This window comes from Macaca fascicularis, chromosome 19 (assembly GCF_037993035.2).
Source record: "Macaca fascicularis isolate 582-1 chromosome 19, T2T-MFA8v1.1".
NCBI lineage: Eukaryota > Metazoa > Chordata > Mammalia > Primates > Cercopithecidae > Macaca > Macaca fascicularis.
In genome coordinates, this window is record NC_088393.1 from 58,971,241 (window position 1) to 59,079,022 (window position 107,782).

The 107,782-nt window shown below is 49.3% G+C and overlaps 5 protein-coding genes, 1 long non-coding RNA gene and 1 pseudogene across 21 annotated transcripts in view; 3 read left to right on the forward strand and 4 right to left on the reverse strand.

Annotated features, from left to right (window-relative positions):
• Nucleotides 1–1,817: 1,817 nt before the first annotated feature.
• KLK14 (kallikrein related peptidase 14) lies at nucleotides 1,818–8,381 on the reverse strand. Of its 2 annotated transcripts, XM_045379834.3 has the most exons (7): nucleotides 8,216–8,381; nucleotides 8,069–8,130; nucleotides 7,047–7,218; nucleotides 4,576–4,829; nucleotides 4,125–4,261; nucleotides 3,303–3,466; nucleotides 1,818–1,992 (listed from the first exon to the last, which is right to left on the reverse strand). In XM_045379834.3, exons 1-6 carry the CDS (start codon nucleotides 8,239–8,241, stop codon nucleotides 3,314–3,316), a joined length of 804 nt encoding a protein of 267 aa, XP_045235769.2. In that variant the 5' UTR covers nucleotides 8,242–8,381; the 3' UTR covers nucleotides 1,818–1,992; nucleotides 3,303–3,313. The 2 variants fall into 2 exon arrangements, with proteins under 2 accessions (XP_045235769.2, XP_005590132.3); XM_005590075.5 differs by lacking the exons at nucleotides 8,069–8,130; nucleotides 8,216–8,381 and having other exon boundaries at nucleotides 7,047–7,693.
• Nucleotides 8,382–23,495: 15,114 nt separating this feature from the next.
• On the reverse strand, nucleotides 23,496–34,282 carry CTU1 (cytosolic thiouridylase subunit 1). The gene is made up of 3 exons (XM_005590079.5): nucleotides 34,215–34,282; nucleotides 29,920–30,448; nucleotides 23,496–25,018 (listed from the first exon to the last, which is right to left on the reverse strand). Exons 2-3 carry the CDS (start codon nucleotides 30,425–30,427, stop codon nucleotides 24,480–24,482), a joined length of 1,047 nt encoding a protein of 348 aa, XP_005590136.1. The 5' UTR covers nucleotides 30,428–30,448; nucleotides 34,215–34,282; the 3' UTR covers nucleotides 23,496–24,479.
• A 4,728-nt stretch (nucleotides 34,283–39,010) lies between these two features.
• SIGLEC9 (sialic acid binding Ig like lectin 9) lies at nucleotides 39,011–58,197 on the forward strand. 11 transcript variants are annotated; one of them, XM_074024406.1, is made up of 8 exons: nucleotides 39,011–39,235; nucleotides 39,387–39,513; nucleotides 39,716–39,994; nucleotides 40,198–40,245; nucleotides 41,099–41,356; nucleotides 42,018–42,105; nucleotides 42,477–42,573; nucleotides 44,254–46,269. In XM_074024406.1, exons 3-8 carry the CDS (start codon nucleotides 39,823–39,825, stop codon nucleotides 44,440–44,442), a joined length of 852 nt encoding a protein of 283 aa, XP_073880507.1. In that variant the 5' UTR covers nucleotides 39,011–39,235; nucleotides 39,387–39,513; nucleotides 39,716–39,822; the 3' UTR covers nucleotides 44,443–46,269. The 11 variants fall into 11 exon arrangements, 8 of the variants coding, with proteins under 8 accessions (XP_073880507.1, XP_065390859.1, XP_005590140.3 ...); XR_012427908.1 differs by having other exon boundaries at nucleotides 39,011–39,513; nucleotides 39,716–40,031; nucleotides 44,254–45,951; XM_065534787.2 differs by lacking the exon at nucleotides 44,254–46,269 and adding an exon at nucleotides 57,748–58,197 and having other exon boundaries at nucleotides 39,011–39,513.
• Nucleotides 57,600–58,972, reverse strand: LOC141406902 (uncharacterized). Its single transcript, XR_012427912.1, has 2 exons — nucleotides 58,911–58,972; nucleotides 57,600–57,873 (listed from the first exon to the last, which is right to left on the reverse strand). It is a non-coding gene; the product is annotated as an uncharacterized lncRNA (long non-coding RNA).
• Nucleotides 58,973–62,099: 3,127 nt separating this feature from the next.
• LOC123570259 (palmitoyltransferase ZDHHC7-like) lies at nucleotides 62,100–63,943 on the reverse strand (annotated as a pseudogene).
• A 3,423-nt stretch (nucleotides 63,944–67,366) lies between these two features.
• CD33 (CD33 molecule) lies at nucleotides 67,367–80,363 on the forward strand. 4 transcript variants are annotated; one of them, XR_012427911.1, is made up of 11 exons: nucleotides 67,367–67,574; nucleotides 67,736–67,898; nucleotides 68,768–68,997; nucleotides 70,128–70,188; nucleotides 70,251–70,631; nucleotides 70,843–71,121; nucleotides 71,348–71,395; nucleotides 73,254–73,508; nucleotides 75,202–75,286; nucleotides 75,628–75,709; nucleotides 79,865–80,363. XR_012427911.1 is itself a non-coding variant. In XM_065534790.1 (10 exons), exons 3-10 carry the CDS (start codon nucleotides 68,965–68,967, stop codon nucleotides 80,033–80,035), a joined length of 1,140 nt encoding a protein of 379 aa, XP_065390862.1. In that variant the 5' UTR covers nucleotides 67,367–67,574; nucleotides 67,736–67,898; nucleotides 68,768–68,964; the 3' UTR covers nucleotides 80,036–80,363. The 4 variants fall into 4 exon arrangements, 3 of the variants coding, with proteins under 3 accessions (XP_065390862.1, XP_065390864.1, XP_065390865.1); XM_065534790.1 differs by lacking the exon at nucleotides 73,254–73,508; XM_065534792.1 differs by lacking the exons at nucleotides 70,251–70,631; nucleotides 73,254–73,508.
• Nucleotides 80,364–93,244: 12,881 nt separating this feature from the next.
• The window catches only part of SIGLECL1 (SIGLEC family like 1), a 15,592-nt gene continuing 1,054 nt past the window's right edge, over nucleotides 93,245–107,782 (forward strand). The window contains exons 1-5 of one of the 2 annotated variants that reach the window (XM_074024408.1): nucleotides 93,245–93,691; nucleotides 98,814–98,913; nucleotides 103,186–103,308; nucleotides 104,986–105,091; nucleotides 106,888–107,044. In XM_074024408.1, coding sequence (XP_073880509.1) covers nucleotides 103,287–103,308; nucleotides 104,986–105,091; nucleotides 106,888–107,044 — 285 coding nt within the window. In that variant the 5' untranslated portion in view covers nucleotides 93,245–93,691; nucleotides 98,814–98,913; nucleotides 103,186–103,286. The remainder of the gene's footprint in view (nucleotides 93,692–98,813; nucleotides 98,914–103,185; nucleotides 103,309–104,985; nucleotides 105,092–106,887; nucleotides 107,045–107,782) is intronic. The other variant, XM_015441845.4, reaches the window with a different exon arrangement.

Here is a 107,782-nt window from a genome sequence, read left to right on the forward strand (position 1 = left end):
TCAATTATATGTGAAATCTAAAAAACTCAAACTCTTAGAAGAAGAGAGTAGAATGGTGGTTACCAGAAGCTGGGGGAAGGGGTGGGAGGATGAGGAAAAAGGAGGCAGCCTCTACTTCCCAGCAATCTTTCGTGCCATGTCCCAAACCTGCCACCTTCGGGTTCCCCAATACTGTGCTGTCTCCATAGAACATAAGGTGAGTACAACATTCTATTTTATCTGTACTCTGTAGTATCCAAGCACAGAACTTTGAGAAGACAGACACTAAGATCATTAGGTCATTCCCAGGCAGACCCATCCAAGGGTGCCTGGTAAAGGTTTAGCAATGACTGTCCAGCAAAGCCCTATCTCTAGTGTTTTTCAATTTCAGTGCAGTAAATACTCCTACTTTGGCTATTGTCAAGCTACTGGTGCATACAGAGTTGGGGAGCTGGAAAGAGATGTACAGAAGCTCATCATTACAGACGTATACAAGAGACATACCTCACTCCCAAGCATAGGTATTCATTGAAATAATTAGCAACAGTTGAGTTTTGAGTATTTACTGACAATTTTTTCAATCAATTATGTAATTATAAGCTTATGTAATTTAATTTTTAATAATGGCTGCATTTAGCAACCAGCTCTCGAAATTCCTGAAAATTTGCCGGTAGACTCCTGCGAGCATGTATGAGCTGGTCCTGGCACACATTGGGCCTGCCGCCCAGCCCACGTTTATTGACCTCGTTACTCACAGGGACTCTGCTTTATTTTAAAATTATGTTTACGGCTTCTTGTCTGTCATCTCCTGCTAGAATATAAGCTCTGTGAGGGCAGGGATTCTGACTGGCTTGCTCACAGCGCTTCCTCCAGCACCCAGAACAATACCAGGTGCATAGCAGATGCCCAATAAATAGACCAATGCCTGGCGCGTAGTAGGTACTCAATAGCTGTTGATGAGTGAAAGTAAGAAAGAGAATGAGATTCCTAACACAATGGTTTCATGTAAATTAGAAACAACACCGTGACACTGCGTTGTTTTCCAAGGATGCAGGGCATTCAAAGTCATCTGTGTCGGTGCCTGTGGGAAGGGAGGGGAGCACAGCCAGAGATGAAGAGTGGAAATAAATTAATAAAACGAGAGAAAGGCTTTGCCTGGACAGGAACTGAAGCCTGTGATTAACTCAACTCTCCTCACCTGAGATCTGATTAGGAAAAAGAGGACATCTTCATTTGCATAGAATTTTCCAGGAAACAAGGCAGTTAGTTCTCTGCCCTGGACCACAGGGGCTCCAGGGAGGAGGCTGGTAGAAGGCAGTCGTGCTCAAGGTCACTCTGCAGGGCTGAGGTGTTACCGTCTAGAAACCTGATACAGTGGGGTGGACGGGGGATTCCCGAGGAAAACCACGCAAAGAGGGAGGCAGCCACTTGTCAGTACACAGCTCCCGGCTGGGCATGGTGAGGCCACTGTGTACCTGTTTCTTGAAGTAATTAAATGAATGGATGAGGCTGGGCGCGACAGCTCACACCTGCAATCCCGGCACTTTGGGAAACTGAGGGAGGTGGATCGCTTGAGGCCAGGTGTTCGAGACCAACCTGAGCAACACAGGGAAACCTCGTCTCTACAAAAAATTTGAAAAGTATCCAGGCATGGTGACAGGCACCTGTGGTCCCAGCTACCCGGCAGGCTGAGGTAAGAGGATCACTGGAGCCCAGGAGGTTGAGGTTGCAGTGAGCCATGATTGTGTCACGGCACTCCAGCCGGAGACTGAGCAAGACCTTGTCTCAAAATATAAAAAATAAATAAATGGATGAATGAATACAACTTAGGATGATTCCATTTTTATTGTCATTATTTATTCGGTTTTTAGAGACACTAAGCGTGTTAAAAATTGTCTTCTTTGGAATGCAATGCCGGTTTAAGGTGTCTGTGCTCCTGCCCTCTGTTCCTCTGTGATGGCGACACAGCAAGGGTGGGGGCGTGGTGGGGAGAAAACGCTTGAAGCAACTGATCTGGGAAAGGAGAGATCAGAGCCGGAGTAAAGATCAGGTTGCTGGGGACTGGGGCTCCTGGGTCTGAGGGAGGAGGGGCTGGGCCTGGACTCCTGGGTCTGAGGGAGGAGGGGCTGGGTCTGGACTCCTGGGTCTGAGGGAGGAGGGGCTGGGGTCTGGACTCCTGGGTCTAAGGGAGGAGGGGCTGGGCCTGGACTCCTGGGTCTGAGGGAGGAGGGGCTGGGACCTGTCCTCCTGGGTCTGAGGGAGGAGGGGCTGGGCCTGGACTCCTGGGTCTGAGGGAGGAGGGGCTGGGACCTGTCCTCCTGGGTCTGAGGGAGGAGGGGCTGGGCCTGGACTCCTGGGTCTGAGGGAGGAGGAGCTGGGTCTGGACTCCTGGGTCTGAGGGAGGAGGGGCTGGGGTCTGGACTCCTGGGTCTAAGGGAGGAGGGGCTGGGCCTGGACTCCTGGGTCTGAGGGAGGAGGGGCTGGGGCCTGGGCTCCGGGGTCTGAGGGAGGAGGGGCTGGGGGCCTGGGCTCCGGGGTCTGAGGGAGGAGGGGCTGGGCCTGGACTCCTGGGTCTGAGGGAGGAGGGGCTGCAGCCTGGACTCCTGGGTCTGAGAGAGGAGGGACTGGGGCCTGGACTCCTGGGTCTGAGGGAGGAGGGGCTGGGCCTGGACTCCTGGGTCTGAGGGAGGAGGAGCGGGGGACTGGGGCTCCTGGGACTGAGGGAGGAGGGGCTGGGGCCTGGACTCCTGGGTCTGAGGGAGGAGGAGCGGGGGACTGGGGCTCCTGGGACTGAGGGAGGAGGGGCTGGGGCCTGGACTCCTGGGTCTGAGGGAGGAGGGACTGGGGCCTGGACTCCTGGGTCTGAGGGAGGAGGGGCTGGGCCTGGACTCCTGGGTCTGAGGGAGGAGGGGCTGGGCCTGGACTCCTGGGTCTGAGGGAGGAGGGGCTGGGCCTGGACTCCTGGGTCTGAGGGAGGAGGGGCTGGGACCTGTCCTCCTGGGTCTGAGGGAGGAGGAGCGGGGGACTGGGGCTCCTGGGACTGAGGGAGGAGGGGCTGGGGCCTGGACTCCTGGGTCTGAGGGAGGAGGGGCTGGGCCTGGGCTCCTGGGTCTGAGGGAGGAGCGGCTGGGGTCAGGACTCCTGGGTCTGAGGGAGGAGGGGCTGGGGCCTGGACTCCTGGGTCTGAGGGAGGAGGGGCTGGGCCTGGGCTCCTGGGTCTGAGGGAGGAGCGGCTGGGGTCAGGACTCCTGGGTCTGAGGGAGGAGGGGCTGGGGCCTGAGTGCAGAGAGGAGGGCCTGGGCAGCTGACGAAGTCCATCCCACCGTGAAGACCATCATTTGTGCCGCATCGTTTCCTCAATCCAGCTTCGGTACTTGCACAGGTTGGTATAGACACCAGGGTAGCCAGGCAGGGCGCAGCGCTCCATTCCCCAAGACACAAGGCCCTGGAGCTGTCCTCTGCACACCAGGGGTCCCCCAGAGTCACCCTGAGGGGGAGGAACAGAGATAGAGACACCGATGGACAGGTGGCTAGAGCCATGGCACAGAGAACCCAAGAAGCAGAGATAGTCAGGGAGACAGGAAGAGGCTCTGGGGTGGACAGTTAGGGACACAGTCCTGCCCCAGCTCTGAGGTCTCAGTCCCAGAGGTCAGGGCACTTCCGTCCCCCTCCACTGGGTCTGGCTCTGTCTCTGTGTGCACCTGCCTGTCCCTTGAGTCTCACCGGGCCCCTCTCCGTTCGCTCCATCTGTAGAACACTTGTGTGTCTCTCTTTTTCTATTTCCCCGTCTCTGCCTCTCTCAAGGATGCATTCAGATTTCTAGAAGCCTCAGCACAGCCTTTCCCAGACCCATATGAGCAGATGCCACTCTGCGATCTTTCCCCAACCTGCCTCATCCTACTCCACCAACTACCCTAAGAGGGTTATCCCCACCTGACAGATGAGGAAACTGAGGCATGAATGCTTTGAGTCCATTACCCAGGGGGTACAGGGCTAGGAAGCAGGGTAGCCTGGCTATCGGAATCTCTCCATCCCTGCAGCTCACTCTCTTTTGAAGACCTCTGCAGAATTCCATGCTCCTGACATCGTCTGCCTAAATCCCAGTCCCACATAATCCCTCCCCCAGCTCCCATCCTGAGCCTTACCTGACAAGAGTCCTTCCCGCCCTGGGGAACTCCTGCACAGACCATGCCAGGCGTGATGGCTTTAGAATAGGCCTTCTGGCACACCTCATCCGGTGAGATGTTGATGTTCACACATTGCAGAGAGGCGGGGTACCTGGCTGGGGGAGCACTGCAGGATTATGACTGGGTCTATCCTCCCATAAGACCCCAGTGTCCGGGCCCCCAGCCCCTCCTCCCTCAGACCCAGGAGTCCAGGCCCAGCCCCTCCTTCCTCAGACCCAGGAGTCCAGATCCCAGCCCCTCCTCCCTCAGACCCAGGAGTCCAGGTCCAGCCCCTCCTCCCTCAGACCCAGGAGCCCAGGCCCCCAGCCCCTCCTCCCTCAGACCCAGGAGTCCAGATCCCAGCCCCTCCTCCCTCAGACCCAGGAGTCCAGGCCCAGCCCCCTGCTTTCCAAGACGCAGGAGTCCTCACCGATGGGGCTGGATATAGTTCCCCAGCCTGACACTCGGCAGGAGGTCCCGGGGCTGGCACAGGCCTGGGCGACCTCAATGGGCCTGACTGCCCTCCCGATCCGCGCGGGCTGCTGGAGCCGCAGCAGCATGAGGTCGTTTTCGTGGGTCCGGGAGTTGTAGTTGGGGTGCGTCACCTGGCGAACCACGCGCAGCACCTGCTGGGTGGCCTCCCACCTCCTCAGGTTGTGTTTACCCAGGGCGACCTGAAGGATCCTGGCCACGACCCCCAAGAGAAGTGCTGCTCAGTGTCTGAGCCGGAGACCCCTCCCCACCCTCCGGCCCGATTCCCTGGCCAGGTGATGAGTCTTCCCTGAGGTCTAGCCTGCTTCTCACTAACGGCAGGCCGAGCATTCTTGGCCTCCTGTGCCCTTCCCCATGACCAGGGCATTCTCTCGGCCCAGCCCCAGCTGCCTCTCCTTCTGCTCTTGGGCTGAGCTCCAGCTCCTGGCTTGGGAAGAAGGTGATGATTGGGAGAGCTTGGCTCCGTTCCAGGGTCTGTGCTGGGCTCTGTGCTTTGAGTTGTAAGTGAAACTGCATTATGACTCTAGGCTGTAAATCAGAACTGATATTCTGGAGTAGGCTCCATTCCGTTTCTAGTCTGGGCTCTGGGTTCTAGACATCTTAGACTTTTGACTCTATGCTAAGATCAGGATTCTAGATCTAACCTGGATTATGACTTGATTTTTTTTTTTTTTTTTTTTTTTTGATGGAGTCTCGCTCTGTCATCTAGCCTGGAGTACAGTGGCACGATCTCAGCTTACTGCGACCTCCAGCTCCTGGTTCAAGTGATTCTCCCGCCTCAGCCACCTCAGCCTCCCGAGTAGCTGGAACTACAGGTGCCCACCACCACACCCAGCTAATTTTTGTATTTTTTAGTAGAGACGGGGTTTCACCCATATTGGCCAGACTGGTCTTGAATTCCCAACCTCAACTGATCCGCCCCCCTCGGCCTCCCAAGTAAAGGAATTACAGGCATGAGCCACCGTGCCCGGCTGTGACTTAATTCCTAGAGTCTGATGTTGGGTTTCTGTTTTGGGATAGGCTGAGGGTTTTATTTTGAGCAATGGATTAAGACCTGGGCTATGGGTTCTGGACACATTGATAGCTCCGATTTCTGGATAGTGCTCTGGGTTCCTTATTAAACTCTGGTTTATGAGCCGTTCTTAGACAACAGTATGAGCTCTGTGCGCCAGCTGGGGTCAGGGCTCTCAACACTGGTCTGAGCTCTTGATTCTACAGGTCTGTTTCATATTGGATTATAGGGCTCTTGGTTCTGGACTCTGATCTGAGCCCTTGACCTCAGGTTGGGCTCTGGGTTCTAGTTGGAGCTCCAGGTTATGGCCTGGATCCAAGATTCTAGAGTCTGATTTGCATTCTGGCCTTTATATTCTAGACTCTGGCCTGAGCTTTGATCTCTAGGTTCTAGACTGACCTTCTGTTTATGGCATAGACATGGCTTATAGGTATTTTGACTTCTTGGCTGGGGTCTGGGTTGTAAGTTCAGATCTAGAATTTAGGAGGGGTCTAGGTTTTATATGGGGCTTCCGATTAGGATCTCCATTCTGGGATTTGTTTATTTATGTATTTATTTATTTATTGAGATGGAGTTTCACTCTTGTTGCTAAGGATGGAGTGCAATGGCGCGATCTCGGCTCACTGCAACCTCCGCCTCCTGGGTTCAAGTGATTATCCTGCCTCAGCCTCCCGAGTAGCTGAGATCACAGGCATGCACCATCACACCTGGCTAATTTTGCATTTTTAGTAGAGACAGGGCTTCTCCACGTTGGTCAGGCTGGTCTCGAACTCCCGACCTCAGGTGATCTGCCTGCCTCGGCCTCCCAAAGTGCTAGGATTACAGGCATGCACTGCGCCACGCACATTCTGGGCTTTAAACACTGGATTGAAGTCTGTATTCTAGGCTGCTCATAGCGGAGCTATAGACTGGACTCTGAACGAAACCTTGGATGTGGAACAGCCTCCAGATTTTGCCTCTATTCTTAGAGTTGTATGTTCCAGCTGTGAGCAGGGTTTCAGTTCTGGATTTATGGCTAGACTGTAGGTCCTGAACTGGGCTCTGAGTTCTACGTAGTCTCCTTAGTTTCTGAATGTAGACGGGGTCCTGAATTCAGCCACCAATCTGGTTTGGGCTAAGCTTGGTCTTGATGTAATGCGTGGCCTCTGGATGAATCACTGGATTAGATGTTTGGTTCTCAGCAGGCCCACGGGTTCCAAGCTGCCCATCTGCTTTCAGAACCTACGCTGAGTCCACATCCCGAGCTGTGGTTTTGGTTCCAGGCTCTTCTCTAGACCTCAAACCAGGAGCCAGCCACTACATTGGGTTCTACACAGAGATCCAGGTTCTCAGCTCAGTTCTAGGGCTTCAGACTCTAGAATTCGCTGGACACAGGGACAGGGGAGGGGGTCACTTACGGGCGGCCGCAGTGAGCAGCGGTGATGACCCACTGGTCTGAAAGCAGGGCACCTCCGCAGAGGAAGCGCCGCCCGGGACCCGCCAGCAGGGCCGCCTGCCACGGCTGGGAGCTCCGGGTGCATGTATAGCCACCAATTATCTTGTTCTCATCCTCTTGGCTCCGTGTCATGTCTAGGAGTGGACAGGATTGGGTGGGGAAAGTAGATGAGCAAACACTCTCCACTTCGCAAGTTTGTAGGATTCCAGAACTGACAAATCCCCTTCCTTTTGGTCTAACCCCTAAACCGCCCACTTCTATCCATCCCACCCAGGGTGAGACATGTCCCATATTGACCCCGTTATTGCCCCAACACAGAGAGTTTTCTGACTCACCTCCCAAGTCACCTCCGTAGCATCTCTTATTTTGTGCCATGGCCACCTTATCCAGGACCTTGCTACATCTACGACCCTCAGCTCTACGCTCCCATAATTTCTGTGATCACTTCTCGAAATATGCCACATTTCCCCCCAGTGAGTCCTTCCCCAACACATTCCAGGACCTCCCTGTCTCTTCCCCAAAGTTCCCACTCAGTGGGACCCCAAGGATCCACCATCTCTTGCCCTACACTTGCCCCCAGCCACCTCGCACACCCCACAGCACGATCCCGCCACCCCATCGTCCTTCTCCACCTTCCCTCTGACAACAAAACATCTTTCCCACGTTTTCTTTCCTAGCACAGTCAGGTAGAACCCTGTGATCTTTCTGTTATGACCCACTCAGGACCTAATAGTTCTCTACGATTCCTTATTTATTTTGCACCAGATCTTATAAACACCTCTCTCCCCAGTCCCGCCATTTCCCAGCACCTCCACAACTAGGAATTTAGGCCTCCAGCACGCTACCCCGCCATGATCCCCAGACCACTCCCGGTTCTTTCTTACGAGGTCACCATGAGCATCCAGGGGCCCCAAGGACCCATTCCCCATCTCTTCTCAGGGTCTCCAGGGGAGCCCCTTGTGTCATACCCAACCCTTCTCTTACCTATAGCCAGGACTTGAAGTGCTGTCAGCAGGAGGAACATTTTAGGGGCTGAGGGCCAGGTTCTGTCAAATGCAGAGAGAAAGTGAGAGAGAAGGAACCTTCGACAGAACCAGGGGCTGAGAGGCAGAGACAGCGAGGGCCACTTACCCAGAGCCCAAGACCCTCAGCGACATGAAGACAGAGCAGAGAGGTAGGGACCAGAGACCAGGAGGGCGGGGCCTGCAGGCTCTGCGGGCGACAGGCCGGAGGATGAGGAGCAGGGCGCAGGTCCCTCCTTGATGTCTTGGTGAAGGAAGGAGGGGAGGTGTCTCTCTTCCTAGTCACGCTGGCAAAGCCTTTTATCCCTGGTCAGGACAGCTGGCCCTGCCCCCACCTCCTGCTGCCCTGCTTCTGATATTTTTTTTTTTTTATTGCCTGGTTCCCATTCCAGAACTCCCTGATCCCATCCCCTCCCTCCCCTCTCTGGCCAAAAAAGCAGCCACAATTGTTCATGAGAACCCGCCCCCGGAAGATGCTATAATCTAGAAGGAATCCTGGGAGGGGACCCCAGGGCAGGGTGGGCACGGGAGGGTTCTCAGTTGCTGGAGGTGGTGCATCTGGTGGTGGAGTCAGGAAACCAGGGTGGGGAGCCTCAGAGGAAAGGGCAAGAAGGGGCTGAGAGAGGGAGGAAGAGAGGCACTGAGAGAGGGAGTCACAGTAGGGGGGAGAGAGAGAGAGAGAGATAGAGAGACAGAAAGAGATGGAGAGACAGAGAGACAGAGAGAGACACAGAGAGTGAGACAGAGAGACAGAGAGCCAGACAGAGACACACACAGAGAGAGACGGAGAGAGACAGGGAGAGATGGAGAGAGAGACAGAGACAGAGAGACAGACAGAGAGAGACAAAGACAGAGAGACAGAGACAGAGAGACAGAGATGGAGAGACAGAGAGAGATGGAAAGACAGAGACAGACAGAGAGATACATAGACACGCACACACACACAGAGACAGAGAGTGAGAGAGAGGGAGAGGGAGGGGGAGAGAGAGAGAGGCTGGGAAAATGAATGAGAAGATACGACAGTGGAGAGAGAGGGGTCCAGGAATGCGAGCACAGAGGGAGATGTGCTCATGAGAGAAGGAACTGAGGAGGGAGATGGAGAAAGAGGTGGAAGCTGGCTGTGACAGGGAACAGGAAAGGCAGATGGTGGGAAAAAAAGACAGAGGAAGAGGGAGACACAGAGGTGCAGAGAGAGACGGGTGTGGAGAAGTGGAGAGAGAAAAGCCAAAGACGGAGGCAAGAAGGTGGAGACAGAATGCAAACAGACACACAGAAAGAGAAAACAGTGGACAGAGGGGAGAGAGGCTGAGACGCCCCCACCATGAGGCGCTCACCACAAACACACAGAACAACAGTGATGATGATGATGAAGGCAGTGTGGGCATGAGACGTGGAAGAGACGGGACATGGTGGGAGAAAGAGGACAGGACAGGCAGGCTGATGGCAGAGGGGAGACAGGAAGGATGGGCACCTACAGGGGATGGGGACAATAACAGAGGAGACAGAGGCAGAGATGAGAGATGGCAGCGCCAGGGAGAGAGGGAGAGGCGGGGTGGGATGGAAGACAGGCAGGAGGTGGGTGGGAGATACCTGGACCTGGAGCAGAGCTGCCCACCTTGCTTTCTCACTTTCGACTCCTAAGAGATGGGGGAGCAGAGGCCCCAGCAGGGAGCAGGAAGGTTGGCGCCAGAACTGCCGTTCCCCAACTTGGGATCTGCAGAGGGGTGGGGAAGAGCTAGGTACAGAGACAAAGTGAGAGCTGGAGATGCGAAGAGAGAGTGACAGAGACCCAGAGAGGGGGACAGAGACCCAGAGAGGGGGACAGAGACCCAGAAAGAGAAGGGGACAGAGATTCAGACACAGAAGGACAGAGTCTTAAGAGATGGGGTCGGAAATTCAAAATGGTAGAGGTTAGAGAACAGGAGAGAGAGAGTGAATGAGGTGGGGAAGGAATCTGGCCAGCCTGCAGAGGGGTTCTGGAGTTGGGGGGGTTCCATCCTCATTTGGGGGAGGGCCTACCCTCCTCAGCCCCTCCCCCAGCCCCTTACATTCCCCAATGCTTGTGTCTGTCTGTGGGCCTGGGCAGCCCCATACCTGGACCACGTGGTGACTCAGGAGGCTGCCTGCCTCCCTCGGCTACCCCAACTGTTACCCCGGCCTCAGCCTGACTCAGCCTCCCTCTACCTGGACACCCACCTAGGTGGGCGCTTTGAGCTGGTACTTGGCCTGGATCTGTCTCTGCACCTGGGGACGCACTGTCTGTGCACCTGCATCTGGATGCACACGCCCATCTCTCCCCAGGTGCCTTTCTGTGATTCCCGAACTGTTTCTGTTTAACTACGGGCCGTCTTGCTTTGTGTGAGCTGAAGGCCTCGGGGAGCCTTCCCGGCCTCCTCTGCCATGGTTCAGGCTCTGCGTCAACACAAAAACCCCCTCTTCATGTTTTATTTATTTATTTATTTACTTTTAAAAATTATTTATTTATTTATATATATATTTTTTTGAGACAGAGTCTCGCTCTTTAGCTCAGGCTGGCGTGAAGTGGCTCAATCTCGGCTCACTGCAACCTCTGCCTCCCGGGTTCAAGCGACTCTCCTGCCTCAGCCTCCTGAGTAGCTGGGGCTATAGGCGCCCACCACCACGCCTTGCTCATTTTTTTGTATTTTTAGTTTCGCCAGAGACGGGGTTTCGCCATGTTGGCCAGTCTGGTCCCAAACTCCTGACCTCAAATGACCCACCCTCCCTGGGCTCCCAAAGTGCAAGGATTACAGGCGTGAGCCACCGCGCCCGGCAAGAACCCCCTCTTTTAAGAAAGGATTCTCTTGGGACCCAGGGATGGGGCAGCAGGAGGGAGCCGCTCTGTGGTGACGAATCATCTCTGCGCTGGATGTGGCGGTGATGACACGATTCGACACATGAGATAAAGAGACACAGAAGCCCACGTGTGCACACACACACACGTGTGCAAAGAAACGCGTGTGAAAAATGAACCCGCAGTGTGATCTGCAGTCTCGTTAATAGTTTGGTTTCTGTGCTGATTTCCTGGTTTCCATTCTGGACCTACAGTTACACAAGGTGTCGCCACGGGGGGGAAGGAGGTGAGGGAGATTCCCGACACTGTGTGTGTAGCCTCCTGTGGGTCTGTAATTATCTCAAAGGAAAAAGTTAAAAATAAAACAGAATTTCCTAGTAAACACAAGGTCTCCTTGTTCCTAAAAAGAAACTCTATTTAAGCAGAAGGCCTTGGTCAACCCCCAGGAGCCCGAGAGCGGCTCCTTTATGCCACTCTTTCCCTGGGATCCAAGAGAATCCTTTCTTTAAAGGGTGGGCGGAGGGTGGGCAGGCGCGGTGACTCACGCCTGTAATCGCAGCACTTTGGGAGGCCAAGGCAGGTGGATCACCTGAGGTCAGGAGTTCAAGACCAGCCTGGCCAACATGGTGAAACCCCATCTCTACTAAAAATACAAAAAAAAAAAAAAAAAAATGAGCCAGGCATGGTGGTGGGTGCCTATAGCCCCAGCTACTCAGGAGGCTGAGGCAGGAGAATCGCTTGAACCCGGGAAGCAGAGGCTGCAGTGAGCCAAGACTGAGCCACTTCACTCCAGCCTGGGTGACAGAGTGAGACCCTGTCTCAAAATAAATAAATAAACAAACAAACACACAAACAAATAAATAAAGAGGGGGTTCTTGTGTTTATGCAGAGCCTGAGCCAGGGCACAGAATGCCTGGAAGGCTTCCCAAGGCCTTCAGCTCAAAGGTAGGGACACAGCTGGAGATGTAGCCGATGAGACCCTGTTCACTGCCCGTGGCTCCCAAGGACCCGCCGCCCCCAGCCCGGCCCTCAATGCCCGTCGTGCCGTGGCCGGGTTGCTGGGTCCTCTTCCCACCACATTCTAGGTTCCCGGGGTATCTCGCTCCACCACTCCACCACCTGCTTGGCATGGTCTTGTTTGCTGTGCCATGGGCATCGACAAAGATCTGACGAATGAATGAACACCGGGCCTCAGTCGCTGCTCCTGTGTGAACTCACGGTCTGGTGAGACAGGCCAGCGGGGCCACAGGAAACTCCATCTGGTGTCACATGTGCTCCCCCGGAGGAGGCTGAGGGGCTGGATGGAGCCCCAGGTGTGGGAAAGGGTTCCGGGAGGAGCGGCTGTCTTAGCCGGGTTCTGCAGATGAATAGGAGTTTGCCAGGGAGGATGGACAGTGTGAGGAGAGGGTAGCAGGGAGGTGAGTGGTTTCCAGTAGGGATGGTGGGGCAGGAGGATGGTGAGAGAGCTCAGAGCATAGGAGAGAGGAGTGGCCAAGACCAGTAGGGCCCTGGTGCTGCAGGGGTGAGAATTTTACTCCAAGGGTAATGGGGGGTGGTGGCATGACCCTGAGTAGGGGAGAGCAGAATCCTTTGGGATACTCGGGTCTGGAGCTCAGAGTGATGGGGCGTCATGGCACAGATGGCACTGGACACCAGCGGTGTGGAGCCCACCTAGGGAGAGGGTATACGGTGAGAGGACCCCACTGAAGACTCACAGCTACCCCAGGGGTAGGAGCGATTGAAGAGCTAAGAGGGACACCAGGAGGGAGCAGTGTCGGGAAAGTTGAGAGCTTTTATTTCTTTTTAAACAGGGTCTCACTCTGTTGCCCAGGCTGGAGTGCAGTGGTGCAATCACAGCTCACTGCAGCCTTGAACTCCTGGCCTCAAGCAGTCCTCCCACCTCAGCCTCCTGAGTGGCTGGGACTACAGGCATGTGCTACCACAACCAGTTAATTTTTGTATTTTTTTGGTAGAGACGGGGTCTCACGATGTAGCCCAGGTTGGTCTCCAGGGCTCAAGCAATTTGCCTGCCTTGGCCTCCCCAAGTGCTGGGATTACAGGCGTGAGCCAGCGTGCTGTGCCCAGCCAGAGAGCATTTTTTAAATGAGGGAGTGGCGGGGGCGGGGTCAGATGCCTCTGGAAGGAAGACAGGTGATGGGTGATTCTGGAGAGAAAGGTTTTCTGTGGTGTGCTAGGGGTGGAAGCTGGGAGGAGCAGAGGAGACCGCAGGTGCAGACAGCTCTTGGCTGTTAGGGGAGGAGAAGGGAGCTTGACAGTGATGGCTGTTTATGAGAAAGGAAAATCCGGATAGCACTTGGAACAAAAACAATCGGTCACATGTATTCTGTGCTCAGCAAAGCCAGGGACTGTGATGAAACCTTGTTTTTTTTTTTTTTTTTTTTTTTTGAGACGGAGTCTCACTCTGTCACCCAGGCTGGAGTGTAGTGGCGGGATCTCGGCTCACTGCAACCTCTGCCTCCTGGGTTCAAGCAATTCTGCTGCCTCAGCCTCTCAAGTAGCTGGGACTACAGGCGCCCGCCACCGCACCTGGCTAAATTTTGTATTTTTAGTAGAGGCGGGGTTTCACCATGTTGGCCAGGCTGGTCTCAAACTCCTGACCTCAGGTGATCCACCCACCTTGGCCTCCCAGTGTTGGGATTACAGGTGTGAGCCACTGTGCCTGACAGATGAGACCTTTTTAAAAATGTTTAAACTTTAAGAAAATTTCACCATTTTTTAATTGTTGTAAAATAAACATAGCATAGGCCGGGCACAGTGGCTCACGCCTATAATCCTAGCACTTTGGGAAGCCAAAGAGGGCGGACCGCCTGAATTCAGGAGTTTTGAGACCAGCCTGGGCAACATGGTGAATCCCTGTCTCTACTAAAATACAAAAGAAATTAGCTGGGCATGGTGGCGCGCGCCTGTAGTCCCAGCTACTTGGGAGGCTGAGGCAGGCAGTGAGGCGGGATCACACCACTGCACTCCAGCCTGGGCAAGAGAGTGAGGTTCCATATCTACCAAAAAAAAAAAAAAGCGTAAAATCTAGCATTTTAACCATTTTTAGGTACAGTTCAATGGGATTCAGCAGATTCGCATTGCTGTATAGCCATCACTACTCTCTAACTCCCCCAGACATTTTCATTGTCCCCAAATTGTGCACCTACTAAATGATAGCACCCTGCTTCTCCGTCCCCCAGCCCCTGGCAACAATCATTCTACATTCTGTCTTTATGAATTTGACTACTCTAGATCTAGGTACCTGACATAATAGGAATCAGTAGGAATCAGCCTTTTTTTTTTTTTTTTTTTTAAGAGATAAGTGTTACTCTATCACCCAGGCTGGAGTGCAGTGGTGCAGTGGTGCAGTCATAGCTCACTGCAGCCACAACCTCCTGGGCTCAAGTGATCCTCCCACCTCAGCCTCCTGAGTAGCTGGGACTACAGGTGCACACCACCATGCCCAGCTAATTAAAATTTTCTTTTTTGTAGAGATGGGGTCTCCCTATGCTGCCCAGGCTGGTCTTGAACTCCTGGGCTCAAGTGATCCTCCTCCCACCTCAGCCTCTCAAAGTGCTGGGATTACAGGTGTGAGCCACTGCTCCTGGCCAAAAGGAATCATATTATATTTGTCCTCTTGTGACTGGCTTATTTCACTCAACCTAATGTTCTCAACATTCATCCACGTTGTAGCATGTGCCAGGATTTCTTTCCTTTTCTAAGGCTGAATGCTATTCCATTGTGTATAGAGACCAGATTCTGTTTAACCAGCCAAGTTCTTTATCTGGGTTAGTGTTTTCCCTTTGTTTTCCTCCCTCTTTCCCTTCATCCCTCCCTCTTCTCCCATCTGCCTTCCTTTTCTCCCCCACCTCTTTTCAGCAAATATTTATCAAGCACCTACTGTGTACACCCTCATAGTTGTAGAGGATACAGCAATGAGCACAAAAGATACCCCTTCCAAAAAAAATCTTTGCCCTACTGATCTCTATATTCTGGAAGAAAAAGAAAGTAAATAAATACAATATATGACATTACAAGTTATGCGGGTCTATGAAAAGGTGGCACCAAGGGCCTCCCTGCAGTGAAAGGGGTCTGTAGGTTTGGGAACTGCAAGACGGCCAGTAGGGGGCTGAGTGGGTGAGGGGAGAATAAACAATGAAGGCTGTGAGGTCATGGAAAGTCTGGACTCCTCAGGAGAGACACTGTCTTGTCCCCATTTTACAGACAGGGAAACTGAGGCTGAGAGAGGAGGTGGCTTGTCCAGGGTCCCACAGCTGGTAGGTGCAGGAGGCAGCAGAGACTCCAGGACTGTCTGAACCTCCACTCCACGGTCTTAACTCTTCCTCTGTTGTCTCCCAAGGCCACTATCAAGTTCATTTGCACACCGATGTGTGTGTCCAACACGATTTGAACAATTTCATGAGAATTAACTCGCTGACACCTTCCCCTAGCCATGGGAGAGCTCGCGAGTACCTCCGGTATTGTTACTCCCCTCATTGTACAGATGGAGGAAGCCTGGACGGAAATGCTCGGCCACTCGCCAAGGTTACACAACGCTGAATGGGGGCGCCATGATTTGAACCCAGGTGGGGAGCTCTTAATCACCTCACGAAATGTTCAAGAACAAAGGAGTGGATGGTGCAACCAGCGATGTGGTGGGATCAGCCCCAGACATGGGGAAAGAAGCCTCTTCCATTGTTTCAGGAAGGAAGAAGGAAAGGGCAGGTCAGGTGCGGGTAGGGTGTGGGCCCGATGGCAGGAAGTCGAGGCTGGTCTGTCCTGTGGCTTGTTTCTTCCCAGGAGACGTCAGTCGGCTCATCTCAAGGGGCCTTGGTGGGTGGGGCTTGGAAGGCTGAGGGTGGCGGCAAAGGGGCCCAGGTGATGTTGAGGATCATGTTTCAAGGGGCACCTTCTCAGCAGTTGGTGGATTTTTTTTTCCTCCAACTTCCTGGATGTAGACAAAGAGAAGGCGCCTGCAGGACTGGGTGATGGCGGGAGGGATGCTGGGACTGGGGAGCTGAGGGTCGCCAGGGCAGAGGGGACTCTGGGGCTGTTCTTGAACTCCTGGGCTCAAGTGATCCTCCTCCCGCCTCGGCCTCTCAAAGTGCTGGGATTAAAGGTGTGAGCCAGTGCACCCGGCCCAAAGGAATCATATTACAGTTGTCCTCTTATGACCTGCTTATTGCACTCAGCCTAAAGTTCTCAGGGGGTGGAGACAAGGGGGCTTGGTGGGGAGGCTGCCTGAGGAGGGTCAGACGTCTTTAAGGTGGAAGAACAGGTATGGCGCCCACAACCACAGCACAGAGGCACGGGAGGCTGTGGGCTGTGGGATTTTGTGGTTTCAGAGGTGGAGCCCTTCCGGATGGAGATAGAGGTTGGGTGTGACTGTGGGAACAATGGCGGGGGAGGTGGTCTCTGGCCACGTGGAGGTAGTGGGATGCAGAAGCTGGGGGGGTCCTATCTTTGAAAGTTGGGGGGGTCCTCTCTCCTGAAGCTCCCCACTGCGTGTGTCAGCCAGTGCCTGTCCCTCTGTCCACTTATCATAGCAATGGGGCCGGTCACCAAGGGCTTCACATACATCTCACATTTAATCCTCGTGAAAGCCCCGTGGGGCGAGGGACTCTCATTAGTACCATGTTATAGATGAGGAAACTGGGCCTTAGACAAGTAACCTGGGCAAGTGGCACAGCCAGGCCTCAAACCCAGATCATTCGTCTGTTAGACACCATGCCACTCTGTCTGCAGATCCGTTTCCATGTCTGCGAGGGCTGAGAGTTTTGTTTGCCTCGTTCCCTGATGGGTCCCCAGCTCCTAGAACGGCCTGGAGTGAGTGTGCACGCCGTGAATGGTCGTGGGATGAGTGGACAGACCCCTGTCTCTGTGTTCCCTCGGGTCCTGATGGGCTTTTGGTTGGCAACTTTCCTAGTCCCTGCTGTGTGCCATGTCTCCCTTAATTCTCCCACCAGCCCTATGAGACACGATGACACCCATTTTACAGATGACGAAGTGGAGAGAAATGAGGTCAGTTGTCTAAGGTGGCATGGAAGGGCTAGGATTTGAACCCCAGCCAGCCTGACTTGATGCCTTTCTGCTTCTGATCTCATGTGTGTTGTTGATGATCCAAACTTTCTCCGGGTGAATCTCTCAGACGTTTCTGAGCTGGCACTGAAAACTGCTTTGTGCCAGGCAGCCTCTGTGTGCAAAGCTGGAGGCCCCTGAGGCTCGGCCGATGGGCAGTGAACATTCCTGCCCCCCATCCCACCTCTATTACCCCCCATTTATTTCTGTTTAAGCTCCATGGTGTGCCCCAACCTTCCCCCTGTGTCTCCTCTAAGTTAGCATCCTCTCCCCAGGTGCTTGGGTCAAAGACGCCTGGGAGCGTCCTTGATTCCTCCCTCGCTCTCATCTCCCATTTTGGCAGCTCCTGTCACTTAGCTCCAAAGTACACAGTAAAGAATCCGCCCACTTGTCTCCTCTCAGTCACCCTCTTCCAAGTCACCCTTATCTCTCACCTACACAGGTGCAAGAGCATCCAAACTGGTCTCGTTGCTTCCAGCCTCGACCCCCAACCCCTCCCTCCCTCGCCCTGCTAAGTCCATTCTCTACTTGGCAGCAACGTCATCTTAAAACAGTATCATGTTAAAACCTGCTTAAAACCCATCCGTGAGTCCCCACTGCAATTATAATAAAACCCAAATGCCTCCAAGGCACTCTGGCTTCTGTCCATCCTTCCAACCTCATCACCCCATTGTGTACTGTGCCTCTGCTCCCCTTGAACATCTTCCATCTTCTTAACACAGGAGGTGCTTTCCCAACTTAGAGGCTTGGCCTTTGCTGTTCCCTCTGCCTGGGACACGCTTCCCACCACTCTGCCTGTGATATTCCTTCGGATTTCAGCTTAAAGGTCATCTCCTGACCACCTTCTCTAGAGCTGGCATATTCCCTTCCAGTTTCTATCTCAGCTTCTTGTGGGTTTCCTTCCTACACCTTATTTCGATCTGTAATTGCTCTATCCGTTTGCTTCCTTGTTTATTATTATTGCTGGTTTTCTTCCTCTCTATGGTGTTTATCACTGTCGGATGTCTCTCATGTTTTATTTATTTACTTTCTTACTCTTACGTCGTCTCTCTCCCACAGCTTGAGTGCCAACCCTGACAGCACAGGGATTTTCACCGGCTTTACCTGCCCCTATGCCCTGGCACATAGGAGGTGCTCAGTAAACCTTTGTGGAAGGAAGAGACGGCTCTCATTAGAACTGAGGCTTCGCGAGGGCAGGGACCTTGTTTATCTTGTTATTGAATCCCTGGTGCCACGTCTGCTGCCTGGTATGTGGCAGGGGCTCTATGAAAACAGGCTGAAGGAGGAAGATGATCTCAGAGCCTGTTTGGAATCTCTGCTTTTCTCCAGAATCTCTGCACTCAATGTTCCCATCTCCTCAGACCTGACAGTGATCTCCAGTGACTCAGCCCCCGGAGAGCACACAGGTGGAAGATGGGGAAGCCGGTCTTTCCGAGACTGGGCTCCACATCCCTGCAGCAGGGAGAACGCTTCGGACCCGATGGGATGAGACGCTGGTGCTTCGCTCCACTGCCACCTTCAGCTGTGTTTATGTAGGGGCTGTGTTTGCCGAGAACACAGGCCACAGCAAAAGTCCCTTTGTCCCCATGAAGACTGGGGCCTCCTGTTTAGCTAAAGGACCGTCTGTGTTCACTTGGGCCTCCAGCCTCAGCAGCTCCCTGCCCCTGCCCTCCATATTTACTAAACCTTCCTCCTTCAGCAAAAGAATCTCCCGGGTTTACCATGGCCACTGGCATACGTGGCGAACATCTTTTTGTTGTTGTTGTTTTTGTTCAGCCTGCTTGGGAGAAACGTCTCTTGGATTTACACTGCCTTTGAGTACACGTAACTCTCCGCATTCAGTAGGGTTCCCAGCTCTTGGTGAGGACTTCTTAAATAGCCCTCACATCCGTTCTCACCATCCTGACACCCTTGCCACTGTCCCAGTTTTGGCTACCAAATCCATTCCCAGACCTTTGTCCCAGCCCTCTCCCTGACCTCCTGGCTCAGAATCTTCCCTACTCCAGTCCTTCCTGGACATGGCCCCAGAGGGATCTTTCTGACACCCAGAGCCGGCCCTGTCTGCTCTAACCCTCCCCAGGGCCCCATCCCGGCCAGAAGAATTCCAGTGCTTTATGGAGGGCTGGCCACCCCCTCCACCACCCTGCACGAGGAGGAGCGGCAAAGCCTCGCAGGGACTCGGGGCTCCCATGCCTGCAGGCCTCTGTGCCTGCCGTTCTCTCTGCCTTGCACGTTTGTCCCCATCTCGCCTTTCCTGTGCTCATTCTTACTCATCTCCAGCTCCCGGTTTAAACATTACCTCTTTCAGGAAGCATTCCATGACGCACCACGCTGAGTTAGAAGCCCCACCTTGGGCCTCCCCTGTGTTCCTCCTAAGCCCCACCGTGGCACGTATCCCTCTGGGTCTTGACTTGCCAGTGTCCCTGCCCGCCTCTGCTGCCAGACAGGGAGCCCATTGAGGGCAGGGACCAGGGCTGACTCAGCTGCATTGCCCCACCGCCCTGCGCAGGGCCCGCCAGCTCCAAGGAGGTGTCAGGAAATGTTTGCTGTGTGAATAAAGGGGTGATCAGTATCCCTCCTTTGCCCAAATATCCTCCATGGCTTCTGCATTGCTCAGAACCAAAGGCCAGGCCAAAGTCGCCTCTCCCTCTCACCTCTCTCCTCCACCTGCCCCCTCTGCTTTTTCCCTCAATCTCAGAGTTTGCACTTGCTGTTTCCTGCCAGGAGCACTTTCCCCCGAGACCCCCCACCCCCGTGCTCTCTGCCTCACCCTACACCTTTCCCTGAATATCTCCTCCTTGGAGCCTCCCCTGTCCCTCCTACTTAAATAGAAGTCATTATCACCATCTAACATACTACATATTTGACTTATTTTTCTGAGTGTTTTTTGGTCTCTCCCTTCAGGGCATGATTTTGGTCTGTTCACTGCTGTCACAAATCACATGCTCAAAAAGTATTTGTTGAGTGGATGACACAGGGGTCTTGAGGTCAAGGAGTGTCCGGTGTTTATACGGGGCCTTAAATCTCTGCCAACCTGTCTCTCACCCTTGAGGACTGGCTCAGAGACCAACGGACAGGTGGCCGGAGACACCTGAGCTCCCAGTCTGGGCAGGGGAAGGGGAGACCTGGCTTTGCTGTCAATGACCACCGGCTGCACAGGTGAGGTCACAGCGACCTCTTGTGGCCAGAGACGAAAAGAACACCTTCCCCCAGCATTTTTATTTTCATTTATCTATTTATTTATCTATTTATTTATTTATTTAGAGACGGAGTCTTGCTGTCGCCCAGGCTGGAGTGCAGTGGCGCCATCTCGGCTCACTGCAAGCTCCACCTCCCGGGTTCACGCCATTCTCCTCCCTCAGCCTCCGGAGTAGCTGAGACTACAGGCGCCCACCACCACACCGGCTAATTTTTTGTATTTTTAGTAAAGACGGGGTTTCAGCATGTTAGCCAGGATGGTCTCAATCTCCTGACCTTATGATTCTCCCGCCTGGGGCTCCCAAAGTGCTGGGATTACAGGAGTGAGCCACTGAGCCTGACTATTTTTATTTTGTTTTGTTTTGTTTTATTTTTTGAGACGGAGCCTGGCTCTGTCGCCCAGGCTGGAGTGCAGTGGCCAGATCTCCAGATCATGGTTCACTGCAACCTCCGCCTCCAGGGCTCAAGCCTCAGCCTCCTGGGTGACTGGGATTACAGGCATCCGCCAGCCCGCCTGGCTAATTTTTTGTATTTTTTTGTATTTTTAGTAAAGGCAGGGTTCCACCTCGAACTCCTGACCTCAAGTGATCTGCCTGCTTCAGCTCCCAAAGTGCTGGGATTTCAGGTGTTAGCCACCGCATCCAGTACCCCAGCTCTTCAGAGTAACCCATAAGCAAGGCTGCAAGCCCAGGCTAAGAGGGATGGCAAGCACTCACTAAATGCCAGGCGCTCTTCTAAGCACTGGTATGTATTCATTAACAATAACCACAGGGCAGAAGTACCATTCCTCCCCACACTGTAGAGCCGAGGAACCTGCTCAAGGTCACACAGTTCGCCCGGCAGAGCTTGACTCTGAACTCAGGCAGTCTGGGTCCAAGAAGCACATTGCAAACCTGCGCAGTCCAGTGGGGCGCCCACGAGTCCCATGTGGCGGCTGAACTGTGGGGAGTCTGGATTGAGATGGGTTGGAAGTGTAATATACAAACTGAATTTCGAACACTCTATATGAAAAAACATGTATAAAACATCTCGCGGCTGGGCATGGTGGCTCAAGCCTGTAATCCCAGCACTTTGGGAGGCCGAGGCGGGTGGATCACAAGGTCAGGAGATGGAGACCATCCTGGCTAACACGGTGAAACCCCGTCTCTACTAAAAATACAAAAAATTAACCGGGTGTGGTGGCGGACGCCTATAGTCCCAGCTGCTCAGGAGGCTGAGGGAGGAGAACGGCGTGAACTCGGGAGGCGGAGCTTGCCGAGATTACACGAAGATTAGGCCACTGCACTCCAGCCTGGGCGACAGAGCCAGACTCCATCTCAAACAAAACAAAACAAAACAAAACAAAACTCACTTAAGTTTTAACATACTGATTATATATTAAAATTATAATTTTTGTATAAGTGGGTCAAATAAATTTATTTAAATGTCACTTGTGTCCCTTCTCTAAAAATACGGCTATGAGAAGATTTTAAATTATACATACGGTTTGCATTTTCAATTGGAGAGTGCCTTAAACCACAAAAGAAATCTAACCCACTGCCCAACCCCCCATGCAGGGGGAGAAGCTCCGACGAACAGAAGGGAAGCGGTCCCTTGGCCAAAGCCACATGGTAAATCCCTGGCACATCAGCAATAGGAACCTAGGTCCCCTGGCTTCCAGCAGGCAGCCCAGCCAAAGTGTCCAGAGCCCCAGCTCCTTTGCTGATTTGCTGCAGTGTGGCCCCGGGCAACTTACTTCACCTCTCTGGGTTGTAAGTTCATCCTTCATAAAATTGGTGCTGAAGGAACCAACCCAAATGCCCATCAATCAATGAGTGGATAAAGAAACTGTGGTATATATATATATATATACGATGGAATACTACTCGGCCATACAAAGGAATGAATTAACAGCATTTGCAATGACCAGGATGAGATTGGAGACTATTATTCTAAGTGAAGTAACTCAGGAATGGAAAACCAAACATCCTATGTTCTCACTGATATGTGGGAACTAAGCTATGAGGATGCAAAGGCTTAAGAATGATACAGTGGACTTCGGGGATTTGGGGGGAAGAGTGGGAGGGGGACGAGGGATAAAAGACAAAAAATACGGTGCAGTGTGTACTGCTCAGGTGATTGGTGCACCAGGATCTCACAAATCACCACTAAAGAAATTATTCATGCAACCAAATACCACCTGTACCCCAATAACTTATGGAAAAATAAAATAATATTAAAAAATAAAAAAACTTTTTCCTTCTACATACCAGTTAAAAAAACATTGTTGCTGAAAACCCATTCCTCATGTCACTGAGCTAATGAGGAAGGTAGGCACACTTGGCACCAGGACTGGCACACAAGCGTCATCCTATGCAATTGATCTTGATCATCTTGCACCCCCTACAGCTCATTCTCCTCACAGCAGTTGGAGTAACTTTTAGGAAATGGAAATTAGACACACTGCTGGAACCAAAGCCCTCCAAAGACCTGCCATCACTCCTAAAACACTAGTCTTTCTTGCCAACAGAAGACCATGCATGGCCCATCCCTGCTTACCAGCTCATTTCATCTCTTGCTATTCTCCTCCTCACCCACTCTGTTCCCGCCACAGTGGACGTGCTGTTCCCTGCACTTGCAAGCTGATTCCCACCTCTGGGCTTTTGCACTGGCAGTTCCCTCCACCAGGAAAGCTCTTCCCCCAAATGGCTCAAAGCTTCGTTCTTTTGCTTCTGCAGGTCTGTGCATAACGTCACGTCCTCTAAGGCCCTTCCTTCCCTGACCCCTATGGCTACGAGCTCTTTCTGTCTCTCATCATTTTTTTTTATTTGTAGCATTCATCACTATCTGACATTACATATTGATGTGCTTACTGTCCATTTCCCCCAGAATGAACTTCATGAGGGCAGGGACTTGTCTCCTGCTCACTGCCGTGTTCCTAGAACCCAGAGGAGTGCCTGATGCAAAGGAGGTGCTCATACACATGTGTTGAGTGAATCCCTGCCCTCCAGCCCAAGTCTGGGTGGCCACACAGTGAGGACAGGACTGAGAAGCAGGGGTTTGGGAGAATACCAAGCCCAGGGTTGGGAGGTGGGAGAAGAGAATTGAGAAGCCTTCCAGGAGGACCCTGGAGGATCTGAGCAGAGCGATGGGAAGAAGGGGCATTTCTGACAAGAAGCCAGCCCAACAAGTCCTGGAGGTGGGACTGAGAGCACCATCTCCCTAGGAAGCTTGAGATTCTCACAATCTCCCCATACCTACAGGACAGCAACCCTGAAGCCCAGCGCCCCCTGGTGGGCAGACAGTAACACGAACGACCAAGTCCAAGTGGTCACCATTTATTGAGCACCTCAACTTCTCTGATCTTCCGCTTCCTCCCAATGGTGCCTTGATGCGGGGAGATGGGGGGGGGGCGCGGGGCAAGGGGGCTGACTCCATTTTCAGAGGAGAAATGGGAGATGAAAGAGGCTAAGTCACCGACAGGCTCACAACCCTGCTTCCAGAGTCCAAGGTTTGGGGAACCCATCCAGCCCCTCCTCACCCGTGACAGAGATACTAGGAAAGATTCGGGAGGGGTGGGGTGGGGGAGGGCCAATTCCACGATCTTCAATCCTCGAGAGCTTTGGAGGGAGCCCTCGGTGTGACCCCTTCCGACTGGGTGTCTTAGGGCCATTTACCACTTCAGGCTATAGCCAGTGAGGCCGTGGTGGAGACGAAATGAAGGTGCAGCGTGCACTGCACACGAAGCGCTGGAAGGGAGGCATCGTGATGGGGGCTGTGAATGGCGTGTGTCCATCAAGTCATGTCACTCTGCTTACCCCACTGTGGGCAAACAGGAAACATCAGGTCAAGACCCTCCTGAGCGCACCCAGAACCAGCAGAGGCACTGGGCAGGAGGCCCCAACCAACCTCCACTCGCTCAGGAATCGCAAGGTGTTCAGTCCCCTCCTCCCTGAGACCCAGGAGTCCACGATCCCAGGTCCTCCTTCCTCAACCACAGATGATGCCTGGGGTCCCTAGCACCACTTCTTCTAGGCCTAGTCCTGGCCCTCTCCTCTCTCAGACGCAGGATGGTCCCCCAGCCCCCTCCTCCCTCAGAGCCAGAAGCCCAACTCGAGAGCCGTCCGCCCTAAGACCCCAAAGTCTGGCGTCCTAGCTTCTTCAGGGTTTCAGGTCAACAGGCCGCCATCTCCTTCCCAACCCCACGTGGAAGGCCCGGTAAGGTAACAGGTTTATTCACAGTGTCATTTACAGGCAGCCCCCACCCGGGGGGGGGGGTCAGATCCCGGCGGGAGGCCTGAAGTCGCTAGAAGGTGGGGACGGCCTTGGAGGTGGGGGCCCGGGCCGGATCCCCAGGTGTCCCCGGCATCGCCTCCTCGTCCAGCCCCCGGCGGCCCTTGCCGATGGCCAGGCGGGGCCGGCCGCGGTTCAGGCCGTCCAGTAGTGCGCAGGCCTGGCAGAGCGCGCGACTGGCCAGGGCCCCACAGCGGGAGCAGGCGCCGGGGCGCGGGGTCCGCGCGGCCGGGGCCAGCGCCAGGCGCTCGGCCGAGTGCACGAGGTCCAGCACCGCCGACGGCCGCGCCGCCTCCAGGCGCTTGAGCAGGTCCCGGGCGTGACCACGGAAGGCCTCGGGCGCGTAGACGCACTCCTCGGAGAAGTAGTCGAGGCGGCGGAAGTGCGCGTACAGCACCACCTCCTTCTGCGAGGCGAACTGCAGCGGGCGGCAGCGCGGCAGGGCGCCCCCCTCGCCCGGAGAGCCCAGGCCCCCGCCCCGGGCCAGCCGCCCCGCGTCGCCCCGCAGGAAGTTCATGAGCACGGTCTCCGCCATGTCGTCGGCGTTGTGACCTGGTGGGGAGAGACGGGAGCGGGTGAGGTGGGGCGTGGAGGGCGCTGCTGGTCAGGGACCCCCCCCCCGGGGAACCAAGGGTCCACCAGGACCCAGAGAGAGACTGGGAGGAGAGACCCACGGAGACCCAGGGCACAGTGTGGCCGCCAGGACCCAGAGAGAGACGGCGAGAGGGAGAGCAAGCCATGGAGACAGACCCCCGAACAACGTGCGACAGCCAGGATCCAGAGACAGGGAGTGGGAGAGAGAGCCATGGAGACCCCTGGGGCACTGTGGGCAACCAGGACCCAGAGAGAGACGAGGAGGGGGAGAGCGAGGCATGGAGACCCCCCCGGGAACCGTGAAGCAGCCAGGTGCAGGCTGGAGGTGGGCACAACAAAAAATCAAAGAGAAACATAAGCTCCCCTGGCGCAACATGGGGGTGCCCTCATGTACCACCCGCCTACTGCATAGTGGACCTTATGCTAGTTGCCCTTTCATATAGGAAGTAAAAGTGCATTATGCTGCTAATAACCTTATCAGCCTCAGTTAAAACCGCAATTCAAACTGTACACAAAAATCAGAATGGCGTTTAAGGCACTTAACCAAGATTCTCAAGAGCGCTGCTGGGGTAGGCAGGCTGCGCTCTCCCCCACCGCCTAGGGAGTCCATGGCCTAATTCTGGGAACCTGTTAGTATGTTTGGTTGCAGGGCAAAGGGGAATTACGGTTGCAAGTTGAACTGGGGCTGCTAATCAGCTGACTTTACAACAGGGACAGTCTGGTGCGTTATCCAGGCGCGCTCAAGGGAATCACAAAGACCCTTAGAGTGGAGGAGGGAGGCTGAAAAGGGAGAGATAGGACCATGGAGACCTTTGAACACAGTGGGCAGCCAGGACCCAGAGAGAGATAGGGAGGGGGAGCCTGAGCTATGGCGCCCCTCTGGGCACCATAGGACAGCCAGGACCCAGAGACTGGGAGAGGGAGACTGGGCCATGGAGACCCCTGGGCACTGTGGTGTAGCCAGGTGGTGGCCGGAGGTGCACACAGCAGGAATCGAGAGGGGAACATACACAAGCTCCCTGGGGAACTTGGGGATACCTCATTTGCCACCCGCCTACTGCATATGGGGGTATGAGGGCAGAAGCAAGGTTAGAGTGACGGAAACGGTGTAAGACTCAACCTATCATCCTTGGCTTTGAAAATGGAGGAAGAGCCGGGCACAGTGGCTCATGCCTGTAATCCCAGCACTTTGAGAGGCTGAGGGAGAATCACCTGAGGCCAGGAGTTCAAGACCAGCCTGGCCAACATGGCAAAACCCCCATCTCTACTAAAAATACAAAAATTAGCAGGGTATAGTGGCAGGCACCTGTAACCCCAGCTACTCAGGAGGCTGAGGCATGAGAATCTCTTGAACCTGGGAGGTGGAGGTTGCAGCGAGCCGAGATCGTGCCACTGCACTCCAGCCTGGGCTCCAGAGCAAGACTCTTTCTCAAAAGAAAAAAAGAAAAGAAAAGAAAATAGAGGAAGGGGCCAGCCAGGAATGTGGGCAGCCTCTGGAAGCTGGAAAAGGCAAGAAAATGGACCCCCTTGCCCCAGAGCCTCCAGGAGAAATGCAGCACTGTTGAGATTTTGATTTTAGCCTGGTGAGACTTCCCAGACTTCTGATTTCCGGAACTGCAAGATAATAAATCTGTGTTGTTTAAAGCTGTGAAATTTGAAGTAATTTGTTACAGCAGCCAGAGAAAACAAATGATTCTTGACACAGAGCCTCTGACAACACAGACTGTAGTTTTTTATGTTTTTTTTCACTTTGTTTTATTGTGTGTGTGTCTGTGTTTGAGACAGGGTGTCACTTTAGTGCCCAGGCTGGAGTACAGTGGCACGATCTCAGCTCACTGCAACCTGCATCTCTAGGGCTTAAGTGATCCCCACTCCTCAGCCTCCAGAGTAGCTGGGACCACAGATGTGTGCCACTATGCCCAGCTAATTTTTGTATTTCTGTATAGATGCAGTTTCTCCATATGTTGGCCAGGCTGGTCTGAACTCCTGAGCTCAAGTGATCCACCTGCCTCGGCCTCCCAAAGTGGCTGGGATTACTGGCATGAGCCACCACCCCTGTAATAACTGCAGTGTTTTTGTGTTATCTTTGTTTAGAAATAACAGTGAGAAAAAAAAATAAAAATAAAAATAAATTAAAAAAAAAGAAATAACAGTGAGAAATATGGTCACCATGAAATTGAAGCTATACTTGTTCTGTGTCTTGTCAAGTTGTACTTGAGTCTGTATCAGTGGTTCTCAATCTAGGATGATTCTGCCCTCCTTCCCTCCTCCAGAGACATTTGACAATGGCTGGAGACATTTCTGGTTGTCAGGTTGGGGGTGGGGCACTACTATTAAATAGCATCTAGTCGGTAGAGGTCAGGGATGCTACTAAAATCCTATAACGCAGAGGACAGCTCCCTAACGACAAATTATCTGGCCCCAAATATCAATAGGGCCGAAGTTGAGAGGCCCTGGTCTATATGGTAAAAATCCCCCAAGAACCTGGCTCTAATTGTGTTTGTAGTAATGGTTACCTTCCAAAGACCTGCCAAGCCCTGTGACCTTGAGATCAGGCATGTTTGCAAACGACATCTGGTTAAATGTTTATTGATTTAAAGTTGTAAACCACATTAACTAGGGGAGACTGGATTTGCTCCACACCTTGTCATTACAAACCTACCTAAGAGCTCCCGATTTTGTAATAATTATTACAACAATTATTATACTATGCCTTTGAAAATGGAGTACATAAACAAAGGGTAAAAATCACCTTTCAAGTTAGGGATTTTTCTGGAAGCCTTCATTACTTTTAGAAGTACAATTATTCTATCAAATTAACTTTAAAACCCGAGACAGTCTCTCATTCTCTTTTTCTTGCTCTGTCACTCAGGCTAGTGCGATCTCAGTGGTGCGATCTCAGCTCACTGCAACCTCCGCCTCCCGGGTTCAAGCAATTCTCCTGCCTCAGCCTCCCAAGTAGCTGGGATTACAGGCACCTGCCACCACGCTTGGCTAAATTTCGTAGTGTTAGTAGAGATGGGGTTTCACCATGTTGGCCAGGCTGGTCTCGAACTCTTGACCTTGTGATCCACCTGCCTCAGCCTCCCAAAGTGCTGGGATTATAGGTGTGAGCCACTGTGCCCGGCTCAAGCGTTTCATTCTTTCCATACACTGCCTGTTCTTGTATGGAAAGGATTATTCTTCCCATTTTCAATCACAGAGATCTAGGGATTTCTCCAAAGTTACTCAGTAAGGAAAGGGCCACACCAGTGAATGAAGCTCAGTAAGCCTTCCCCAGAGCCAGTGACCCTAGCACGGTGGCAGACAACAGACTCGGAACTACTTTTGCCTTCCTATCCTTTGAGTGTGCTGATTCTCTCCAGCTATCATCTCTCACCCCCATGACCGCAGCTGGCTTCCCACTGACTGGTCTCCTTGCCTTTGTCCCTGCCTCTCCAACCCAGGTTCCTCACCATGGTATGGGTGAGCTTTTCAAAGTGAAGCTCTCTTCATGTCACTTTTACTGGTTCCACCACAGCCTACAGGGTAAGGCCTGACCTCTTCCACCTCTCCAGCCTCCCCTGCCCTTGCTTTCTGGGCTCCAGCCACACTGGACTTCTTAGGGCAGCCCAGATTGGCTTTTCACAGACCAATAACCTCTCCCCAATTCTTACCCCCTTAACCTCTTCACTGTGAGCCTTCAGATTTCAAAATAGTTCCTTGACCCCACTCCTTCCATGCCATAGGATTCTCTGTGTGTACACATAGTCCATAACATGTCCAAGCATGGTCAATAACATGTATAGTGTTTATAATCTTGTACCCGATAACCATGCAAAGGTAGAAACTTGTGCATAACTGTATTCTCAGCCCTAGCCCAACAACGATGATGATAATAGCATGTATAAAATGTGTAATCTATATGATATCATACAGGTTATGTAACATAACTATAATATAGATAACATTATACTTCTACTGACTCATCTAATTGTCATAACAAGTTTATGAGCTGGGTACCATTCATAGTCCTGTTTTAGGGATGGGGTGAACAGAAGTACAGGGTGGTTAAGAACTTTGGTATGGCCACAGTTGGGATCCGGCATGTCGCAGAAACTTAGCATCTGTTTGTTGAAGGAATGGATGAAAGAGACAGAATAAAAAGTTTGGGAGGCCGAGGCAGGTAGATCATAAGGTCAGGAGATCGAGATCATCCTGGCTAACACGGTGAAACCCCATCTCTACTAAAAATACAAAAAATTAGCTGGGCATGGTGGCGGACGCCTGTAGCTCCAGCTAACGGGGAGGCTAAGCCAGGAGAATGGCGTGAATCCGGGAGGCGGAGCTTGTAGTGAGATCGCTCCACTACACTCCAGCTGGGGAGTCGGAGCGAGACTGTCTCAAAAAAAAAAAAAAAAGTATCAAAGAGGAAAGGCCAACCAAGAAAAGGAAGTGAGAGATGGAGATACTTTTTAGAGACACAGCTGGATTCTGAAAGGTGGGCCGTTAGAGATCAAGCATGTTAGAAACACTTAAAAATAAATAAAGAACCAGAGATCTAATCTCCAGAGACTTTCACCTCCCACCCCTTTGGCAATCTGTGGAGACCAAGACGGTGGCCAAGACCCAAAAGCCTTTGTGATCACTGCCTGGCGCCTCTGTCTCCCCAGCATCTTGAACCTTCAAAGGTCCCCAGCCCCAAACTGGAGCATGTGCACTTCCGCATCTCCTTACAGGGATCCTCGGGTTAAGCCACCAGGGTCTCCTCGCCCGCTTCTGGAGCATGCGCCTGAGTCCCCTTTCAGGCCCCGCCTCCTCGCCCGTGCATGCTCCCCACTGCCTCCGAGAGTGCCGCTCTGCGCCACGCCTGTACTCACCTGTCACGATGTGCGTGGCTCCCACGCGGCGCGCCCCTTCCTCCAGGGCTCGGCGCCGCAGCACTCCACAGAAGGTGCAGCAGGAGCGGCTGCGGCCGGAGCCGGCTGTGCTGCGGGCCACGGCGTCCATCGTCCAGCCCCCGAAGAGGTCTTCGTAGGCCACCACCGTGAGCGGCAGCTCCCAACGCGCCGCCTGGCGCCGCACGGCCGCCAGCGCCGCGTCCCGGTAGCCACCGATGCCCTCGTCGACGGCCACGAGCTGCAGTGAGATGCCCAGGCGCGGCGTCAGCGCACGCAGCACGTGCGCCAGCACGGTGGAGTCCTTGCCGCCCGAGGCGCCCACCGCCACCACCGCGCCCGGCGGCAGCAGGCGGCCGGCGAGCACCGTGTGCAGCACCTCGGCCTCGAAGGCGGCGCAGAAGCAGGCACCGCACAGCGCTTGGCCCGAGCGCGGACGGCGGAGGGCGGCGCGTGAGGCATGGCAGGAGGCGCACGGCGGGGCGGGCATTGCGGGAGGGGTCGGCTTCTCCTAGACAGGGAGAGAGAGGAGGTGGGTTACACGTGGATTCCGGATTGCAGGGTCCTTGCCTTCGGGGAGATTGGCTGGATTGCACCTCTGCCCGGAATAGACCAGGGAGACGCGTGCGGGAGTGGGGTAGCTTCTTCTAGCGCTGGGGACAGAATGGTTATAATCAGGTCCTACTGTAAGGAAGCCACTGCCTTAGGGAAGGCTTCTTGGATTGCGCCCATTATGCACGAAGAGAAGTAGCTTAAGCTGGCTTCATGGGTAAAGAGAGGGAGCGACGAGCAGGTTATACCCAGGATTAGGTTGTATCCTGTCCAGAGGGATGAGGGTGTATATTAAGGACCATTTGTCACAACCTCCAGGGAGGCCACCCTTGTTACAGCCCTGATCAGAAGGACAAGGTAGATATCATTGGCCTGGGCCACCAGGGCTGTTAAGAGCGCTTGGGAGGTGAGGGGTTTATAACTGTAAGGGCAGAGAGAGGCCAGGGGACTGAAGCTGTATTCAGGGGGAGGTGGAAAACAGGAAAGGCCAATTGATTTCGCTTTGTAGGATGGGATACGCTCTCCAGGAATGGGTTCTGATTGCATCCTATGAAAGGCAGGGTGATCACCTCCTCCGGGGAACACACAGGCAGCCTGGATCACACCTCTCGGGAGACCAGCTGGGGCTGCACCCGTTTTGAGGGTGAGAGAATGTGTGGGCCTCCAAGATTGAACTCAACTCTGCTCTGGTATCAGAATCCCCCACAAGCTTCTGTGGCCTCATTAAGACATGGATCGGCCCATCTTTGACCTTCATCTGTTATCTTTCCTACCTCATCCTTCCCCACCCAGCCAAGACTCCAACCCTTCAGTCAAATCTTGGTCCTGCCTGCCTGGTGAACCCATAAAAACTCCCCAGGCTCAGTTCCCCTCCCCAAGCCACCCTCACCTCCAGCCTGGACTGCTGCAGTCACCTCCTTGCCATTCAGGGCAGGCCACGCTGCTTCTAGGATTTACCACAATGGGTGGAATTATTTTATGTGACTATATATTTACCATCTCTAACTTCTATGAGGACAGAGACCAGTGCGGCTCAGATGTCTAATAGGCATCTCAAAACCCAAATTCCTGATTCCTCTAACCTAACGGGCTTCTCCTGCAGTACAGGGCAGCTCCATCCTTCCAGCTGCTCAGGCCAGAAGCTTTGGGGTCCAGGACCTTGGACTGCTCTTCCTCTCACTACACTTGTCATGCTCCCAGTGGGTGGCACCAAATTGCAAGGCTAAGTCCACACCTTTTCAAACTCCAGGTACCTAAAGGAAATTTAGCAAATCCTGTTTGAATGTAGCTTCAAAACAGCCAAACACTTACGACCATCTCCACGGCAGCACCCTAGTCTGGTCTGTCTCTCTCCTGGACGGTTGCCTGGGGCTCCTCACAGGTCTCCTACTCCTGCCTCCCCTCCTCTACAAACACTCCTTCACAGAACAGCCAGTGGGATCGTGCCCTGAATCTTCTCAGCATCCTCCTTTGGATCCCATCTCAGTTTAGTATAATAACTGCTAATGGCCGATGAGGCCCTACACGTCTGACTCCTTGTTTCTCTGACCTCCTGTCCTTCAGCCTTTATGGCGTTTACTCTGACACCTGAGGAATGCTCCTCTCCAGATTTTTGCACTGGCTCTCCCCTCTGCCCTGAGTACTCTTCCCTGCCACTGGGCCCAAGAAGCAGCCCTCAGGACCCATCTGCAGTGACCATCAGGCACATCTGTCACAGCTGAGCAGCAACCCTTGGAATCTTTCCTCCCCCCACTTTGACTCATTCATTCTGTGCTCCTGGATTTCCTGCTCAATTCTCTTTTGGGGAGGCCTCTTCATGTCCTTAGGTCCTGCCTAGCACCCATCTCTTTCCATTCTTTTTGAGATTTAAATTTTTTATTTTTATTTTTTGAGATGGAGTCTTGTTCTGTCACCCAGGCTGGAGTGCAGTGACACAATCTCGGCTCACTGCAACCTCTGCCTCCCAGGGTCAAGCGTTTCTCCTGCTTCAGCCTCCCGAGTAGCTGGGACTACAGGCGTGCACCACCATGCCTGGCTAATTTTTTTTTTTTTTTTTTTGTATTTTTAGTAGAGATGGGGTTTCACCATGTTGGCTAGGCTGGTCTTGAAGTCCTGGCCTCAAGTGAGCCACCTGACTCAGCCTCCCAAAGTGCTGAGATTACAAGTGTGAGCCACTGTGCCCAATGTCTTTCCATTCTTGTGAGCGCCTATGAATCATGATATTCAGATGTCCCTCTGGCTGGTCCTCCACATGGCTGCATCACCTTTCAGATGTTCAGACCCTAAGTGCCCAGACAACCTTCCTCAAAAGGCAGAAACCTGTTCTTGCCCATCTGTTCCCTCTCTTCTGAGAGCAGCCACCACTTTTCATCCAGCACATCTGCAGGACAGGACATAATGTCACCCTGGACTAATCTCTCCTCATCCCCTAAATCTACAGTCACCCAGTCCTGGGGGTCCACGTCCTGAGGAAGGGAGACCCTTGCAGGGGACAAGGCTGCACAAGTGAGCAGAGCCTAATAGGCCATGATGTGGAATTTTAGGTTTATTCAGGAGGAGATGGGAGCCATGGGAGGTTTTTGAAGAGGGAAGAGGTACGATCTGACATGTTTTAAAAGGATTCCTAGACTGGGCAACATAGCGAGACCCCATCTCTAAAAACAATAAACAAATTAGCTGCTCCTGGTGGTGCAGGCCTGTAGTCCCAGCTACTCAGGAGGCCAAAGTAGGAGGATCACTTGAGCCCAGGAGGTCAAGGCTGCAGTGAGCCATGAGTGCACCACTGCACTCCAGCTTGGGTGATAGAGTGAGACCTTGTCTCAAATTTAAAAAAAAAAGGTGGGATTCGTTTGGCTGCTGTGTGGTGAGGACTGTTGTAAGGGAGAAGGACAGAAGGCTGGAGGTCAGCACACTAGACAGGAGTGGTGGCAGTAGAGGTGGGAAGAAATGAAATTTCAGATCTACTTTGAAGGTGGAGCCCATAGGACATGTATAAGACTGATTGGGGACTGGAGCAATGACGAGAGAAAGTGATGAAAGGTAACTTTGAGGTTCTGGTCTGAGCACTGGAGGGATGGTGGGGCCATTTTGTGAGGGGAGAAGACCAGTAATTCCATTTGGACACGTCAGGTTTGACATGCATGTTAAGCGTCTTCCCTCAAAGACTTTATGGACCCCAGTCACTGAGTCGAGCGCCTCCACCAGGGCCCCCAGAACTGCACGTATGCAGCTGCATACGGGCCCTGATCCTGACTAGCTCCACTAGTGACAGGTCTGCCTCTCTGCTTCTTCAAGGCAGGGACAGGGTTGGTCTGGTGCCCTCTCCCCCGCTGCCTTGCGCAGGGTCGGTGCTCAGTAAATATCTGTAGGATCAAGGAATAATAAATGCTCCCAGAAGAGCGGCCGCGGACCCTAGGGATGCCTCTGGATTGCAGCCTTATCAAAAGGACAGATAATGTGTGGCATGGGGGCGGGGACAGGCATATAGGGACATAGGGGCGGGGGCAAGCAGATGGTCTTATCCTGTCTTGGGGAAGGGGGTGGCCCGGTAAGAGACAGGCCGGACCGCAGCGTCCAAAGTGGGAATCCTGGCTACAAGGCCTCAGGGACACAGGCCCTGGGAAATCAGAGGCGTCTTACGCTCGGAGAGACCCCCAACCCTCCCACAGCACCGCAACAAAGAGCCGGGGTCCACATGCTGACCCACCGCAGGAGGAAGTACTCACCCGGGCAGAACTCAGTGCTGGGACGCCCACACTGCCCAACACGCGGAAGCCTGGCACGGAAGTGACTCAGAGACTACCACTCCCATGAGGTCTTGGGGCTTTCTTGCCTGGAACTCCCAGAAGCCCATGCGACAGGGCCGCTGGATGCGCCTGCGGCTCCGGGATCCCGCTTGGCCTACAACTCCCAGAAACACTTGCATTGCTCTTTCAGCTGCTCCCAAAGTACACTACCCTCTGTTTACTTTCTCCTCCTGCGCGCGGGCGCAGGGAGCTGCGGAGCCGCGTGTACTGTTGTCATGGCAGCGCGCTGTCACCAGCAGGTTGCTGGATGGGCGAAGTAGTTGTATTCTAATTAACTGGTTTTGTGGGATTATTATAGGATTTTAAGGGGATTATAGGGCCTGTGATTTCTGCCCTTTGAGGCGGGGTTGCGGGTGGGAATTGAAGGTGAAACTGCAGGGGTTGGTCGCTAGTGTGAAAGGCGCAGATGGCGCATCCGCAGAGCAGACTTCGAGGATTGGAGCGGAACTCCGCGCGCACGCGTGGGCGGTGGTGATGCGTGTGCTGGAGACCCAGACTCTAAACATCTAAACAGAAGGATCCAAAGATCTTTCTCACCTAACCCAGGAGCCCAGACGCTCAGAGACTCAGGCCCTTGAGACTAAGGGCGTTAAATACGCAGACCCCTGGCACCAAAGCACCTGAGAGAACCAGTAGACCTGGAGACTACGGTCTGCACCCTAGAGACACAGGGATCTGGAGGCCTCCACCCTCCCCACAAGGCCCAAGGGCCTTGAAGTCCCCGGAGACTCAAATGCCGGGGCACAAGGAGTCTAAGGACTCAGATATCTGATATCCTTGAGACCCGGGTCCCCAAACCTAAGTCCTCAAAAAAACTGAGGCTTTGAGCTCTGTCTCGATGCCTCCCCTACTTTCTGCCCCTTGATCCTCGTCTTATGCATGGCGTCTCTCTTCCCCCATTTACCCCATTTGGGATGCAGCACTTCCTGCAAATGTCACCCTTTTCACCCACCACACTCATAAGCCAGTGGGTGCTGTAACTTCACTTCCTGAACAATGTCTCCCATCATGCCCTCCTTGCTTAGTCCCCTCCCCTCCATCGGCATGACCAGGTCCTTTGCTGTCTTTTTTTTTTTTTTTTTTTTGAAGATGAAATTTCACTCTTGTCATCTAGGCTGGAGTGCAGTGGCAGGATCTTGGCTCACTGCAACCTCCGCCTCCTGGGTTCAAGTGATTCTCCTGCCTCAGCCTTCCAAGTAGCTGGGATTACAGGCACGTGCCACCATGCCTGGCTAATTTTTGTACCTTTAATAGAGACAGGGTTTCACCATGTTGGTCAGGCTGATCTCAAACTCCTAACCTCAGATGATCCACCCGCCTCGGCCTCCCAAAGTGCTGAGATTACAGATGTGAGCCACTGTACCCAGCCCCTTTGCTGTCTTGATCATTGCTCCATGCCCCTCCCCAGCTTCCTATCTTCCCTCCATGCTGTGCCCCTGACAGCACAAGCCAAGAAAGACCTTCTTGCACTCAGTACTAGCCCCACCCCTTCCTGGCCCACCCCTGAGACTCCTCGGCACCCTCAGTCCAAGCTCCTCAGCTGGTCATGCCCCAACACCTCCACGTCCCCTTGGAAGACCCCAGATATATGTGCAGGTCCCTTCATCTGCCAGGCTGTTTCAGAGCCTTTGCACATCCCTCGTCCTTCATTGTGATGCCCGTCCGTCATGCGTCAATATGACCCACTCCCCCTTCCAATCTCAGTTCAGCCTCCTTCCCTCCAGGGTCTGTCAGCTAGTGTGGACTCTAGGATTTGTGTACATAAGAGCATGAGCCGGGCCAGGCTTGGTGGCTCACGCCTGTAATCCCAGCACTTTGGGACGCTAAGGCGGGCAGATCACGAGGTCAGGAGTTCGAGACCAGCCTGACCAACGTGGTGAAATCCCATCTCTACTAAAAATACAAAAGTTAACCTGGCATGGTGGGACGCGCCTGTAATCCCTGCTACTCAGGAGTCTGAGGCAGGAGAATTGCTTGAACCTGGAAGGCAGAGATCGCAGTGAGCCGAGATCGCGCTACTGCACTCCAGCCTGGGTGACAGAGCAAGACTTGGTCTCAAAAAAAACCAAAAAGAGCGTGAGTCAAACCGTCGTGTGTCTTCTGTTTAATTCTGAATGGGAGGTAAGGGATAAACTGACCTCTCAGGGCCACCCTTCCTGCTTTCTCTGTTTTTTTCATCCAGCCCCAAAGACACTGAACAATGGCACATCACGGCCTGTCCTGGAGGGAGAGTCCCCGTGGTCTGTGTGGCTGACAGCAGCCCGTCTCCCCACCCTGCCCTGCTCAGCGGGTCCTGAGAGGGAAGAACACCGAATTCCTCCTAGCTCTCAGCACCCGGGGGCCTGGAGCTGCCTCACATAGAGGCTGGGGATAGAGGAGAATTGACCTGTTGGGCTCATCACCCACTGCGATCTCAGCACATTTCCCTGAGCCTCTGATAGAGTGAGTTGCAGGACGGGTGCTGGGGCAGGCAGCCTGGTTGGGTGTTTGGGCTGTCACAGGGGTGGAGGCCTGGGAACAGAATCTCATACTCTTCTACCCTTTCCCAGGAAGCCCCTCTGGTTGCAAATGTGTGAGTGAAAAGGCCTCCGGGCCCCTGGTTCTCACCTGATCAGGCGCCCTCATGGGCACTGGCTTCCCTCTCCCACCCCCATGGCCTCACCTGGGGCTACTACTCCAGGTGAGCAGGCCTGCTCTTCTCTAGGGAAGCTGAGGGATTGGCCCCCGAGTTCCAGGTGGGGCTGAGCTGTCCTGTCCTGCCTGAGTTAGAATTGAAGTGGCCGATGCTAATCTGAGGCCCGTGTTGGCTCTGCAGGTGCGCAGGCCTTCAGGGGAGCAGGGTTGAGAGGCCTGACTGAGCACCTCCTGCTCAAGATAGAACTCAGATGTGGACACCCAGCCCTGCGGGACAGATGCAGGACATCACTGTCAGTCATGGCTCAGCCCTTCTGACCACTGAGATGCTGCAACTTCCCCTCTTGGGAGGGAGTGATTGGGCAAACATGGGGGCCTGCAGTACTCCCGGCAACATGCACAGATGATAAAACTACATAGAAAAGCATGGAGACCAGGCCGGGCGCGGTGGCTCACGCCTGTAATCCCAGCACTTTGGGAGGCCGAGATGGGCGGATCACAAGGTCAGGAGATCGAGACCATCCTGGCTAACACAGTGAAACCCCGTCTCTACTGAAAATACAAAAAAACTAGCCGGGCGAGGTGGGGGGCGCCTGTAGTCCCAGCTACTCGGGAGGCCGAGGCAGGAGAATGGCGTGAACCCAGGAGGCGGAGTTTGCAGTGAACCGAGATCGCGCCACTGCACTCCAGCCTGGGCGACTGAGCCAGACTCTGTCTCAAAAAAAAAAAAAAAAGAAAGAAAGAAAAGCCTGGAGACCATTAGCGTTAAAGTGAGGCTGGGGCTCCTTCCGTAGAAAGTGGGGGTGTGGCTGACAGGAAGTGGGGTAACAAAGGGGAGGTGCTGCGGTGTCCCCAGTGTTCTGTTTCTCTAAGCGTGTTCATGTGTGTAAACCACTGAGATTTGTTTTCTTGGGGGGAAGATATTTTTATCTACATGGCTTATATTTCTCCCAAAACTATTTCTAGAAAACTGACATCGGTCTAAGGAGGCTCCACCACACAGGACACTCCCAGTTCCTCCCAGCCCAGCCACACAATTACAAAAAATCTTCTGTTGAATTGAGGGGCACGTTTCTTCTGTCATGAAATCCTGCCCGTCGCTGAGGGTGGACGCCCCAGGGCTGGTGTCCTCGCTCCACATCTCCTGTTCACCTGGACCCCCGGGAGCAGAGCCTGCAGGAGCAAAGCCCCGGGGCCGGCAGAGCCCTCGTGTTCTGGAGTAACCAGGGAAGTGTGGCTGAGCGAGACATGGCTGGTGAAGAAATCCTTCGTGGCGCTGAGACAGCAGTGAGGAAAGGAGAAGTATCTTCCCTTTTGAAATCTGCCCCTTCCCTTCTGGATTTCCTCCCTTCCAAACCCCACAGTACAACAATCACAGTCTCAGTTTCCCAGACCTCCTGCGAGCCAGGCTCTCCTCTGTGTCCTTGGCGTGTATCAACAGGCGAAATCCTCACCTCCACAGCCCCGTGTCCCTCTGCTCGGTCCCCCTGAGACTGAACCCCCGACCTAGGGGAGAGTGACCCCATCCTGCCTGTGCCCCCCACTGAAGCTCCTGCTATGGACAGCTCAGAAGTCAGGAGCCTCAGTGTCTCCTCTGCACAGTGACTCCTTGGGGACAGTGTCCGGCTCTGCTGTGTTGACCTCATTGTGCAGAAAGGGGGTGCCCACCTTGTACCTGCTGGCAGGGGGAATGAGAGGCTGCCTGCTCACCCCACCTGCACCCCTGTCTCTCATGGCCCCGAGTCCCACCTCTGAGCTACACAGACATCCACAGCCTGTGACTCAGGGGTCTGGCCAGATGGGACTCATTTTCACCCTGCAGAAAATGTCACCTAAGGGGAAGAGCATTGAGAGTCAGGCAGGAAGTGGGGTGGGCCCTGCATGGGGTGGGAATCTGGGCGAGTCTGTCTCCTGCTCTGGCCTCAGGGACCCAGGAGTGAACATGGGGTAGTGGACGGTGGATGTCCCAGGGCTGACCCAGGCCTGACAGTGTCTGTGTGTGAAGTTCCTCCTCTGGGGAGGTCACTGTCCTGACCTCACCCCCGTCTTCCTGTGGGGCCTCCTCTAAGTCTTGAGCTCTCACTTCCTGAGAGAAGAGCCCTGAGGAACAGACGTTCCCTGGCGGCCCTGGCACCTCCAACCCCAGACATGCTGCTGCTGCTGCTGCTGCTGCCCCTGCTCTGGGGGAGGGAGAGGGTGGAGGGACAGAGGAATAACCAGAAGAATTACCCACTGATGATGCAGGAGTCTGTGACGGTGCAGCAGGGCCTGTGTGTCCATGTGCTTTGCTCCTTCTCCTACCCCTGGTATGGCTGGATTTCCTCTGACCCAGTTCATGGCTACTGGTTCCGGGCAGGGGCCCGTACAGACCGGGATGCTCCAGTGGCCACAAACAACCCAGCTCGGGCAGTGCGGGAGGACACTCGGGACCGATTCCACCTCCTTGGGGACCCACAGACCAAGAATTGCACCCTGAGCATCAGAGATGCCAGAAGCAGTGATGCAGGGAAGTACTTCTTTCGTGTGGAGACAGGAAAGACAAAATGGAATTATAAGTATGCCCCGCTCTCTGTGCATGTGACAGGTAAGGCACGGGCTCCAGGAAAGGCCACAGGGAAAGGTCATGGGGGCGGCAGGGAAAGGCTGGGATGGGGCCCCTGCCCCGGGAGAGGGCTGAGGGTGAAGTGAGTTGGGCTCAAGGCAGGAGCTGGACCAGAGCCTGAGTTCCCCCCAGGGCTGCACCATGGATCCTCCGTCCTGATCCTGAGTCCCCCTCTCTTCACCAGCCCTGACACACAGGCCCAACATCCTCATCCCAGGAACCCTAGAGTCCGGCTGCCCCCGGAATCTGACCTGCTCTGTGCCCTGGGCCTGTGAGCAGGGGACAGCCCCTATGATCTCCTGGATGGGGACCTCCGTGTCTCCCCTGGACCCCTCCACCACCCGCTCCTCGGTGCTCACCCTCATCCCACAGCCCCAGGACCACGGCACCAGCCTCACCTGTCAGGTGACCTTCCCTGGGGCCAGTGTGACCACGAACAAGACCATCCACCTCAACGTGTCCTGTGAGTGCTGGGCCAGGACGCCTGGGTCCCTGATGGGGTGAGCGTCAAGCCTGGACACAGGGTGCTGGGTCCCGGAATCTGGGCTGGTTGTGGGGTCAGGAGGACAATGGCTCTGTCTTCCCTGTTTATGCGGCTCCTGGGGACAGACAGGGCCAGTGTTCCCAGCCCACAGTGATGCGGGTCTCCATATCTTTCTGTCCCAGACCCCCCTCAGAACTTGACCATGACTGTCTTCCAAGGAAATGACACAGGTAGGATGGAGCCCCCTCCCTGGGGCTGGAGGTGCAGGGCCTTCAGGTCAGGATGGGGCTGGGTTATTCCTCAACCTGAACTCACTTTGGGAAACAGAGATGCCCTTGTGGGTGAACTCAGGGCCCCTCTGTGTCCTTAGGCCCCAGGGCCGCCTGTTCCCATCCTCCCATCACCACTCTTGGACCCCCCACACACACACCTCCCTTCGGCCTCAAACAAGAACAGGGTGGCATTCACACAGCAGGGCCAGGCTCTGAGGTTCCTTCTCATGCATCTCCTGAATACACCTCCACCCTTACCTGTTTATTTCCGATAGTTCTGATATAAGTACTTCTGGACAGGTGATAAATGCCCATGGGCAAAAATTCAAATTGCAGAGCAGAGTCTGTCCTCCGATGCCTGCCCCCTACCCAGAACCAGCCACTGTCCATCCAGGCTGCCCTGAGCCTTGGTGTGTGCACCTGGAGGATCAGAGGCGGTTTGGTGTCCGTAGTGAGACGGTCCGCACCCTCCTCTAGGGCTGTGTGTGATTCCGCTGCACGGATGGACTCTGATTTTGTGGCATCTCCTAATGGAAGATCATGGCACTCATTTTATCCTATGGCAGGAACACGGCAATGAACAATCTTGTATCTACTTCCACAGGAATATCTAAGTCTGTGGGTTAAGTTCCTAAAAGCAAAATGTAGCTACGTTATGTGTTCACATTCCCGACAGTGAGTGGTGGAAGTGCATGTGTCTGGAACTTCAGTCTATGTCTGTGTGTCAGTTGCTGTCATCAGTCCCTTTCTGTATCCTTTCTTTTTCTCCAGATCTATGTACTTCTCTGACCCTCTGTCTCTTTTTCTACAGTATCCATAGTCCTGGGAAATGGCTCATCTGTTTCAGTCCCAGAGGGCCCGTCTCTGCGCCTGGTCTGTGCAGTTGACAGCAATCCGCCTGCCAGGCTGAGCCTGAGCTGGGGAGGCCTGACCCTGTGCCCTTCACAGCCCTCAAACCCGGGGGTGCTGGAGCTGCCTCGGGTGCACCTGAGGGATGAAGAGGAGTTCACCTGCAGAGCTCAGAACCTTCTGGGCTCTCAGCAGGTCTCCCTGAACGTCTCCCTGCAGAGTGAGTGCACCGGTGTGCTGGGGAGGGGCTGGAGGAGGAGAACACCCCTTCTCCACCCTCAGTGACCACTGAGCGGCCCCCTGACCTTCAGAGAGGAGCCCCGCTCTGGTCTGTGCTCAGCTGTGAGCACTTTCCTGGGACCCGCAGCACCACCGTCCTCTTCCTGTCAGGGAAGGGTTGTGGGGTGGGGAGAGGGCAGGTGTGGATCTCAGAGGGGAGAGGATGGGGCCTGGACAGGTGTGTTTAGGGAGACAAGCGTCTTTCTTTGCAGGGCTGAACTGGAGTCACACAACGGAGGTACTTGCCTTGAGCATCAGATTAAAAAAAAAAAGAAAAAGCCCAACAAGTTAGCAATCAAATGAAATCATACAGCAATGCAATCATCTTTTAAAAACAGTACAAATTGAATGCAAAACAAATTCATTGATGGATAAAATATTAACATCGTAAAGAAAAAAAAAAAAGGAATGGCTGGCACTTGCATGCCTCACTGGCCTCAGGGAGAGTCTCTCCATGTCCTCCTCTCTCTCATTTCTGTTCTTTGTGTCTGGGAAGGGGAAGTGGAAATAGACGTATAGGACCCTACAGGAAGTGGGAGGAGGAGGAGAAGAGACCCAATTCTCTGTGATATATCACAAAAATAACTCCAATCTGTCAACAGGTAAAGCCACATCGGGACTGACTCAGGGGGCGGTCGGAGCTGGAGCCACAGCCCTGGTCTTCCTGTCCTTCTGCGTCATCTTCGTCGTGTGAGCGTGGACCTTAGGAAGGGAGGGAGAGCCCTGGGGGAGGGCGGGCTGGGAGCTGGATCCCTGAAGCCAGAGCTGGAGGGACCCGGATGGGTCAAGAGCTCGGGGCAAGAAGGAGGTCACAGGTGCATGGTGAGAATTCCATGTGGGCCTGTGTTTGAGGAGCTTTGAGTCTGTGGCAAACCTTGGTACCCACTGTCCAGGAGAAGAGAGTCTCTATTCTCAACCTTGGGGTCTCTAAGACTGGACCACTGCTTTCCCACCTCAGTCACCCCTGCAGTCTCTTAATAGGAAACACATGGGGGGTACCTGGTCTGCCCACTGCACCCCGATCTGACCACACTGAAAGGCTGTCTGGTCTCTTCACTCAGAGTGAGGTCCTGCAGGAAGAAATCAGCAAGGCCAGTCGCGGGCGTGGGGGATGTGGGCATAGAGGATGCAAACGCCGTCAGGGGCTCAGCCTCTCAGGTGAGTGCTGTGGACTCTCCACAGCCAGCATCCAGCCTGGACACCTCCCACAGGATGACCCCCAGGACTAATCAGCTGGGCACAGCCAAAGTTACCTCCTCTCTGTTCTTCCTTTCTTCTCTGTAGCCCCAAATTCACAATGTTTGGTTGGTTTCCTCCCCTAAGAACAGCTTGCATTGTCCCTACCCCCATCCTGACCCTTCATTGCTGAGGCCTGAGGATCTCTGTCTTTTGCTCCCTCACTTCCTTGCTTGTCACCTCTCCTTTCCTGACTGGGGGGACTGTCCAGAAGGCATCATCGTCCAGTTCCTCTGCATTTGAACAGCTGTTCCCCGACCCCTCGATACCGTCTAGAGCAGAAGCCAGCAAATATTATCTGTAAGCGACAGATAGAAACTATTTTTGGCTTCATGGGCCACACAGTCTCATTGCAGCTCCTCATATCTGCTGTTGTAGCGAGAAAGAAGCCATATACCCTGTGTAAAGAAATGAATATGGCTGTGTGCCAATAAAACTTTATTCACAAACATAAAGAGTGGGCTGGATATAACTCAAATACTGTAGTTTGACAACCCCTGATCTAGAGTAAAAATCCCAAACTCTATAGCCTGCAGCAGTGCACATTTTGACCTTTTTTTTTTTTTTTTTTTTTTGAGTTGGAGTCTTGCTCTGTCGCCCAGGCTGGAGTGCGGTGGCGCGATCTCTGCTCACTGCAAGCTCTGCCTCCCAGGTTCAAGCCATTCTCCTGCCTTAGCCTCCGGAGTGGCTGGGACTACAGGCGCCCACCGCCACGTCTGGCTAATTTTTTGGTATTTATAGTAAAGACAGGGTTTCACCGTGTTAGCCAGGATGGTGTCGATCTCCTGACCTTGTAGTCCGCCCGCCTCAGCCTCCTCAAGTGCTGGGATTACAGGCGTGAGCCACCGTGCCTGGCCACATTCTGACCTTTTAAGCACCTACCTCTCCACTAGGGCAAGAACAAGGGTGAAGTGAGTGAGGCTCTTGCCTCAAGTGCATTTTTTTTTTTTTTTTTTTTTTTGAGACGGAGTCTCACTCTGTCGCCCAGGCTGGAGTGCAGTGGCCGGATCTCAGCTCACTGCAAGCTCCGCCTCCCGGGTTCACGCCATTCTCCTGCCTCAGCCTCCCGAGTAGCTGGGACTATAGGCGCCCGCCACCTCGCCCGGCTAGTTTTTTGTACTTTTTAGTAGAGACGGGGTTTCACCGTGTTAGCCAGGATGGTCTCGATCTCCCGACCTTGTGATCCGCCCGTCTCGGCCTCCCAAAGTGCTGGGATTACAGGCTTGAGCCACCGCGCCCGGCCAAGTGCATTTTTTTGTTTGTTTGTTTTTGTTTTTTTGAGATGGAGTCTCGCTCTGTCACCCAGGCTGTAGTGCAGTGGCACAATCTTGGCTCACTGCAACCTCCACCTCCTAGGTTCAAGCGATTCGCCTGCCTCAGTCTCCTGAGTAGCTGAGATTACAGGTGTCCACCACCACACTTGGCTAATTTTGTATTTTTAGTAGAGACAGGGTTTCACCAAGTTGGCCAGGCTGCTCTTGAACTCCTGACCTCAAGCGATCCGCCCGCCTCAGCCTCGTAAAGTGCTGGGATTACAGGCGTGAGTCACTGCGCCCAGCCTCTCTGTTCTGCTCTGACTCCCTTCTCTCTCCCATGTCTCAGGGGTCCCTGACTGAACCCTGGGCAGAAGACAGTCCCCCAGACCAGCCTCCCCCAGCTTCTGCCCGCTCCTCAGTGGGGGAAGAAGAGCTCCAGTATGCATCCCTCAGCTTCCAGACGGTGAAGCCTCGGGACTTGCAGGGACAGGAGGCCACTAACACCGAGTACTCGGAGATCAAGATCCACAAATGAGAAACTGCAGAGACTCAGCCTGATTGAGCGATCACAGCCCCTCCAGGCAAGGGAGAAGTCAGAAGCTGGTTCTTGTAGAATTAACAGCCCTCAAAGTGATGAGCTAGGCACGTAGTGAAAAGCACACAGGCTTTGGAGTCAAAGTATCGCCAACCTGAATCCACACTGTGCCGTCCTTTTTATTTTTTTGACTAAAAGACAGACAAATTCCTACCTCTCTGTACCTTGGTTTCCTGCTCTGGAAAACAGGAGTGAGAAGCCCTACTTGCAAGGTTGTGGTGATCATTCCAGGAGCCACATCCCATCAGAGCTCCTGGCACAGGTGTATGCTGAGCATTGATGAATCGCTGTGCTTTGAACACAAAGGTCCTGCTGAGAACCTCTCCTGATTCTGGTGGCAACTGGTACCTATATGTCTGTGTCACTTGCCTGCAAAATAGTGATTCTGCAATTTTCCAGGAAAGGACCTCAGCCTGCAAATCAGGTCTGGGTAGCATCTGGATCCTGCCCACCTCTTCGGCCTCATCTCCCCTCCTTGTGACTGCTAGGCCTCCTTGCTCTCTGTAGTCTACGTATTGTGCACAGTCCAGTGGGAGTCTTTAGGACACACTGAGCTCTCTCTGCGCTGCTCACAGCCCATCCATGGCTCCTGGATCCTGAACCTCCGATGACATCCTCTTCATGACATCACTCTCCAACCTCAGTCCACTCCTCCATCCTCACCACTGAACCCACTGGTCCCTCTGGCCTTTTCCAAATCATTTGCAACATGTCCTGTTGGTTCATACCTCAGTCCTTGAACACTGGGGACCCTCCTCCTAGAATGCCCTCCTCCTGGGCCTTCATCTGCCTCCGTCTTTGAAAATGGAGTTCAAGGATTGGACTTCGGGGTTGAGCTGAGGGAGACAGTGAAGCAGCAGCTCATGATCTCCCTCCTCTAAAGCCAGACCCAGGGAATGAGAAACGTTTCCAAAGAGTCAAAGGATCATCTGGCAAATTAAACATGATCCAAAAAAATTCACCTACGTGCAGCACCCGAACGAGGAAAGGAACGTCTCACAACAGTCACTTTATGCAGTAGCCCTGATGAGAAGGAATCAAAGGACTGGAGGAGGCACTAACACTTCCCTAAATCTGGACTCTTGCCCATTTACGGCAGCATCAAAAAACCGTAAAGTACAAAGGAACAATTTTTTTAAAATCACGGCCGGGCACGGTGGCTCACGCCTGTAATCCCAGCACTTTGGGAGGCCGAGGTGGGCGGATCACAAGGTCAGGAGATCGAGACCATCCTGGCTAACACGGTGAAACCCCGTCTTTACTAAATATACAAAAATTAGCCGGGTGTGGTGGCGGGTACCTGTAGTCCCAGCTACTCTGAAGGTTGAGGCAGGAGAATGGCGTGAACCCGGGAGTCAGAGCTTGCAGTGAGCCGAGATCGTGCCACCACACTCTAGCGTGGGTGACAGAGCAAGATTCCATCTCAAAAAATTAAAAAAAAAAAAAAAATCATATGCGAGCTGGGTGTGGTGGCTCACGCCTGTCATCCCAACACTTTGGGAGGCTGAGGCAGGTGAATCTCTTCAGGTCAGGAGTTCAAGACCAGCCTGGCCAACATGGTGAAACCCCATCTCTACTAAAAATACAAAAATTAACCAGGTGAGGTGGTGTATGCCTGTAGTCCCTGCTACTTGGGAGGCTGAGGCAGGAGAATTGCTTGAACCCGGGAGGCAGAGGTTGCAGTGAGCTGAGATCGTGTCATTGTACTCTAGCCTGGGCGACAGAGCAAGAGTCTGTCTCAAAAAAAAAAAAAAAAAAAAAAAAAAATCCTATGCTATGGTTTGGATATGGTTTGTTAGGCCCTGCCAAACCTCCTGTTGATATTTGATGCCCAGCGTTGGAGGTGGGGCCAAATGGGTGGTGTTCAGGTCCTGGGATTGGATCCCTCATGAATGGCTTGGTGCTGTCTTCAAGGTAATGAGGGAGTTCTCACTCTGTTACTTCCTGTGAGAGTTTCTCCAAGAGCTGGTTGTTAAAAAGACATTGGAACCTCCCCTCCCCAGCCCACGCTCCCTCTCTTGCCATATTGTCTGCACCTGCAGACTTCCTTTTGCCTTCCACCAGGAGTGGAAGCTTCCTGAGACCTCACCAGAAGCAAAGGCTGGTGCCAAGCACATGGTGCAGAACCGTGAGTCAAATAAACTGTTGGGGGGTGCACGGCAACCTATTCAAGCTTATGTACAAGGCATTTGAGGTCGAGGCATGGAAAAATACTGAGGCATTATGTGTATGTTGTTTGTGCATGAGACTGTAACTCCTTGACCCTGAAAACAGGGAAAGGAACGGAATGTGTGATAAGGAGCACTGAAAACAGCCTCCTGAGAATGTAGTCTGAATGTCTTCGCAAGGCCATATGTGTCTCCTGACCCAACCGCAAAAGGCCATCTGGTGGACGTTTTGGTTTAACAAGCCCTTTCAATAAATACTTGGCGGACGGATTCTGGGGCAGCACCCTTCCAGAGATGCTGCTCCGGCCTCCCGCTCAGCTGGAATTGTCTGAGTACTTCATTCTTGGCGTTCACTGCAGCCAGAAGCTGCATAAACCTCTTTTCTTTATAAACTACCCAGCCTCAGATATTACTCTATAGCAACACAAATGAACTAAAAGAACATGGAATGCTTCTGTACTGATAAATATAGAGCATTTTTGAGAGACTTAAGGAAGGCCCAAATGAAGGAAGAAATATATCACATTCATGAATTGGAAGACAAAAATGGTTAAACTGTCAGTTGTCTGCATATTGATTTAGGTAATCCCCGTCAAAATTCCTATGTGTGTGTATATATATTATATATGTATGTGTGTATATGTATGTATATATAAGTATATATGAGTGTATATGTATGTATATTATAAATATAAGTTTATATATATACACATATATAGTTATAGATTGATAAATTGTTTCTAAAATTTATATAAACACATAAAGGCCTAGAATAACCAAATCATTGTGATAAGAAACACATTTAGAGAAGTCAGACTTTAATAATACAGAGAGCGTGATGTGGACTAGAATACAGTCTACAAATAGACCCACACATATACAATCAATTGAATAGCATCAAGTCTATTCAATTGGGACAGGAAAGACTTTTAATAAATGTTGGTGGGTGGCCGGGTGCGGTGGCTCACACTTGTAATCCCAGCACTTTGGGAGGCTGAGGTGGGTGGATCACTTGAGGTCAGGAGTTCGAGACCAGCCTGGATAACATGGTGAAACACCATCTCTACAAAAAAATACAAAAAAAAAAAAAATTGTCTAGTACCTGTAATCCCAGGTACTAGGGAGGCTGAAGCAGGAGAATTGCTTGAACCCGAGAGGCGGAGGTTGCAGTGAGCCGAGATTGTGCCACTGCACTCCAGCCTGGCAACAGAGTGAGACCCCATCTTGAAAATAAATAAATAAAAGATAAATGTTAGTGGGACAAATGAAATTAGGGTTGGTAAAAATGAGCATTGAGCCCTTTCTCACATCACACACAAAAAATTAGCCTGAAGCCAATCATAAACTTAAAAGTGGAGACTATAATGTTTGTATGACTATGCTGTTCGATATGGTAACCACTAGCCACGTGTGGCTACTGAGCACTTGAAATGTCCTACATTTAGTGAGAAAATAATATAAAAATCTAATTAATTAATATTTAAAATTGATTACATATTGATAGGATGCTACTTTGGATGTATCAGGTTAAATAAAATATTATTGAGACTGGGTGTGGTGGCTCACGCCTGTAATCCCAGCACTTTGGGAGGCCAAGGCAGGCAGATCACGAGGTCAAGAGATTGAGACCATCCTGGCTAACACAGTGAAACCCCATCTCTACTAAAAATACAAAAAATTAGATGGGCAAGGTGGCAGGTGCCTGTAGTCCCAGCTACTTGGGAGGCTGAGGCACGAGAATGGCGTGAACCGGGGAGACGGAGCTTGCAGTGAGCCAAGATCGTGCCACTGCACTCCAACTTGGCGACAGAGTGAGACTCCATCTCAAAAAAGAAAAAAAAAAAAAAAAAAAAAAAAAAAATATATATATATATATATATATATATATATATAATTGAAAGTAATTTCACCTGTTTCTTGTTGCTTTTTTGTTGTGGCTGCTAAAAAAAATTAACATTACATATGTGGCTTACATTTTATTTCTCCTGAACAGTGCTGCTCTAGAAGAAAAATTAGACGGTATCTATGGGTATCCAATAATTGCTTAGAACACATTCAAAATGTCAAGTGTGAAAGAAAGTATATAAATGAGACCTCACCTAAATTGAAAACATCCCTGTTCCTCAAAACATATGATTAAGGAAATGAAAAGGCAAGCCACATCTGGGAGAGAATTTTATACATGTAATTTATAATATATGCCTAAACAAAGGCTTGAGGGACCCTCCCGCCTCAGTCTCCCGAGCAGCTGGGATTACAGACATGTGGCAGCACACCTGGCTAACTTTGGTTTTGCAGAGGCAGGGGCTCATTATGCTGCCCAGGTTGGTTTTGAACTCCTGGCATCAGGCAATCCTTCCACCTCGGCCTCCCAAAGTACTGGAATTAGAGGCATGAGCCACTGTGCCTGGACAGTCAATCATGTGCCAATTTCAATCATGGGCAAAAAGGCTTGATGATATATTCCACAAGAGAAAAGATGCAAATTCCAGCGAGTACGTGAAAAGGTTTTGAACACCACTGACATCAGGAGATAAAAATTGAAGTCACCATGAGATGCCCTACCACATCTCCTGGAATGGCTAAAATTACAAAGCTCGACTGCACCAAATGTTGGAGAGGATGTGGAGGAAATGGAAATCTCATATATTTCCTGTGGAGATGCAAGTAGTACGACCATTTTGAAAAAAAAAAAGTGGCAGTTTTGTAGACAGTTTCACACACTATATCAACCCGATGGCCCAACAATTCTGCTGCCAGGTACTCACTCAAGAAGGGTGAAAGCAAAACTCTACATAAAGACCTGGACATGAACACTTCTAGCAGCATTATTTATAATAGCCAAAAGGTGGTATCAACTCAAATACCCATCAACAGGTGAACAAATAACCACAGTGTGGTGTTTCCATGTAACGGCATAATACTCATCAATATATAATAACAAACAATATATAACACATGCAATAGCTTGAATAAATTAGGAGAGATGGGGTTTCACCATGTTGGCCAGGATGGTCTTGATCTCTTGACGCTGTGATCCACCTGCCTCTGCCTCCCAAAGTGCTGGGATTATAGGCGTGAACCACCACGCCCAGCCAGTCCTGGGAATATTCTGTATCTTCATTGGGATAGTGATTACGTGGTTATGTATTTATCAAAACACATTGAATTATGCAAATAAAATCTATGTATTTCACTGTATGTAAATTTACCTTTCATGAAAGAGAAATCAAAAACTCTTAAATGATGAAAGGTTTTTGTTCCCTCTTTTTTACTAGACTAGCTAGTGATCTATCAATCTTATCTGTTCTTTCAAAGAGCCAACTTTTGGGTATGTTGATTTTTGTATGAATTTTCATATCTCAATTTTATTCACTTCAGCTCTGATTTTGGTTATTTGTTTTCTTCTGCTAGCTTTGGGGTTGACTTGCTCTTGTTTTTCTAATTCTTCTAGGTGTAATGTTATGTTGCTAATTTGAGATCTTTCTAACTTTTTGATATGGGTATTCCGGAACATTGCATCTTTGCTTTCCTGGATGCTAGGACCAAACTGGACTAGAGTAAATTATGTGGTTCCTTCTGTCCCAAAGAAAGATGTATTTTTAACTCAGGAGCTACGTCAGCCCCATCTGGCTATATTAAGCATCCCTGTTTCCTCCGCGTCTCATGCTGGACTCTGTGCAAAAGGGACAGCCAGTGAAAGCATTATTGATATGTCAATATTGAGATGTGAGAATTTGATCCTGTCATTATGTTGTTAGCTGGTTGTTATGTAGACTTGATTGTATAGTTGCTTTATAATGTCAGTGGGTTATATATTTAACCACTTAACACCTTTCTGTGGTGGCATGTAACATTCTTTCACTTCTGTGTTTGGCACTCCCTTAAAGATCTCTCATAAGTCAGGTCCGGTGGTGATGAATTTTTTTAGTTTTTGTTTGTCTGAAAGGGATTTTATTTCTCCTTCGTTTATGAAGCTTAGTTTGGCAGGGTATGAAATTCTTGGCTGGAATTTGTTTTCTTTAAGAATGCTAAATATAGGCCCCGTATGTCTTTGACTTACATGATTTCTGCTAAAAGCTCTTCTGTTAGCCTGATGGGGTTCCCTTTGTACATGACCTGCCTCTTCCTTTCAGCTGTATTTAATATTTTTTCTTTCATGTGAACCTTAGAAAATCTAATGACTATGTGTTTTGGGGATGGTAATCTTGTATAGTATCTTGCTGGGGTTCTCTGAATTTCCTGAATTTATATGTCAACCTCTCTAGCAAGGTTGGGGACATTTTTGTGGATGATATCCTCAAATATGTTTTACAAGTTGCTGGGTCTCTCTTTTTCCAGGATTCCAGTGGGCCGCACGTTTGGTCTCTTTATATAATCCCATATTTCTTGGAGGTTTTCATCATTTTTTTTAAATTCTTTTTTTTATTATTATTTTTGTCTGATTGGGTTGATTCAAAGAACTGGTCTTTGAGCTCTGAGATTCTTTTCTCAGCTTAATCTCTTCTGATGTTAATACTTCTACTTGCATTATGAAATTTTTGCAGTTTTTCAACTCTAACAGATCAGTTTGGTTCTCTCTTAAAACGGTTATTTTATCTTTCAGATCTTGAATCATTTTATTGGATTTCCTACATTCCTTGGACTTGGTTTTCGAGTTTCTCCTGAATCTCGGTGATCTCTGTTGCCAGATTCTGAATTCTATGTCTGTCATTTCAGACTCATTAAGAACATTGCTGGGGAGATTGTGTGGTCACTTGAAGCTAAAATACTCTGGCTTTTGGATGTGTCAGATTTCTTTCACTGGTTCTTTCTCATCTGTGTGGGCTGATGTTCCTTTAATCGCTGCTGTCCTTTGGATAGGGCTCTTTGCTTTTATATTCTCTGATGCCCTTGAGGGTTTCACAGTGGTATAAATTGGGCTTAGACAACTGCATTTGTTTCTGGATGATTTCAAGGGGCCCAGGCTCAACTCAGCACTCCTAAGCTGCATGCTCTAACCACGGGGAGCTGGGACCTGGCCCATGGCTTTTTTTTTTTTTTTTTTTTTTTCCTGGCCCCTCAAGGTTAAGAACCTCCTATGCTGGAACAACCAAGGTGTTCAGGGTCCACTGGCAACAACAGTCCAATAGGGGTTGCTGACAAAGCATTTTGGCAGGGTGGCCGTGGGTGATGGGAGTTCTTGAACGTGGTGTGCATCAGCTGCAGGGTGGCTGTGGGTCTTGTGAACTTGCTTGCTAATGTTCTGCCTAAGATCACATTATAAAAGACTAACTTGTGCCTCATTCTCTCTCTCGCTGTCTCTTGCTTTCTCACTTTGATGAAGCTGGAGGTCATGTTGTGAGCTACCTATGGAGAAGACCGTGGTTTCATAACAAAGCTGATTGAATAGCAAATGTTATTTTCTAGGCAAAAAAAAAATTAAGTGGCAAGTTCTTCTGAATATGCAAGGCAGAAATAATTCCAGTGTTTCATAAACTCTTTCAAGTACGAAAGACACATCGGCCGGGGTGACTCTGGGGAGTTTTTTGCTTTCTCTGTTCCTCACTGAGATCTACATGGACGGGAAGGGAAAAACGCTCATCTCCAGAAACCTCCCACCTCTGGCACCCAGTCTGAAGTTGCATTTATGTGAGTGATTACCATTTTGCCCCTACCCACTGGCTTCCTGTTGGGATTACTCTTGTTTTTTCAAGCCAGCTCCTCCCACGCTGAGGGAACTAGTGATAAGACAGCCCCAGGAAAGTGCCTGACACGTATTCCCTGAGCTGCCCCTTCCCTTCCACGTGCTTCTTGAGTGAGCACATCCACCCTGTGGCTCAGCTGTGAGCCCTGCCCTGGTGTCTCTCCCACTTTCTGCCCCTTGAGCCTCTTCTTGGACATGGTGTCTCCATCCCCACCCCCCCTCCAGTTATCCCAGTCAGGACCAGGACTTATTCCAGTTGCCTCCTGTTTTCAACCACCCCACTCATGAGTCAGGGGTTCCTGTAAACTTCACTTCCCCAAAAATGTCTGCCATCATGCCCTTCCTCCTCCCTCCATTCCCTGTCTCCTTCCCTCCATCGGCATGGCCAGGCCCTTTTTGGTCTTGACCATTGCTCCACTTCCCACCCAACGTCCTGGTCTGAAGCCTCTCGCCTCCTTGCTGTGGCCCTCACAGCACAAGCCCTGAAAAATTTTCCTGCAGCCAGAGCTGACGCTGCCTCTTCCCTGCTCAGAGCCCTCTCTGGTTCCCTGGAACCCTTAGTCCAAGCTCCTCAGCTGATCATGTCCCAGCACCTCCAATCTCCCCCTGGAAGACCCCAGACATATTTGCAGGGCCCTTCATCTGCCAGGCTGTCTCACGGCCTGTGCTTTTTCCCCTCCACCTGAGGTGCCCTTAGCCACCTGTTAATATGACCAACTCCCCCACTAGTCTCAGCTCAGCCTCTTTCCCTGCGGGGTCTTTCAGCTTTCTGAACACCTGGATTTGCATTCGTGAGTATGTGTCACACAGTCAGGTGTCTCCTCTTTCTGTTTGCGTGGGGTTGTGGGAGAGACGGCCTCTCAGCTCCACCCTCCCTGCTCTCACTGTCTTCCTCACTCAGCCCTGAAGACCCTGAGCAATGGCACCTCGCTGCCTGTCCTGGAGGGTCAGTCCCTGGGCCTGGTCTGTGTGACTGACAACAACTCCCCTGCCTCACTGAGCTGGTGTCAGGAGGGAAAATCGCTGAATCTCTCCTGGCTCCCAGCAACTGGGACCCTGGAGCTGCCCCAGAAACGGACTGGAGGTGGAGGGGACCTCGCTGTGAGGCTCAGCACCCCCTGGGCTCCCGGCACATTTCCCTGAGCCTCTCTGTGCAGAGGGAGCTTCCGGACGGGTGCCGGGGCAGACTGTTGGGCTGTGAGAGGGGCCTAGACTTAGGAACAGAACCTCGCCCTCTTCTCGCCACTCCCAGGAAGCCACGCTGGGTGCAGACACGTGAGTGAAGATCAGGAGGTCTCCCAACCCTTGGTTCTCACCTAATCAAGAGGCCCTCATGGGCACTGGCTTCCCCTTCACCTATGGCCTCACCTGGCGCTACTGCTCCAGGTGAGCAGGCCTGCTCTTTTCTGGGGAAGCTGAGGATTGGCCCCCAAGTTCCAGATGGGGCTGAGCTGTCCTGTCCCGCCTGAGTTAGAATTGAAGTGGCCGATGCTAATCTGAGGCCCGTGTTGGCTCTGCGGGTGTGGAGGCCCCCAGGGGAGCAGGGCTGAGAGGCCTGACTGAGCCCCTCCTGCTCGAGATAGAACTCAGATGTGGACACCCGGCCCTGCGGGACAGATGCAGGACATCACTGTCAGCCATGGCTCAGCCCTTCTGACCACTGAGATGCTGCAGCTTCCCCTCCTGGGAGGGAGTGATTGGGCAAACACTTACCCTTTGCTGGAAATCTCAAGGCACAGCATGGGTGCTCACAATCTGAATACAGAATGAATGAATGAATGAATGAATGAAATGTCTTTCCTCATCTCATGTGAGAGACTTGACAGTTCTTCCACTCTCCAAGTAACATCAGCTTCCCCCATCCCAGCCCAGTCTGTCCTGGGCAGACAAAATTTTTTTTTTTTTTTTTTTGAGACAGAGTCTTGCTCTGTCGCCCAGGCTGGAGCGCAGTGGCCGGATCTCGGCTCACTGCAAGCTCCGCCTCCCGGGTTTACGCCATTCTCCTGCCTCAGCCTCCCGAGTAGCTGGGACTACAGGCGCCCGCCACCTCGCCTGGCTAGTTTTTTGTATTTTTTAGTAGAGACGGGGTTTCACTGTGTTAGCCAGGATGGTCTCGATCTCCTGACCTCGTGATCCGCCCGTCTCGGCCTCCCAAAGTGCTGGGATTACAGGCTTGAGCCACCGCGCCCGGCCAAGGGCAGACAAAATTAATTAAGCGTCTCCTGGGCAGACAATGGCACAGGAGACAGGGCCCAGGAGACCTGTGTGATTTGGGCAATTCACTTCCTATCTCTGTCCATTCAGGCTGCTACAACAAAATACCGCAAACTACTGGTTTATAAACAACAGAAATTCATTTCTCACAGTTCTGGGGGCTGGGAAGTCCAAGACCAAGGTGCCAGCAGGTTTGGTGTCTGGAGACCGTTTGCTTCCTCATAGTTGGTGCCTTCTCCTTATGTTCTCATGTGGTAGAAGGGCTGTACAAATTCCCTTGGGTCTCTCAGATTTGGGAACTAATCCCATTAGACTAATCCCAGAGTCCTCATAGCCTAATCGCCTCCCGAAACATTATACCTTCTAATACTATCACATGGGGATTCAAATTTCAACAAAGGAATTTTGAGGTGACATATTCAGACCATAGCACTTGTCACTGTGGACCTTAATGTCTTCCTCTCCAACTTGTGGAAGTGGGAGTAGAGGGCTTGTCAGCTCCCCTGGGTCATACGTGGTTCATAAGTTCCTCCTTTCCACAGATTCTACGGCTTCCTCAAGTCTCTCCTTCCCATTTTTTTTCTGATTTTAATTGCCAATTGGGGACTGTGGGAAAGAGATGGGCCATGGTCCAGAGCCCTTCTGAGGCAGGAGGAATAGAAAAATAAGGCAGGAGCACAGCAAAGAGAATTAAAAGTTGGATAAAGAGCAGAATAAATAAAAGCAGGAGCAGAAGCAAGGTGAGGGGACAGGTAAGCAAGAAGCAAGAGGCAGAAGTTGAGCAGCCAAAACAAAAAGTAAGATAGAGAAGCAAGCAAGGACCCCCGTGGCCAGCAGGATCTGGACCAAACCAGCAAGGGGCAGTTCTTCAGAACTAGACATGTGCATTAGAGAGAAAAAGTATCCTTAACCTGACCCTGTATGATAATCAGCTCATTAAAGCTCATGCATATGGACTGCATATTATCCATGTACTTAAAATTATGGGATTGGTCAAAGTAACTAAGCAACATACTTAACCATCAAAAAGGCAGACACTGGCCAGGCGCATTGGCTCATGCCTGTAATCCCAGCACTTCGGGAGGCCAAGGTGGGCGGATCACTTGAGGTCAGGAATTTGGGACCAGCCTGACCAACCTGGTGAAACTCCATCTCTACTAAAAACACAAAAATTAGCCAGGCATGGTGGCGGGTGCCTGTAGTCCCAGCTACTAGGAGGGCTGAGGCAGAAGAATCGCTTGAACACAGAAGGTTGAGGCTGCAGTGAGCCAAGATCATGCCACTGCACTCAAGCTTGGGTGACAGAGTGAGACTCTGTCCCCACCTCACCTCACCTCCACCCCTTCCCCCCGAAAAAGGTAGATGCTGGCTAGAGATTTAGCAACCTTGGGAAGCGAAGAAAAGCAAACATACATAAAAGGACCCTGCAGGATTCCCCATCTTGCTAACTGCATGACAGTCCCTCCTACCTACTTTCTCTCAGGCCAGGCATGGAGACAGAGTTTTCTCCTCTCTGTCCTCCCTTTCTTCTCTATGGCCCCACTTTCACCAAATCTTGTGCATTCTTCCTCCCTAAGAATGGCTAGCATTGCTCCCACCCCCAAGAATCCTAAACCCTCTCAATGCTGAGGACTGAGGATCTCTGTCTTGGACTTCCTCACCTCCCTGCCTATTGTGTCTCTTGCCCTGATGGGAGGAATTGTTCAGAAGCCATCACTGACCAGTTTCTTTGCATTTGGATGGCTGTTCCCACTTCCAACACTGTCTAGAGCAGAAGCCAGAAAACACTATCTGGAAAGGCCAGATAGGAAATATTTTTGGCTTTCTGGGCTACACAGTCTCATTGCAGCTCCTCAACTCTACTCTTATAGCAGGAAATTAGCCATAGACCATGTGTAAGTGGTTAGCTGGCTGTGTGCCAATAAAACTTTATTTATAAAAACAAGCAGTGGCTTGAATTTGTCCTAAGGGCTCTAGTTTGACAAGCTCTAACCTAGAGAAAAAGCCCAAACTTCATAACTGCAGCCCTGCACATTCTCATCTCTTAAACATCTACCTCTCCAGTAGGGCTGGAATTAGCGTGAGATGAGTGAGGTTCTGGCCTAGCGTACACAATTTAAGAAGTTGCCAAAAATCTCAGTAATTGTGACAGTTTTTTATAAAACTTTTATTTTGGGTTTGGGGGTACATGTGCAGGTTTGTTACATACATAAACTCTTGTTACAGGGGTTTGTTGTACAGATTATTTTGTCACTCAGGTACTAAGCCTAGTACCCCATAGTTATTTTTTTCTGTTCCTCTCTCTCCTCCCACCCTCCACCCTCAAGTAGGCCCCAGTGTCTGTTGTTCTCTTCTTTGTGTTCATGAGTTATCATAATTTAGCTCTCAGTTATAAGTGAGAACATGCAGTATTTGGTTTTCTGTTCCTGTGTTCATTTGCTAAGGATAATGGCCTCCAGCACCATCCATGTTCCCACAAAAGACATAATCTCATTCTTTTTTATGGCTGCACAGTATTCCATGGTGTATATGTACCATATTTTCTTTATCCATTCTATCATTGATAATTTCTTTGACTGACTTATCCTCCCCACACCACCAAACTGTGAGCTTCCTAAGGGCAGGGGCCCCATCCAAATCAAGGCCCTGTGATTCTCTCTCACTTACCCTCTTCCTGTGCATCTTATAATTCACACATAGATATTCATTTGTTTGACAGTCATTTTGCCAACTTCCCTCAATTAAAAAGTGAGCTTCAGGAGGTCAGGGCCAACACTACTATGTCCACCACAGTCCATCCAGCACCTGGCTCAGGGCCTCACATACAGAGGGCCTCAGCAGGACTGCAGGCTTTGGGGTCAGAAGGGATGGACTGGATTGGGTCCTGGCATAACAGGGAGTTTGGGCACGCTACTTTCTTCATGGGATTGTTGTGGGAAGTTAATAAGATTAATAAACACCAAACGAGGTGCTCATTAAGGGTTAAATATTGCAGGAAAGTATAAATGAAGGAGATTTCTATAATATGAACATGGGATAGAGGCAGGAACTCATGAAGTTTAATTCTATACAGAGCAATATGTCCAAACCAACCAACCAATCAAACAACTTGTGACTCTCCCTGCCTTATCCTATTTCCACTGCTCTGCTCTGACTCCCTTCTCTCTCTCCATTCAGGGTACCTTGATTGAGTCCTGGGCAGATGACAGCCCCCGACACCATGGACTGGCTGCTCCCTCCTCAGGGGAGGAAGGAGAGATCCAGTATGCATCCCTCAGCTTCCATAAGGTGGGGCCTCAGGACCTGTGGGGACAAGAGGCCACCAACAATGAGTATTCAGAGATCAAGATCCCCAAGTGAGAAACTGCAGAGACTTGGGCTTGTTTGAGGGTTCACAACCCCTCCAGTAAAGGAGTCCGAGGCTGATTCCTGTAGAATTAACAGCCCTCGAAGCTGTGCAATAGGACATCAGAGCTTATTCCTCCTGTCTAACTGAAAATGCATGCCTGCCTTTCCCCGTCCAATCAGTCCACACTCCCCGCCCCAGCCTCTGGTACCCATGATTCTCCTCTCTACTTCTCTGAGGATGTCTATTTTAGATTCCAAATATAATGAGATCGTAACGTGTTTGTTTCTCTGTGCCTGGCTCATTTCACTCAACATAACATCCTCTAAGTTCATCTGTGTTGTTTCAAATGACATAGAGTCATGTATTGAATAATTCAAAATAACTAAAAGAGAGAAGTTTAAATGTTGTCACACACACAAAAAAAGATAAATATTTGAGCTGACGCATATGCTAATCATGCTCACTTGATGGTTCCATGGTGCATCCAGGTGAGGGAGCCTCACTGGGGCTGCGTTCAGGTCACTCAGGTTCTCAGGGCAGGGCTGGAATTTAATCCCTGCCTGATTCTGAGGTATCTTCTCTCACCTGGCACTGAGTAAAGCAACCACTGGTTGGGCACCCCTTAGCCATAAGTTCGCAGCATCTCTGTTGACTCCATGGCCTCTGGTGAAGGAATCTGAGAACCTGGACATGCCAGAGCTCTCTGAGAAAGGAGGCGCCTGAAATTACAGCCCAGCTCTGCGCATGGCCTGCCCCAGCCTGCATAGCTCTGATCAGTGGATAGAGCCTCCAATGACCATGCTGCCCATGATTTCATCCCCAGGGCCCCGACTGGGTCTGCAGACCTCCCCCAGGAGCCCCCATCTCCAGACCTTGGTGTGACTGGGCTGGGTCCCTCTCTTGCCAGTCCTTTCCAGAAAGACCCTGGACCCTTTCCAGCCTCACAGGTCCTATGGAGACCCCCAGCCCTTCTCCATCACCTTCTCCTCACCTGCTTGCCCTTCTGGTCTTGTCCTTAGGTCTGGGGTGGACAGTCATGGAGGCTGATGTGCCCTATGGGGAGAAATCAGGGAAGAAGTCACATCTCAGGTCCATAAAAAACACGGGAGAGTCCTGGGTAGAGGGAGGTGAAGATGCCCAACTTCCCACCAAGTCCAAGCCCAATCCCTCCCCATGTGGGACCCTAGGAGGTGGAGGAGATGGTCTGGGGGCTTCACCTCTGCACCAAGAGTCCTCAACATCTCCATACTTTTAAAGATTTCCGAGGGCACTGGAGGAAGATGCCATTGTGTGGGGGAAAGAGGCCGCCAGGTGAAGCTGAGGAAGGAGTTGGCACTGCTGGACTAACTACCAGGGGATAGTATAACAATGTGGATGATAGTAGTAATTTACTTCACACCGACTATATGCCAGGCACTATGACAGGGTTACTTTAACCCTCCCAGCAGCCAAGCAAGACACATACTTTAACCCCATTTGCAGATGAAGAAATTCGGAGGTGCAGAGAGGTGAAGTTACTTGCCCAAAATCACACAGCAAGAACATGACAGAGGCCAATATTCACACCCACGGGAAAGTCAGTACGGGAACCTCAGGGTGGAGGTACAAGGTCCTGGCACCTGGACGTGGATAGAAATGCATGGTGTGTGTGCGTGTGTGTATGCGTGTGTGTGTATGTCTGAGTGAGTGTAACACCACATCTGTGGGGCTGTGCAGGGCTGTGTCTAGGGGTAAGACATTTCCAGGTGTGTGACCACATGAAAGACCTGCAGAGGGTCCTGCCTCCTCCCCTCTCCCCAACCCTTGCTCTGGGAGTTTCCGGCTGTGCCCCTGGATGGGGATGGCCCCAGCCTCCTCCCCTCCTTTGCTTCCAGTTGCCCTTCCCTCAGCCCTGGGAAGCTCATCCAGCATCCAGCTTCTCTTACCCACCAGGAAGAGCCCCCTCCGCAGCCTCCATCTGGGTCTGGAAAGGTCCGTGAGCTACTGGGGTCCTCCAGGAAGAGGGGTCCCTCCAGAGATGCAGCTCTGCTCCCTCCCAGACCTGTGTCTCCTGGCACAGAGGCTGCGGGTCTCATCTCCCAGCCCTCGGGGCAGCCTTTCCTCTCCAGGGTGAACTCCGACCGGCACGGGTGGGGCCCGGGGAGGATGGCGCTTGTGAGCCCAACCTTATCTTTATGGCTTTATGTTGCCTTTAGTTTATTATTTATTTACTTATTTTCATATTTGTTTACCTTATTTTGACCTGGCTATCAAACGAGCAAGCAAGCAAGCAAACAAACAAACAAAAAAGACAGCTCACTGTTGGGACAATTGGGAAATACGGAAAAGCACAGCAAAGCCTCAGATTTCCAGGTGTCCTGTTTCCGTTTGGTTTGGTTTTCCTACTTAGGACCTCGCCCAATTTATTTTATTTTTAAGAGTTGTCATGTAGGTTACCTATTTCTTATAAAAATGATATTGAAAGAAGGGGTTGAAGAGTCAAGTGCACTGGATTAGTACACATTTGCCAACTCACAGGATTCAACCATTTCGATAATTTTTTTATTGATAAACAGGAAATGCATATCACAAGCCTCACATCGAAGCCTGAAACACAAGTCCAACCCCGACAACAGTGTGCACATGAATGCGCCAAACAAGCTCTGGGAACTCACATCTCCTGGATCGCCTATGATATGAGCTTTGTCCCTCTGGCTGTGACACGGTTCATCCCCTAATAGTGCACACGCTTCTGCAGAGACCGAGTCCATTTCCAAACCTCCTGCAGGTTTGCTCTCTTGGCCAGGATGGCGCCTCAAGCAGGACCCTTTGTGGTTTTCACCGGCAGTGCTAGAAGCTTTGATTCAGAGGGAGCACAGAGCAACTAAAAACAAAACCAAAACAGTTCCCAGGTAAAGAGAAATTCACAACAGCTTCCGGGAGGGAAACACCAACTTTTCTTAGCGTGGGAGGCAGGCTGAAAGGAAGACCCTCAGACTTGTCACAGATTGTTTCTTCATGCGTCCGGCCAGAAACGTACAAACCAGGCGAGTTTAAGACAAGTCCCCAAGGCGGGGAACTCTTGGCTTTCTGGGATAATTTAAGTTCTGCACCAAGGATCCTATTTTATCACTTGGGTGGTGAGTAGAGAAACAAACACAAATGCCAACAAAAAAATCCAACAAGCTGGTGCCATCCTGACCATTCCCGGCATGAGTGTTGCCTGCACCGCGGCCCACACAGTCTACCCTGCCAGAGGCTGGCCGCCTTGTGATCCCTGCGCCTTCCCAGGGGTGCCCAAGGGCTAGGTTGGCAGCCCCCTGGTCCCCCACACCACCATCAGCATTGAGCTGCCCAAAGTATTAATATCAGGCCACTGAGACGCTGCTCTTCTCTCATGCAAGTGCTATGTTTACTGTGCTAATTTCACTGGAACAACAACAAAAATCAGTTCCAAGGCCCTCACACACTCAAGATTTTTGAAACAAAATTAAAACAGGAGAGGTACAAAGGACCACACAGGAACGGCTGTTCATTGGATCAAGATGTTCTGCAGTGTATTCATAGTAACCCACGGGGAGGAACCTGGAGCAGTTCTCCCTCTTCCCCGAAACGGTTTCTTAAAAAGTAGCTTGTTTGGCCAGGTGCAGTGGCTCATGTCTGTAATCCCAGCACTTTGGGAGGCCGAGGCGGAAGGATCACGAGGTAAGGAGTTTGAGACCAGCCTGGCCAATACGGTGAAACCCTGTCTCTACTAAAAATACAAAAATAGCTGGGTGTGGTGGCTTGTGCCTGTAATCCCAGCTACTCAGGAGGCTGAGGCAGGAGAATCGCTTGAACCCGGAAGGTGGAGGTTGCAGTGCACCAAGATCGTGCCACTGCACTCCAGCCGGGCGACAGAGTGAGACTCCGTCTTAAATAAATAAATAAATAAATAAATAAAAAGGCTGGGAGCAGTGGCTCACACCTGTAATCCCAGCACTTTGGGAGGCTGAGGCGGGCAGATCACAAGGTCAAGAGATTGAGACTATCCTGGCCAACATACTGAAAACCCATCTCTACTAAAAGTACAAAAATTAGCTGGGTGTGGTGATGCATGCCTGTAATCCCAGCTACTCAGGAGGCTGAGGCAGGAGAATCGCTTGAACCCGGGGGGCAGAGTTTGCAGTGAGCTGAGATCACGCCATTGTACTCTCCAGCCTGGGTGAAAGAGCAAGCTCTGTCTCAAAAAAAAAACAAAAAACAAAAACAAAAACAAACAAACAAACAAAAAAACAGCAAAGTATTCTTAAAAATCCTAACTCTGCAGGAATGTTAATGACGTTTGGCTTCAACAGGCGGCCGTGCACCTTTCCTTAGCTGTACAGGTGAGAACTGGAAAATCTTCAGTCTGTGACTGTAAATACATCACACTCTGCCTGCTGTAAGCAATTGGTTTGTGTAGGTTCCATTTGCCCTGTTGGTCCCAGGTGAGCTGTTTATTCCCTTCAGACCCCAAGTAAATAAGTGAAAGTCTGGCTTGATGAGAGGGGCCTCCCAGAGAGAACTCCAGGCCTCCTTTCCAGGTATCATTGGCAGTCGCCTAAATCGGTAGCTGAAGAAGAGATTCATCCAAAGGAATAAGGGGACCCCTAAAAACAGCCTTCACCCTTTCCCATGGCAGCCTCTGCTCCCACGTGGACTTCTCACTTTTCCATCTCTTGATCTCTGTCTTGTCTGTTGCATATGGAGTGGATTCAGTAGCCAAACAACTGCAGTGAAAGTGAAAACAGACAACCCTCAAGGCACAGGAAGGTCGGCAGGATGACAATTATTGGAGGTAAGAATTCACTGCATTCAGTCCGCTGCCCCCGGACATAGGAGATAAACTGAAATCCACAGAGAATCAGACCGTGGGCTGAAGACGGAGCTGTCCACATAGGAAAGAGCACGGAAAACTCAGATTCTTATCCCCTACACCACTGCTCACCCTCAGGCTGTGGTGACTCGTTTTGCAAACACATCTCTTGCAAGAACAGCAGTGGTGGGCACGCTCTGGCTTTGTAGGCTGGTGGGCCAGTTCAGGTTCTTGACTTCGCTAGGCAAAAGAATTTGAGAGTGAGTCCAACGTAAAAGTAAGCAAGAGAGTTAATGGCAAAGTGAAAGTGCACTCTGACAGCAGGTCAGAGCGGCTGCTCAAACGTGAGACGGCACTGACTGACGCTGGGGAAACTCCCTGTAGGGGAATCTTCCGTGATTACTCATGCGGGGGTGGGACGGTGTTGCTCTTAAGCATGTTCTGGGTGGTCTCTTAGGCCCGCATGCGCAGTGGCTGTACACGCTAGTGCATACCTCGCTGTCTCATTAGCACCTTAAGTCTCCACGCGGGGGTGTGTTTTCACTATTATAATAAGCATAGATCAGCCCGAGGACACTAACTCAGCATGGGTTTCCGCACTTGCACGAATCTGGGGACTTTCCCTTCTTCGCTTCTACCTCCTTGCTGCAGGATGTTTTGGCCACGAACCCAGGATGCGGTTTGTGCGATGTCGGGCGGTTTGTTCCCTCCGTCTATTTAGCAAGTTTGTTTCCCTTTAAGGGAGGCTGTGACCCGCCTGTCTAACCTATCTCTGCTTGATACAGCAGCACTTGGAGCAGGTGTAGATCGCTTCTCGGGGCTGCAGCTGCACACTCTCCGTGTATTCTTTTGTAGCCTTTCCTTTGGGTACCGCCCTGGGGTCGGTGAGCGTGGTTCCCAGCTAGGACAACAGGCAAGCACCGCCACTGACCACAGAATACCGGAAGTCTTTGGAAGGCAGCAGCATGACAAGCGTCACCACAAAGTCTGCACAGCAGACCAGCAGCCACGTCATGACAGCGCAGATCATGCCACAGCAGTTGCAATGACCCAGACCCCATTTGCCACATCAGCCTCAGAGAAAGATGAGGATGATGAAGAGTCGTTATTGTCATTTTCAGTCAGGAGAGGAGGATGCTCGATGGGCACCCACAGACACCTGACCCTGGCCGTGCAAGAATTCCCAGGAGTGCACATTGGGATCTAATGCATAACGCTTGGGTGCTTTAGCACCAAATCTGTAAGATCCACTCGCAAATGATTTCTAAACATCACTTGAACACTTAGTGCCTTTTCTTCAGGATCTAAGGTGCATGCTGTCCTGTGTGACAGGATCTGAGGCTCAGGAGGCATCGGCGGGCGCTGCAGCTCCTCCCTGCCTGCTGCAGTTGCCAAGACTGGGATGCATCATGCAGCTGCACTCCTGGATGGGCCAGAGTGGGCCGGGGGCTTGGCTCTGTCCCTTCCATGCCACTGGCCAGTTAGAGGGAGGCGGCCACCAAGCAGACGCTGGAGCCCAGAGCGGCCCCCGAAAGTCTCACCCAGTTTTAAAATTACTGGTCCTGTTTTAAGACCGGCTGCTTTTCCCCTCAACAGCGTACTCTTCCCTTGTACCATTAAATATTCCTCAGCAAGTCCATTTTCGATGGCTGCAGGGCATGCTGGTAAAATCCTAAACCCAAGTTCGTATAACCAGTGTCCTTGTTGGAGTTTTAGGTTATTCCTACATTCACTATTAGGACTATAAACTAAAGTTCTCTGAAAAGGATTTTGCAGGAAAGAGACTTTATTCCAGTTAACAGTTTGCAAACCAGAGAGACTCCAGTGTAAAATGAAGGGTGTGTTCCATCAAGCCAAGGGAAGGGTCAGGTTTAGTGTCCTGCCCAGGCTCCCAATCAGGTCTGTTTATGCAAATGAAGGATTGAAACTTACTGAGTTCTCATTGGTGGACACAGCTGAGCTCTGATTGGTTGGTTCAGGTGATCTCTGAAAGTCCCGAAGACGAAAAAGGTGTGGGTTTTTAGGGAAGTCAGAGTAGGTGGGTGACCTGTAGTCAGTAATTGGCCGCTTGCCTCTATTTTAAACTTAGGCCCAGTCAGCCACTCAGGATCCGTCTTGAAGGAGAGGCTCATTCAGGTTCACATTTGTTTAGAGGAATAACGCTGTGGGTTAGAAGCACAGGGGCAGACTTGTGCAGACAGGAGCTCGTGGAGGGGGAGTCGAGGTGTGCAGGGATGTGATGATGTGTTGCAGACTGAGAAATAACAGAGAGAAAGAGAGATAGAGAAGGAGAAAGGCAGAAAGAGCCACTCAGAAATGTTCAATTCAGAGTATCACAAGCAGTACTTGGAAATATATTTTTCTTTCGCTTTTATAATAACACATACTATTTTATTTTGTTTTACTTTAAGTTCTGGGATACATGTGCTAAACGTGCAAGTTTGTTACATAGGTATCTAGCCATAGGAAGGAGCGAAGCACCGTCACACGCTACAACATGGATGAGTCTTGGACGCATCATCTACGTAAAAGAAGCCTGACACACAGACATAAAAGACCACAAATTGCACGATTCCTCTTATACGGAGTGTCCTGAATAGGCAAATCTATAGAGACAGAAAGTCCAGTGGCCCAGGGCTGGGAGGGAACAGGTGATTGGGGTGTGACTACTAATCAGCACTGGGTTTCTTTTTGAGGTCATGAAAAAGTTTTTAAAATGTTTGTAGTGATGTCGGGCAAACGTACTTCCTGCATTCAAATCAAACGCACGTCGTTCTTCCTTCTGCAGAAGAGAATGGACTGCGACTCTGCCTGGTATGAGGCACCATCCTGTGATGATACTAAAAAACCCGTGAATTGTACACTTTATATGGGTCGGTTGTATGTTCTGTGGATTACATTTACTAAGGCTCTTACAGGAGGTAGCTAGCAGGGCAGGAGAGGGCTGCCTCCTCCACTACCGGCAATGTCAGGTGGCCATCTGCTGACAGTCAGGTGGTTGTTACACTGTTTCTCTAAAATAATCATTGGTCGAAGCTGGTGCCAGAGAACGGCCATCTCCCAATAGATAGAAAACACCTGAAACTGGCGATCAGCAGCTTCCCAATACCATCTGCCACAGGACTTGGATATGTTCCCCTGCTAACCAGGCCATTTGCGGGGGGAAGAAAAAGATCATGTACTTCTTTTTAGGATGGTGGGGAGTTTAAGTTTCCCTTCGAAATAAGAAGAAAATCTTTCAAAACTATGAGTGACAGAACTTCAAAGTCCTCCGTTGGGAAGAACCCAAGTAACAAAAGTTTATTAAAAGAAAAACAGAGGTTAGCAACCTGTATACCTCATGTGCACATGGGAGACACCCAGGGAAAAAGAGTAAATTTCAAAGAGGTGGCTTTGACTTCAGGCTTAAACAGCATCTTCCACAGAAGCAAAGAAAGAAGGGTGTGGGCAGGCCAGTTATCGGAAGGCAACAGGGAAACACACCAGGAAACAACAGCGAGGTTTGTTTTGCAGATCACATGGGTGCCTCTTCCCTTGATAAGAGTTTCGTGAGTGAGTCGTCTTCTCTGCCAGGTACAGAGGGAGACCCCTTCGCTGTTGGAGATTCCTTTGTAGATGTGATTTTCCCTTTAAAAAAGGGAACTTCGCCGGGCGCGGTGGCTCAAGCCTGTAATCCCAGCACTTTGGGAGGCTGAGACGGGCGGATCACAAGGTCAGGAGATCGAGACCATCCTTGCTAACAACGTGAAACCCCGTCTCTACTAAAAAATACAAAAAATAGCCGGGCGAGGTGGCGGGCGCCTGTAGTCCCAGCTACTCGGGAGGCTGAGGCAGGAGAATGGTGTAAACCCGGGAGGTGGAGCTTGCAGTGAGCTGAGATCTGGCCACTGCACTCCAGCCTGGGCGACAGAGCGAGACTCCTTCTCAAAAAAAAATAAAAAAAAAATAAAAAATAAAAAATAAAAATAAAAAAGGGAACTTCTTCCCTGGTTCTCAGAGCGTCTCCTGTGTCTACAGGCTCTTGAAATAATCTTTATGCCAAAAAGGCACATCTTGGGGTGGCGTATTTTGGTCTCCTACAGCCATATCTTGGGGTGATGTGTTTTTTGTCTCTCATATTCTCATAAGGTTCAAAAGATCTATTGTAGGTAAAGGATTTAGAACAGTTAATAATAAATTAATAATTAATTAATACTAAAGGCTCACTAACAGCGTTCTCCAATTAAAAAAAAACTATTTCCAGCTGTTTGCACAAGTCTCACATGACGTTTGACCTGATGTGTCTTTGGTGTGAAAGGACTGGAAAGTGAAGGGTTATGACTGCCCTCTGGTGGCCATACTGTGAATTACAGCCTCTACAAATCCCCGTGAAAGTTGGTCCCGACGGTGGAGGACGTACTCGCTCATTCACTTCTCGTGTGTTGAGGATCACAGGAGGTTCTCCCGTGGCTTGCTCCGTATTGGATGGGAGGTTGGTAAAAACAAAAAAGTCATCCCACGAACTGCTGCAGAGAGAGAAGAGGGCTTCCCTTGGCGCCACACTACAGGGAAGTTTTACAACAAAATCTTTCAGCACATGGGAGCAAACGTACTTCCTGCATTCAAAGCAAACACACGTTGCTCTTCCGTCTGCAGAAGAGAATAGACTGCGGCTCTACCTGGTATGAGGCAGCACGGATGCACACATACAGGCCGCTCAGAGCTCCTGAAAAGTGAGAGAAACAGACATACGTGGGAGCCTCGGCGGGGGTTGCCGCAGGAAGCAGACGCATCCGTAAGAAAAAGACGGACGAGGGACGCCTCATCAGGGGCAGCTTTGCAGTGTGAATTAGGAAGAAGGTAGGGAAACAGCCCCCACCATTTATTAAAGCATTCATTCGTGTAGACCTGCACTGAGCATGCGCTTTATTCTTAGATGTGCTGTTATGTGGCGATGGAGGATGTTGGAGACAGGGCCCAGGAGAGGTCCCTCCTCCCCATCCTCTCTCTCTCTCTTTCAGGCTCCAGCCAGGGAGCGGGGACTCTGCTGGGGCCAAGGATCAGATGACAGAATCGTAGAAGGAAAGAGCTAGAGGGAAGCATGAGCTTGCTCCTTCTTCTGGAGCTGGGAAATCCATCTGCTCTTGGTTCTCGGGCCTTCATTAAATTCATTAAAGAAACACAGTAAGACTCACATATTCATATTTGATCTTCTGGTCCATGAACATAGTATGACTTTATTGTTAAAACTAAATGTGACTGGGCACAGTGCCTCACGCCCATAGTCAAAGCACTTTGGAGGCCAAGGTGGGAGGATTGTTTGAACCCAGCAGTTCAAGACCAGCCTGGGGAACATAGCAAGACCCCATCTCTCCTAAAAATAAAAACAAAAAATTACTCCAGCCTGGTAGTATGAGCCTGTGGTCCCAGCTACTAGGGAGGATGAGCTGGGAGAGTCACTTGAGCCTGGGAGGTCAAGGCTGCAGTGAGCTGTGATCATGCCAGTGCACTCCAGCCTGGGCAACAGAGCAAGACCCTGTCTTAAAAAAAAAAAAAAAAAGCACTAAATGTACTGAATTTTCCATTATGTGCCACATGCTAAATAACTTACAACAGATATTATTTACTGGAGACTTAATTTGTTGTATATCAAATGAGGATTCTACCTCTCTATTAGTAAGGACGAATTAAGAGTTATCTAGATACTATTGTGTGTAGAGATTTGACAAAGGTAAGGTGGCAAGTACTAATATGTCCCAGGGATCAAGGGTTGCTGGATGCATACTACACAGAGTGATATGGACAACCACGTAGCTGGACCTAAAGTTTAATTTTCTCTGTACATTCCACTCATGTTGTCTGGAAATATTATGTCTTTGGGCCATATTTAACTGTGAGAAGCAGATTTTTACATGAAAATGTTGATCCATATCATGAGCCTCTAAAAAAACTTGCTTCTGCCCATACTGAACCAAATAACAGCATGAACAGAAAAAAGTTTTTTTCTGCACTGGTTCATAGAACGAACATGTGTTCTCCCTTTTGTTTTACAGGAAGATGCTGCATAGTTCTTATTTTGGAGATGTCATCGACACTGTGCAAAGCAGTGTACTAGCTGCCAGGGGAAAATTCTATAGTCAAATTTCTTTCAAATTTTCCAATATGCTCCCATGACACATGGCAAATTCCCAATTTTTCACAGCTCTAAATCCAGACAGTATATGTGTGTGTGTGGTGAGGACATGAGGCTATGGATGGGGAACATCTCAAGGGCAGGAATCAGGTCAGTGGTATCTCTTCTCAAGCCCCACCTACACACAAAGGCTCAATGTAAGAATTAAAGAAAGAAGAAAGAAACATGTATGGTGGCTCGCCAGTCAAGACAGGTTTTAGAGAAAACAAACCTGAGAGGAGTTTCTGGCTGAGTTAGGTAGAGGCACACTCTCTTACAGACTAAGAGTTTTTAAGGATTTAGGGTGGGAGGGTTTATCAGAGGCTTGGACTGCTTCTGTGTGTCTTTGTTGTGCTTATCTGGGAGGGAGAGTTGTGTATCTGTTCCCATACATCTTTTTGCAGCTGCAGGCATACCCACTGAGTCTGCATTTAGCTTTCCAACTTAGTGCACCTGAAGGCAAAGGAATGTGCTTATTAAGGCCCACTGTTTTACTAGGGCCCATTGGATGAGAGTGAAGTTTGGCAATAACTCAAGAGACTTTCCCCCCAACCTCCCTCTGTGCCTGAGCTGTCTTATCCGTGTTTCACCGGTCTGCTCTTTCTGGCTGCTGGTAGTTAGCAGAGAAGTGATTTCCTTGAAATGCATGAGGCTAGAAAGGGAGTTGGAACTTAAAGTGGCGGTGTTTGTCTGAGATGACAGTGGTCCTGCTCTGTCACTCACTATGTCTTTAGTGAATGAATGAAGAAATGAATGGCTGCCACCTTCACTTTACCTAGGACTCTTCTTTGTTTCTCTGCCCCAGACACTCACACAGACCCTATAGAATCCTATATCCTGCTGGACAAATCACCCCATGGATCTAGGCGAGCCTGTGACTCGGGCCAGGCCAGCAGTGACCAGCCCCCATGCAAACAGTTGTTCACAGAAAAGTACCTCAGAGTGGAAGGATTTTAGACATGGGGTTTGCATGTCTCAGATGGCCCCGGAGGTACTGGTCCAGGCTCCGGTGCTCCTGGGAGGCAAGACTCAGATTCTGCTCCATCTCCTCCCCTCTCTGGGCGGATCTCTGGCATCTCTGGCCCATGAGGTTCAATCTGTGTGGAAGGGACAAGCTCTGAGCACGTGTGGGTCTGAGGTTCCTCTTCCATGCAGGGCTGAGGTCTCCTGCTCCTCCCCAGCTTCCTATCCGGCCCCCTAGCCCTTCTCCTCCACTCCTTTCCTGTTCTCTGCTCACACAGGGAGCCCAGGAAACCTCAGCCTCAGACATGCCGCTGCTGCTGCTGCCCCTGCTGTGGGCAGGTGAGTGACTGCTGGGAGGGGGGTTGTCGGGCTGGGCCAAGCTGACCCTCATTTCCCCACAGGGGCCCTGGCTATGGATCCAAGAGTCAGGCTGGAAGTGCAGGAGTCAGTGACAGTACAGGAGGGTTTGTGCGTCCTTGTGCCCTGCACTTTCTTCCATCCCGTACCCTACCACACCAGGAATTCCCCAGTTCATGGTTACTGGTTCCGGGAAGGAGCCATTGTATCCTTGGACTCTCCAGTGGCCACAAACAAGCTAGATCAAGAAGTACAGGAGGAGACCCAGGGCCGATTCCGCCTCCTTGGGGATCCCAGTAGGAACAACTGCTCCCTGAGCATCGTAGATGCCAGGAGGAGGGATAACGGTTCATACTTCTTTCGGATGGAGAAAGGAAGTACCAAATACAGTTACAAATCTACCCAGCTCTCTGTGCATGTGACAGGTGAGGCACAGGCTCCAGAAGTGGTCACAAGGGAAGGTCATGGGTACTACAGGGCAGGGCTGGGATGGGACCCTGGTACTGGGAGGGGTTTAGGGGTAAAGCCTGTCATGCTTAGCAGGGGAGCTTGACCAGAGGTTGATCTTCTCTCAGGCCCTCACCTGGACGCTCCCTCTTGATTCTGCATCCCCCCCCCCCTGCTTCTTCTCACTAGACTTGACCCACAGGCCCCAAATCCTCATCCCTGGAGCCCTAGACCCTGACCACTCCAAAAACCTGACCTGCTCTGTGCCCTGGGCCTGTGAGCAGGGAACACCTCCAATCTTCTCCTGGATGTCAGCTGCCCCCACCTCCCTGGGCCTCAGGACCACTCACTCCTCGGTGCTCATAATCACCCCACGGCCCCAGGACCACGGCACCAACCTCACCTGTCAGGTGAAGTTCCCTGGAGCTGGCGTGACCACGGAGAGAACCATCCAGCTCAATGTCTCCTGTGAGTGCTGGGCCAGGATGCTCGGGTCCCTGAGTGCGTAGGGGAGACAGGATGGGCTGGTGCTGGGGACATTTCGTGTCCTGGGGACCTGGCTGAGTTCAGCAGTTAGAAGGACATGAGCCCTGTCCCTTCTGCGTTTCTGTGGCTTTGGCAGGAGTGAGGGGAAATGCCTACCCTTATTGCATCTCTACTCCCAACTGAAGGAAATCCTCTCTTCCTCTCTTAGATGCTTCACAGAACCCAAGAACTGATATCTTTCTAGGAGACGGCTCAGGTAGGAAGGCGCCTCCCTGCCTGAGGCTGTTACTGGGTTGAGTCTGTGTCACGTTTGGTCAGATCTGGACTTTCAGAGTCAAATGTTCAGAGGCAAGGCCTGCAGTTAGACACAGGTAGACATCGGACACCTTGGATAAGGATATTTGGGGATGACTAGCAACTTCCTCCTTGCCCATCCAAATAATGCTCTTTGTCTCCCTCCTGTCACTGAATGTCTTGGGGTATTTTATTTTTTTATTTTATTTTTATTTTTTTTGAGACGGAGTCTCGCTCTGTCGCCCAGGCTGGAGTGCAGTGGCTGGATCTCGGCTCACTGCAAGCTCCGCCTCCCGGGTTCACGCCATTCTCCTGCCTCAGCCTCCTGAGTAGCTGGGACTACAGGCGCCCGCCACCTCGCCCTGCTAGTTTTTTTGTATTTTTAGTAGAGACGGCGTTTCACCGTGTTAGCCAGGATGGTCTCGATCTCCTGACCTCGTGATCCGCCCGTCTCGGCCTCCCAAAGTGCTGGGATTACAGGCTTGAGCCACCGCGCCCGGCCGGTATTTTATTTTTAATTGATACATAATAATAGTACATATTTATGGATGGCATAGTGATGTTTCAATACCAATAACATATAGTAATCAGATCAGGGTAATAGCATATCCGTCATTTTGAACATTTATCATTTCACTGTGTTGGAAACATTCAATATCCCCTCTCTAGCTATTTGAAACTATCTATTATTTTTAACCACAGTCATCCCACAGTGGTATAGAATACCAGAACGTACTCTTCCTTTCCAAGTGTGATCTTGTATCTTTTAACAAATCTCTCTCCTTATCATTGTTCCCCTAACCTTCCCAGCCCTTATTATTCTCTGTTCTACTTTTTACTTCCATGAAATCAACTTTTTTTAGCTTCCACTTATGAGTAAGAACATGTGGTATTTAACTTTGTGTTCCTGGCTTATTTCATTTAACATAATGTCTTCTAGTTCAATCTACGTTATAGTGAATAACAAGATTTCATTATTTTTTATGGCTGAATGATAATCCATTGTGTATATATGCCACATTTCCTTTATTTATTCATCTGTTGTTGGACACTTAGGTTTATTTCATATCTTCCTATTGTGGTTAGTGCTGCAATAAACACAGAGGTGCAGATGTTTCTTCAATATACTGATTTCCTTTCCATTATATAAATGCCCAGTAGTGGGATTGCTGGATCATATGGTAGTTCTATTTGTATATTTTTGAGGAAAAAAAACTACATATACTAGTAGTGGTTATACTAGTTTACATTCTGGTCAAAAGCATTTAAGAATTCCCTCTTCTCTACATCCTCACCATCATTTGTTAATTTTCATCTTTTTTTTATCATAGTCCTCCCAACTGGGGTGACGTTACTTCATTGTGGTTTTGATTTGCATTTCCCTGGTGATTGGTGATGCTGAGCATTTTTCATATATTTGTTGGCCATCTGTATATCTTCTCTAGAGAAATGTCTACTCAGATAATTTGCCCATTTTTAAATCAGATTGGGTGTCTTTGCCATTGAGATGCATGAGTTCCTTGTATATTCTGTATATGAATCATTTGTCAGATGAATAGCTGACAAATATTTTCTCCTATTCTGTAGGTTGCCTTTTCACTCTGTTGATTGTTTCCTTTGCTGCATAGAAGCTTTTTAGCTTGACATTATCTTGTTTATTTGCTTTTGCTTTTGTTACTTGTGCTAGCGAGGTCTTACTCATAGAATATTTTTCCAGACCAATGTCCTACAGCATTTCCCCTATGTTTTCTTCTAGTATGTTTATATTTTTGTGTCTTACATTAAGGTCTTCAATCCATTTTGAATTGATTTTTGCATAGGATGAGAGGTGTGAGTCTAGTTTCATTCTTCTGCATATGGCACCAGTTTTTCCAGCATCATTTATTGAAGAGACTGAGTGGGACCATAAGACTCTTCCTCCAGCTGGAAGTACAGGCAGCAGGGGTTGGTTTCTCTGCTGTTCAGGACCAGAGTTCCAGCCAATCCTGGGCCCAGGCTCCATGCAGCTCTAATTGTGGTATTCAGCCATTACTGCAGGCTTAGTGGAACGAAGATGGAGTTACAGTGATGAAGAGGTGTGTGGCCACTGGCCCCCAGAGGAGGGTGCACTCCAGAGACGGCTGTGGTCTCGAGATGGTACTGTGTCGCAACAGCTTGCCCACAGGGGCTGGTTAGGGAGTTGGGAGTGCACACCATGTGCTCCTAATCCAGAACCATGCAGCTGCATGAATTCCTGGCAGCTCTTCCAACTGTGCTCAGAGCTTGTGAGGACTGCAGGATTAACCTGTAGTAAGGAATGTAGGTATCTGCAGTGGGCACTGGGGGTTGGTTGTATTCTTCTGCTTCTCATTTCCCTACAAGGGGAAATCCTTCCTGTCTCTGGGACAAACCAATCTGGGCTGGGGAGAGGGAGCTGCAAAGTCTGGGTGCCTCCATGCTGCCCTCCTGGGCTTCCAATTACCACAGGTAACTCTCCACTCCCCTGCTGCACTACAGTACTCTGCCTTCGACACTCCACTCAAATCTCTGCTGTTTATTCATTGCCTTGGCCCTTTCCTGCCCGGGGGGATGGGGGAGGATGAGTTCCAGGCACCTCTGGTCAGCCATTTTGCTCCAATGGGAGCATTTTTTTAATAGGTTTTATTTTTCAGAGTAGTGTTCGTTTCACAGCAAAATTGAGTGGAATCTTCTAGTCGCTGAACATCTTGGGAGCATTTATAAATGAACTTTATTTTTCATGAAAAAATTGAGCAGAAGGTACAAAGACTTCCCATATGCCCTCTACCCTTACACATAGTTTCCCTGGCCATCAGCATCCCCCATCAAAATGGTACATTTGTTACAATCAATAAACCTACATTGACATATCATTGTCACCTGAAGCCCATAGTTTACATTAAAGTTCACTGTTGGTGTTGTACATTTTACAGGTTTCTAAAAAATGTATGATGACATGAATCCAACATGAGAGTATCATATAGAATAGTCACACTTCCCCAAAAATCTCTTTAGGGCATTTTTTTTTTTCTATTGTCCATACCTCAACCCTTACCCCTGACCTCTGTCCAAAGTGCTCACTCCACTGCCTTATTCCAATTAATAATGGCCTGGTCCCTCAGAGGACAGTGAACCCAGTGAGGGCAGGAATAGTTCCCTCAGTAGTTGTCATCAAACTGTTGACAGATGATGCTCAGAGAAACGCCCCTGACTCTGAGTGTTGGGATCTAGAAGGTACAGCCAGGCAGGTCCAGGAGAACTATCTGGGTCTAAGAAGGTCTGAGAACCACCTCCCTGCCCCACCCTGATTCCAGGCACTTTTGATGGCCAAAAGGAGCACCTTTGACCCTGAGTGATGGGGCCAGTGGGAAGAAAGAAGAGACAAGGCCTATCAGCATTCCAGTGCTTACTCTGTCTCTCTCTCTCTTTCTCTCTCTCTCTCTCTGTCATCCAAGAGGCTCAGAGCTTCACAGTCCTTCAGTGGCCATTTCTGAGGTTCATTTCAGAGAGACCGAGGGTGGAGAGGAACCTGGGTCCTAGGAGAGATGGTGTTTTGTGCACCGGAGAGAGAGGGTGGGACAAGAGGTGTCAGGTGTACTGTGTACTTCGTCTCACGGTCATGGTCAATATTCATGTCTATGATGGATGGGAGGATCTAGGAGCCAAACCCCATTTTGGAGGTGAAGTCATCCCTCTCTACATGCTGGAGAGGAGGATACACATACCTGTTTATCCAGATTAGAGTTCACCCCATGTCTTTTTTGTCTGCAGGGAAACAAGGAGTGGTTCAGGGAGCCATCGGGGGAGCTGGTGTCACAGTCCTGCTCGCTCTTTGTCTCTGCCTCATCTTCTTCACGTGAGCATTTTCTCTGGGTCAGGCGTGGACCAGAGGTGGAGAGGATGGACCTCGTGTAGAAGGGTCCTGGAGGGGCTGTGAGGGCTGGAGAAAGGGCAGGGGGTGTGGTAATCTACAGAATCCAGCCTGTAGCCACTGGGCTAGGCATGGGTCTATGCTAGGGCCCTGGTCTCAGATGTCCAAGGAGTGGGAGGTAGAGGAAGACCTTGTTACTAAGTTTTGTTTGAAGGCTCCTGGATTAATTCCACCCCTTACCTGCCAAAGTCCCTCATTCCAGGCTCATAACAATGGCCCCACAGCCTGAGAAAACCAGGCTCAAAGACCCTGGTGTCTCCCATCAGAGTGAAGACTCACAGGAGGAAAGCAGCCAGGACAGCAGTGGGCAGGATCGACACCCACCCCGCCACAGGGCCAACATCCTCGGTGAGTGATGGGGCATGCTGGCATCCAGGATGCCCTGCAGACACCTCCTCCCAACATGGCCCACAGTCATGCCCCATTCAGCATTTCCAGAACTGAGCTTATTGTCTTTCCTCCTGTTTAACAGTGTAGGTTTTTTTGTTTTGTTTTGTTTTTGTTCTTTTGAGACAGAGTCCCGCTCTGTCACCCAGGCTGAAGTGCAGTAGCACAACCTCGGCTCACTGCAAGCTCCGCCTACCAGGTTCAAGCCACTATCCTGCCTCAGCCTCCCGAGTAGCTGGGACTACAGGCACCCACCACCATGCCCAGCTAATTTTTTGTATTTTTAGTAGAGACAGGGTTTCATCGTGTTAGCCAGGATGGTCTCGATCTCCTGACCTCGTGATCCGCCCACCTCGGCCTCCCAAAGTGCTGGGATTACAGGCATGAGCCACCATGCCTGGCCCCAACAGTGTAGGTTTTAATGTTATTCAGGTATGTTGAGGCCAACAGATCAGGAGATTATGGCCATTGAAAAGAGAGTTTCTTGGCCGGGCGCAGTGGCTCATGCCTGTAATCCCAGCACTTTGAGAGGCTGAGTTGGATGGATCATGAGGTCAGGAGATTGAGGCCATCCTGGCTAACATGGTGAAATCCCATCTCTACTAAAAATACAAAATAATTAGCCAGGCATGGTGGTGGGCACCTGTAGTCCCAGCTACTTGGGAGGCTGAGGCAGGAGAATGGTGTGAACCCGGGAGGTAGAGCTTGCAGTGAGCCGAGATCGTGCCCCTGCACTCCAGCGTGGGCAACAGAGCAAGACTCTCTCTCAAAGAAAAAAAAAAAAAAAAGATAGTTTCTTATTCACTGTTCCCAAGAGGAGAGGGTGCACCACACCATGCAAGACCATATAGAAAAGCACCAGGGTCAGTCAGGAAGCAGAGGGAGCAAGGGGAAAATGGGACCAGAGCCTTTACTGTGGCTTTCATCGAAAATAATGGGTAAGACTAGGGTAAGCAAGCTAGGCAGGTTTAGGATTGGCTACTTTGAACAATTTCAGCAGACTCTGGGGTATAGGAGTTGTGTCTAGTTGTCTGGTACGTGGCCCTGGGTTTATTAAGGGGGATTGTGGCCTGGAGTGTAAGAGCTCAATAAAGGATCCAGCTGGTAGTGTGGGCTTTAGATTGACTGGTTTGCACACGAAACGTGCACTTATATGCAAGCCCTTTATTAGCTCTAGAAATCTACTATCCCTGGGAGAGGTAGTCTCTCAAGGCTCAGCAATGCCCCAGATGTCGGAACATCAGGAACACTTGGTTGACGCACCTCTAAATATACTTATCCTGGTTGGTTCTCTGTCTCACTAATGGCACTCTTGTCCCCATTACCCAACCAGAGACATGGCCCCCTCCTGCCCCAGTCCTCCATCTCTTCTTCCTGTGCCAGTATGCTACGATGCATGTCTGAGCTTCCTCTGAACACAGCTTAACACAATCACTCCTTCTGAGCTGAGATCCCCTGTTACTCCTTATTCTGCTGCAGCCTCACCTCCCATTTCTCCTCTCCAGAACATTACCTCCCTAAAAGATCATCGTCCCCTCATTCCCAAGTTTGAAATGCACTGCTTCTCCACACTCCTGAAAGGTTGGCATTCCAACAACTTGGTCTGGCATTTGGAGCAGGAAAACCAGAGTCCCCTTCAGTGCTACGCTCCCCCAACATTAGCCACTCAATCACCTCAAGCAGAGCAAGCTTTTTCATCTCAGAATCATTGCTGAGCTGTTCCTTCCTCCTCATATGCCTAGTAGCTACCTGCCCAACCCCAGTGCATCCTTCAAGCTCTGATTTTTTTTTTTTAATTTATTTAACTCTGACTAAAGTGAACACCACAGTAAAGTTTTTTAACACAGGGTCAATAAGCACTCATTCATTCTGCAAATATCTATATAATCCCATTTGCCAGTTGTTCTAGGCCCTTGTGCCATTCTGTATTTTTATAAACATGTATTTTACAAATATAAAGTATTCCTCCTATCAGGGGCTTAACATCTATTGGGAAAAGGGATGAAAATAATGAACAAATAAGTAGTGCAAATATACATGAAATAGGCATGAAATAAGTGCTATGGCAGAAAATGAAATGGGAGAATGGATTGGACAGTCCTGGGGGCCAAAGAGTGGCCTTTGGGCAAACAGCTGCAGGAAGAAAATGGGTACAGTGTGAGCAGTAGAGAATCATCGAGGAAGCAGCGAGTACCATGGCTCTGAGGCTGGAGCACATCTGACGTTTTAGAGAAACAAAGTAGGACAGTGTGGATAAGGCAGTGTCGGGGGTGGGGTGTGGACTGAACAATGGCAGGTAGGAAATGAAGTTGAAGAGACATAGAAGCTGCAAATATTGCAGGGTCCTAAGTCCATCATAGTTATCGATGCATTTAGAGCAGAAGAGTGACATGAACTGACACTTATTTTGGTGGGAGTGACTCTGGCTGCTCTGCGAGAAACTCTAGTACGTAGCATAGAAGAGAAGATACCAGAATAGAGGATACACGGATAATCAAGCCAAGAGATGACTGACTCAGACTTAGTCCCAAGTAAGAATGATGAATCTGGTGTGGAGAAATTGGGTTCCGGATACGTCTTGAAGGTGGAGTCAACAGTATTTGCAAATGCAGTGATGGAGTGCATGCAAGGCAGGAGCAAAGATAGCTCATGGGCTCTGCTCGGTAAGGGTCTCAGATGTCATAGGTGGCTCCACAGATATCATAGATGTCATGGATGTCCAAGAAGACCCCCTATAGATGTCTATAGATGCCAATGATGATGTTCACGTGACTTACTCAGAATTCAAACTTAAAGAATCAAACTGCCAATGATGAAAATCACCAACCTTGAAAGAGAAGTATATTTTCAAGTGTATGTCAAACATTATTTTGGTTACTGTAAGTTTGAGGTGCCTCTGAGACATCCATGTGGAGATGACAAGTAGCAGGCAAGTGTCTGGAACTCAGAAGAGGGATCCATGTGGGAGACACAGAGGTTGGGGGCTTCCATATCAACATCCAATAATGGATGAATCTACAAAGAAGAGAAGAGGTCCACAGACACAGCCCTGGAACCCTCCAGCATCGAATGTTAGGGAGATGAGGTGTAAATGGTGAGAAAGCTGAGAATGAGTAGGAGCCAATGACCAGGAAATTACAGACTCTAGTGTTGGTGGCCAAAGGAAGATGGGGCTTCACGGAGGAGAGGTTGGTCATTTGTTTCAAACGCTGGTAAGTCAGGTAAGATACAATCTGAGAAATGGCTATTTGAATGTAGCTAAGCGATATGACAGCAAAGCAGATCTGATCTTCTACTGGAGAAAAATCCCTTGACTAGAGAGAGTTCAAGAGAGAATGGGAAGAGAGGAGGCAGAATCTGTGAGTTGAAGGACTCTTTTGAGAAACACTGCACCAAATCTAGAAACAAGCAATGGGCCTGCACCAGAAAATGGTTGTACCCTGTAGACTTGCCAATTCTCCAGCATCTGCTCCTGTGTCTCTCGGGATACCATGTTCCCTGTTTGTATAGAGCTTTGCACCACTTGAACTAACTACATTCCCATAGCTCCACCTACCACACCGTGAGCTCCACAAGGAAAAGGCTGAGTTTTATCAGACCTCCATCATTCTACTCTCTCCTGTTCAGCTGCACACTGTCACAATTTGCAATTACCAGTCTGTTTCTGTCTTCATCCCCTGCAGTACTGGAAATCACAGGGCTCCTGCTCTGCTTTGCTCCCTCCTGAGGATCCAGTTCCCAGCACAGAGGAGGTCCCAGAGACCTGGGACTGAGTTCAGGGTCAACAGATGTGTGACTTTGGAAATTACCTAAGCTCTCTGAGAGCTAGTTTCCTGGTCTGTAAAATGGACAAAATAATAGATGCCAAAGATGATGTCAGTGTAGCTGGCCATAATTTTTCCACATTAGTCTCTGTGAATATTGAAGAGAATTGGGAATCAATCAATACATGCTACATGTGTTAGGTAACGAATAAGTAAAGCCTTAATTAATAAACATTTGATGAAAGAATGAAAGAGTGAATAAATGTTCATTTTACTTCATTGACCCTCCTTGCCTTCTCCCGGTCCTCCTCCTCACTGCCCTGCTCTAACCCCCTTCTTTCCTCTCCATAAGAAACACCAGAAGAAGTCCAAGTTACATGGCGCCACTGAAACCTCAGGCTGTTCAGGTACCACCCTTACTGTGGAGATGGATGAGGAGCTGCACTACGCTTCCCTCAACTTTCATGGGATGAATCCTTCTGAGGACACCTCCACCGAATACTCAGAGGTCAGGACCCAGTGAGGAACCCACAAAAGCATCGGGCTCACGTAGAAGATTCACATCCTCTACAGGTCGGGGACCAAAGGCGGATTCTTGGAGATTTAACACCCCACAGGCAATGGGTTTATAGACATTATGTGAGTTTCCTGCTATATTGACATCATCTTAGACTTTGTAAGCAGAGAGTCGTGGAATCAAATCTGTGCTCTTTCTTTTGCTAAGTGTATGATGTCACACAAGCTCCTTAACCTTCCATGTCTCCATTTACTTCTCTGTGAAATAGGTACAAGAAGTCCTATCTCACAGGGATGCTGTGAGCATTAAATAAAGGTACACGTGGAAAACGCCAGTCCTTGTGTAGTGAGAGTTTGGTGCATACTGGTTCCTTCCCCATTGAACAGAAGTCATTAGTGATATTTGATCCCTGGAACTATATCAGCAACATGTCTATCTCACTTGCTGCTCAAATCCCCACCATCTATTTCTTCACTGACTTGCCCTCCAACATCATCTCTCTCTACTCCTGAATCTTCCCTTTCCATCCCACCTGTCCCCTACTAAGATTTCTGCTTTCTTTATGTCCTGCTACAGGGAAAATCACATATTAGCATTTGGGGAATTTTCTAAAACTCAGAGCTGACCATAGTCAAAATAGTTCCCTAGATCCCCAACCCACAAGAATAATTTGAAGCTTCTCAATGTGACATTCTAAGTCAGAGATGGTCAACCAGTACTAGCAAAGGGCCAGATAGTAAACATGTTCAGTTTTGCAAGCAATATGGTCTCAATTGCAACTATTTAATTCTGCCATTGTAGCACCAAAGCAGACACAGACAATCTGAAAATGAATGATATGGCCATGTTCCAACAAAATGCTATTTATCAAAACAGGCAGCCCACGGGCTGTGGTGTGCTGACCTCTATTCTATGTTGTTCTGAATCCCGCTCAGTCTACTCTTCCATTGCCACACCCTACACTCTATGGACGCCATTCTGATGCACTCCTCCCTGTCTGTTTGAATCCACATGCCCTCTCCAAGAAGGGCTGTCACCATGTCATCATCAGGCTACCATATTTTTATCCTTCCAAATGACCTCAGAGGTAGATGTCCAAATTGAGACGGCAGAAAGAAGAAGCTCACAATCATCCTCCTAAAAAGCCCAGTTAAAATGATAAAAATCAGTTTAAGAAAACCAGCCCCAAATTCATCAGCAACACCCAAACCATGACGGGGGGTGAAAGCATTATGCCATAAGCTCATAATGCCCTTTAGATAAACAAATGGAAGATTCTAGTGTTGCTTAAAAAAAAAATGCATGCCTGGGTCAGGCACAGTGGCTAACGCCTGCAATCTCAACACTTTGGGAGACCAAGCCCCGACCCCACCAGGCTGTGCCTGCCTCTGCCTCCCCTGCCCATGGGAGTGGCGGGTGCCCCTCCAGGGTCCACCTCACCCAGCCCAGACCCCCAGGCGGCTCCGCCCCATAGATGGGAGGCAACTGCCCAGGGTGTAGGGGCAGTGAGGGCACTGCTGGCTGAGGGACCTGACCCATCCTGGGGAGGGAGGGTGAGTGTGTTGGGGAGGGGACAGCCCTGCAGATGTCAGAGGTGGGGCTGGAGCAGCACAGGTTTCCTCTGGTTACAAACCCCTCCGAGGTGCATACCCAACAGAAATACATACAAATGTTCTTCAAATATACACAAGAATGTTCATAGCAGTACTAATTGTAACGGCTGAAAATAATACCTACCCAATACCAATCAACAGTAACACAGATAAATAAATTAAGGATTGTTTCTGCAATGGAAGAAGCAAATAATGACTGCATACAACACGTATGAATCTTAGAAATATAATGTTGAGTGAAGGAACCCAGATACAAAAAGTACATACTATGTGATGTACTTGATATAACGTTTAGAAACACTCATAACTAATCTTTGGTGTTCAAAGTCTAGATACTGGTGACCAGAGGGGCGGAGGTCAGGGGCTCGTTGTTAGTAACGACTAGAAGGGGACATTAGGGAGTTCTGGGAGATTCTGGTAAGAATCTGTTCTTTGGGGGGTTTTTGTTTGTTTGTTTTTGAGACAGAATCTCTCTGTCACCCAGCCTGGAGTGCAGTGGTGCCATCATGACTCACTGCAGCCTTGACCTCCCTGGTTCAAGCCATCCTTCCACGGCAGCCTCCAGAGTAGCTGGGACTACAGGTGTGCACCATCACGCCTAACTAATTTTTTCAATTTTGTGTAGAGACATGGTTCTCCATGTTGGCCAGGCTGGTTTTGAACTCCTGGGCTCAAGCAATTCTCCTGCCTCAGCCTCCCAGAGTGCTGGAACTATAGGTGTGAGCCACTGCACCCAGCCCAGGATCTTTTTTTTTTTTTTTGATCTGGCTACTAATTGCCCAGATGTCATCACTCCGTGAAAATTTTTTTAGTAAAACACTTGTGATGTGTTCCCTTTTCTACATGAATGTTACTCTTCAATCAAATTTACATTTATATTTTTATAAGATTATCCTTATTAGTATCTAGTTCTGATCTCCAAACCGTCAGCTTCCCCAGGTCAGGAACTGTACTATGTCCAGCCCTGTATTTTTAGAGCCCAGCCTTGGAACACAGCACATGAAGTGTACTCCAGTAAATCTTTGACATGACCTGAACTCCATCCAGGTGGGAACCACAAGGTTGGACTCTGATGAGGCCTCAAAAGTTACATTTCCAGCCCAGGCCTCTCTCCTAAGCTCTAATCTCCTATATTCTCCTGCACATCTCTCCCTGAATGACCTACAGGCTCCATGCTTTCAATGCACCCCAAACTGGACTCATCTTTCCTTAAGCGTGGTTGTCTTCCAGGTTCCCCATCCAGAGGGGTGAGGACTCCCATCTACAGTCATGGCACTTGGTACTCAATGCCTGGGTGTCTTAGTTTGTTTGGGTTACTGTAGCCAACTACCATAAACTGGGTGGCTTATAAACAATAGAAATTTATTTCTCACAGTTCTAGAGGCTAGAAAGTCCAAGATCAAGGGGCCAGCAGATTCCATGTCTGATGAGGGCTCATTTTCTGATTCACAGACAATGCCTTCTCGCTGTGTTCTCACATGGCGGAAAGGCAGGGAAGGGAGCTCTCTGAGGTCACTTTTATAAGGGCACTAATCTCATTCATGGGGGCTCCACCCTCATGACCTAATCACCTACCAAAGGTCCCACCTTCAAATACCATCACACTGGCGATTAGGCTTCAACATATGAATATGGGGGGACATAAGCATTCAGTCTATCTCATTGAGCAAGGACAGCATCACACCCCTGTGCCTGGTTCTAACCTGTCTAAAGACACAGTTTCTGGCCTACACTCATGGTTTCTTGTAAAACAGGCCTCCTGCCCTTCTCCAATCTCTCAGATCCCAATTTAGGTTCCTCTCTGCCTGTTCCTCTAAAAGATCACTGTTTGAACCACTTCCTGAAATCTGATGAGTTTATACCTTGTCCTCCTCCTCCCTTTTCCCGGCTCCTTCTCCTCTGGGGACTGTGAGCTCCACTGGCCACAGTATGAAATACCTCAAGGCCCAAATACAAGGTCTTCTCCAGTATGAAACATCCTTCAACTTTGCACTACCCTGGGACAAATCTGAAACTCCCTCCTCCGGGATCCCACAGGTTCCCATCCATCTCTCGACCACAGCTATATCCCAGGATCTAGAATCTGTTAAAACTGTCTTAACGAAGGCAGCAATTAAAATTTTCACTTCCTTCACAGTGGCCAAAAATTAGAAGCAACCCAAATGTCCATCAACTAATGAAGGAATAAACAAAATCTGGTATATTCCTGCAATGCAATATCATTCAGTCATTAAAAAAAGGACCGAAGTACGGATACATGCTACAACGTGTATGAACTTCAAAAACATCACCCAAGTGAAAGAAGTCAGACATTAAAGATCACGTATCATATGATTCCATTGATATGAAATGTCTAGAATAGGAAGTATATTTCTGGAGGCAGAAAGTAGATTGGTGGTTGCCAGGGGCTTCGAGGAGGGCAGTGACTGCTTAGTGAGTACACGCTTTCCTTTTGGAGCAATGAAAATGTTTAGAACCAAATAGAGGTTGTGGTTACACAACATTGTGCGTGTACTAAATGCCACTGAGTTGTTCATTTTAATATGGTTCATTGTATGTAATACAAATTTTACTTCAATAAAACATAATAATAATAATTTAAGCTTTCAAGGCAGACCTCCAGGATCTGAACACCTGTCTCACCACTGAACCTCCTGCTACTTCCATTTGCTTATCTGTTCAATGGGGATAATAGCACCACTTAGTTCATTGGTTCATCCTGAGAATTCAATGAATCAATGCTTGACAGAGTGGCTGATGCATGCCAAGTCCCCAGCTCTTGGGGGCTGGTCAAAGTGAACTCAGCCCCCGGCCAAATTCTTCAAGGTAATGATTTGGTTCACTAAATGACCTACAGGTTTCCAGCTATATCCTTGTGGCACCAGGCTTCCTACTTGCGCCCTGATTACATGGGTGACCCTCTGGTCACGGGGAAAAGTGATGTGCAAGATAGCAAAAAATAAGTATAAAGTCTATTTTTTTTTTTTTTTTTTTTGAGATAGAGTTTTTCACTCTAGTTGCCCAGGCTGGCCTGCAATGGAGTGATCTCAGCTCACTGCAACCTCTGCCTCCCAGATTCAAGCAATTCTCCTGCCTCAGCCTCCCAAGTAGCTGGGATTACAGGCGCCTGCCACCACACTCAGCTAATTTTTTGTATTTTTAGTAGAGACGGGGTTTCACTATGTTGGCCAGGCTGGTCTTGAACTCCTGACCTTGGACGATCCACCCACTCTGGCCTCTCAAAGTGCTAGGACTACAGGCGTGAGCCACCTCGCCCAGCCATATAAAGCCTATTTTAAGTCTCCATGGCCAGAGTTTTGTTTCACTTCTCTCTTTCCCTCTTCACCCATTCCTGTAAGTCACCAAGTTCCTGGCCTGTACTCTTCCCCTTACTCTCAGATCCAGGTCCCATCTTGACCTCTCTTCCCCAGAACATAACAAAAGCCTCTTCCCCAGCCTCTGGGCTCCAGTCTCACCCCACCCAGTCCATCACCAAAACCATCAGCAATGGGAGCTTTCTGATACTCACCTCTAACCCTGTATCTCTCTTTCTAAATATCCTCCCACACCTGCCCCTTTGCCTCAAGATGACGTTCTGACTCTAAGTGAGAGTTATTCAAGACTTTTCTCAGGCCAGGAACAGTGGCTCATGCCTGTAATCCCAGCACTTTGGGAGGCTGAGGCAGGAGGATTGCTTGAGGCCAGGAGTTAACACCAACCTGGACAACACAGAGAGACCCTGTTTCTACAAAAGCAAAGAACAATTAGGTGTGGTGGCATGCGCTTATAGTCCCAGCTACTTGGGAGGCTGAGGTGGGAGGATCCTCTGAGCCCAGGGGTTCAAGGTTATAGTGAGCTAGATCATGCCACTGTACTCCAGCCTAGGTAATAGAGTGAGACCTTGTCAAAAAAAAAAAAAAAAAAAAAGGCTGGGTGCCGTGGCTCACACCTGTAATCCCAGCACTTTGGGAGGCTGACGCAGGCAGATCATAAGGTCAAGAGTTTGAGACCACTCTGGCCAACATGGTGAAACCCTGTCTCTACTAAAAATACAAAAATTAGCCAGGCATGGTGGCTTGCACCTGTCGTCCCAGCTACTTGGGAGGCTGAGGCAGGAGAATCGCTTGAACCTGGGAGGCAGGGGTTGCAGTGAGCTGAGATCACACCACTGCACTCCAGCCTGGGCGACAGAGCAAGACTCTTTCTCAAAAAAAAAAAAAAAAACTTTTTACAATCTCACCGTCAGCCACCATCCCTCACACACCTCAGCCTAGAGATCGCGTGTCCCTCTGTGCCTCTCCATGCTTCATACATGTGGTTCTGTCTCATTGCAATATTGTCCCCTGCCCTCCTCCTTTGCAGCACACACTCATCCTTTGAGAGCTGGTTCAAACATCACCTCCTCAGGTAAGCTGCATTGCCTACCCTCTCCCCTCTCCCAGCCCCTATACTTTCCCACAGCTTGGATTAGAGCAGAGTTTATCAACTGTTATTGGTACGTCAGTTCAGGTTCTAGACTTTGTGGCACAAAAGAATTTGAGAGGGAATCCAAAGTAAGAGTAGGCAAAGAAGTTTCTTGCAAAGCGAAAGTACACCCTGAGAGGCAGAGGGAGGTGGAGACAGCCTCTGGCATCTCAAGGTAATTCCTTTTACGGGAGCTATACATACACATTCATAAAATATTGGCGAGTCAAGCATGAAAAGTAAGCACTCAGCATCTATGCGCTCTAACACGCACTGCATGTGTTATTAGCATATAAAATCTCCATGTAGGGGTGCGTTTTCTACTATTAAAATGAGGAAAAGGTCACTATAAGCTAAACCTTGAGCCTAGCTGCACATGCAGGACCCTGGAGAAGTTCCCAGCTTCCCCATGGCAGGAATTTGCAGCTCTCAGCTTCTTGGGTTTTGGTGTTGATTGGCTGGAGATTGGGGAAACTACATCGTGAATAAGTAGCTTTTGTTCTCTTTCCCAGGCCATATTGAGTAACAGGAACTTGCAACCATCTGGTGGTCTGCTGGTATCCTGTAGGACTGTTTATCTTGCAAAAGACTCACTAGGGTGCAAGTCAAAGGAACCTGCTTGGAAAGGGATCCACGGGGCTTCGCATAAGAAGACAAGTCAGTATGGCCTCCTAACCTTACTTACCCTGCCTCACAACCTCAACGCTATTCATAATCTGGCATTTGGGGCTGAATAATTCTTTGGTGGTGGTGGTTAGGGGAGGGTGTGGCAGGCCACGTCTCCCTAATGGCTGAACAGGCAGGCCTCCATAACAACTGTCTCAGCACTGATTGAGTGGTTAAGTTAAATATTAAAAGCTGACAGAGCCAGTGCCCTCATACAAAGGCTGGAATGTAACAAAAGCCCACGAAGAGTTTTGCCCAGGCCTTTTCTGGGCCTTGAGCATGACAAGATAATGAAGGAATTCTTGACAGGACCTGTTTAGGATTAAACAAGTTTTATTGGAGGTCTGAAGAAACTCCTCAAGCCTCCACAAATGAGTTTATTGGGGGGTCTGAAGGAACTCCCCAAACCTCCATGATTTAGCAGGAGACAAGATAAGGGTAATCACCCCAGCACCTGGACCCATTTATGAGGAAAGACAGAGACCCTCTCATATTGTTTTATACTCAGTACCTGTTTTAAGAAAAAACAATGAAGTAAAACCAAAGACAGGCAGCCCAGTGCCAGGCCCGAAACCAGGCCCAGGTCTGCCTGGCCTAAACCCAGTAGTTAAAAATCAACTCATGACTTAGAAACCGATGTTCCTGACATTGTATGGAAGAACATTGTGAAACTCCCTGCCCTGCCCTGTTCTGTTTCACTCTGACCACCGGTGCATGCAGCCCCTGTCACATACCCCCTGCTTGTTCAAATCAATCATGACCCTTTCATGTAAAATCTTCAGTGTTGTGAGCCCTTAAAAGGGACAGAAATTGTGCACTCGGAGAGCTCGGATTTTAAGGCAGCAGCTTGCGATGCTCCCAGCTGAATAAAGCCCTTCCTTCTACCACTCGGCGTCTGAGAGGTTTTGTCAGCGGCTCGTCCTGCTACATTTAGATTAAGTAAATTTACTGAGGCTCCACAGGAAGATCTTCAGGACTGAGATCTTAGTTATGGATTGGAATAAGTTAATCGCTTACGTCTTTAGATGAATGCACACTTACCTGTAGACAAATAGCTTACAAGGTACAGGAGCTCTGGAAAACTTTGTAATTTTGAGTTGGTCGGGCAATATTTTCCAGGTCTTCTCCCTGTACCCAGTTACAGAAATAAACTCCCTTCTCTCCCAGTTCACCTGTATCTTGTCATTGGGCTAAGAGAACTCTTGTTCCCTGACCCTTGGTTTGGTCTGGGAACAAGAGTGCATTGTGAGATGTTGAGCAGCATCTCTGGGTTGTAGGTTGTACACACAAGATGTCAGTAGCTCCCCTAGCCCAGTTTTGACAACCAAAAAGGACTCCAGACATTTTCAGCTGTCTATCAGGGCACAAAAAAGCACCCAATTGAGAAACACTGAATTACAGCCCTCCTCCTCTGTATTCACGTAGATACTTGAACAAAATGAACTTTCTCTAGTTCTTCTTTTCAAGAAAAGAAACTGCCAATTTCTTCTTCTTCTTCTTCTTCTTTTTTTTGAGATGGAATCTGGCTCCACAGCCCAGGCTGGAATGCACTGGCATGATCTTGGCTCACTGCAATCTCTGCCTTCCGGGTTCAAGCAATTCTCCTGTCTCAGCCTCCCAAGTAGCTGGGACTGCAGGCGCCTGCCACCACGCCCGGCTAATTTTTGTATTTTTAGTAGAGACGGGGTTTCACCTTGTTGATCAGGCTGGTCTCGAACTCCTGACCTCAGGTGATCCACCCGCCTACGCCTCCCAAAGTGTTGGGATTATAGGCGTGAGCCACGGATCACAGCCCCAAATCAGTTTCTAACAAAGAGCAACCTGCAAGCTGGGAGCTTACCTGAGTGAATGAGGGCAGGAACTAAGAACTAGCCATTTTCAAGATGGCCGCTCCCTTCTCTGTCAGACACGTGTGCTGTAAGGAGCAGACAAGATGGCACCAATCAACTGGAAAGGCCATTTGCATAAAAAGATTAGGGTGGGGATACCATCCTTCCTTGTGCGATATGTGAACATTATACCTGATCAAACCAATCTATGAGCCTTATATGAATCAGACGCCACCTCCTCAAACCGGACTATAAAATTCGCAGCATTGGGACGGGCGTGATGGCTCAAGCCTGTAATCCTAGCACTTTGGGAGGCCGAGACGGGCGGATCACGAGGTCAGGAGATCGAGACCATCCTGGCTAACACGGTGAAACCCCGTCTCTACTAAAAAATACAAAAAACTAGCCGGGCGAGGTGGCGGGCGCCTGTAGTCCCAGCTACTCGGGAGGCTGAGGCAGGAGAATGGCATAAACCCTGGAGGCGGAGCTTGCAGTGAGCTGAGATCCGGCCACTGCACTCCAGCCTGGGGACAGAGTGAGACTCCGTCTCAAAAAAAAAAAAAAAAAAAAAAAAAATTCGCAGTGTTCACCACCAGGTAGTCTTTTTCTCCGTTCCAAGACCCCTTCGTCTATAGAGGAAGCAGTTTCTCTTTCTTTTCTCTTCTACCTATTAAACCTCCACTCCTAAAATCCTCGTGCGTTTCCATGTCCTAAATTCCCCTGGCATGTGCCAGCAGAACCCCAGGTTTATACCCCAGGCAACCTAGCTGCTTCAGTGCCCCCAGGAATATCAAAAGGAAGAAGATACAGTCCCTGGCTCATATGAAAAGATAAACTCGGGCATATTAAAATTTTAAAGAGCTTATTGGAGCTGACATTCATGAACCTAGAAGTGCCAGACCACCTAGTGGGCACACAAGGAAAACTTTTATAAGGTGTTCCTGAAATCAAAACGAAGAAAATAGTTTCACCTGGTTGAAGGAGAACAGTAGCCTTAAAGTTTGTAATTAGAGGTCAGCTGGCGGTTTCTGATTGGTAAAGTATCTACTCAGAGGTTAGTAGGCAGTTTCGATTGGTTAAGCCTAAGTTTCATTTTTCTAGGATACGACCATTCACTTCGAGTTAGGTTCCAATTTGCTTACTTGGAAACCAAGGTCTTGGAGCCATCTCAGCCTAATGGCTTCCCAATTAGTTATTTTGATAATTGGGAGAGCTCAAGTTCATGGGGTAAGGTTTGGGAAAGGGACAGAAATAGGTAACTTACTAAAACACAGTATGATAAGGTTCCTATAAAGATGGCAAGGGATATAAATTATGAGGATAATTATGGCCTAGGGTCTGGGGACCCAAGGGCAAGAGCTTTCCGGGATGGGAAAGAAGTTAGAAAAGGCTTCTCAGAGGAAGCTCCTTTCTTTTTTATTTTATTTTATTTTTTTTTTGAGACGGAGTCTCGCTCTGTCGCCCAGGCTGGAGTGCAGTGGCGCGATCTCGGCTCACTGCAAGCTCCGCCTCCCGGGTTCACGCCATTCTCCTGCCTCAGCCTCCCGAGTAGCTGGGACTACAGGCGCCCACAACCGCGCCCAGCTAATTTTTTGTATTTTTAGTAGAGACGGGGTTTCACCGTGGTCTCGATCTCCTGACCTTGTGATCCGCCCGCCTCGGCCTCCCAAAGTGCTGGGATTACAGGCATGAGCCACCACGCCCGGCGAGGAAGCTCCTTTCTAACTGCACCTTGAAGGGAAAGCAAGAGCCGGCCAAGCAGAGAAGAGAAGAAAAGCAGTTTTGAAAGAAATCAGGCACATTCCTCAGCCCCGGGCTCAACACAAACAGGCCCAGTACAAACACATCCCACCATATATCTCTCAACTTCCTGAGCCCAGTACAAACACCATATATCTCTCAACTTCCTGAGCCCAGTACAAACACCATATATCTCTCAACTTCCTGAGCCCAGTACAAACACCATATATCTCTCAACTTCCTGAGCCCAGTACAAACACCATATATCTCTCAACTTCCTGAGCCCAGTACAAACATATCCCACCATATATCTCTCAATTTCCTGACAAACACCACCTGGAAAATCCCCGATAAGGACACAGCGTTTGAGGTTTTATTGAAAGCGCGGGAACCAATAGAAAAACTACTAAATGTATAACTTAAAATGTAAACCAATTGTAGTGCTGTAACCAAAAGAATTCCCTTATTCCTCTGTAACTTTACGTATCTTATTTACATCGGGCTATAAAAGGCAAGCACTCGCATTGTTCGGGGCCCTCTTGTATGCTGTGGAATGGAGGGACCAAGTTCGAACTTGCAGTAAAAGATCCTTGCCGCTTGGCTTTGACTCTGGACTCTGGTGGTCTTCTTTGGGGAACAAATGGTCTGGGCATTACAGTTTAAGTATTGATAATTTCAGTTACAAAGCAAGGAGGTAGAAGAGGGCCTGGCAGATGTTTGGGTGATAGCAGTCAGTCTGCCACAGCTACGGTAAAGGGAACAAAGTCAGGTCCCCTCTCGGGAAGTCTATCTGGGGCCTGCTCTGCAAGGACCATGCGGTAAGGCCCTGGAGGGTGAACATCATCCTTCAGTCTGTCACATTAAAAAAAAAAAAAAAAAAAAAAGCACATAAATAAAGCAAGATTTTATCCAAAACAATTTTTCCAATAAAGGGAGAAGAACCTTTGCAGGAGTGGAAGGGGAACTACTGCAACAGGGAGGTGGTGACTGTTGTAATAGGCAGTGGAGGTCTCCTATGTACCACAAAATAAAACCAAAAAGTGAGCTTCTATTCTAGTGGCACAGTCAAACTAAGGGAGGAGACCACCCCTCATATCATCTTATGCCCAGTTTCTGCCTCCAAAGAAAGAAGAAGTAAAAACTAAAAGGCAGAAATGAAATTCACAAGCAGACAGCCCGGCACCACACCCTGGGCCTCGTAGTTAAAGATCGACCCCTGACCTAATCGGTTATGTTATCTATAGATTACAGACATTGTATGGAAATACACTGTGAAAATCCCTATCTTGTTTTGTTCCGATCTAATTACCAGTGCATGCAGCCCCCAGTCACGTACCCCATGCTTGCTCAATCAATCATGACTCTCTCACATGCACCCCCCTAGAGTTGTGAGCCCTTAAAAGGGACAGGAATTGCTCACTCGGGGGGCTCAGCTCTTGAGACAGAAGTCTTGCTGATGCCCCCGCCTGAATAAACCCCTTCCTTCTGTAACTCAGCGTCAGGAGTTTTGTCTGCGGCTCGTCCTGCTACAAAACCATAAACCAAAGTATCATTAGCAAATGATATTTAGCAAAGAGTGTTTTTGTTACAGAAAGGGGTTCTGATCCAGACCCCAAGAGAGGGTTCTTGGAGCTCACGCAAGAAAGAATTCAGGGCTATTTCATAGAGTAACGTGAAAGCAAGTTTATTAAGAAAGTAAAAGAATAAAAGAATGATTACTCCATAGACAGAGCAGCCCAGAGGGCTGCCAGTTGCCCATTTTTATGGTTATTTCTTGATGACATGCTAAACAAGGGGTGAATTATTCATGCCTCCCCTTTTTAGACCATATAAGGTAACTTCCTGACGTTGCCATGGCATTTGTGAAGCGTCCGGGTGTTGGTAGGAGTGTAGCAGTGAGGATGACCAGAGGTCACTCTCGTTGTCATTTTGGTTTTGGTGGTGTTTGGCTGGCTTCTTCTTTTTTTTTTTTTTTTTTTCCTTTTGAAACAGAGTCACACTCTGTTGCCCAGACTGGAGTGCAGTGGTGCGATCTCGGCTCACTGCAACCTCCACCTCACGGGGTCAAGTGATTTTCCTGCCTCAGCCTCCCAAGTAGCTGGGGTTACAGGTGCCTGTCACCACGCCCAGCTAATTTTTGTATTTTTAATAGACAGGGTTTCGCCGTGTTAGCAGGCTGTTCTCAAACCCCTGACCTCAGGTGATCCGCCTGCGTCGGCCTCCCAAAGTGTTGGGATTACAGGCGTGAGTCACCGCACCCAGCCTTGGCTGGCTTCTTTACTGCAACCTGTTTTATCAGCAAGGTCTTTATGACCTGTATCTTGTGCTGATCGCCTATATCATCCTGTAACTTAGAATGCCTTAGACCTCTGGGAATGTAGCCCAATAGGTCTCAGGCTCATTTTACCCAGCTCCTATTCAAGATGGAGTTGCTCTACCTCAAATGCCTCTGTCATTTTGAAAGCGTAATGGGTAAAAAAGTGCGTGACGGATAAAGTGTGAGAAAAAAATAAATAGGGTTAAACAACAGGAACGGAGTCCTCAGGGTTGGAGAGGAGCGTGGTTTCATCAGCATGGGCTGGAAAGGCCTTGCTGAGAAGAAAATTGGCACCCACAACTACCCTGGCACTGCCCCCGGCTGCGGATTGGCTCAAGCCCTCAAGATCCAACTGGGCACAAAGGTTGGAGGCGGGAGTTGCAGTTGCAGTTCCTGATTGACTCTGGCAGCTGTGCATCAGCTCCCAGAGGCACAAGCCTGTGGAGGCAATGCTTCTTCTGCCTCATTGATTGGCTGTAAAATAAGCTCATGCAGCCTCTGATTGGCTGTAAAGTGAGCCCATGCAGCCACTGATTGGCTGCGGGGTGGATGCACTCACCTAAGGATGTGAGCTAGCAAGTCCTGTGGCTGCTATGCAGCGTCTCAGGCCGCTCTCTCTGTGCAGCCGACTATCACGCCCCTCACGCCGCTATCTCTCAGGATCCCTAGTCGCACAAGGCCGTCCCTGGCCGTTGTTGGGTTCTGGCGGTTGTTGGGTCCCTGGCAGTTGTTGGCGGTTGTTGGGTTCCTTCATTGAACCTGCACTAACTGGGCTTCCAGTCAGCATCAGTCAGCGGATCCTTGGGCCGTGGGGCAGCCACAGGTCGGTTAGGCCACCAGGGCGGCTCTCGTGCCAGTGAGGCCCCTGAGAGCCCTTTGAACAGACAGAGGCCAAATCTGGATCAGTCAGGCGGTGAGATTAAGCATAGTCAGGGAGCTCGCCAGGAGCCAGTGACCGCGTTCCTCAGCCTCCACCACGTCAGTCACCTGGTCAGCCCGAGGGCAGCTGGGGCGCCATCCGTCTACCAAGAAGGTAAGCAAACGGCCTGTGGGTTCACAATCAGGTCAGTGCCCTTATGAGTCGATGGTTAGTCCCTTTGAAAATCAGTTCATGAGAAAATCCACTCCCTTCAGAGCCTGCCCTGTTCATTGTTTAATTAGATTCCTGTTAAGTCCGTCTCTTGGTAAGTTACACCCCTGCAAGGCACCCAGTCATTAATCACACAGTTATCCCGTGTGTGTCTATCGGTTTCGTTGGTAATCATCCTGGTTTCCCTAGAAAATCGTTTCCCTCACCATAAATAGGTCAGTCATTAGTAAGTCAGCCCTTCCCTTAGAAAGCCAAACACCTTTGCATCACTCACACCCTGCTAAGGAAATACACAGACGGAAGTGTGCTGAGAACAGAGAATATCCTGGAGCCCTTTGGAACAAGAGACAGAAAGAAAATTGAGAGACGCGACGGTCAAAGAAAATAGGCTGGGCGCAGTGGCTCTCATCTGTAATCCTAGCACTATGGGAGGCCGAGGCCGGGGGATCACTTGAGGTCAGGAGTTGGAGATCAGCCTGGCCAACATGGTGAAACCCCGTTTCTTCTAAAAATACAAAAATTAGACGGGTGTGGTGGCCCATGCCTGTAGTCCCAGCTACTCGGGAGGTTGAAGCAAGAGAATCACTTGAACCCCGGAGGCAGAGGTTGCAGTGAGCCAAGATCATGCCACTGCACTCCAGCCTGGGCAACACAGCGAGAGTCTGTCTCAAAAAAAAAAAAAAAGAAACGAAAGGAAAATATAATGGGTACATGAGGAGTCATCACATGTATGCCCTAAAGCCGATGGAGAGAAGAAAGAAGAAATCAGAATTTTGTAGTTAAATGGATCATTACATCTCCAGCAGTAAAACCCACTCATGTTACACATGAGGAAATAAGAGGAGGGTAAAATACTTGACCACAGTTATTCAGTGCTTTACTGGCAAATCCTGGGCCAGGACCTAGGCAAGGCTCATTCCGACCATCTAACATGGGCTTTTAAATGGGAGAAAGGAGAAGGAAAAAAAAAATTGACAATGCAGAAAGAAAGTGGATATGTGGCGTGAAGGAGAGAGGCATTTAACGACCTGGAAACCTGGGCAACATCTTTTTTATGTGAGAAGGGAAAAGGGCAGTCAGTCTGGAAGCTAAGGGTTGGGAGCACAGACCACTCAGAGAGGTCCTGTAAAACATGTAGAAATATGGAATAGGAAAGGAGAGGGCTGGTTCCAGAACTCTGGGAAGGGATTAGGGGTGGTCAAGAGTGGTCCCAGGCTGAGTGTGTTGGCTCATGGCTGTACTCCCAGCACTTTGGGAGGCTGAGGTGAGAAGATTGCTTGAGTCCAGGAGTTTGTAAGACCAGCCTAGGTAACATAGTGAGACTCTGTCTCTACAAAAAAAAATTTTAATTAGCTGAACATGGTGGTTTGTGCCTATAGTCCCAGCTACTCTGGAGGCTGAAGTGGGAGGATCACTTGAGCCTGGAAAGTTGAGGCTGCAGGGAGCCGTGTTAGTGCCACTGCACTCCAGACCCTGTATTTAAAAAAAATGAAAAAGTGGTTCCAAGTCAAATGCTGATAGGAGCCAAGCAGGGAACCTAATACATAGTAAAGAACATATTTTGAGTGCTTACCAAATGTGAGGTTCTGTTCTACTGACTCATTTAATCTTAACAACAACTCTAACATGAGTGATATTATTATCCATGTTTTTAAAATGAGCAAATAGGCCTAGAGAGAGGTAAAGCCACTTGCACACTATAAAACAGCTAACCTTCGTATCTAGGCAATTTGACTTGAATTTAAAAGAAGAGAGAGAGAGAAGCCGGTTGTTTGAATTTTTTGTGAAGTGCCCTGCTTATTAAATGTTATCTCATTTTAAAAGTTAATTTTAAAAAGTAAACATTTGTGGGCCAAACAAAACTCATTTATGAGTGTTTTTAGTCTCTGAAGCAGGCTGAGTGAGGGAAGTGACTTACCCAGAATCACCCAGAAAGTAGCGACAAAAATTAGGTCTTCTGACTTTTGGTCCACTTCCAGGAAAAATCTAAGTATACTGTGTGTCACATCAGGGCTAGCTGATTTATTCTTATATTTTATTCATGAGGAAATGGACTTGGAGAGGAGAATGAACTTCACCATGCTTATACAGCAGTTTTTAAGGCAAAATAGAATCATGAAAAAGACACCACATTGGTAGTCAAAGGTTGAGTCTGAAATCTATCAGCCTAATGGCTGCATATCTTGGGGGCAGTCATAGTGCTTTTGTGGAGCTCTGCCTTCCTTTTTGACGTGTCGATAATGAGATGTACCTCACAGCGTTCTTGAGACTAATATAAAAGTTAGATAAAATTTCTATGTCTCTAGAGTTGTAAATGGTAACCATAGTTTCTCATTAGATGTTAACCAAAAAAGTAGTTAGTAGTCATAGCATGATTCAGTCAAATCAGAATTGATTCACAGCAGGGCATAGTGGCTCATGCCTGTAATCCTAGCACTTTGGGAGGCTAACGTGGGAGAATTGCTTGAGCCCAGGAGTTCAGAACCAGCCTGGGCAATATAGCAAGACTCGACTCTCTCTCTACAGAAAATAATTTTTTAAATTAACTGGGTCTATTGGTGAGCCCTTAAAGTCCCAGCTACTCAAGAGACTGATGTAGGAGGACTACTTGAACCCAGGAGTTCGAGGCTGTAGGGAGCTGTGATTGTACCACTGCACACCAGCCAGGGTGCCAGGGTGACAGGGTTGAGACTCCATCTCTTTAAAAAAAAAAAAAAAGGATTGATTCACAGTAGCCAAATAGTAGAAACAACCCAAATGCCATCAACTGATGAATGGATAAACAAAATGTGGTATATCCATACAATGGAATATTATTCAATGATAAAAACGAAAAGATAATTTTGCCGGAATAGGCAAATTAAGTTACGCTGTCCATGACGCCACAGGGAGAGGACAACTAGAAGCTTTGTGTGGGGGACTTCAGGACTCTGCCCTGTGTGTCTTCCCTTGGCTGATTTTAATCTCTTTCCTTTAGTTATAGTAAACAGTAATCATAAGTGTAACAACTTTCAGTGAATTCTGTGAGTACTTCTAGTGAATTACCAAACCTAAGGATAGTCTTGGGGCTCCAAAAACCTGCAAATGATTTGAGAAATGAGGGTAATCAGGGATCCTTGATATCTTCAGTTGGTGTCAGAAATGAGGGGATCTTGTGGACCATTCCCTAACTTTTCAGTTGTATCAGAAATGGGATTCACCAGAACAGCCCTGACTCACTGAAACATATGGTTTGAGAAGAGGAAGGATGTGAAGTCAAGATGATGAGCCTTTGATTCCTGGACTGTCCTGCAGTTACCGTGCATAGAGAAATGCAGCTGTTCTGCAAACAGTTACAGGAGTTAAAAGTTACCACTGCTTTTTCAATACAATGCATCCAACCCCTAAGAAACTGACCCACTGGATGCATAAGGAAACAAACCAAATAGACAATCCCTTGGCTATTTTTTTTTTTTTTTTGAGACGGAGTCTCGCTGTGTCTCCCAGGCTGGAGTGCAGTGGCGTGATCTCGGCTCACTGCAAGCTCCGCCTCCCGGGTTCACGCCATTCTCCCGCCTCAGCCTCCCAAGTAGCTGGGACTACAGGCGCCCGCCACCACGCCCGGCTAGTTTTTTGTATTTTTAGTAGAGACGGGGTTTCACCGTGTTAGCCAGGATAGTCTCGATCTCCTGACCTCGTGATCCACCCGCCTCGGCCTCCCAAAGTGCTGGGATTACAGGCGTGAGCCACCGCGCCCGGCTCCCTTGGCTATTTTTATCTGTAACGGTTAAAATGAAAGTGGCTGAGGCGGATCCTGATGCTGGCCCAATTGAGCTACAGCTGCTAGCCTCGGGGCTACTGCTAAAGGGCAAAGTTAGGCTGAAATGACAGATGGCAAAGAAAATGAGAGTGATTCACCAGAGAGTGAGAAAAGATGAACATTTCCAAGAGGGTGGAAATCTTGAAATAGTTATTAAGAAATGAGATGAGTTAAGCAGACATTGAGGGAGTTAAAACAAAGGTCTCAATGGAGCACTCTTAGAAAATAGGTGGAGCAGTGAGAACCCAGACTGGCCCTCCAGTGTCGAAGGGCCCCCATCAAGTCTGCTATATTTACCCTAGTTTGGAGGAATTTTAAAAGCCAGAAGGCAAACATGACAATGAGAAATCTGACCTCAGATCTCCTGAGGGGATGAACATGTGATCTAATCAAGATAAATGACAAAAGGGCCTGGGTTGCTTGGCCTGACCCCTAACTGAGGACCCAAAGTCATAGGCACATTAGCGGTAAAATAGTCAGGGGGTGGATAAGAGATATTTCTGGGACTCATGTGGGAGCCTTATACACTGTGATTCCAAAAAGGTTGGTGAAATTCTAATAGCATCTATGGTTAGATTGCGAAGACATAGGATTGCAAAAGTGGACGAGATTCAGGTGAAACTTTGGATGAAAATTGGAATGTTTGGACAGACTGTGTGAATGTATTATGTGAATGTATTTATCTAAATGTATTATGAGAAAGGATATTGTGTCCAACTAGGGAAGAGCTCCCCTACATACTATTATAAAACAGAAGGCATGTAAATCTTCCCTTCAACCAATATTGATTGAATATGCTAAATAGGAACCAATAAGATTGCCTAAGCCCACACTAATTGTTCATTTGAAACAGTACAGGGTATCTGGTGGACAAAACATGTTAGAAGCTTAATGTTTGGTTTATTTAGGCAGACTGGAGCTAAGGCCAGTGAGCACCACCCAGTGGTGAATGCTGGGATTTGGGGCCAGAAAATTTCCGTTTGACAGACAACTAGTCTACTGGGCTTTGAGTCTGCCCTGTCATGGAAGGACATAATAATCCTGACACCTGAAATACTCCTGATGTGTTTGTAATGTTGGAAAAACACTGTGATAAGAAAGGCCATGCCCAAAAGAGTCTCATAATAAAGTGGAAATTGTTGATACAGGAACATGCTACCAGAGAAATGCAAGGAGGTGCTCATTATGTTTATGAACAGGTGGCCTCTTTTTCCCTACTGAAGAGCTGCTAGATCCTATTATTACTTGGATGATGTCTATTAATAGGTCTCCACTGACCAACTAAGAGCTGTTTGATTTATGGATGGCAATTCCAAAGTGAATTAACAGCATCCTGTTTGGAAGACTGACACTCGTATTGAGGAAGGTAAAAACAAGTCACTTCAGTGGGCTGAATTGCCTCTATGTTTGGGTTTTTACCAATTCATGGGCAGTGGCCAATGGCCTGGCCCATGACCAATTCATGGTCAGGCAGATGGGCAATGGAAAACTGTACTATTAAAAGGACGCCTATATAGGGTACAGCCTTATGGAATTCACTATAGCCAGTATCTCAAAAGACCTGTTCATACCCCCTACAAATAATAAAGTAAAAAGAGAAACAGACCTCCTTCCTCCCGCAAAGGCAATTAATATCCTACCTTTTATGCTGGACATTTCTTGGCAACTTTTAAAGGATTTTTACTACTTGTGCCTGTGTTCTTAAACACTTGATTTTGCCCAGTTTTTTCCAAATTTTAAAGAAATGCTGCCATACATTATTACTCATTTGTGTCTGGCTTTGTTAATTCAATATTTTATTTGTAAGAATGGGCCATGTTGTTGCATCTAGCATTAGCTCATAGGTTTTTGATGCTGTGTAGTATCTCATTTTTTAAAATTCTGGGTTTACTGGCATTTGGATTGTTTAACGTTTTAGCTATTTTTAAATAATACCACTGTAAACATTTTTGCATGATTTTTTGGCATACATATGCACAAACATTTCTATAAACTATATATCTGGGAGTGGAATTTGGGGGTCATAGAGTATGTGTATCTTCTACTTTGATAACTTTGTTGCCCTGATTTATATTTCCATCAATAGTGTGTGAAAGTTGAGTACCACATTCTCACCAAGACTTGATATACTGTCAGTCTTTTAAAATATCCAGCTAGATATGTACTGGTATCTCATGGTTTTAACAGACATTTTGCTGGTTATTAATGAGATTTTAAATATTTTCATGGAAATTTTGTTAAGGTTTGTCTTATGATCCAGCTATGGTCAATTTCTGTAAATGTTCTCTGTGTGCTTACAAAGAAATTGTATTGTGCAGTTATTGAATGCAGTATTCTCTATATATTTTGGGTCAAATTTGCTGATGAAGTTGTTGAAATCCTTATATATTCCAATAGTCTGTTTGTTCTATCAGTTTCTGAGAGAAAAGTGATTAAAATGCCACACTAGTATTGTGGATATCTGTTTCTCTTTTTATTTTTGTAGATTTTTTTTGCTTTATATATTTTTGGACTATGTTAGTAGGCAAACACAAATGTTAAATATATACTTTATTCCTGTTAATGTCCTCTTATCATTAGGAGATATGCCATTCTATCTTTGGTAATGCCTCTTGCTTAAAGTCTGCTTTGTGGGATGTTAATGTAGGTATGTCTACATTACCTGGTTTTCTGGTTGGTATTTGCTTGGTATATGTTTTCATTCTTTGGTTTTTAACTGTCCTTTACATTTATGCTTTGGTTGTGTCTTTTGTAAACAGCATAGAGTTTGGCTTTGGTTCTTTTTTCCAATATGGTGATCTTAGATTCATAACTGGATAATTTTAAGCCATTTATATTTAGTTAAATCATTGATGTATTGGAATTTAAATCTAACATCTAGGTACATGATCTCTACTTGTCCCAACTGTTCTATATTCCCTTTTGTATCCTTTCTGTTTGTTTCTCTGTCTTTATTTTCAAACAAGCTTTTAAATCAAAGTACAATTTATACAGAGAAGTATTACTACAGATAGTAAGCATACAATCAGATTATCACAAAGGGAGCAGGCCAGTGTAACCATCATTGAGGTCAAGAAATAGAACATTAACAACACCCCAAACACTCCACTCATGTACTACACCATTCATTACCCTCTTTATCCTTGCTATATTCTGGATGCAAGCATGTTGTATGTGTTGCAAGTGTCTTCTCCAGCCCTGTAACTTGCATTTGTCCTCTCTTAATGGTGTCTTTTAATGCAGAAATTAATTCTGTTATAGTCTATTTTATCCATATTTCCTCATAGCTAGTGCTTTGTGGCCCTTTTAAAGAAATCTTTGCTTACCTAAAACTTACCAAGATACTCTCCTATGTTGTATTCAAGAATTCCGCTGACCAATACGGTAGCTACTAACTACATATGGCTATTGAGCCCTTATATTGTGGCTAGTCTGAATTGAAGTGTGCTGTAAGTGTAAAATATATACAAGGCTTTGAAGAGTGTGTAAAGAATGTACCAAATCTTGGCCGGGCGCGGTGGCTCAAGCCTGTAATCCCAGCACTTTGGGAGGCCGAGGCGGGTGGATCACGAGGTCAGGAGATCGAGACCATCCTGGCTAACATGGTGAAACCCCGTCTCTACTAAAAATACAAAAAACTAGCCGGGCGTGGTGGCGGGCGCCTGCAGTCCCAGCTACTCGGAGGCTGAGGCGGGAGAATGGCGTGAACCCAGGAGGTGGAGCTTGCAGTGAGCCGAGATCGTGCCACTGCACTCCAGCCTGGGCGACAGAGCGAGACTCCGTCTCAAAAAAAAAAAAAAAAAAAAGAATGTACCAAATCTTTCAATTGTGTGTTGATTGCATGTTGAAATATTTGGTTAGGTGCAATATGAATAACCTAGTGAATAACCTAGGTTTCTTTCACTAGGTTAAATGAAACATCTTAAAATTATTTTTAACCATTTCTTCTTTTTTAATGTGGCTACTAGAAAATTTTAAATTATACATGTAGTCCACATTTATAGTTCACATTATATTTCTTCGTACAGCACAGTTCTAGAACAGTGTCCCAATGTCCCTAGAAGTTATTTTTATGTATGACATGAGGTAGAGGTCTTATTTCCTTTCACTGTATGGCTATCCAGTTATTCTGACACAATTTATTCAAAAGAGAGTCCTTCAACAACTTCTGTGCAGTGCCGTATTTATCCTAAACCAAGTGATCATGTATGTATAGGTATTTTTCTCAACCATATAGCTTGTCCCACTGATATTTTTATTTATCCTCGTGTCAATACAATACTCTCTGAATTACTATGTATGTATGTATTTTATTTACTTACTTACTTATTTTGAGATAGAGTCTTACTCTGTTGCCCAAGCTACAGTGCAGTGGCGTGATCACGGCTGACTGCAGCCTTGACCTCCCCACCTCAGGTGATCCTCCCACCTTAACCTCTCAAGTAGCTTGGACTACAGGTGCATACCACCACACCCAGATAATTTTTGTATTTTTTGTAGAAACGAGGTTTTACCATGTTGCCCAGGCTGGAATTACTATGGCTTTTTAAGTCATGATATCCAGTAGGAATTGGAATTGGCCATTGTTTTTTGAGACAGGGTCCCGTGCTGTCTCTTTTTTTAATAGAAATTTACTGAGAACAAATTTATTAAATAAATATCTACATGGGATATGAACAGGAACATTGTGCCAAAAACGTCAACACTTTTCTATCATAAGTGATCACACCACTACACTCCAGACTGGGTGACAGAAAGACAGAAAGGCCCTGTCTCAAAAACAAAAACAAGCCGGGCATGGTGGCTTATGCCTGTAATCTCAGCACTTTGGGAGGCCAAGGTGGGTCAGGTGTTTGAGACCAGCCTGGCCAACATGGAGAAATCTCATCTCTACTAAAAATACAGAAATTAACTGGCCATGGTGGTGAATACCTGCAATTCCAGCTACTCGGGAGGCTAAGGCAGAAGAGTCGCTTGAACATGGGAGACGGAGGTTGCAGTGAGCCGAGATCGAGCCAATGCACTCCAGCCTGGGCGACAGAGTAAGATTCTGTCTCAAGAAACAAAAATAAAACAAAGAATAGACTGGGCGCGGTGGCTCATGCCTGTAATCCCAGCACTTTGGGAGGCCAAGGCGGGTGGATCACGAGATCAGGAGATCGAGACCATCCTGGGTAACATGGTGAAACCCCATCTCTACTAAAAATACAAAAAATTAGCCAGGCATGGTGGCGGGCGCCTGTAGTCCCAGCTACTCGGGAGGCTGAGGCAGGAGAATGGCGTGAACCCAGGAGGCAGAGCTTGCAGTGAGCTGAGATCACACCACTGCACTCCAGCCTGGGTGACACAGTGAGACTCTGTCAAATAAAAAAATACATAAATAAATAAATAAGTAAATAAATAAATAAATAAAAGTAAACGCATAAATGAATAAATAAAACAAAGAATTAAGGAGACATGACACTGAGGCTTCACAGACTATCTTAGTTGCCTCACTGTCCCTACATGCTCATGAGCATCTCATCCCATATAATTCCTGCTTCTCCAGGTGAACAGGCCTTCATATTGACCAGAGACAGAAGCCCCTGACTTGGCTAAAGATACTTTCTGCTCTCCCTATCCCCACATCCTCTTTCAGTTACCCATCACCTCACTCCTTCTGAACCATATGGTTCTGATGTCAGAGGCAGCGTAGTAAAGAGCTTCTGCTATTCCTGAGAACTGTTGCTGCTGCAAGTGATGCTTCCACTGCTACAGCTGGGTAAGTAAGGTGAGAAGCAGCACTGGAGGGGTGTTTGGAAGCCAAGACTCCAGGGCCTGGGTGTTGGCGGGGGCAGAGGATGGACTATGGAGGCACAGAGAAAGAGAACATAACGGGCATAAGTACCAAATAATCAATGTGAATTAGACATCTTCTGTGTGTCAGATTTTGACAGGACTGGGGTGTCTGAAGCAAATAGCAAATTGGGCAAGGGAGAGGGATTGAGGGTACGGGTGCTATGAAGGCATGAGAGCACTAAGAGCTGTTTCAGACATTACTGGAAGCCCTGAAGTTAAGTTTTTCAGCGTTTCCATGGGCACACTTTGCCAGATGGAAAAGACAATTCAGAGGACAGCCATAGAGGGAGCCGTGCATGAGAGTCCCCCACAAATTCCTCAACAGCACCCCGCAAGTGACTCATGTGAAGAGACCAAGATCAGGAGCTACTGGTTAGGGGAATATTACCCCTTTCTTCCAGTAACCTCAAAAAACTTCAATGAAAAAGTGTGTGTCAACGCTGAAGACAGATTCCTCATTATTGGAGACCTTGATGGATGTGACCGTTCCTTCCTAATCCATGATATTCATCAAATGGCCACCATGTCCTACCTATTCTAAGTAAAGCGAGGCAGTTTCCAACATTCTTACACAGAAGATACCATAGTACTCTTGGCTTCCAGTGAATATTCCACCAAAGGCCACTTGGGACCGGGAAGAAGGAAATTGAGAAAGGTGTTCTATTTATTGAATGGGTAACACTTCACTACGCACCGAGCTGGGTGCACTACAAATCTTGGGGTATTCATTCTTATAATAATGATAATATGAGATAGGTTCAGCAAATATCCCAATTTTTCAGGCTAGGAAACAGCAATGATAAGAGTGACTTGCCCAGCAGCATCCAGACGGTAAGTGATGGAGGGAGAACTGATCATAGACCCTAAGAGGAACATTGCGGGTGGGAAGAAGAGAAGCAGTGTAGGAGCTCTGGCTTGGACATCTAGCCTTGTGGGGTAGGTGAGGGATCACAATGTAGAGCCTCAGAAAATGTACTGGCCACCCCTCAAGAAGGTCTAGCGATGAGGTTCAGGCCAGATGAGGGGAGAAGATAGAGGGGAACTAGTCTGTGAGGCCTGAATCCTGTGGGCTTCCAGAAAGTCCTTCGGAAACTCCTTGTGAATAGCAAATAAAGAGAAGGCTGCATCCTGGAGAAACTGGAAGAGGGAAGTCAGGATGCCTTGCTGACTCCTGACCCTTCCTCCCCACAGTACCTGCTAAGCTGCTCAACTCTTCTTGCTCCTTGAAGAAGACACTGCAGTGCAGCTGTTCCTTCCATGGGATTCCCACACCCTCTGTGCAGTGGTGGATGGGAGGAGTCCCCGTGGGTGTGGATGGCATGGATGGCAGCCTCCAAGTGACCTCCACCGTGCTTGGCCCCTGGGCTAACAGCACCATCAGCCTAACCGAAGAGCCAGAAATGGGCATGAGACTTCTCTGTGAGGGGAAGAACCAAAACAGAACCCACGCTTTGAGCATCCTACTGATGTCAAGTGAGGGTGGAGGGGGCTGGGTGACTGGGTGAGGACAATAAGTGGGATGGGGACAGTTACTGGGGCTAGAGAATGGAGCAGAGTTTTGGCTCCAATGCCAAACTTCTCACATGCTTTCTGCTTCCAGGAAAGAGTTCTTTGGCTTCCCAGGCCTTCGTGAAAGGGCTGATCCAGGGTGCTATCTATGCGGGAGTTGTAATTGCGCTGCTCTTCCTCTGCCTCCTCCCTCTCATGTGAGTACTAGGGTTAAAATTCACCCGCAAGCCTACCACCTGGCAGGTCCTGGCTGCAGCCCTGGCACAGAGAGGGCAAAGACCCTCCCCTCGAGGAGCTTAGGGTCTAAAGAGGGAAAGAGGTACCAAACATGGTCACCACAATCCAGGACCATGAGGACTCTACAGAGCCGTAAAACTGCATCATAAAACAGACACTTTCGGCCGGGCGCGGTGGCTCACGCCTGTAATCCCAGCACTTTGGGAGGCCGAGGCGGGTGGATCACAAGGTCAGGAGATCGAGACCACGGTGAAACCCCGTCTCTACTAAAAATACAAAAAATTAGCCGGGCGCGGTGGCGGGCGCCTGTAGTCCCAGCTACTCAGGAGGCTGAGGCAGGAGAATGGCGTAAACCCAGCAGGCGGAGCTTGCAGTGAGCCGAGATCGCGCCACTGCACTCCAGCCTGGGCGACAGAGCGAGACTCCGTCTCAAAAAAAAAACAAAAAAAAAACAAAAAAAAAAAACAGACACTTTCAACACATTTTATAAAGGAGAAAGCCAAGAAAGGGCTTGGCAGCCCTGGAGAAGGCAGCAGCGAGTCCCCGGGGTGCTGGCTGTGGCGGGCCTGCAGAGCTAAGTACTCATTAGCTTGGTGGAAAGTATTAATAGTACAGGTTGAATATCTAATCCAAAAATCCAAAATCCGAAATGCTCCAAAATCCAAAAGTTCTCGAGGCACCAACATAATGCCGCAAGTAGAAAATTCCACCCCTGACCTCATGTGATAGTTCAGTGTACACAAACTTTCTTTCATGCACAAAATAATTTTAAGTATTATATAAAATTACCTTCAGGCCATGTGTATAAGGTGTATATGAAACATAACTGACTTTTGTTTTTATACTTGGCTCCTATCCCCAAGATATGTCATTATGTATAAACAAATATTCCAAAATCTAAAAGAAAAAAAAATTGAAATCTGAAACACTTCTGGTCCCAAGCATTTCAGATAAGGGATACCTAACCTTTGTATGCAGATGCCCAGAGGCATGTTTGAGGCATTTCCAGTGTCTTTGTGTAATGTCAGGTGCATTGAGAGTGCCAGGTAATGGCTAAAAATGAGGTTGAAAGACGTCCTTGGTGTTGGTTTACAGGGTGTTAAAACTTAGCTGCATGTATTAGCTAGAAGCATAGAGTGGGAAGGGCTGAGTTGCAGGAAGTCAGGTCAGAGAGTCAGGCAGGGGAGCCTGTCCAGACAGCTTGGACTGAATCCTCAGTTCGGAGCACTGTTAGGAAGAGTGCTAAGCTGTGAAGGAAAGCTTGAGCTTGGGGTGGGACACAGATTAGAGAGAGTGAGAGACAGAAGGTCAAAGGCCAGGCAGGAAGCTGGTACAGCAGACTAAGCAGGAAATAGAAGGCCTGACCTGGGGCACGTGATGAGGGGCAGCCAGAGAGGTGGGACTTGGGCATGGCTGGCTATGGGGAGACAAAGATGAGGAGTGAGGTGGCAGGGCAAACTGAGGAGCTATTTTCAAAGTATAATCAACTGGACTTGAAGACCAGTAACAATCTCTGCCAGTTGCAAGGCTCTTTCATAGCTGACCTCATCTGAGCCCCACAGCCTAATAAGCAGGGTATCCCCATTATTCAGGGTGTGAAACTAATTCCCAGAGAGGATGTGTGGCTTGCCCTAGGTCATACAGCAAGCTGGTACTGTTGTTGAGGCTTTAAATCAGAAGTTCTGGTCAAGGTAGAGCCCGTGTCGGGATTCAGGGAGATGGAGAGCCAGAACCAATCCAAAGCTTATTTCCTTAGAGTAAAACATATCAGAAAGAAGCAGGCGAAGAAAGCTGCAGCAATCAGAGCAAAAAACAGCTCGAAAGTCAGAGCAAGCCAAGAACTCGCGATGTCTCTGAAGCCTGAGGAACCAGGAAAACCCATAGTCACCACATTTTCTGAGAGCCACATATTGGTATGTACCTATTGTGTCTGGAATCTGGTCTATCGGAATACTGATAATAAGACCCATAGGGAAGGGAGCACACAGTGTTTTGAAGGTGTTACCATCTTCAGTCTTGCAGGATACGTACCACTAGAGTGTGCTTTCAGGTCATTTCATAAATAGGAAGCTAAGGCCCAGAGAGGAGAAGGATGAAAGTTAAGAGAAACAATTTAAAGAACAATTAAAATCAATTTACACACACACACACCAGCACACTGAATCCCCACTGAAAAGGCAGTTGTGGAAAATCCTAATAGCAGTTGTAACATCAGAGTGGAAACCAAAGGATTTGGTCTCTGAGTGTATGGCTGGCAGCAGTCAGCTTGGTGTAGATGCCACAGGCCAAGTCAGCCTGAAGTGGTTAGAGATTAGGCCAAGCCCAGGTTACTCCTTCATTCACCCTGTACCCCACATCCTCAGCAGGGCTTGGAAGATACAGTGTCTGAAGTTGCTGGGCCTCACTGTTATTTACCGTTTATGATTCTCCAGAATCAGAATTGCCCTGCTGCCCTCCTGACACCCTGCATGAATAGTTAGTGTCCTTTAGTGGATAAACCATCTGTTAATTCCACCAGTATTTCCTGCAATATCCCCCAATCTTTGTGCTGGGCAATACTGGGGTCTCAGAAATGGGCCAAACCTAGGCCTTGTCCTCCAAGAGCAGCTAGACTGGTGGAGAAGGCACCTTCACAGTAGGGGATGCTGAGC

Coding starts and splice junctions, on each gene's coding strand:
- KLK14 (XM_005590075.5), bottom strand. CDS start 7,459: ATGGCACAAAATAAGAGATGCTACGGAGGTGACTTGGGAGGTGAGTCA. Junction 4,262..4,575: donor AACTATATCCAGCCCCATCG/GTGAGGACTCCT, acceptor GTGCTCCCCCAG/CCAGGTACCCCGCCTCTCTG. Junction 3,467..4,124: donor GCGGGAAGGACTCTTGTCAG/GTAAGGCTCAGG, acceptor CCTCCCCCTCAG/GGTGACTCTGGGGGACCCCT.
- CTU1 (XM_005590079.5), bottom strand. CDS start 30,427: ATGCCCGCCCCGCCGTGCGCCTCCTGCCATGCCTCACGCGCCGCCCTC. Junction 25,019..29,919: donor AGCCACGCACATCGTGACAG/GTGAGTACAGGC, acceptor TCTCCCCACCAG/GTCACAACGCCGACGACATG.
- SIGLEC9 (XM_005590083.5), top strand. CDS start 39,078: ATGCTGCTGCTGCTGCTGCTGCTGCCCCTGCTCTGGGGGAGGGAGAGG. Junction 40,246..41,098: donor CTTCCAAGGAAATGACACAG/GTAGGATGGAGC, acceptor CTTTTTCTACAG/TATCCATAGTCCTGGGAAAT. Junction 42,106..42,476: donor TTCTGCGTCATCTTCGTCGT/GTGAGCGTGGAC, acceptor CTCTTCACTCAG/AGTGAGGTCCTGCAGGAAGA.
- CD33 (XM_065534790.1), top strand. CDS start 68,965: ATGGATGGGGAACATCTCAAGGGCAGGAATCAG. Junction 70,632..70,842: donor GCTCTCTGTGCATGTGACAG/GTGAGGCACAGG, acceptor TCTTCTCACTAG/ACTTGACCCACAGGCCCCAA. Junction 75,287..75,627: donor CTCTGCCTCATCTTCTTCAC/GTGAGCATTTTC, acceptor GTCTCCCATCAG/AGTGAAGACTCACAGGAGGA.